The sequence below is a fragment of the Pleuronectes platessa genome, chromosome 17, assembly GCF_947347685.1.
Source record: "Pleuronectes platessa chromosome 17, fPlePla1.1, whole genome shotgun sequence".
NCBI classification, from domain to species: domain Eukaryota; kingdom Metazoa; phylum Chordata; class Actinopteri; order Pleuronectiformes; family Pleuronectidae; genus Pleuronectes; species Pleuronectes platessa.
The window spans coordinates 2440149-2576625 of NC_070642.1; the positions used below are offsets into that span (position 1 = coordinate 2440149).

Genomic DNA, 136477 nt, shown 5'->3' on the forward strand with positions numbered 1-136477 from the left:
GTGCCTTGTTTGCTGAAGTGAGGAAGCCAGCCACACCCCCTGCCACAGACACCACCTGCAGGACAGGAACAGAACAGGAGAGGGAGACAAAGACAACACAACCAACAACAGAATCACCACATGAGGTATCGTTGGGTGTTAAGCTGTCTGGAGAGAGAACTTAGGACAGCATTGAAGGTGGCTGAAAGTTGGTGTCTTAAACTACCTCCTCTGTAGATTGGTGTTTTCTGCTCAAAACATGCTAACATCAGCCTGTGCCTCATTTCCTGTATCGTGTTGGCTGAACTTGATGGTAATGGCGGATCCTGTATCATTATGGCCGCTGATCACCGTTCCACAGAGCTCTGTGCTCGGCCCAATTTTATTCTCATTATATATGCTTCCACTAGGAAACATTATCAGGACACACTCGGTAAATTTCCACTGCTATGCGGACGACACCCAGTTATACTTGTCATTAAAACCTGAACAAAGTAATCAATTAACTAATCTTCGAGCATGTCTCAAGGACATAAAAACCTGGATGACCCGCAATTTTCTCTTATTAAACTCAGATAAAACAGAGGTTATAATACTTGGCCCTAAACACCTTAGAGATACATTATCTAATGATATAGCTGCGCTAGACGACATTGCCCTTGCTTCCAATGACACAGTCAGGAACTTGGGAGTGATCTTTGATCCTGATTTGTCCTTTAATTCACTGGATTAAAGTGGATTTTTATGTTTAACAGTTTTTATTGTTTTCTTGGGGTAATCAATACAAAACAATACAATTATACACGCACAGCTTACCCCATGCAGCAGAAGTACACACATTAAGAGACTTCAAAATATATATCCATATCTATATCTATATATACAGTGCCTTGCATAAGTATTCACCCCCCTTGGACTTTTTCCCATTATGTACTGTTACTAATTCAAATAGACTTAAATAAACTTTTTCCCGTTTGATCAACAAAACATGCATAGTACTTTGGAGGTGCAAAATAAATTTTATTGTGACACAAACAATAATGAGAACAAAAAAGTTGACATCTGTTGGGTGCATAAGTATTCACCCCCCTGTGTCAATACTTGGTAGAACCCCCTTTCGCTGCAATTACAGCTGCAAGTCTTTTGGGGTATGTCTCTACCAGCTTTGCACATCTAGAGATGGAAAGGTTTGTCCATTCTTCTTGGCAAAAAAGATGAAGCTCAGTCAGATTGGATGGAGACCGTCTGTGAACCGCAATCTTCAAGTCTTGCCATAGATTCTCTATTGGATTGAGGTCTGGGCTTTGACTGGGCCATTTTAAGACATTAACATTCTTTAATCCAAACCATTCCTTTGTAGCTCTGGCTGTATGTTTAGGGTCATTGTCCTGCTGGAAGATGAACCTCCGCCCCAGTCTCAAGTCTTTTGCAGACTGCATCAGATTTTCTTCAAGGATTTCCCTGTATTTGGCTCCATCCATCTTTCCCTCTATTCTGACCAGTTTCCCTGTACCTGCTGAAGAGAAGCATCCCCACAGCATGATGCTACCACCACCATGTTTCACTGTTGGGATGGTGTGCTCAGGGTGATGGGCAGTGTTGGGTTTTCGCCACACATAGCGTTTTGCATTGAGGCCAAAAAGTTCAATTTTGGTCTCATCTGACCAGAGCACCTTCTTCCACATGTTTGCTGTGTCTCCCACATGGCTTCTGGCAAACTCCAAACGGGATTTTTTATGGATCCCTTTCAACAATGGCTTTCTTCTTGCCACTCTTCCATAAAGGCCAGATTTGTGGAGTAGACGACTAATAGTTGTCCTGTGAACAGATTCTCCCACCTCAGCTGTGGATCTCTGCAACTCCTCCAGAGTAACCATGGGCCTCCTGGTTGCTTCTCTGATTAATTTTCTCCTTGTCCGACTCTTCAGTTTGGGTGGACGGCCTCCTCTTGGTAGGTTTGCGGTTGTGCCATATTCTTTCCATTTTCTTATGATGGATTTTATGGTGCTCAGAGAGATGTTCAAAGCTCTGGATATTTTTTTATAACCTAACCCTGCTTCATATTTCTCCACAACTTTATCCCTGACCTGTTTGGTGAGCTCCTTGGTCTTCATGATGCTGTTTGTTCAGTAATGATCTCCAACAAACTCTGAGTCCGTCACAGAACAGGTGTATTTATACTGAGATTAAATTGCAGACAGGTGGACCCTATTTACTAATTATGTGACTTGCAAATGTGACTTGTGAATGCAATTGGTCGCACCAGATCTTTGTTAGGGGTTTCACAGTAAAGGGGGTGAATACATATGCACTCAACACTTTTCAGATTTTTATTTGTAAATAATTGTGAAATTCATGTAATATTTCCCCCCACTTCCAAATGATGCACTATTTTGTGTTGGTCCATTACATAAACTCACGATGAAATAAATTTTAATCTGTGGTTATACCATGACAAAATGTAGAAAAGTCCAAAGGGGGTGAATACTTATGCAAGGCACTGTATATATATATATACACACACACAAGTACATAGGAATATTATATTATAACAATACATGTAAATACAACAATGCTGCAAAACAAAGAAAAGAAAGAGAGGAAAATTAATTTAATAAGTAAATAAATTCAGAGATAAAGTGGATTTTTAATTTTTTTTTGATTACATTTATGGTCCCACACACTTGCACACACACACGACATGCAAATGGGGGGGAAATTTGTCAGACATGTCCTATCAGAAAAGATGCAGAAAAACGAGTCCATGCCTTTGTTACATCGAGACTGGACTATTGTAAATCATTATTATCAGGCTCCAAGAATAAGTCGTTAAAGACTCTACAGCTTGTCCAAAATGCCGGTGCACGTGTCCTGACGAGAACCAAGAAAAGAGAGCACATTATTTTTTACGCTAAGACGCAAAGGTAATTTATGACACATTACACACAGAGCTTCTCTTTCCAGCTTCTCCTTCCTCTTCTTCATCCCTATCACATCGAAGTAAGTCATATCTCATCAGTACATGTTACTGACTTGACCCCTTCCCCGAGTCCCTTTGCTTCATCGCCTGCAGATCCGGGCCCGCTGTGGCCGCACCATGGATTATGATTTGTGGACCGCACATCAGAGGTCGCAATGGTGGATCCAGTATGGCGGATTCAATATCGTGCAGGCTCATCGTAGTGGTAATGGCGGATCCTGTGTCGCGTTGGCAACATATAATGGTGGTGGACCAGGACCGAGGCGGCGCCTGATGATGGATCTTAATAAACGGCAGTGGACAATGACTGTGGACTATAGTGGATCTGACTTGGATGATGGATCATTATCTTGCTGGCTGCTGACCATAGACTATGATTGCAGCAGGACTGCTTGACCTATAGTATTGAAGTTATCCTTCAAAATGTTTACCCTGAGGGGCGCTAGTGAGCACCAGATGGAGTAGACGTGTTTCCCTTGAGCTCATCTCCATGATATAAAATAATTCGGTATTTAATTTAAAATACACCAGCTTACCCGACCTGTTTTTGATTCAGTCAACAACTAAAAGCGGGGAGATGCGAAAAGCGAAAACTGACCGTGGAAAACTGCAAGATAAAAGCCCAATCAAGACTAAACCTCAGCCCTCGCCGGAGCTGGGGCTAGCACTAGCACCTGTCATGACGGAACAGGTGGCTAGCAAGGACACTTATGCAGAGTCGAGCAGCATTCTTCTGGCAATAGAGAGCATGAACAAAACGATGACTGATCGATTTGACACATTAGAGGCAACCCTGGCATCCACTCAAGCGTCTTTGGTGAGTCTTGGAAACCGTATGACTGAAATCGAGGAAGCTAATTCCAGCTACGATCTCCGCCTCTCACAAGTTGAACAAGCCTGTATGCAAATGCAGACGGAAAACCATGCACTCCGCTCAAAAGTGATTGACCTGGAAGCTCGCTCTAGGCGTTAGAATATTTAAATTGTTGGCCTACCTGAAAAGATCGAGAAAAATCGCCCTGTTGAGTTTCTGGAGAAGTTTATTCCTGAACTGCTGGGTGCTGACAACTTTCCCGGCCGGGTTGTTGTGGATCGAGCACACCGTCTAGGGAAGCAGTCTGCGGTGGAGGATGCGAGACCGCGCGCAATGATGTAAAAGGCTGAAGGAGGCTGGTGCGAGGGTTGGTTTCATCTACCCAGCCCGGCTGAGGGTTACCCTGGGTAATTCGGAGCAGGTATTTACCTCATCACAAGAAGCCGTGCTGTTTGCAGGGTCTCTGTCCTGAACATCATATGCGATTTGGATGGCTATATTTTTCGATATGTGGCTTTTTTCTCTTTTTTTCCCCCCCCTGCAATCATGATCAGGTTGGGACATTCTCATGACCGTTGTTTAAAGGATGTTAATAATTTTGGAGAGATCACAGATCTCTTTTGTTAGCTTAGCTAAACTATCTTTTCCTATGGTCCGGCAGCCTCTAAGCCTATTTGTGGGGAACGTGTTCTCACTTTGTTTGGGAAAGTGGGGCGGGGGGAGGGGGGGCAAGTTCTTAAGTGTGTGTTTTTTGTGTTGTTCTCCTTTATGCGGTTATCAGTGTGTTTCAAGGGCGTTACATGTAGGGATGAGCGAGTACAGCATTATCTGTATCTGTATCTGTATCTGTTAACCATATGAATTATCTGTATCCGTATCCGTACTCAGAGTGGGCGGGGCCTAACCCGAAAGTGGGTGTGACTTAACCTGGGAGTGTGTGTATGAGTGAGTAAGAGAGAGACAGAGAGAGAGAGGGGGAGGGTGTGTGTGTGTGTGTGTGTGTGTGTAGCTTAATTTGTAATATTTTTTATATCACTACTACCTAGAATGTGTCAGACACTCAGTGCTTGAAGTAAAATAAAACTGGTTAGAGCCAACTGACGGTTTAAAAAAAAAAAAAAACTCCAACTACCGGCAGAGAGAGGGAGAGAGAGAGAGAGAGAGAGAGAGAGAGAGAGAGAGAGAGAGAGAAAGAGAGAGTAGCCAGACGCTAGAGAGTAGTCAGACACTCAATCCGTGAAGTAAAAAAAAAAAACTGTTTAAAAAAAAATAATAATAATCTCCGACAGGCAGAGACGCAACGCGAGTCGCTTTCTACCAGCACCACGTCTGAACGAACCCACGTTTAACAGAACTCTACTGGTAAATAAGTAAGTACAAACTGAAATAAAAACAAACTTCAAGCTGAAGAAACCCTAAACGTTAACGGAAAAGACCCGCGAACCTGAGTGACTGAGAGACAGAGCTGTTCTGTGAGTGAGTGAGCAGAGCGGTGTGTGAAGGGGAGGGACGCTGTGTGAGGATTTTCATTCAGTCCGAGCACAGATATTGACTCGTATTACTCGTATAATACTCGTGCTCGGCAAAAGTGCTTTATCCGTACCGGATACTCGTTTCAGCCGAGTATCCGGCTCATCTCTAGTTACATGTTCACATCACTGTACTTAGATATGCATCCTAGTCTTTCTTTAAGAGGTGGTGGCATTGCTTTTACTAGCTGGAGTGTCCGTGGATTAGGGCATGCAATTAAAAGTATTCTCTCATTTGAAGTCCTTAGCTGCAGACATTATATTCCTACAGGAAACTCATATTAAGCCCACTAGAGCAAAGCTGCTTAGATGCCGCTGGGTCAATCAAATATTCCAGTCTACATTCTCCAGTAAAGCTCGTGGAGTGGCTATTTTGATCAGCAAAACTATCCCAATTAGACATGTTTCCACCACGTGTGACCTAAATGGCAGATATATTGTAGTGACGGGCCACATTTATTCACACCATGTCACACTTTTAAATGTATATGGTCCTAATTCTGATGACCCAGATTTTTTCTGTAAGATCTTCAATTTACTGCCCAGTCTCTCAGATACGCATGTGATCATAGGTGGCGACTTCAACTGTGTGCTTGACGATTTTCTGGACAGATCAGCCCAAACAAACCTGGGGCCTTCTGCTGCCTACACAGCCTTGAATAATCTAATGTTATCCACACATCTAGTTGATATATGGAGGCTTCAGCACCCGACACATAGGGATTATTCTTTTTTCTCACGACGGCACAAATCTTTCTCTAGAATCGACTATTTTTTGCTTGACTCAAACTTGATTTCAAATGTGATCTCCACCTCATATCATAATATTCTAATTTCTGATCACTCTCCGATATCATTGGTGCTTGACCTCAACCATAAGAAACAGCGCTTTAGTTGGCGTTTCCACCCTTCGCTTCTCTCCGACTCCTCGTTTTCTCAGTTCATTTCTGCTAGGATCTCAGATTTTTTGGAAACAAATGATAATCTAGAGGTTACAGACTCCACCTTATGGGAAGCTTTTAAGGCTGTGCTTAGAGGACACGTTATTTCTTTTGAAAACTCAATGAGGAAAAAAAAGAAGAAGTGCCTTTTAGAAATTGAAAAGGATCTAACGCAACTAGAAACTACCTATAAATCTTCTGCTGATTCTGTCACCCTACAGAATTTTCTTAAACTGAGGTATGAATATAATGATATACTATCTGCCCAGGTACAGGACCAACTGTTTAAATTGATACAAAAGCAATTTGAACTTGGAGTCAAGCCCCAGAAGCTACTAGCCCGACAGCTGAGAGGTTTGCAGGCTAGCAGAGCTATACATAAAATCAAATCAAAATCTGGGGACATTATCACTGACCCCAGCAATATAAACAAGCGCTTCAGGGAATATTATCAACAATTATATACATCCAAAGCTAAAGGGGACACCTCTGCGTGGCTAAAGAACCTGAACCTCCCCAAGTTAAATGACGAGGCATGTGAAGCGCTTAACGCTGACATTACTGCTCAAGAGCTTTTGGATGCTATAAAATCCTTTCCCAATGGTAAAAGTGCTGGCCTAGATGGTTTTGGAATCGAATTATATAAGAAATTCCCTGAACAGCTGACTCCACTCTTGCTCAGGATGTTTAACCACTCATTTGAAACTCAAAAATTTCCAAACTCCTTGTATGAAGCCAACATCTCACTTATTCCAAAAGAAGGGAGAGATGAGATTGAAACCTCATCCTATCGTCCAATTGCATTGCTGAACTCTGATATGAAAATTTTTACTAAATTGATGGCAAATAGGTTAAGCAAACACATCGCCTCCATTATTCATGCAGACCAAACTGGTTTCATTCCTGGTAGGTTCTCCTTTTTTAATGTTAGAAGATTAATGAACATAATGTACCATAACTACAGTAAGGATCAGAAAGTGGCAGTCCTCTGCTTAGATGCGGAGAAAGCGTCAGATAGAGTGGGCATATGTGGAGGGTATTGGAGGAATTTCGATTTGGTGACCGTTTTGTCACATGGATTCAAATTTTATACGCCCACCCTTCCTCTTCCATTTTAACAAATCAAGAAAGGTCAGCTCCATTTCCATTACATCGTGGCAGGCGCCAGGGCTGCCCCCTTAAGGCCTCAGTATGCTTCTCCGAGTCCGTTTCGGAATGACGGATGGACGGATCGGACGGACCCTTTTTGATTTATAGTTCTACGAGCCTTTTTGTTGTGAAAACAATTCACCGCCAGAACAGTAGATGGCGAAACGGAAGTCGAGCTTAGACAAGCCTACCTCATGAGGTATATAGAAGAAGTCCGTGCTGGTTTATTTACGTCCTCCCGGCTCCTCACACAGTGAACGATGGCAACTTATGCTTATGTTATCGTGTCTTAGCGCAGCGGTTCCCCGGTCTTGTTTCCAAACTGCGTTGCTAATTCAACAGCTGCAACAGCTTGAAGCTACACGGAGGCAGCTAGCTTCCCCCCCAGCTTCCACACACAGTCAGCACGGACACCCGATACTAGCTACTACCAAGTGTTTGCTTCTAACCTGACGGTGTTTGAGAAACAGTGTCATGAGAGCCGTGGGATTAAAGTCAGCGGGTTTTTGCGCTGTTCCCACCGCAGTTAGCATGGTGGCTAGCCCGCTACCCCCGTTATCAAAGTTCGTTATAACCGTATGTGACCGTACACACATGCTGTAAGTGCTCTAACCAGCCACCGTCAGCCGGACAACGCCGCTGGCTTAACACACTTGTCACATTAATCATAGAGTCGTAGTTGTGATTTTGGTTTATTGTGATGTAGGGAATGGAACAGGAAGTTTCCATTCCGAAATGCTGGCGTTAGCGGACCAATCACAGCCAAGTGCTATCCGTGGGCTGTCCGTCATTTCGACGTGTAGTTAGAAAAATGAGAGCTGCACGAAAAGCTCTCCGAGGAGCCTCGGAGAGGCACGGAGAGGGCGTTCCACGTTGGAGAGGGCAGTCCTATCTGTCCGTGTCCGTCAAAACGGAGAAGCATACATTGGCCTTTAGCCCGCTTCTCTTTGCGATTTGTATTGAGCCCCTTGCTATTAGTATCAGGCAGCACAGCTCTCTTGAACCCATTCACCTGGGAGATGTGGATCACCATCTATCCCTATATGCAGATGATGTTGCAATTTTCATGTCACAGCCTCAACAGTCTATTCCCATTCTGTTAGACCTCATAAAGTCATTTGGGGAAGTTTCTGGATACACAATTAACTGGCAAAAAAGTGAATTTATGCTTCTTGGGGATAACCATGAAGCAGAATTTCTGCATAAACTCCCATTTAAAGTTACAGACAAGCTGAAGTACCTAGGAGTTACCCTTCCAAAGGATCGTAAATTAATATTTAAACTGAATTTCCATGAAAAGGTGGAAAAACTAAAAGGAGATATTGGCAAGTGGCACACGCTCCCGCTCTCTATGGTGGGTCATATAAATGCTATCAAGATAGTTTCACTGGCAAGATTCCTATACCTCTTTCAGAACCTTCCTATTTTCCTCACAAAGTCATTCTTTAAGTTACTGGACTCAATAATCATGCCTTTTATCTGGGGTTTTAAAGCTCATAGAATATCAAAAACTAATTTACAAAAACCCAGAGAGAAAGGTGGATTTGGGCTGCCATGCTTCCAGCATTACTACTGGGCGGCAAATCTTAGAGCTCTTGCCTTCTGGGGTGATGGCTACAACCAGGAGATTTCAACAAGCACCCCTGCGTGGGTAGCTATTGAAAAGAAAGATGTCAAAGACAGTTCACTCCCAGCTCTTCTTTTTTCAACACCTGAGCTGCCCATCACAAGACTGAAAAATCGAATAATTATTAATTGTTTGAAAATATGGCAGCAAATTAAGAAGTGCTGCAAGTTACCTTGTACCTCTATCTATGCTCCAGTGTGTCATAATCATGCATTCCCCCCTGCTTTCTCAGATGCAACTTTTTATAGTTGGAGACAAAAAGGCATCGTAGTTCTAAAAGATTTGTACATTGACAAACATTTTGCCTCATTTACTCAACTAAAAGACTAGTTTTCCCTTCCGTCAACACACTTCTTAACCCTAACCCTTCAGGTTAGAAACTACGTCCGCCAAAGCCTGACTAAATTTGAATCTCTCCCTGACGAAAGTAGGATTTATAGTTTCTGGCTTGGCCCACCGGATTCAAAAGGCTTGATTTCAAGCTTTGTCAGGGTATTCTCTGAACAAGTGAATTATGCCACCTACTCTTTGAAAAAAGCTTGGGAGGAGGAACTGGCTCTCCAGATTGATGACATTGTTTGGCAGGAGGGTCTCAGCAGAATCCAATACTGTTCTATTAATGCCAGACATCACTTAATCCAGTTTAAGGTTATGCATAGACTCCATTATTCGAAAACCAAACTACATAGAATATATCCTACTGTCTCTCCTTTGTGTGATCGATGTAAATCTGCTGACGGATCCTTAACCCACCTTTTCTGGACATGTTCAAAACTGTACGACTTCTGGTGTGCAATATTTAAGTGGTTTTCTGAAATGTACAACTTTGTGTTCAAACCTGAGCCAGAGGTGGCACTGTTTGGCTTCTCCCTGTCTCTTTTGCCTCGAAGTATTCTAGTAGAGCACACCATCATGTATGGAATGGTAATTGCAAGGAGACTGATTCTAAGGCTGTGGAAGTCAGAAGCAGTGCCACTCTTCAAGACGTGGCTATCGGAACTTTTTTCTCTATTACATATGGAGAAGATCCGATACAGTTTGACAAACAATCTTCAACAATTCTACAAGATCTGGCAGCCATTCCTGGACCATCTTGCTCAATTTGATGGAGATCTAGAGCAGCTATGAGACTCACAATAGGCCATCACCTCTTTTTTATTTTTTTATTTAATGTTTTTATTGTACTAGTGATGCATCAATACATTTCATTGTCTTGAGTTGTACGCCCTGTTTGTTAGTTTTGTTTGTTTGTTAGTTCTGTTCTGTTTTTATGCCTTTATTTTATTTTATTTCAATTGACTCTTATTTCTTTCTTTCTCTGTTCCTTTCATTTTGGCATAATTTATTACTTATTCCTAGTATTTGTCTGTTTGTACTTCACTACCTGAAAAAACCCTAATAAACATATTGAACAAAAAAATAAAAAAAAAACTTTAATCTTGATGATGTTTTCCTACAGCTGACATCTATTGCACTTCTGTCCGTCCTGGGAGAGGGATCCCTCACATGTGGCTCTCTCTGAGGTTTCTACGTATTTTTACCCTGTTAAAAGGGTTTTTAGTAGTTTTTCCTTACTCTTGCTTTAGGTTAAGGACAGTGGATGTCTCACCATGTTAAAGCCCTATGAGACGAATTGTAATTTGTGAATATGGGCTATACAAATAAAATGTGATTGATTGATTGTTTGATTGATCGTGGATAGTGGTGGTAGACCATGAACGAGGTGGCAGCTGATGGTGGATCCTGATGGCGGCAGTGGATCATCACGATGGATTGTGAACTATGGTGGCATCCGATCAAGATGGTGGATCCTGATCGTGGTGCAGCTGATCTTGGACTATGATTACAGCTAAACTGCTTGATATACAATATGTCTACTCAGATACCATTACTGACAATAATTCCTCAATTCATTTAACTTCCATTATGTTAAAAACTATTTATTCTAATCAATGCTATAAATACTTTTCTGATGTTCTCTGTTACTCGTGGCATCTATTGCACTTCTGTCTGTTCTGAGAGAGGGATCCATCACATGTAGCTCTCTCTGAGGTTTCTACATTCTTTTTCACCTGTTAGCATTTTTTGTTTTGTACTTTTTCCTTACTCTTGTTGAGGGTAAAAGGCCAAGGATGTCACACCTTGTTAAGCCCTATGAGACAAATTGTGATTTGTGAATATGGGCTATACAAATAAAATTTTGATTGACTTGTATAGTAACTCATTCAGGACATTTGCTTTTTACCTAACTAACTATACATTTAACTTATGCGCTGGACATTTTAGTCTAGTCTTAGGGAAAGGAAATAATTAAAAAAAATGTTTAACTCCCATCCAGTCAACAAATGAGCATTTGTGTCAAACTTCAGCAAACTGCTTTCAAATAAGATGGAACTTGAGAAGATGCAACAACAGTACCATCTCCAAGAAAGTAACCAGAAACAGGGAGTCTACACAAACACACTCAACTTTGTACAACAGCACTCGAATATAACTTGAACTAATGCTCAGTTCTGTAATTACTGTAGCAGAAAGTTTTTGATTTTATTAAGTAATGGACTCACACCTTCACTTGCATGGCCAAGTACTCCATCAGTCACATTTGTTGTTCTGGTCATACACCACATAGTATTCTGGGACCAATAAAGAATAATCTTCTTATCTTATCTTATCTTATCTTGTCTTATCTTATCTAAGTTGTGAGCCATATCAACCTCATAATGCCACAGGTGGGAGTCTGTCACCTGTGTGCTTCATCTGCCAATGTGTTGCACTTTTTGTATACGACCTATGGATGCACTTTTTTAGCATCATTAGCACAACACGTTAGGTTTGTATCTTCATGCAAGAACAAGGAAGATGTTTTCATTTGAAAGTGTATTTCTGAAATGTTTCCTCTGAAGCCCGGATCAGACTCTGGGGCAGGTGCGTCCAGCAGGGGCGCTGTGTGCCCCAGGCTGCACAGTGGGCCCGCCCACCCCGCAGCCATGGCCGCCGCCTGCTGAAAAACAAGTGCGCAGGAGAACGACGCGTCAGAGGGGGGCTCTTCACGGAGCAGTAAACAACAACTACCGAAGTGAAACAGCAGCTCTTATCCTTCACCAGCCAACATGACAGCAACTGTTATATATCCTTTCCTGGAATACGGAGAAGGCGCCAGCAAGGTAAATGACGCATCGCCGGGAGCCGGCCGACTGACGGTCTTTTCGGCTCCAAACATGCTAACATTAGCCTAGCCACTTTTCTTGCTGCAAGTTTGACTTGAAGTTTTTCAGGCACGTAACTCGTGTCACCCGCTTGGTGGTCGACTCCTCATGGTACACGCCATTCATCCACTCAGAGGTTTTATATAATGTCTTTTGAATTTAGTCTTTGCACTGGTGGTTAACAGGCGGGTGTTGGTTAGCGTCATCTGGGGGGTGATGTGAGCGTGGCGCACACTGAGCAGTCAGCGATTAAAAAGTTAGACGGGTCTCCATGACTTGTTACATGATTCGAACTTTGCACCAAACAGTGTGCAAATCAAACAGCTACAGATCCCCTTAGCTGTTTCTAGTTAGCTTGTGGTGGCTCCTTTGTGTCTGTCTGGATATACACTCAGTTAAAACTGTGTCACCGGAGGTAAAAAGTTGCAGCACATGGCTTTGTTTGTCCCAAGTTAGTTCTAGGTTGATGAGCTGCGAGTCCTCTGCTGCAGCGGTGAGACTTTCCCCATGAGCTGTTGAGATGCAACTTTTATGTGATAGTGTGAAACGGACAATGAGGACCAGCTATCTGTGTTAACAGCCAATATAGGAAACGAACAACTTCAGGGGGAGGAGGAGAATTTCTCCTTCAAAAGAATTTCAATTAAATATTTTGACATCTCAAATAAGATGTCAATGTATTAAATTAGTAATTGAGATTAAAAATAATGAGCTGCAAAGCTAGTCGCAAGCAGCTTTGAGTTTAAGAGTTTGTAAATTTATGTTTTCACCTGGTTACTTTAATAAAGATGCTGAAAAGCACCAGTAGGGAGCCAAAGTGGCATATATTGCCACTTTGCCAAACTGCAGGCAGCAAAGAGCAGACTGTGGCACGCTCCTGCCGCACAGCGCTAAAGCCACCAGCGAGCCATCAGTGTAATATTAATCTTTTAGACACAATGGTCACACTAGTGTTTCCTACAAGTTATATTATTATATATTATATATTATTATTATATAACTAAATGGTTACAAGTCAGTGTGGGTCAGATGGAATACTGATATAAATATTTGGACCACAACATCGATTGTGAAATACCATTGTAACCGTTATAAATCAATGGCCTCATTTTATTAAAAAGTAAGACATAATAGACATATCAGCCGCTGCCTTCATTTGAGGTGAACGGTATTGCAGCCAATTCCACTACAAAGGAAGTAAATGGTGACCTCAAAAACACATAAAATGCCTCCATACTGCTCCAGAGGTGTCATCCAAGTGTCTGAATGCCCCAACATTCAAATTCGACTTGATGACGTCATTTAAAACATGTTTTTAGCCTCAATGTCTGCAGTTGTCTATCTCGTAGTTACCCCTGCAGTCATTGCAGCTATCGCGAGCTCTCGCAAAATACTCACCAGTGTTCTCGCGAGAACTTGCAGTAGCTGCAGTTACCCCTCCATCGGCAGAGGGGTTAGTAGATAATAAGGCTGTGCTCAAAAAATCGATATGGCGATATAGCGTGACGTCGTCATGCCAATGCACGCATCCATGCAGATGCTACTGTATCGATACGGCGTCAAATGCTTTGACGGCCCCCTTGAAAACGAAACTTCACCTATGGTGCAGTGCACAATAATGCCAAAGGGGGCAGCATAGGCAAAAACAGCACACGTCTCAACTCAAAACAAGCAAGGAAGAAACACCGGAAAAACTGGCGGAGTTATTGCACGTGAAATGCTTTGCTCGCAGTCTGAATTTGGCCGCTCAACGTGCGCTCGAGACGCCCACTGTTTCTTACTTATTCTCCACTGAGGTGTGGAAGAATGCCAAGGAGCTGTGGACCTTAACTGAAGCGGACCTGGCCTGTGCTGAAGTTGAGGCTAATGCCCTTTAGCCGCTAAAAGCTGCAATACTCGTAATGTCCGAAGAACATTATAGAACCGCTGAATGTCCAGATGTGCAACTGCACTCATGTTCAAGCAACAGACTCGGCACTTAAGAGGGAAATTAAAAACACCGTATCCGGGGATCTTGGGAGGAGATGCGTGAACGACAGATCCGTGGCATTGCCTTTTTTTTTTATTGGGATTAGAATGATAATAATTTTATTTTACTTTTAAGATCTTTTAATGGCCAGAATTTTAAGTATGTTGAGTGGTGCGATCCCTAAGACTTCGCCTTTGCTGTTATATGGAATAATAAAGAACAACTGTTGTAGTCAATTCTGTGCAGGACATGGTCATTATTCAAAAGCAACGTGTATCGTGATAGTATCGTATCGTGGCCTCTGTATCGTGATACGTATCGTATCGTGAGGTTGTAGGCAATACCCAGCCCTAGTAGATAATGTATGAATTCTCATTTATTAGTGAACTATCCCTTTTAAGAAGAGTGTTTGAAACGGGGACACAGGGGCAGTCACACGAGAGGAAACTTTGTCGACTAGGCTTTAAATCACAGACGGCCTACCGCTGCAAATTTAATACTGCCAGTTTCAGGATCAGGGCAGAAGCACCTTTGGCCCGGTCACAATTTACCATGCCAGAGTATCTTGTGGAATTGTCCTAACTCCGCCCTGGCCTACACTACCTTTTTTCCAAGTAAAGACCAACATTAATCGGATGTTATTAGGACCCGTATGGTACTTGCAGTGGGCGGCTGTGGCTGAGGGGTCGTCCACCAACCTGAAGGTCGGCGGTTCGATCCCCAGTCTGACCCATCTGCATGCCAAAGTGTCCTCGGTCAAGATGCTGAACCCTGAATGGCTCCCCATAGAATAACAAAGTGCTGCGATTAGATGCACTGTATGAATGTGTGTGTGAATATAAAACTGTACTGTAAAGCGCTTTGAGTGGTCATCAAGACTAGAAAAAGCGCTATATAAATACAAAACCATTTACCGTTACTTTGTGTCTGTTTGATTCAAACTTGAGGCACGCATTTTAAACGCATTGGAAAAGAAGAATGATGCCCACTCACTTCACCTGCCACATGCAACACGAGACACAAACAGCCAGGACATCAGTGTTAAAGTGATCGAAACGATCAAGATTCTTGATGTGGCCCCATCGATTAATACCTAAATAAATGTATCATCTGTTTTGAGTAGAGTGACAGAGACACACACACACAGGTTGTAGACAGGAGAGAAGTTCTTCTGGCAGATTATGTTGTAACAAAGTGTTCGTTTTAACTTCAATGTGGAAGAAGTAGCGTTTCAAGTAACAATAATATTGATTCACAAGATTATTTTAAAGATCAGCTCAACGTGTGAATTGAAAAGATCTGGACCTATGCTCTGAACAACAGAAAAATGGGCCACTTTGAGATTTACTGTTACTGTGTATTCATTATAGGGCTTTACCCAACCAAAAATGTTGCCAGTCAAATTGGATTTGGCTGTTCATTAAGATTATTCAAGTCACACTAAAATGTCCTCAGAAGTAGCTGCCTATTTGGTAGATGATGTGGACCTTTACTCTCAGGTGGAGTTTTACATTTCATAGTTATCAGTTCTGGTTCTTATGGAATAACGTTTCTCGATTCAGGGGGGAAGCCGAATATGTTGAAGCGCTGAGGCTCAAGGGTAGTATTAAAACACATTCTTATATAAATCTGCATGGACTTCACACACTACACAATTCATTATGTTAAGATAAGGTCTTTACATACAATGATTTCGAAAAGTACAGTTACAAAAAAAAAATGTCTGTGTTAGGGCTCGGCGGAATATCGACTTATTACAATCTATTTCAAAGGAAAGCAATACCATTTACGTTGATGAAAAGCATTGCCCTTATTTGTATCTCTCCTGAGGGGTAGGGAGGTCTGGCTCTCTCTCACTCCATGTATCCCTACTCCCTCTTCCCCTCTGTTAACGTCCTGCAACATGGATGGGGCCAAGGTACCAGTAGGCACAACTTACTAAGACCTGGTTTATTAAAGTAAAAACCGTGGTGTGCCCGATGAAATAAAAAGTGTTAAGATTACAACTGATGTGGCTGTGATCATGCCAGCTGTCATTCGTGCTCCATCGTTGGACCAGCCATCCATACATTTTGAGTGCGCCCCCATCTAGACCTCTATGGTACACTCTCTCAAAAGTGTAGCAGTATTAGAGACATACCTGAAAAGAAGCTATGAAAACGTTATAGTCTTTGAACAAACAATACAATTTCAATTAATTATAAGTCAGATTTAGCTGGGGCTCGGCGATATGGTAAAAAAACTCTTGTATACAGTGCCTTGCATAAGTATTCACCCCCTTTGGACTTTTCTACATTTTGTCATGGTATAACCACAGATTAAAATTTATTTCATCGTGAGTTTATGTAATGGACCAACACAAAATAGTGCATCATTTGGAAGTGGGGGGAAATATTACATGGATTTCACAATTATTTACAAATAAAAATCTGAAAAATGTTGAGTGCATATGTATTCACCCCCTTTACTGTGAAATCCCTAACAAAGATCTGGTGCGACCAATTGCATTCACAAGTCACATTTGCAAGTCACATAATTAGTAAATAGGGTCCACCTGTCTGCAATTTAATCTCAGTATAAATACACCTGTTCTGTGACGGACTCAGAGTTTGTTGGAGATCATTACTGAACAAACAGCATCATGAAAACCAAGGAGCTCACCAAACAGGTCAGGGATAAAGTTGTGGAGAAATATGAAGCAGGGTTAGGTTATAAAAAAATATCCAGAGCTTTGAACATCTCTCTGAGCACCATAAAATCCATCATAAGAAAATGGAAAGAATATGGCACAACCGCAAACCTACCAAGAGGAGGCCGTCCACCCAAACTGAAGAGTCGGACAAGGAGAAAATGAATCAGAGAAGCAACCAGGAGGCCCATGGTTACTCTGGAGGAGTTGCAGAGATCCACAGCTGAGGTGGGAGAATCTGTCCACAGGACAACTATTAGTCGTCTACTCCACAAATCTGGCCTTTATGGAAGAGTGGCAAGAAGAAAGCCATTGTTGAAAGGGATCCATAAAAAATCTCGTTTGGAGTTTGCCAGAAGCCATGTGGGAGACACAGCAAACATGTGGAAGAAGGTGCTCTGGTCAGATGAGACCAAAATTGAACTTTTTGGCCTCAATGCAAAACGCTATGTGTGGCGAAAACCCAACACTGCCCATCATCACCCTGAGCACACCATCCCAACAGTGAAACATGGTGGTGGTAGCATCATGCTGTGGGGATGCTTCTCTTCAGCAGGTACAGGGAAACTGGTCAGAATAGAGGGAAAGATGGATGGAGCCAAATACAGGGAAATCCTTGAAGAAAATCTGATGCAGTCTGCAAAAGACTTGAGACTGGGGCGGAGGTTCATCTTCCAGCAGGACAATGACCCTAAACATACAGCCAGAGCTACAAAGGAATGGTTTGGATTAAAGAATGTTAATGTCTTAAAATGGCCCAGTCAAAGCCCAGACCTCAATCCAATAGAGAATCTATGGCAAGACTTGAAGATTGCGGTTCACAGACGGTCTCCATCCAATCTGACTGAGCTTCATCTTTTTTGCCAAGAAGAATGGACAAACCTTTCCATCTCTAGATGTGCAAAGCTGGTAGAGACATACCCCAAAAGACTTGCAGCTGTAATTGCAGCGAAAGGGGGTTCTACCAAGTATTGACACAGGGGGGTGAATACTTATGCACCCAACAGATGTCAACTTTTTTGTTCTCATTATTGTTTGTGTCACAATAAAATTTATTTTGCACCTCCAAAGTACTATGCATGTTTTTTTGATCAAACGGGAAAAAGTTTATTTAAGTCTATTTGAATTCCAGTTAGTAACAGTACATTATTATATGATTATATATTAAAATATATAATCGCATTTGTCATTTTTAACAAAAAATTTATCACAATTAATCAAACATTTGTATCTACTCTAAATGTCCCTTCATTTATTTGTTTTCCATAATTTTTTCATTTTAATGCTCTTATCAACATGGAAAAGTGGATTGGCTTGCTTTATGCAAATGTTTTATTTTATTGAAAAACAACATTGCCAAACAGGGTGGTATAAAATTATAAAGTGCACATTTCAGGTAAACAAGGACTCGGCCTATAGTGCAGTTAAACCATGGCTTAATGTTTTCTTTTTTTCAAGTTTGCTGTGAACATAGCAGTCAGGCCTCTTATTTCAGAAACAGTGAACCGTAACAGTTAGGTTACCAATAACAGGTAAGCCTAATTAGGGATGGGCATAATTAATCGACGATCGATTAATTGATCATTAAGAATTTCGTCGCTGAAATAATTTTTTCATTGAGAAATTCGCTAATTACACATTTGACCACGGGGGGCAGTGTTTGAAAAAAAAACGCCACAGTCCTACTCAGTTACCTGCGACTGGCTGCGAGTTACCGTGTAGTTCCATTTCCAAAGTAAACATGAAGAGGTCACGGCGAAGTGTTGCATGGGACCATTTTGAGTTAAAAAATGACTTGGTTCACTGCCAATACTGCGAAGCTATCCCAGAGGCTGGGGGAGACAAGGAGCCTGCGTTGTCTGACACGGCCGAGGGGAGCGCAAACACCGGAGCCGCGGCCAGGCTAGCCAAGTTAGCACGGAGCTACCTGTGTATCACGGCGACGTCAGTCCCCTCAGAGCGGGTTTTTCGGCGGCTGGACTGACGGTCACCAGGCTGCGTTCGCGTCTGACCCCAGAGCAGTTTAACATGCTCATCTTTCTCAACACAAATCCGTAGGCTGGTGCTGAAGTTGTATGTGAGTTAATGGTTATTTTTATGAAGCTTTCTCGACTCTGTACCTTGTTTGATAGTTTTGAGTTACATTTGGCAAATCCTGTCAGACCTAAGTATTATATATTTGTAGTTGTTGTTTAACATTATGTTTTTTTATATTATTATTATTTTATTTTGGAGAAAAAGAAAACGAGGGTCAGTTGTGTTTAGTAGCACCAGCTTCTAGCTGTCGGCTCCGCTGCTTAAGATTACGGCAGCGCATATTTAGTTCATCTTGTAATAAAGATCTCAATGAGGAAACACGCTTTTTTTTCCTTCACTACATTATAATGTAGTTTATAAATAGTGAATTTTTTTAACGTGAAAATATTAATGAGTAATCGAAAATCCGTCATTAACTCTCCCGACGATCGACGAAGACAATTTAATCGAACGCCCAACCTTAAGCCTAATACTTCTTTCTTTGAAATAAATTAAACACAGAACTTTGTAGGGCTATTTTAGTCCCCCCCATATTTATGGAAAATGTATGAAATACGAAGTACCCTATTTTGAAATAAATAAAAACGTATAGCTGCAGCCTAATAGCTTAAAAATCTATATTTTAGTTGGCGAAATATTAAAACAAAAAGCGAGAGCAGGTCAGACTGGAGGCCACCACAGATAATGAAGCTCGGTAGAAACCAACTGCAGCTTCTGCTCTGATCAAGAAGCTGAGGCGCTGATCTTTGAGCAGCTGAGACCAGAGAAACTCTGTTTTCACGGTTTCCATAGTTAAGAAGCAGTCAGTCAGTCTCTGAGCGGCTGCTTCACGTGAACGAGCTCTGATCTCACTGTCTCTCTGAGCGAGTGAGCGGGGGCGGGGGGCGGAGCCCCCGGGCCGGTGCGCTGTCTGGGAGCACACACACTTGCCTGCTCCTGGTACTTCATGACGGCCTGATACGATGATGTTTAAAAAAAATTCTTGTGTCTTAGTCAACCACCAACATTTTCGTCTCGTCAACGAAAGATAAAATAGATTTTATTTTCAAAGATCCGTTTTTTTATGTGGTGTGAGAAATTGGATGTGTGGCGTGAGTGCGTGTAAAAACATGCAAAAGCGTGTGTTGGCAGCTCTGTGTTAATCTCGCGAGAAAAAAATTGACGTTAAAATGGGTTTGCGTTAACGTTGTTAATAAAGCGTTTAACTGACAGCACTAATATTTATGTTCCTGGATAAATGGGGGGTTGCTTCCTCAGCATTTTTTTTTATCATCAGTGATCGTTCAGGATGTGATGCCCTGTCTGTGCACGTTACGTCTCGTGTTGCGTAGAAGGTTTAAACATGTGTGTCGTAAACTCTAGAGCGACTCAAACAAACCCACAGTAAACATCAGTACAGTTTGTGTCCTAATAACTGTGATCAGTAAAGGTGTTTATTTTTAGTGTAAAGTGAACACAGGTCAGATGGGGAGTAAAGAAGAAGCAGACTTTGACCCATAAAGGACCACTCAAAACAGTTCAATCTGAGGAGGGCTGTTTTAGACAGGGTGAAAAGGGTGCTGTTTTAAATGATCCTTGTGGTATTTTGACCAAAATATGTTACAGACATTTCATTAAGACCTCAAGGAACCATATCAACTGTGGTAAAATGGGCATAGTATGTGCCCTTTAATGTGCGTCAGTCCTGATTCTGGAGCAGTGCTGGTTAAGATAATATTTTAGCGGTGTGTTTGTCATAACATGGATGGGTTGAGTTCTATAGACCATATCTTATATTTCTATCGAGGATAATTATTTGTTTTATCGCGGATTAGATGAGGCAAAATACATAATTAAAAATAAAAAAAAAATTGTATTATGTTCACGTGAAGTGTAAAACGGGTTCCCAGTATCTCATAGAGATAAAAACACCCACTAAACATGAAGGAGTTATACATTTTTAGAAACATCAACCTATAAGTCACACAACTTTAACTTGAAGTGCTTAAAACTCTATTTACTCTTATACTGCCAGTTTCTTTATAAGAAGTTAGCTTCCAGTATAAAATAAATTTTCTGTAATTTTTTTTAGTAATAATCTGAGGCGAAAGTACCTTCTAGAGGATACATTTCAGTTTATTCATTCTGGATTTATTGTGGGATTAAAATTTAAATCACGTAACAAGTAATCGTGACCCGTCTAACTTTTTAATCTGTGACTGCTCAGTGTGCGCCACGCTCGCATCACCTCCAAGATGACGCTAACTAACACTTGCCAGTTAACCACCAGTGCAAAGACTAAATTCCAAAGACATACTATAAAATATCTATTAAAATTCTTCCATGAATAGTGTTACGCACCTGGCCTAGGGGCGCCAGGCTGCACAACAAAAAAGACGGGAGACAACAGTTTCCGAATCAAAATAAGTATTTAATCAAACCAAACCAATCCAAGTGCTCAACTTATAATAAAAGTATGGGATGTGGAAGTCAGTAAGTCCGTATGGTGGAGTGTGTATGCATGAGTGGATTATGGGTGTGTGTTGTTTCAACATAAGTGTTGAAAGGTGTGCATGGCTATGGAGCTGCAAAGAACAGAGAGGGAAGGACTGGGGAAGCAGACTCTTATAGGGCGTTGGCACCCGGGCCCAGGTGCACGCCAATCACTCCTAATGACCAATTAAGTAGGTCTCTGCTCCCCAGTCCTAGAAACAAATGGAAGACACAACATACAGGGAACCGTCACAGTAGTTTATGAGACTTATACTTTTCTCCTTAGGGCTTCTTTACCTACTTGTACAATACTAAATAAATTAATTTAATTTATATTATATTATTAACAGTCTTTTTTTAATAAAATATCGATTGTGTAGCGCTAATCAGCATAACTAGATAGGATTTTTGGTGCATATTGCCAAGCTATTATCAGTATTTAAAATGTAAAGCTCTTTGGTCCCAAACCTGCTTGTGAGAACGTTGACTGCTTTCTGATTGCTTTACCCAGAGGATCTGTTCAAAATGGATAGACTGCTCAGAAAGGATTCATAAACGCATCACACACTAGTCACTGAATATTTATATTACCATGGTGGAAACTATTAATATTACCATGCACTTACTTAACTTTCTTCCCTTTACAGGACAATAAGATGTTAAAATACAGCAACAACAATAGTCTTGGTGGAAATCCGCTGACGCCTGCCACATGCTCCAGTGCCAACCACTCCTGCAACCCCATTGAGTTTCTGCTGGACAGGAAGGTGGTGGAGGCCCCCTCTCCAGTAGGCCTTTTCCAGCGCCGTCACTCAGTCAGCCTCCCCAGTACGAAGTTCATTCAGAATCAGTTTGTCAACAGCCTTAACATGGATCCTTCAGTGTTGCTCGGTAACAGCTGCAGTGTCAACAACAAGGAGAACCATTTTCGTGAGCGCTCTTACTCAGAGCTAGGGGACAGGCTGCGGCCAGGTAATCAAGTGTGTGTGGGGGTAAATAGCCAAGTCAACCCTAGCCGTTATAAAACAGAGTTGTGCCGACCCTTTGAGGAGAACGGCTCCTGCAAGTATGGAGATAAGTGCCAATTTGCCCATGGCTTGCATGAGCTGCGCAGCCTCAGCCGTCACCCAAAGTATAAGACTGAGCTGTGCCGCACCTTCCACACAATTGGTTTCTGCCCATACGGCCCTCGCTGCCATTTTATTCACAATGCAGAGGAGCGCCGTGGGCCCCCTCCCCTCTCTGTCTTCAACAAGATGGTGCGCCCTCGGCTGCAACACAGCTTCAGCTTCGCTGGCTTCCCCAGCTCAGGCGGCCTGGATGATAACCCTACCTCAGTCACTCCTCCACCAGTGTTCTCCACTGAAGACCTGACGGCGTTGCAGAGCAAGCCCTTCACCTACTCAAGCCAGGAGCTTACCAGCCTCTTTGGCCAGAGCTTGGAGCACCCACTTCCATGCAAGCATCAAGGTCTGGTCCCCTCTTCCCCAACCACTCCTTGCTGTTTTCAACCCACATCAGAGAGCCCCTCCATTCCCCCAGACTCTCTGTCGGACCAAGAGGGGTACCAGAGCAGCATGGGCAGCCAGAGTGGCTCTGAGTCCCCCCTCCTGGATGCCTCTCGTCGTCTCCCCATCTTCAGCAGGCTTTCAATCTCTGATGATTAAGGTGGACCCCGGCATTGTTTGACCTGAGGGAGAGCAGGAGGGAAGGAGATGATTGAGACCACCAACTTCAATAACTCTGAACGTACAGGCCCTGCATTGGAGGCCATGATTAAGTAAATGTGAATGATTTTGAGTAGAAGCTCAGAGGTCACACTATAAAGTAGGTTAATGACTTGTTGGTGCAGTCAGAGTGGCAGTGGGGGCAGTTTGTGTGTTCATTGTACAGTGGAGGGTTATTACCTGTGCTGCAATCTTTACACCTCCAGGCTTATCATAGCTCAGTGTTCAACTTTTAAATGATAGTTACCACAAAGTGAACCAGAGAATGTTTCTTAATTCGACTTCTCTTCTGGTTGTGTCCAGCTTCCTGTTCCTTGCCATGTAATTGTTTATTTTGTGAAGCCGACTTGGATTATGTGTTTCACTGAGCTGGTGGTCAGTTATTTTTTTCTAGGGGTTGTGAGTTTTTCCAACAGGATTCAATAGAGTTTCACTCAAATTACAAGAAATATTCTTTCACTTCCCTTTATTAACTTGTATAGTCAAGCTTTTCCTTTTCCAGTCCCTTAAGATTTCAGCCTCCATCCAAAAACATTGACTGTCGGTGGAATTTAGTTTATATTTAATGAGTTTAAATAGATTTGCTTTAGATCAACATCAGCATATCTGAACTAGTATCTCTGGATCACCCACAGAAAACACTGGGGGCTGTTTTCGCAGTCTTTCTGTAAAAAGTATTTCTATTGACTGCTGTTGTCACTGAAGTCTGTCTGGAAAAAGACAACACTTTGGCTAGGGAGGAGGTAAGAAAGATAATGTCTTTTCTTTGGTAGTTTGGGTAACCTGACCAGATTCCTGCTATTAATTTGTACTTCAGAGTCTTTAGAGTTCAAACTCTGCTACAAAGTTAATATCATTAAACCCTAAATAGTTCAGCTGCTTATCCTTTTCAATCCCAGACCTTTCCAACCCCCCTCAGATCAATTCTGTGTCTGAGGTGATATGTTAGACAGCTGTCTGAAATCAGGTGAACCTGAACTCTTCTGTTGATTCCACCATATTCAATTATTATGATTATTAATATTATGGTCATGTTATTTTCTAGTTTGTTTCTCAGAATCTTTAGTGTTGGGGCTCTGGTCATCACTGCTTATTTATCAAAATGTATTTATTGCTGATCTTAAGCATTTTTTTTATTTTGTATTTATCTGGTTAATTAAACTATAGAATATATATTTTCTTCTATGTTAAATTATGATCTTCCGTATTAATCACAGGATGACTGTTTATTTTTATTCACAGTTAATATATCATTCTGCAATGATGTTTTTTGTAACACTTGATTTATTTTGAACGTGAATTTTAATTTAAAACACAGGTTTAGCATTTCTATTTATTTTGAGTTCCTTCCACATGCACCATCAGTTCGAGGTTCTTTTTGGCAATCTGAAAGCACGGATGCATTGGAAGTGGCAAAGTTAATGCCCCGCTGCAAGCTGTATGCCTAACTACAAACTTTATCTATTCATTATAGGGGTAGAAATCTTTTGCTGCCATTATCAATTTCAAGTGAAGAGAGAAGCCAACACGGTAATTACCAACTAATTGAATAACAAGGATAGAGTCATAGTTTCTGATGGTCTGGACTAAGTGGTGGTGTTGGTTTTACAGGGTTTTTCCAGCCAACATTCACAATATGTGCCTCTATCACAGCTGCCAGATACCGTGTGTGTAAAAGATGGAGCGAAAAAAATGAAGACCTTACTTTCTGACACGCTGTTAATAGGTTGTGTGAGAGTTAATACCTTAGGTGTAGTGTTAGGGGCTGGAGAATGCATTCTCAATGAGCGTCTGAACAGCTAATGTGAGTGTGTGTGTGTTGTTCTGCTGGCTCTGTGTCTGATACCTGCACTCTGGATTAGGATTTGTGTTCAGTGAGGTAACTTCAGGTTTGACCCTTGGTAAATCGTCATGGTAATTTATGCTGCACAGCTACATTGAGATTACAGGTCAGCATTTATATAAGCGTAGCATGACCAATCAGTTCTCTTGGAAAATTTAGTGACTACACATAGTGTTTTCAAGAAACTATTTATTTATTTGACACGTAGGACTGCAGCTGAAAGAATAAGACTAAAAACCGTAAAACGCATCCCGTGAATAGATCTAAGCAAACACATTAACTTAATGGAATACAAAAATGTACTAAGACAGATCTGCTGGTGCTGTAGTGATGAACAATATTAACCTACACAGTCACACAGTCTTGTTTGTCTTATGGCTACTGCTTTTTTCCCCCTTCAATATCTTAACACGCAGGGTGTATTTTTGTCAGAGTACCTAATGGCTCTGAGGTATTAAATTCACTCACTGTATATAAATTTATATTTATTAAAATGATTTTAAGGGCTATCAGCCTCATTCGGAAATTGCACCAAGAAGTATGGGGATATAAGTTGTGAACAGTATATTAAGTGGTTTTACCTCCCTCATGATAAGTATACCACAGGAAAACGATTTTCTAAGAGAATCGGCACAACCAATATTGAACATTAGGATATTCAGAAATGATGGTATTCGTATTGATCTAATGATGTTGATTGAATTCACAGTGAGTCATACACTTGGAATATTGGAACAGAACTAGAGTGTACATATCCCTTTACCATCTTCTCTCTGCACTCAGCAAAATTCCTAATGTCAAGATGGGAGTGTTGACCACCGTTTACAATTAATCCAGGCCTCTTATCCCTCACCCTGCAGCAGTTCTGGGTAGAACTAGCATATCTATCCTTTAGATGGGTTCTGGAATAGTCTCGTCGTCATACTATGGTGAATTCTCATTTGATTATCAGCCACTTATACTGACAAAACATTTTTAGGTTGTTTTGAAAGGCTGAGAAAGCACGTCTGTTCCACATTATCACACATAGTTCATGATGATCAGGATTATGTAAAGCTTATTTTTGACCACTTTTTCAGTGAAGTGCCTATAAACACATTCCAGGTTCCCCGAATCTTGTGCCTTCATATTTTTCTCTATAAGATGTATTATTGTCATTAAACAGGACTGACACATGAAATGCAACTGTTGAATGTATTCTACAGCAGATTTTGCTGTCACCACAGTAATTTCTCAGTTTATGGTTTATTTTGTAATGACAGATTGCAGTTACAACCAATAAAGTCTTTATACTGAATATGTGAGTTGATCTTTGAAGCTGTTGAAATGTCACATTTTACCATTATTCCCACACTATACATTATCTCTGCTTATGCATACTATTTCTGCTTGTGTAACTGTCAAGATGACATCAGGGCCACAAATCTGAGACTGCTGGTCTCCCCCCATCAAGACCTCAAAGAAGCCTTCAGCCGGTGTCTGTCTGATCTCCTGGGATTTGACTATTCATTCAGTTCAGACACATAGCTCACATGCATACACACACACACAAAGTTCACACACGTAGCTATAGACTTCACACATCTCTTCACTGCATCTGCATAGAAAGTTCACGCCTGCAACTGTTTCTTTGTTATTCCCTCTGCAGAATGCTCTTCACTTGCTGTATGATTGTCTGACCTTCCCTGCAAGGAATAAAGTTTACTTAAAAGACTATGATTCTCTAATCTCTTTATTTCAGAAGTCTCACCAGGTCAAATTTCCATCACACTGGCATTCTTTTTTTTTTTATTCCGCTTGCTGTTGTGCACTGTCTCTCATCTTGGTCAGGATCCTTTGGCTTCCGTTTTTACACTGGCTACATAAGGTAGTCTGATAGACTTCTATTGTTCTCTGCAGTGTTCAAAGTCAATACAGGAATCCTATTACATTACTTTTCATTTAGCTGACGCTTTTATCCAAAGCGACTTACAATAAGTGCATAAAACCCTGAGGGTACAGACCCAGGACAACAAGAGTCAAGAAAGTAAAATGTCTTCAAAATAAAGCAAAACAACAAAGTGCTATAAGTAAGTGCTACTAAAGTGTTAGTTTAAAAAAAAAAATTGTATTTTTTTTAAATTTTTATTTATTAATTTTTATTCAAGGTATAGTCGGAAGAGGTGTGTTTTTAGTTTTCGGCGGAAAATGCGTAAATTTTTCTGATGCACGGATGTCGATGGGGAGCTCATTCCACCATTTAGGAGCCAGGACAGCAAACAGTTGTGATTTTGATGAGTGTTTAGCTTGCAGTGAGGGAGCAACGAGCCGATTAGACGAAGCAGAGCGAAGTGAACGTGCTATTGTTGACCATGTCCTGGATGTAGACTGGACCTGATCCGTTCACAGCATGGTAGGCAAGTACCAATGTTTCGAACCGGATGCGGGCAGCCACTGGTAGCCAGTGAAGGGAGCGGAGGAGCGGAGTAGTGTGAGTGAGCTGCTGCATTCTGGATGAGCTGCAAAGGTAGGATCGCAGTAGCAGGTAGACCTGCCAGGAGGGAGTTACAGTAGTCTAGGCGTGAGATGACCAGAGCCTGGACCAGAACCTGCACCGCCTTCTGAGTGAGAAGGGGTCATATTCTCCTGATGTTGTACAGAATGAATCTACAGGACCGTGTTGTTGCAGTAATGTTGGCAGTAAGTGAGAGTTGACTATCGAGTGTCACACCCAGGTTCCTAGCAGTCTGAGTGGGGGTTAACACGGAGTTGTCAAAGTTAATAGTCAGTGCGTGGGTGGGAGAGTCTTTCCCTGGAAGGAAAAGTTGTTCAGTCTTGTCAAGGTTAATTTTCAGGTGGTGTGCAGACATCCACTGAGAGATGTCAGTCAGACAGGCAGAGATGCGTTCTGCCACCTGTGTTTCAGATCGGGGAAAAGACAGGATTAGTTGGGTGCCATCAGCATAGCTATGGTAGGAAAAGCCATGTGAGTGAATGATAGAGCCGAGAGAGTTGGTGTACATAGAGAAGAGGAGAGGACCCAGGACAGAACCTTGAGGGACCCCCGTTGTGAGAGGACAAGGTTCAGACACAGATCGTGCGAACGTTGAGGTAGGATGAGAGCAGGGAGAGAGCAGAGCCTGAGACACCCAGGTCCTGAAGGGAGGAAATAAGGATCTTGTTGTTCACTCTGTCAAATGCAGCAGAGAGGTCTAGAAGGATAAGGACAGAGGAGAGAGAAGCTGCTCTAGCAGCGTGAAGTTGCTCAGAGACAGCAAGGAGGGCAGTCTCAATTGAGGGGTGGACTGGTTATTGGTGAGGGTTGTTGTGCAATAGTAGTAGTAGATTTGACGTTGGCTAATTGTTAATAATCATGAAAAATTATTATTAAAATAAAAATTATTTATTAAAAATAATTAAAAATTATAAAGCTATTAATTAAGAATAGTAAAATAATTAATTAGAAATGATACGGTTATCAATTAATAATGGTTAAATAATTAATGAAAACAATTAAATTATCAATTAAGAATGAAACAATCTGTAATTATTGCTTATCGTTGCGGGGCACCACCCTGGTTACAGGGACCAACAAGTCAATCTTTAAATATCAGTCTCAAGTGATATACGTTATATTAATAATCTCAATATTCAATATTAATGATTATATAATAAACAATGAAGGGTTTTAAGTTCGAGCACAGGCTATAGTAATCCAGCTGTATTCACATACACATGTACAAATAATCACAGAAATACAAATACTTTAATTACAAAAGTATTTATTAAAGGGAAATAAAGTTAATGTTATTCCATGATTCTTCATTTAACAAACTCCAATATTTCAAAGATGGCAACAGCAGCAGCAGCACTTATCACAATTGTCACACATGTAATACTGAGTATCTACGTGTGTGTGTGGTCGTGTGTGTCTGCCTGTCTGTGTCTCTGTGTGTGTAAGAAAGAGAAAGGGGAGTGGCTATGGCGTAATGACGAGATCCCCTGGTGACGTAGTCTGGCCAGGATCAAGATGTTACGTTCAAGATGGAGGTTTATGACCCCGGTGACGACATGAGGTCGAAGACAAGATGGCGGTCGGTCGCCAGTTACACAAAGGAACTTTTTAGACAAAGAGATTTCTTATCTCCTGGTTCTGGCGCCAACGGCGTCGAGATGAATTAAGTCTCTTTTCAATCTAGATTTATCCACGTAACATGAAATTTATAAGTGTAGGTCGGGACGTGTGTAAGAAACAGGTTTAGGAGAAAAGAGAGAGAGAAAGAGAGAGAGACATCAAAAAACCATCATCTGAGACAAGCTACAGTGACTTAACCACTCAGTACACAAATTAGGGTTGTGCACCGATCTTTTAACAGGTTAAGTCTCTGCAAACTTAGTCGGATGATAACAGTGCTGCCGGAGGCTCTCTGTCACGGCGCGAGGCACTTTAAAACATTCGACAAAGTAAACAAGGAACCGGAAGTGACGTGTCGTTTCGTCGTGTTACACGGTTTAAAATAGATTCGGCGATCTTAAAACAAACATACAATCAAATAAATGACACGCTAAGTATTTAAACTAGTTCTCTGCCCAGACAATTAATAAGCCTCTTACTGTGACCTTCACGGTGTTGCATGCGCGTGTCGCGTGGATATTCCGGAAGTCCAGTGAATGATCGTGGCCGCTCAAGCTCGGTGGCGCTGGTTCTTCGGTTGCAGCGGCGTCGGCTGGGCCGAATAGGAGCGGATTCGTCTTGCTCCTCTACGGGATGACGTCGTTCTTCTGCAGTGATGAACAGCGGTGGCACAGTTGTTTTGGAGATCGTGGAAAAGAAAAGTCTTTGTCTCGGCCGGCGAATGAGCTTCCTGTTGCGCGGGCTGCGAGCGAGTTCCTGTGCGCGGCCTTTTCACGTTAAAAACAAAAACAGTCTTTCAAAATAAGATTCAACTTAAGATAAAAGAAAAATGAAAGAAATAAAAGAAAATAACTCTGGTTGCCCCTTTAGCGACGAAATCATCTGAAGACCCGGAGGGGTCTGTTGACGTCTTCAGAGCAGGGTAAAATGGCGAAGATTTTTGGGGTGCCAGGGCTTTTAAATTACCTGAGAGGTCCTCCTCCTTGAGGAGTTGGTCATAGGACATCGGCCAATTGATTTGTCGGGAATCGATCTGAGTGGGCGGGGCTTGGAACTCAGCGGGGGTTCCAAGGCATTCCCAGAACATTTTCCACCCCCAGGGGGAGATTCTTGGGCCTGCTGGAGAATGTTTTCCCTCCAAAAGTTTAACAACCCTTTGTTCACCCTCGGCTCCAGTGTCTGGTGGCCCCCCCTTGGGCTCTTCAGACCCAGCAGGGCTCCCCGTGTTCCTGCGGGGGCCTTGAAACCTGCTGGGGTTTCTCGAAACTGCCAGGAAAAGTACTCACAGGTGGATAGGAATGTTCCACAAGGCCTTGATTTATACAGGCCTTTGTTTAGATTTTCTTTGTGTTAACCTCTGCCCTGTGTCTGGTGGTCAGCCTTTGGGCTCTGGCCCAACAGGGTCAAGAAGGTTCTAATGGTTAAGATAGGAGGAGAGTTGAATAAAGATAGCGCGCTCGAGAGTTTTGGAATCAAAGGGAAGATGAGAGACAGGTCTTTAGTTATTTAATTCAGACGGGTCGAGGGTGGGTTTCTTCAGGAGAGGATTTACTCTTGCCTCCTTCAGAGAATTAGGGAAACAGCCAGTTGACATGGAAGTGTTGATAAGATGGGTGAGAAAAGGAAGAAGGTCAGGAGCGATAGACTGGAGAATGTGAGAGGGGATGGTGTCAAGGGGGCAGGTGGTCGGGCGGGTGAAGGTTAGAACTTGATTAGGAGACAGGGGGGTGAAAGAGGAAAGCGAAGGTGATGAAGATGAAGTTGATGGAAGTGTATTTATAGAGGGAGGATCAGAAAATGAAGAAACTGTCATCTATCTTTTTTCTAAAGTAGTTGATGAAGTGGCTTGGTAGAAGGGAGGAAGGAGGAGGGGGACTAGGGGGGTCAAGGAGGTTGGAAAGGATGGAGAAGAGTTTTTTGGGGTTAGAAAATGAGGATTGAATTGCAGTTTGGTAAAAAGTGCTTTTGGCTGTGGAAATAGAGGCAGAATAAGAGGAGAGAAGAGACTGATAAGCGAGCAGGTCTTCCAGGTATTTAGATTTCCGCCATTTCCTATCTGATGCTTGCATAGTGGCTCTGTCGGCACGCACCGAGTCAGACAACCACGGAGCTGGGGAGGACTTGCGGACCTGTCGTGACATAAGAGGACAGAGAGAGACAAGAGAGGAGGACAGAGTAGAAAGGAGAATGTCTGTGGCAGAGTTAGGATGCATGAGCGAGAAAGAGTCAGTGGAAGGGAGTGCTGATAAAACAGAGGAGGCTAGAGAGGAAGGAGAGAGAACAAATGTTGCGACGGACAGGTACAGACTCTGTTGATGTGGTAAGGTTGTTGGTTTGAGATAGTGGGAGGAGACATGAAGTGGGGTTACAGTGAGGTTGAACAGTTTCTGGTGAAAATGTAGTCAAGGTGGTTACCGGCTTAGTGAGTAGGAGGGGAAGGACTGATTGTTGTATACTGACGTACCAATGGTGAAGAGGTATTCTGGTTTTGAAGTCGGTATACGTTTCAGTATCAAACCATACCACACTCTGTAATGAGAGTCAAAACATATACAAAACCTTCTGTTGTTTAAACCTAACCACAGACAAGAGTTCTGGATTGGAACCCCGGTATTTGGTGTGAAGGTAAGGGTCCTAAACAAGAGTCTGTGTGGTCAGTTGGGAGTGAGGGTTGTCTGACCATCTAATCACTCTGGGTTGGGTTGGTTTGAGAACAGTTCAACAATTCATAGTGTAAGTGTAATAACTTGTCTGCCTTGCACATACAGGTGCATCTCAATAAATTAGAATATCATGGAAAAGTTCATTTATTTCAATATTTCAATTCAAAAAGTGAAACTCATATAGATTCATTACACACAGAGTGAAATATTTCAAGTGTTTATCTCTTAATTTTCATGATTACGTCTTACAGCTAATGAAAACCCCAAATTCAGTATTTCAGAAAATTTGAATATGACATAAGACCAATAAAACAAATACAGAAATGTCCGCCCATATAAGCACAATACTTGGTCAGGGCTCCTTTTGCATGAATTACTGCATCAATTTGGCGTGACATGGAGGCAATCAGCCTTTGGCCCTGCTGAGGTGTTATGGAAGCCCAGGTTGCTTTGATAGCGGCCTTCAGCTCGTCTGCATTGTTGGGTCTGGTGTCGCTCATCTTTCTCTTGACAATACCCCATAGATTCTCTATGGGGTTCAGGTCAGGCGAGTTTGCTGGCCAATCAAGCACAGTGCTACCATGGTCATTAAACCAGGTATTGGTACTTTTGGCAGAGTGGGCAGGTGCCAAGTCCTGCTGGAAAATGAAATCAGCACCTCCATAAACCTTGTCAGCGGAAGGAAGCATGCTCTAAAATGTCCTGGTAGACGGCTGCGTTGACTTTGGACTTGATAAAATACAATGGACCAACACACGCCGATGACATGGCTCCCCAAATCAGCACAGACTCTGGAAACTTCACACTGGACTTCAAACAACTTGGATTCTGTGCCTCTCCACTCTTCCTCCAGACTCTGGGACCTTGATTTCCAAATGAAATGCAACATTTACTTTCATCTGAAAAGAGGACTTTGGACCACTGAGCAACAGTCCAGTCCTTTTCTCCTTAACCCAGGTAAGATGCTTCTGACATTGTATCTGGTTCAGGAGTGGCTTGACATGAGTAATGTGACACTTGTAGCCAGGGGTGGACTGGCCATCTGGCATACCGGGCATCGTCCCGGTGGGCCGTTGACCCAATGTGGGCCGGTCTGGTCCGCTATGTTTTTTTTGTTGTTTTTTTGTTGTTGTTTTTTCTCTCTAAATTCCCTCCAATTGGGCCGGCCAATTGGCTACAGAGGGCTAGCAGTGTGTTGCCAGCATCGACACATATTATTGGTCTATTGTTTGTCATTGTCAATCAATCATGGGCTGACAGGCTCAGAGAGCCCTGACAGTGCTGTCAATCACAACACAAACCAGGGTGGGGCGGGACCTCATGGCATTGGCGGGGGGAGTCGCGGGACGGGCTGCTGCTGAGACAGAAACTTAAAATGGATAATAAGAGTGAAAAAAGCCCGGGTGGCGCTGAGAAGCATCGAAAAAAAAAGCTGAAGTCTCTGGAGGTGGAGGCTGCTAAATGTGCCAAACTGACGGACCTATTTGGTACCGGGTTCACCAGCCCAGCAGCAGCAGGTGCGCCGGGAAACGAGCGAGGAGGACTCGACAATGATGAGCGAGTGGAGGCAGACATGGTAAGTAACGTTGGCCTGGGGCTGGCTAGGCTACATTTTTTAAACATCTCCAAAACAAAGTAGAAAACGTTTTTGATTTTGTTTTAAAATGCCGAATTGTGATATTATGGGTTATTATTGTTCAGATGATTCAGCTAAGCTAGCTAAGAGCTGCAACAGTAAACTTTCTGAGCTGTAAATAGAGATGAGAGTGCTTATGTGTTGATCCTTAATGGTGTGATCATGTACACTAAATTATCAATTATTCTCCATTACAGGTTGTTGTGATATATTTGAGGAGTCGTTCTCCCTCTGTTTTATATGTGGACATTTGGGACCACTGTTAGAATTTGGTAAGTTTATCATGGTTTTTTTAATGTATAAATTCATACTTCATAATTATAATAATTTTCAAAAGGTTTTAAAGAAACACACATCCAAAAAGTTCTCAACTCTAGGTGCAGGACAGAGGAAAACATTTTCTTTATTTTTCAGACATTATAATGTATCCATGTCCTTCTCAGGTTGACCACTTGACATGTGAGAGCCTGAGGAGTTGTTCCCCCTCTGTCCATGTTCGAGGACTTGCTCTCTGTCTGCCTCCACTCTCTGCCTTCACTGTACCAAAGTTTGTCTGTTGTGTCTCCTCTAGTCTGGTGAGTTTATCATTTTTAATGTTTTATGAAATCATACTTAATTTGTGATGATTAGAGACATTATAATGTATCCATGTCCTTCTCAGGTTGACCACTCGACATGTGAGAGCCTGAGGAGTTGTTTTCCAGACACAGGTAGAGCTGGCAGGGGTGTCACCCTGGGCCTGCCCTTTTGGGCTGGGCTTCAGCTGCAGATCTAAAGGCTGCTTCCAGGGGCATGGGGCCCTCAGCCTTTGTTTTTCTTTGCTTCTGCACCTTACAACATACATCACACCTTATTTTCACACATCCAAACACTGTTAACATCACTGACGCGTAACATATTTTACACATCAAACTACGTAGTTAGAGCTATCTTGATTTGGAGTTAAATAAATGTACTTTTGGCTTGAGAGGTTTGTGTGTGGCCTCCCTTCTTGTTGCCATCTTTGAGCTAGGTGGTAACAGTAGTATGCATGAGAGAAGACGCCGCGAGATTTGTGGACTTCTATGTGGTGTCCGCTGATAATGTAGTGGGCTGGTATGGACAGACAATGCCAGGGCTGAATTTTTGTCCCAGTCCACCCCTGCTTGTAGCCCATGTCCTGGATACGTCATGGCTCTTGATGCACTGAATCCAGCCTCAGTCCAGACCTTGTGAATCTCCCCCAATTCCTTGAATGGCCTTGGCTTCACCATCCTCTCAAGGCTGCGGTTATCCCTGTTGCTTGTGCACCTTTTTCTACCACACTTTTTCCTTCCACTCAACTTTCTATGAATATGCTTGGATACAGCGATCTGTGAACAGCCAGCGTCTTTAGCAATGACCTTTTGTGGCGTACCCTCCTTGTCGAGCGTGTCAATGACTGTCTTCTGGACAACAACTGTCAAGTCTGCATTCTTCCCGAGGATTGTGTGTCCTACTGAACCAGCCTTAGAGACCATTTAAAGGCTCAGGAAACCTTTGCCGGTGTTTTGATTTAATTAGCTAATTAGAGTGGGACATCGTGAGTCTACAATATTCAACTTTTTACAATATAAAAATTTTCAGATATACTGAATTTGGGGTTTTCATTAGCTGTAAGCCATAATCATCAAAATTAAAAGAAATAAACGCTTGAAATATTTCACTCTGTGTGTAATGAATCTATATAATATATGAGTTTCACCTTTTTAATTTAATCATCGAAATAAACAAACCTTTCCATGATATTATAATTTATTGAGATGCCCCTGTATATTTTTTTTATGTTTGACAATGCTACTTTCCCTCCAGTTATTTAGTGTTGATCTAAATGCAGCAACATATAAATCAGTCTGCAAATTGCAGGTCGTTCATTTTCATCTGCTTCTGCTCAATACTAAAATCTCAGTTTCAAGTCTTTACACTTCACCTAATCTGTAGCCATCAGTGACTGAGTAAGGACGGCACTAATATGTGATTTGTCCGTAAAGGCAGAGAAAAACAAGTCAATATGTTAGTATAAAGGCTACTTTCTTTAACATTGCATTTTTTGATGTTTTTGCCAGTTTCACAGGGAACAATTCATGGATCTTGATGAAACAAAATGGCGCATTTCGGAGACTGATCAATGCTTGATAGAATTTAAAGGGACTGTTTGGCCTTGCTGGGGGTATGCACTCTTCTGAATGCTAGTCTAGCTGATATTAATTAGTCCTGGAGTATCGGAACCAACAGATGGTGTCCCTGCAGCTCAACTGTTTCTTTACTCTCTGACAGTCAGGCACATGCAGTGGACCGTCGGATACTCTGTGGCTACTTAATGTGTGCAGGTTACACTGACTGCCTCCTCGTGCTCCCAGCTCCTTACACACACCTCCCTGCCAGATTCCTGCACAAATGTGTTGTGTTTATTTGTAAATGTTTCGATCGTTGAGTAAATGTGATTCCCACATTATGGGGCAGTTGTTTGAGGAATTGCTTCGTCTGTGCACATATGCTGTGTGTTTCATTGGCAATATTGCGTTGTAGCATCATAAGGTATAAATCTGTGACGCGATTAGATTATGGAGAGCAATTAGCCTGCCTCACAGGAACAGTTAACTCGTGGTTTTGCCCTGGTTTTTAACCTTTAGAATTTTCTCTAGTGCTGGAATCACTGATTTCTGTGTGTTGAAACTGTCTTCTGTTTGTTGCTACAACTAAGGCTCTCCCAGACTGCATATTTCTGGCAATGAATACAATGGACCTTGACAACTCATTTCATATCATCTTTTCACAGCTTTAATACAGCAGCTGCAACATACATCAGTTAATAAAGCATCCACAATGAATTCTACTCTTATTTCCTCAGAGGAATGTAGAAAATTGGGGGCTTAGCCCCCATGTATGCATTAGGTCAGAAGGGAGTTTCTTTTTCCCCTTCCTTTTCTGGCTGGTCGCATGCTGGTGGGGAAAGGAATAATCTGAAGAAAGACTGGTTAGTGTGATTTACTATGACAAATATAGATTATTGCTTTCGAATAGCATAATGTTTGCTCTTGACCTGTGGTGATGCTCCGGAGCTACTTCAGAATTATTCCTTGTCTAGTGAGTCTTTCTCAAACAGCTCTACAATATACCAATAGTCACTTTTTTATTTATTTTTGCGTGCTGGACGTTGTGTGTAGAGCTTTTTGTTGCAGACTAGTTATAAAACGTTCTTCCTACTCATCCTAGTCAATGTTTTCCATTTTTACAATTACTTTGTACAACAAATTTGTATTAATATTGAATGGATTACATATCCAAATTGCACCAAATTCAATGCTACACTTTCTCAGACGATGCACAATTTACATGCCAAGTGTGAAGTCGATTAAATGAACAGTTCCACTAATCTGAAATTCTGTTAGTGACTAACAGAATTTCATTTATTAGGGAGATTATGTGAATGTAATAATCAGTTGTTCTGTCAACAATACAATGAAAAGCCGTTTTAACCACTTATTACCTGTGCTAATGGACACTTTAAGCGCCTTAAGAGTGCTGGCCCTGTAATTATTAGATCAACATACCAATTATAAACCAAACCATGGTTATTGGTGAATTAATTCGGAGAAACATGAAGTTAGCGACACCAGCAACCACTGTAAAATGTATTCCTGGGGCCAGATACACAAAGTTATAACTGCTGGCTAATGGTTAGCATAGATACAATAATATTGTTATTCGCACCAGCAGTAACGACATCCGACTACGTCAGTCAGAGGTCACAAGAAATAACATTAGTTCAGTGTTCAGATTTCTCTGGGCCCCTGCTTATGTGAACAGTGATGACATGTACAGCCACATGTCATGCTTTCACCGCTGGCTGTCAAGGTGGTGTTCAGGTGGGCTTTGTAGATAATTGGTAATGCTATTGGGGAAAACCTGGTCTGATTAGGAGACACAGCATTCATTCCACTTTGGATGGAGCATGCAGCTCTCATATACGTATATGACAACGTTTATTAGACAGGCAAAACCAGCAGTCATCCCCCACTGCCCTAAAGAAACTGTCTGCCCCCCAACCAGCTAAGTTTATAAAATCTGAGGAGTAGTATAAAAAGAGGAGTACTACATTCAAATCTAATACAAGTTAACACAACTACTATATTAGAACCAAAAAGAATAATAAAATTTGGTCTATTGAATCTTAGGTCACTCTATTTACTGACTGATCATCTATTTAATTTGTCCTGTGTGATTGAAACCCAATCGTACAATTTAAAGTGCATTGAAATAATGTATGTTATGATTTAGTGCCACACACGTGAAATATGAATTGAATTATACAGGTTGTTGTAAGATGACTTAGGGAAACAACAACTTTTAAAACCTCTCTGACATTACAATTAAACTTCTTCTTTTGACCACTGGTAGAGCTTCTATGTCCAGAGATGCATACTCACTAATAAAAGATGACTAAAGAGTGAATGATGAAGATAAACAAATTGGCAATTTAGTATGATTATCAGGCTTCGCCAAACAGGATCTCAATGCAAAAGTTCTGCATTACTTCATCAGCAAATCCACTGACTGTGACGATTCCAGTATTTCTGATTGAAGATTGTTGTATAGAGTTATGCAAGAATGCTGCTCTTGGTTTTCCCTCAGTTAGAGAAACAACTCATGATGTCCACTGATATATTATTAGACCAAATGTATCTTTACAAAGCAGATCTGTGTGCTGTATTGCACGTTTGTTGAATTTTAACCACATCCGAGACTGACTTCAGCAAAACGAGTGTCAGCATAAAGAACCGGCGCACTGTGTGAAGCCCAACGTCTTTCTGCCTTAAGCACTGATGCAGCCCAGAGATAATTAAAAGATCTGATATGAGTAGCCAGGTCCTCTCTGTGTGTGTGTGTGTGTGTGTGTGTGTGTGTGTGTGTGTGCGTGCGCGCGTGTGTGTGTGCGCGTGTGCGTGCGTGAGACGATGAAGTTTGATTTACAGTGCCTCACTAAACTGTAAGGACACCAAAGTTCATGTTTGATGAGAAGCTCAAATCTGAGCTTAATAAAAGGGATAAAAACACCTACGCCAAATTCAAAAGACAAGAGTAACTTCACATCTCTCTTATGAAGCGTATATGACAAGAAGGAAAACAGAAAGTGAACATCTTGTTGTTTTTATTAAGACCAGGCTAATGTACAGCTTGCTCTACACACACACACACACACACACACACACACACACACACACACACACACACACACACACACACACACACACACACACACACACACACACACACACACACACACACACACACACACACACACACACACACACACACACACACACACACACAACAGTGGTTTCATGCTCCTGCAGCTGAACAGGCTGTGTGTCTCGTTTGGTCAGAGTAACCAGCAGGAAACACCAGAAATAACACTATTGTTCTCTTGAGTGGCCAAACTTCCCCTGGAGGCTCTAGGCCATGGGAACAGAAGTCATGGGAACGGGTGCCATGGCAACAGCCTGTCAGAGCCGGTTAATGACCTGCAGGACTGATGGGTCATGTTCCATCCAGAGCATTAGCAGCTTATTCAGGCTGCTGTGTACTGAAGCAGCTGATCTGTAGAGGTGTAAACAGTCCCAGCCACCTTCCTCTGGCCTCACTACCCCACCGCCTGGAAACCCCACTAGTGCAGTGTGTACACTAACGTAGGTCTGACGGGACCCATCTGTACAGCACAACAGCCAAATGAAGAAGCTTTCAATTCTGATCTTTCCACTGATCTTCAATTGATTTAGATTGAATCAAAGGTGTTAGAAAACTATGTGTTTCCACAGAAAGTAAACATTTACATACAAGATGAGTGACAGTGAATCAAGTAAACCTAGTGAAACATAGATAGGGAAAAACGTTTTGTAGGTTCCTCTGACATTTCACTGACAGTATTAGCAAGTGACCAGATTTTGAGATCAAGGCAGTTGCAGAGGTTTGTATTGTTTTTCAAAGTATATAGTCCACATACACCTGAATCCATACCTCTGAACTGCTACTCACATTTTCAACTTATTTGAATAGAGGATTGAACACAGGGAAAATTATATGATAGTAAAAATGACATAGATCCCAATAAACAAAACTGTCAGCTGTGGAAAAAATCAATAGAACACAAAGACATGTAATCCCAGACTGGATTTGCATTGTTCCGTGTGATGTTAACAAAACACAAAACACTAAAGTTTGCAATTCAATTAAATTTCATTTGTATAGCTGCAAATCATAACACACATTATCTCGAGGCACTCTACATTGTAGGGTCAAGGCGGTTAAAAATTATAGAGAAACTCAGCAGTTTCCACAATGAGCAGCACCTTGGGTCTCATTTATAAAGCAGTGCGTAGGATTCATACTTAAAGTGTACGTAAGCTCAGAAGCCGGAAATGGCTTACGCCAAAGAAAACTCTGATTTATAAAACCGTGCGCATGCACACCTGAACGAAATGTTCGCTTTATAAATCACAGTCCACATGGAATTGTTCGTTCGTGGATCTGCCTCCAAATCCGCCCTCCAGACGCCCACTTTCAACCATAAATGGTCAATGCAAAGCATGGCATGAATATTAAATTATGCTTCTGACCTTGAATGTAGAGATGGTGTCTGCTTCCAAGAGACATGAGCTGTAGGATGCAAAGTGTGTTTCTCATCTTTGGTTATGAGCATGCTGATGTGTGGCCATTATAATGTTTACCATGTTCACATTCATCCTAGTTGATTGTGATCATTTGCATGTTGAAGCTAATGGAGTAAATGGTATACGATATGGTCAAATGAATAAGGAGAAGCTTATTCTGAAGCTAATAACACACAAATTTAATCGTTCTTGTGTCTTCACAATGCTGGTGGAACACGATAGTAAACTTTCTGATATATACTAACTAATCCAACCATCTTTGGCAGTGATAACCTCAATCTAACACGAAGAAAAAAACGAATTCATCATCAATAGAGCTCCAACTGTGATTCAACTCATCAGAGAATTAGACTCTGCAGCTCCAGGGGCAGAGAATGAGTAATAACGCTATAATGGGCAGATGACAGGTGTATTCACAAAAAGCTTGGAATGCTCTGAAAAAGACAGATTGATCAAATCTATAAGGGAGGGACTGATTGAAGATTTATATTGATGAAGAAATTCTTGCAATTCTTGTTTTCTGTATTTGCAGCGCGTTTCTGGAATTGCAGCGCGTTTCTGTAATGTGTTGTGTGTAATGTGTTGTGTTGTCAAGTTGATGAAGTTCTTACTTTGCTTGTGTTTTGTCCAATTGCATGTGTTTTCTTGAGTTGCAGTGTGTTGAGCTCTCAGGGCCACATAAATGCTCCTTAAAAGTTCAACCCAGTAATGGCCTAATAATTCTGGTGATTTGCACTTAAGAAATTAAAGTTGCTTTTATTCACTATATACATTGGCGTTGGCCAGCAGGTGATAGAGAGAGGGAGTAGACTTTGGTAGAAGAACATAGTGAGGTGAGTCATAGCAGTGTTTGCTCAGCTCAGTCAGATTGTGAATTTGGTCAGATTGTATTTGAATCTGATCCGGATCATGATTGGCTGGAGGATCTGTTTTCTCCTCCAAGGATTCCTGACTGTGTTTTCTGAGAAAGCACAGTGAACAAAAACAGAAACTGAGTCAAATACATTATCAGCTATCAGGGTTCTTCAGACCAAACAAAACATTATCACTTCTATTCCACTAGATTCAGCCATAACCTAAGACCAGCAGTCAGGATTTCTATGAATGACTCTGTGACTTTGTCCACTGAATTGCCTAGATATTCAACTCAAGGAACACTATAAATAATAATAAATAAATTATGCTTCTTAATCTTGCTTTTCAACTCTCTGTCACTAAGATGAGAGGATCAGCACCAATATCTAATCCTGGACTGTTTAGTTGAGCTAAGCACAAAGTCTGGAGGAAGTGGGGAAACTGCCAACTTAGTACTGTAAACCATTAAAAGATTTGCACACCAACTCCAAAGCTTTGTTGCTGACTTTTGAGTATGAAAAATTAAATTGAGATAGACGGAAAGATCGATTTAAAGGGTCACAATTCAACTCAAGATCAACTTTTAAGTCACTTACATGATCCCATCAACATACCAAGGCTTTTTGAAGACATGCACATAGATAGAAACATTCTAAAAGGACATTTATACTTCCCTGATCTATTGACCATGCTTTATGTTTTTCCATTTTTGAAAAGTTTAACAGCAAATGTCTCCTACTTCCCTAAAATCCACAGCTTTCCCAGCTAGAGCCTTCGGACACCTTATCCCACACCAACCACCTTCTTTACAAGATCCTCTTTATGGAATATACTACACAGGCTCAAACTCCATAAACATCCACATGACATCAGCCATACTAAGCAGTTACTGCAGCTATGCGGCGACGCTAGCGCGTGAAAGCGGCTCCCGAGGAGCATCACAGAGGACATTTAGACTAAATACATGGTGTAAACTAAACTGTTTCAAGTCGAGTTTGAATGCTGGGGCTTATGGACACTTAGATGACACCACAGGAGCAGTATGGAGGACTTTTATGTTTTTCAAATTTTTTTACTGTTCTTCAATTGCACTTTCGATGCAAAGCTTTTTACCCCTTAAACTCCAAAAGTATTTAGTGGACTAACTTCACCCAACCCTCCATCGACATAGTGGTGAGTAGATAATGATTGAATTTTTATTTTTCTGTAAACTATCCCTTTAGGACTGGGGGGGGCAATCAGCTGGGGGGTACATTAACGGCTCAATAAGGGTCTGAGCTGTTTGTATCTGATGTTGACTTTTGCCCCCAGGTATGTTAGTGCAAACCTGTAATTACTGTTCTTTGCTGACAATAAACTTGCAGAGACTACAGGTTTAATTGAATACTGTAACCGCAATTTATTCTCATGGAGTTTTTTCTGGACAGGGCCTTGGTTAATTTTTGGGTGCCCTGCATAGTGACCTTATAGGAAGGCCCAGCTTTGCTTTGACTCCTCAAACCATGTAAATACAACTGTGAAACTGAAGTGTAAAGGGATTTGAGTGGTCTTCAAACGCTGTATAAATACAGGCCATTGGGTCAACTAATCAGAAGGTTGTTGGTTCATCCCAGTCTTCCCCTTTTAGATGTTGAAGTTTCCCTTGGCAAGATACCGATCCCTGTGCCCAAGATCGCAAGCCAAGTGTATCTGAAAGCTGTCCCTATGATGTGAATTAGTCTTATATTCTCTGCTCTTTACACCAGTGCAGTGAACACACATGGATTGAACACATGTTGAAGTCCCTGCACGCACCTGGGCCTCATCTGTCTTTATGGAAACAAAGAAGGCAGAATGACTCGACCTCAGGGTTAGAAGAAACCTGTAACAGAAACCAACAATACATGAAAAGGGTGAAGTTACTTTTACAGTGAGATTTGACTGAAAAGTGCTCGTGGTGCGAGTTGATCGTGAATTATGATGCAACTAGATTACTTCGATTTACAATTTTCCCTTCTGGTCGCACTGCCTGTGGCAAATGGTGGTCATACTAGCTAACTAACTCATATACAGAGTTTTGAGGTCGCATTTGTTATATTCTCTTGAGTGTACATGCACATGTGCACATCATTTTTTGTGTGTGTGTGAGTGGTTGAATTAGTGATGATGTGTGCACATGTGGGGGGGAGAAAAGATGGGGATTAAGTATATTGTTGTTACTGCGCACACACACACACACAAACACACACACACTGTAAATCATATACAGAAATATAATCAGAGATTTGAGTTTTGGTTTATTATATGCACATGGACGTGAAGGCCCTCACATGCATGTAGATGTGCAAATTATGTTTGTGAATATGATTGGTCGAATTGGTGATGGTGTTTGCTCAATGTTATTTCACCGATTTTTCTACCCCTGCATTCTGTTTAAGCTTAACACACACACACACACACACACACACACACACTCAATTTTACTTTTCTCAGCGCACTCTTTGATTTCCATATCCACAAAAATATATCCTATATGTAAAATGTGGAAAAAATCATTTAATATGAATAAATACAAAATCCATGATCCAATTATATAGGGGAGAGCGGGGTAATGTGGGACATCGGGTGATGTGAAACACCCTCTGTATCTAGCCAACGGAACACATTTGTGGTCATGTGACTATTATGTTTAAAAGCCCCTCCCATTCTCCCCTTGGAATGAAGGATAAGTTGGTGCTGGTGCTGGTGCTGTGGAAAGTATGTTTTTTCACAAAAATGTTTTTTTTGCATGTAAAAGTAAATTTTCTTGCTTTGAACTTAATCAACTGTTGTGTCAAAACAAATTGATTCAGGTAGAGAAACTTATATCATACATGTTGATGAACTTCCAACATATAAAACCATGTGATTGATGCTAGCTGAAGATTAGCCTGAATTGATAAGAGATGTTGTTTTTCTAAAATTGTGGCTTCGGGGTAAAGTGGGACGAATGCTGTGGGGTAAAGTGGGACACTGTCTCACTTTACCCCACCATGAAGCACAAGTTAAGTTTAGTCTTAAACATATTTTAGTGTTATATTACATTATATATGTTTTATTTTTAATGTCATAAACATTGTAGAAAAGCCATCATGCCAAGAAACTACACACCAGGAAGACAACCTGGGGCCACTCACCCCTCGCAGAGATGGAGAGTGCAGCCGCTGAGGTCATGCAAGGAAAGAAGTCCTTAAGAAAAGCTGGAAGGCATAGAAATATTGATAAGACAACCCTCAAAAGATTCATAAAGAAAAAAGAGAAAGGGAAAGTCAAATCAGTAGCCTGGGGTGCAGTAGCTGAGTTAAAGAGAATATTCACAGATGAGATGGAGGAGGAGCTTGCAAAACACTTGAAACAACTAGCTGACCAGTTCCATGGCCTTGCTCCAGTTAAGTGCCGTGAACTGGCATTTGAATACGCAGAGAAAATCAATATCCCTGTCCCTGCCAATTGGACAGAGAAACAATGTGCAGGTAAGCTAGGGTGCAAGAGATCACGTGAATCATAATAATCATAAATGTGGTTAATTGACCAATCCCCATGATTCTGTTACTAGTCCGATATTAGTGGTTGTCAATCTAGCTGTCGGGATTTTAACTATGGTAGTTTTAAAGTGGAAAAAGTAAGTGGACCACTTTACCCCGTAGCTGGGGTAAAGTGGGACACAAGACCACTTTTTTTAAAACAATCATATTTTCACTGCCCTTTGTCCTGAAGACATTCTGATCATTTCCATTGCTAGAAAACATCCTGAATTAATGGGAAATGTGTAAATTTTACTGATATATCAGTTTAGCTCGCCTAGAGGGGAGAAAATGTAAAAAATGTCCCACATTACCCCGCTCTCCCCTAACCCTCCACCAATGCCTTGCTTGTTCATTTTAATTAACAGCCTTTCTCTCCACATAGAATCGTAAACTTTCTCTACATCAAAGAAAACTATAGTCATCACTTCTTTTATATGCAAGGTCTTTTTTTCTAGAAAATATGATAGTCTGAAAACAGGAGGGTAACGCAATCGTTCTGTAACTTTCAACATCAGATTAATCTTTTCTTGGTTTAGCAAAGTGTAAAATGAATGCCATGCTGCATAGTGTTCCTTCTGTCCATATGGTATTTAAAAGTTTCAGCACTATATCTGTTGTTTCCTTTGGCATTTCTTTGAAAATAATGTAGCATAACTGATCTTGTCCCAGAGCAGAATTCCTGCTGCCCTCTAGTGCCCTTCTCATTTCCCTCCAGGTAAACTCCTCTTCCATGGTGGAACTGAATTCCACCTTTTTATCATGCACCATACTTCACATAAGATTTGCTTTGTCCACATCTGTCATTTAAATAAGGTCTCCTCAGCAAGAAAGTGTATTTTATTGGATATCCTTTTCCCACTCATCTTTTGAACCATATTTCAGACATAAGCCACATCTTTCTCTGCAAAGTTTTTTCCATGCATTCAATTTAGCTTTTATTTTAGTATTCTTTTTGTATTTTTTTAATAAATTCGATATGCTTTGGCTCTTTTTTCTTCTTATATTCCATCAAACTGTCTAAGGTCAGATCATTCCTGAGGTTTCTGAGAACTTTATTTCTTTCTTATTGGTCAAACTACATTAATCATTCCACAATGGCACAATTGTGTGTTAGGACAGTTTTAGGTGTAGAGGCAAAGTCAATTATCATGTTATAACTTCATTAGTGCATTCATTATTCGGGGTCTTACGTGATATGTCCTTGTTTTGTTGATTTTATTGTCATTGTACAATGTAATGTTCTGCAGCTGCTGTAGCACTTTGGCCCAAGAAAATTTCCCCCATGGGGCAATAAAGTATATTTGATTTGATTTAATCCACAGGGCAATGTATTTTTTTGTTGTTAGTTATTTCCCCACAGCACTCTTTAAACTTATCCCATTGAGCCTTATTAAAGCACCATCTATATTGGAATATTTTCATGGGTACATTTATCAGTATTTTAGTACACATGATGGGAAAATTATCGTGTGACTATGTTATTATTGCATATTTTCCATTCACATAGGCCAGCTATATATGCAGAAACTATGATTAAATCAACACATGACATCTTGTTTCTATATTTTCTAATCTTGTACTACCATTGTTTATAAATTCAAGATTCCTTGTATCTCACATTTCTTCAACCCCTGTACCATAATTATCAGTATGATCACTGCTCCAAAGAGGATTGAGTACATTAAAGTCACAACACCAACATACCTGTCCCAATATCTCCTTAAACACTGCTCCTGTTAAAGCCTGACACGAGTTATAGAAATTAACTATTTTGATAGAATCTTATGCTATTAATACCTCAACAAGTGTACATTCATATCCTCCCAAATATTCTTCTGAATAGTAGATTGTCTTTAATGAATGTTATACCACCAGCCACTTCATTATTTGATATACTATCATGTCTGACTGAGCTATATTCTGCCATAACATATCAACCAACCATTGCATCAGGTTTGTCCTTTACAACCTTTATAACTCTCTTAAATTTCTGTCCATTTGCTATGAGGCCTCTAGTATTCCACTGGGAGATAGTGAGTACCATAATAAAGTGATTGTAAGGGAAAGGGTTGATCATTTCTTGTAATGCTCCCTGCCCATCACTACAAGAAAAATGACTGAATTTATCATAACAAACTATAGAGGGCAGGATTTTGCCGGTGACATATCTAATCTTCCAATGAAGAAGAATACGTCACTGTGCTTCTGTCCAATCAGCGAGCTACGTGTCACTCTGGAGGTTCACAGGTCAGGGGTTGCTAAGGCGAGGGGAAGATGGCGGAAGGCGGAGCGAAGAGCTGCCGCCGCTGAATCAGATTTAACAGGCAGGTAAAGAGATTTACCAGCACATTTGATCGCTGTCAAGTCAGTCTTCACCCTGAAGGAATAGAGACGCTGATGGCGCTGCTGTACGGCCTGTTATGGCGGTTCTTGCTGGTGCTGGTCCACGTCAACAGAGCCCTCGTCTCCTGGATCCGTGTCCGGCTTCGGAGCTGGAAGGGCCGACTGTGGGAGCGGGCTATGACCGCGATGCTGCTGCCGCTAGCCCTGGCTGGCTTCCCGGACCACCAGAAGAAGTTAAATCGCAACCCCGGTGCTAACGCTAACCCGGTAACTGAAAACTACGCTGTCAGTCGCCGGTCCCGGTGTCTGTCCGATGGCAGGTCCTTGGAGAAGCTGCCGGTCCACATCGGCCTGTTGGTAGCCGAAGAGGAGCCCAGCTACACGGACATAGCCAACCTGGTGGTGTGGTGTATGGCCGTTGGTATTTCTAATGTCAGCGTCTATGACAATCACGGTAAATACAGTGACTCAGGTTTACTGAATTCTTATGTTGTAATTGCTGCTATCTACTCAACACTTATAATCTAGTGGGGAGACTCCACTGCTGTATTTATGTTCTACTCATTCAAACTAATTAATACTTATTCTGATCTCTACCAGTGTATTGAAGTAGCTGCTCACTGTCCTCAGATCCTAGTCTCCTGTGCCTATTTGCAGTTGTATGCACCTGCACAGTATTCTTCCAACAAGACGATTTAATCTACACTGTTGTTTTATCACATTACGTTCTACCACCTATTTGTTTTGCATTACTTTTATGAGATGAATTAGTTTGACTTCCACAGTTTGTCCCAGCTCATCTGACCGTGAATGATACAAGTTGAAAAATGATCCTCCCTCCCACTGGAGACATGAATCACCCACTTCCCTCCCGCTGGTTTATTTCAGTAATGGCATGTGACTGTAGATGTCCGATTATATGCCTCAATTTTACACTTACACAGAGATTATGTTCAGGCTCTATGTATACTTTTGACAATATAGGACTAGACTATATTGGTAGGTAGTTGAAAATCGACACATGTACATGACCTCAGTTCAGGACACAACTCTTGTTTACATTAGGGCTCATACGGGCACTTAGATTTGAATAAACTGGTTTATTCCAACAGCAACTTCATCCCACCTGATACAAACGTTTTATCTTTTGCTTGTGGCCTTTTCTGCTTTCTTCTCTATTTTTCTGGATTGTCAGTTGATTGAAATGCTCATCATCCTCGCTGATGTCTCCCTTAGGTATTCTCCGAAAAAATGATTCTCGTCTGCTTGAGGAGATAGTGAGGAAGCAGCAGGATTTTCTGGGTGGAGATGGATCCAAATACAATGTGGAGTTCCTGAGCAATGGTACTGACAAACACCAACATCATGGTGAGGACTTACTGCTCTTTTGTTATTTCAGTCAGTTTGTTTACATGCACTTTGGCATAAACAGCCTACAGTCATCTTTCTTTAGTAACCTGATTTCTTAAATGGCATGTAAAGTACAAATCTGGTTTCTGTAGTAGGGGTAGGGATTGAGTAAACCTGATTATCCCAGCTCTACCTCTTCTGCTGAATGTAGATTCTTCTTTGGCAAACCCCTAACCCACTTTCTAATCAGCTATTTTCCAAATACGCTTCTGTACTGACAAGGAAAGCAACAGTGTCCAGCTGAATAAAGGAAAAGATTAGTGTATGTATTAGTGAAACATTGTATTCCTATATTTACAATGACTCAAAAAGATATAACTCAAAGAGATCCCAGTCACTTTCACTGCTGTACATTACACTGTTATAAATAGAGTAACACTACCCTGGTAGTACTAAGAAGTTAAACAGGGAGCACAACTGATTATGTCGGAGCTTATTGATGCGACACACTCTAATTATTTAGAACTGGTGACTGTTAAATACACATTTTTGGTTCTCATCCTTAATGTTCTTGCAAATTGTGTCACTCAATGTACACTTAAACATCATATGTAAAATACATTAATGATGTTACACTTGCAGGGTTGATACTCTGATAAAGAGCTGAATCCCATTCCCCTTCTGGGCTTGATTCTGTTTTGCCTGATATAACTGACTTAGTGTCATACTGAGGTTTTCTGACCATATATTCTAAGCGACTGGGGTGTCCTCTATTTCACTAGCCCCTCAGTAACACAGACATATCCTTCTGCTTGACAACAGCCCCAATATTTGGATTAAATGTTTTGGGAGCTGCTTAAATAATCTCTAACCAAAATATTGAGAGGAAAGGGAATACTATAAGGAAAAGAACCTGTAAGTATATGAATGAAAACATAAAGGCTGTATTCATACAATACAGGCTCAGTGTTCAGAATTTCCCTAGTCTATTGTCTTTCTATGGGATGAAAACCAAGACAAGAGTATGTCACTTGTCTGTTTGCTGTTGGACTCAATTTCCAGAACACAAAAGACAGAAACTGACACTGCCAGCTAGCCCACAGAAACACACATGCCCACATTTCTGTCTAAAGTTAAGATCCCAAAGAAAGTGTCAGTCAGTGTTATCCATCAATTATTCATCAAGGTAGTAGTATTACAGTTTGAGAGATCTACCATAGAGGTTTCTTTGAGCACACAAAATCTTTAAATCAGATCATTTTGCATTTGATATTAGCGAGTCTCATTAAACGTGAATAAAATTGACTCTGGACATAAAAGTTAAGTAAATTGACCATGCAGCTGGTTTTTATTTCATCATCCATTATGTTGGACTTTCGCCCAGGCTGCACTGGATGTGTGCGCGCCCATCGTCTTCGAAATGCCACACTGCCCGTGTGAGTTGTACGTCTCAGGCGTGTCTCACGTGTGTGGGCTGCACTTCTTCTAGAGCATTGATTCTCAACCTTTTTTCAGTGATGTGCCCCCTTTGAAAAAAAAATTTCAGCCGAGTACCCCTTAACCAGCGCAAAGCATTTTTGGTTGGAAAAAAGATGTGATACACGGTGCTGTGCCGTTAGTGTCTGATTTATTAAACTTTGTAACTAGACACTTTCAAATATAAAATTCCATCTATATGCATAACATTGCTCATTTGTATGGAGGACCATACATGACTTAAGTAAAAATAAATAAATAAATAAATGTATAAATAAATACAGAAATAAATGAATAAATAAAAATGGAAATAAATACAGAAATAAATAAATAAATATGTTAATACCAAGAGAAATGTCAAAATAAATGTCTTCAATATATTTGCACATTTATTTATTCCCTGATACATTTCCTTTTCATTTGCAGTGTCCTTATGCTAATGAGAAAGGCGGGCCTAACCGCAGTCTCGAGCAGGATTGGTCACAAGAGTGTAATGATCCAGCCCTACGTCTGCCTCTCAATGCTGACTGGTGTCCAGTAGCTGTTTGCAGCGTTGAGCCAGTTCACACTTAAAATGAACTAGTTCAAGTTCAGAGGGTTAGTTAAGGTTATTTTTTATTGGGATGATTTAGCTGTCAGTAGTCCTGACTGTGAGCGTCACGTCTCGTGTTGTACTGAGCACAAGGAGCGAGCCGAGAGGAGAAGGAAACAGAAACTCCAGCTCGGTACAAACCACCTGCAGCCTCTGCTCTGATCATGAAGCAGCTGATCTCTGAGCAGATGTGACCAGAGAAACTCTGTGTTTTCACTGTTTCCACTGTTCTACAAAGTCACTAACTGGCTGTTTCACGGTGAAGAGCTCAAGTCTCAGTCACTGCCCGTGTCTCTGAGCGAGTGTGTGGAGCAGCGCAGGGGCTGTGTGTGTGTAGCTCAGTTGACCAATCCTGCTCGAGACTGAGGTTAGGCCCGCCTTTCTCATTAGCATAAGGACACTGAAATCGAAAAATAAAAGTTGGAATAAATGTGGAAATAAATAAATAAATGTGGAAATAAATGCAGAATTAAATAAATCAATGTCTTAAACTTATTTCCACATTTATTTATTTATTTCCACTTTTATTCCAACTTTTATTTATTTCCACATTTATTTATTTCCACATTTCAGTGTCCTTATGCTAATGAGAAAGGCGGGCCTAACCTCAATCTCGAGCAGGATTGGTCAACTGAGCTACACACACACACAGCCCCTGCGCTCCGTCACACACTCGCTCAGAGACACGGGCAGTGACTGAGACTTGAGCTTTTCACCGTGAAACAGCCAGTTAGTGACTCTGTGGAACAGTGAAAACACAGAGTTTCTCTGGTCACATCTGCTCAGAGATCAGCGGCTTCATGATCAGAGCAGAAGCTGCAGGTGGTTTGTAACGAGCTGGAGTTTCTGTTTCCTCCTTCTCCTCTCGGCTCGCTCCTTGTGCTCAGTACAACACGAGACGTGACGCTCACAGTCAGGACTACTGACAGCTAAATCATCCCAATAAAAAATAACCTTAACTAACCCTCTGAACTTGAACTAGTTCATTTTAAGTGTGAACTGGCTCAACGCTGCAAACAGCTACTGGACACCAGTCAGCATTGAGAGGCAGACGTAGGGCTGGATCATTACACTCTTGTGACCAATCCTGCTCGAGACTGTGGTTAGGCCCGCCTTTCTCATTAGCATAAGGACACTGCAAATGAAAAGGAAATGTATCAGGGAATAAATAAATGTGCAAATATATTTAAGACATTTATTTTGACATTTCTTTTGGTATTAACATATTTATTTATTTATTTCTGTATTAATTAATTTATTTCCTTTTTTATTTATTTATTTATGTATTTATTTATACATTTATTTATTTATTTATTTTTACTTATGTCATGTATGGTCCTCCATACATTTGTAGTGGTCTCTCTTGAACTATATGGAAATAAAAAGATATAAGAATAAATAAAGACAATATTTAAATAAATAATTATCTCAATTATATATAAAGATTTGTGCACATACAAATAATTATCAACTTAAAGTGCCCTCTTTCGGTATCATAACAAAGATATATTCTCAAAATGAACTTAATTATAGATAAACACTTCATCACGGAAAATAAATCATTAACTTAATTTTAAATAAAAGATTTGATCAAAATAAATAAATAAAATCGATCGTCTTAAAATATCTTCTTTTAAGATCGAAAAGAATACTGATCTTAAATTTACAAACTGTCAACACTGAAGATTACATTGATGCATTGAACTGAGTGAGTTCTTTTGCATTTACATTTTAGCGAGAAACTTGTGCTTGTGCTTCACTGAGGATCTTTGTCAGTCTTGATGGCAGGGAAGCAACTGCTGTGATCAATCTCTTCTCCAGGCACAGCCTGTTTCGGTTTTTACCCTTTGCCTCACATAAAATATGTGGAGGCAAAGCGTAGTAGCTGATCCAAAGCTTTCTGTCCCAGGTGAGGGTGCTCCTGCTTCACACACACCCAAAACTGTGTCAGTGTGGATGTGGCAAACTTCATCTGGAAGCCACGTCAGATGACACGGTGACAGGTAGCTTGCTTCTGTTTGCTTCAGACAAGAGAAATGGGTTTCTCACCCAATCCAGCGGTGCAGATTTCTCCTCCATGTCAGGAAAGTAGGAATGAAAACCTTTGAATCAAGTTGGTAAAATGTCCAACAATGACCGACTTGACTGGAGCTCTCTCCACATCCTCACTAGAGAGCAAATCATCCACCTGAGGAAAGCAGGTGAAATCCCCCTGTGCAGAGGCCCTTCTCCACAGCTCTGCTTTCTTCAGGAAGCCACCCACCTTGTCATACAGGTTTCAAATGCTAGTGTCCTTGCCCTGCAGAGACATATTCAGTTCATTCAGTTTGCTGAATATATCTGCCAAATAGCACAGCTTTGCAAGCCCGTCTGTGTCCTGGAACAAGGTGGCAGAATAGTATGTGCTCATAAATGTCGTCAGTATCGATGTATCTCACAAAAGCAACAAGTTGTGCATTTCCACTGACATCTGTGGATTCATCCAGCTGGAGTGAACAAGGGTCGCTAAGTTTGCCCACAATTTGCTCGACAATGTCTGTTCCCATTTTATCTACTCTGCGGCACACAGAGTCATTTGACAAAGGCACAGTCTTTAATTTCTCTGCTGCGTTTCTGTCCAGCATGGTCTCAGCCTTCTCTTCGCCTTCTTTGGCACTTGTCCCTCCGTGTTTTCACCCCCACTGGAAATGGATCTTTAACTAAGAAAGGAAAAAGTGAAACAGGATACCTCTGTAAAAACCCTTTATTATTAATTGTAATAGATCAAATGATTCTTAACCATTTCTTTGTCAAAACAGAATGTAGATTACATTTATAGCGACGTCATATACAAATATGTATTATTTCTGGCCATTTGAGTAGGCAATCCCTACATAGCACTGGCAGCAGCAGCTCCACAGCAGAAACACTTCCAGTGTTAACAGCTGTCTCACTCTGTTTTACTATGGACATCAAAGTCATGCATTTTCTCCATGATGCACCAAGTACTTGAAGAACAGTGCAGCTTCCTCTTCCTCTCTACACTTGGATAATGAGTTTCTGTCTGAGTCTGTCCATCCGTTGAGGATATTTAAATGCATCAACCTTATACACTGATTGGTCTTTTGTTTCGCTTCTCGTCTCATAAACCCATTAAGTGGATCTTAGTTACTCTGTTGGTTATGACTTGTACTGAGGAGGATGTGGAGCAGGTGTAGCCAGTTTGCTCACTGCTGGCTTTGGCAGTATGTCGATCTTTGCTGTGTCTGGGCCTATAGGCATTTGTCGACTTTCCTCGACATAGAATTTCTCTGTGTGGGACAGCCCCACCGAATCCAGAGGGCTGTGTAGAAATGATGTTTAATGTTTGCCAGGATATCAATCAATCCAATTTTAGGAGGCTAGTACACTATCACACAATAAAATGTATAAGTCCTAATTAAATAGCATAATGTTAGAGATACAAGCCAATAGTACACAAACACACACTCTTTCTCTTTAAATTATATTTGTCATTATGGAAATGTGTTCTGGAGCTAATCCCACCGGACAGGGTACACCTATGTTAACAATGTGCTGGGAATGAAAACCTGATGACCAGGTTAGCATGATATATATTGCTGTTTGACTCCTGAGGTAAAGGGCAAATTTCTTACAGATATTGATTTTGAATCATACTAGAATGTAGAATATGCAAATATGATATTAAAATCAATGAAAATTAGTCCTTCAAGTTCTTCAAATTAATTAGCTGCAAAGTGATATAGCAGGCAGTGCATTTAAGACCGATGGAAAAATTGTCCCCCAAACTGAACTACTATAAAAGCGTCTTCAAACTTAAGTACTGAGACACTGCCAGTTTTTTGTTTCTAATCACAAAACGGAGAAGTAATTCAGCGCCCACCATGATAAGAGTTGTTGGAATTCTGTAAATGATTAGGAAAGGAGCTTCACTGTTTCCTAACTTATCTCATTTAGCATCGGACCACACATTATGAAAGGAAAGGAGAAAATATATATTCCCACAATTAATTTCGGAAACAACATTTAAGCGACATAACCTCCTAGTTGCACCTGGACACACCCACGTAAATACAAAGAACAGAACAGATGTTTTATTCTCATTACATGATCCAGACAGAGTAGAATGAATGGTACAAGCATTTACCCTAACCCGGAAATAATCTCTTATTTCTGATAGGAAGCAAAATCTCTCTTTGAAGAGAGATTTTGCTCAAGTGTTCAGTCATGGCCAGTTAAAGATAATCGTGTGTTTTGCATGTGTGTGTGTGTGTCAGTGGTGTCCTGCAGGCCTACTGTGAAGGTGTTGTCTCCAGAGGATGGAAAGCAGAGGATCGTGAAAGTAGCGCAGCAGCTCTGTCGCTCTGTGGAGAACAAAGAGAGGAGCTCCAGAGACATCAGTGTCACCATGCTGGACATGATGCTCAGAGGTAACACTTACTTACTCTACTTATTAGTGCTTGGAAAACTTGTTACACTACGGGATCATCTTTTTTTATACTATTCTTTGCGCACAAAAAAAATCTTTGTGGATCAATATCATTTATTGAAAGATACTGCATTTCCCTCCTATTCCTCGAAGTAGAAAAAAGTTACCCCTTTTATTCAGCAGGTGGCAGTGTTACACCAGGCATTTTACGAAAAAGATGTCTCAGGATCTGTAGAGAGCTTACTGGGATTTCCCTGCAGGCAGCTTTACCCTTGCGATGCGCTGTGGTCGTCCACTTCTCCTATCAATCAATCAAATTTTATTTGTATAGCCCATATTCACAAATCACAATGGGTCTCATTGGGCTTTAACAAGGCGTGACATCCTCTACCCTTAACCCTCATCAAGAGTAAGGAAAAACTACTAAGAAAATCCTTTAACAGGGTTAAAAGAACGTAGAAACCTCAGAGAGAGCCACACGTGAGGGATCCCTCTCTCTTCAATCAATCAATCAATCAAATTTTATTTGTATAGCCCATATTCACAAATTACAATTCATCTCATAGGGCTTTAACAGGGTGTGGCATCCTCTGTCCTTAACCCTCAGCAAGAGTAAGGAAAAACTACTAAAAACCCTTTTAACAGGGTAAAAATATGTAGAAACCTCAGAGAGAGCCACATGTGAGGGATCCCTCTCCCAGGACGGACAGAAGTGCAATAGATGCCACGTGCAGGAAAACATCATCAATAATCAAAGTCTCTAGCAGCATTTGATGAGGGTAGACATCCCGAAGGACAACCCCAACATGACATGCCAAGCAGTCCCTCTTGACCGATAGAAGCGCAATAGATGTCAAGTTATAAATTATAACATTTTAGATCTCCAACTTCATATTTTGCACTGCTCTTGCTGTTGCTCTGCACCACAGGCTTACTTCCACTCTTTTTACAAACAAAGAGATTGACCAAGTACGTTTTTTTGTTTAATTAAAATAATGTATCAGACAGTGGCAGTTGCAAGTTATGTAATCTGTACTTTCCTTAACCTTGTGTTACACTGGTGACTAAAACGGCATCCCTAATACACACGCTTTAGAAGTGAATGATCAAACTTTCCCCCATTGTCTAGGATTAAAAGGCATACAAAAATGGTAATTCATCTTTATACTGAATCACAATACTTAACAATCACAATATCTATCAAATCATGTAAGTATCAAATCAGGAGGAATGTCTTATCGACCCAGCCCTTCTGCATGTGTCGTTAAACAACAGACATTTCACAAAGCAAGAAATTAAGTTTAATAATCCTTGTTAGAGAACAAACTGCAGCATCACAGCTGCTTTAATGTAACCAGAGGGAGCAAGCAGCTCACACAGGAGGCGCAGCTTTTCTCTCTTTGTGTCAGAAAGGATAAATTCAGGCAAAAAACTGGAAATTAGACTTGAACTTCAGGTGAGTGAAGTCCATTATGTGGCCTGTTTAACGGACATTTATGTTCTGATTAATTAGCTATGCTGCCCATTTTGGGTCACACCAGGCTCTGAGCCAATCTCAAACGACCCTTGGCTAGAAGCAGGGTACATCTCTGGATAGATCACAGCACTGACCTATACAGACAAACAACAATTCACCTGAAGGCACTTTTAAGTTGCTGGTTAAGCTATATGTTTTCAGACTGATTTTGGAAACCTGCACAGGCAGATCATTAAAACTCCACACAGAAAGGCCCCCAGTGGAAGCGTCTTAATGTGAGGCCACAGTGCTAACTGCTGCAGCTGTAAGTTGTATCTGAGTCAATCACTTCAATAGAACGTCTATTATAAATAAGGTTTGTCCTGTTGAGAGAATGACTGCCTGTCTGTGCTTCTTTCAGAGTCAAAGAATATTCCAGAACCTGAGCTGGTGGTGAAGTTTGGTCCAGTGGAGAGCACACTGGGCTTCCTCCCCTGGCACATCAGACTCACTGAATTCATGTGAGTTACTGTCTGTTTCAATGTCAACATGAACAGTAGATGGCACTGTTAAACTAGGAGTGAAGGTGTGTGTTTTTTTCTGAATGTGGTGTTTTGTGTTTGACATGTTTGTCCTTCTCTGTGTCCTCAGCTCCCTGCCCTCTCACAGAAATGTGTCCTATGAGGACTTGTTGGGTGCCCTGCAGCGGTACTGCGATTGTCAGCAGCGGCTCGGCCAGTGACACTCAGGCCAGGAAGTGTGGGGTGCACACAGTCAGGGGAGGGTGTGGTAAATCTTCCACAGCTCGCTGTGTTCCTCACTGCTCCTCTCCCACAATCCGTGTGTCTCTTGGATCTCTAACAGACTAAGATTGCTCTAAAACGAGGAAGTTGGGAGAGCCAGCCAGCTCACTTCCTGCCACCAGCTCTTGTCACTTAATACACTTGCATCCACAGGACTTGTGGAACATGTTTCCCAAACTGACATAAGAGAGACATTGACATTAGAAGAATATCTGCACAGACTCTGTGTTCCACAAACCCTGTTCTGTCCTCTGGCTCACTGTTTCACTGTTCAGTGTCCAGCTGCTGTTTACTGCTGAAGACCCAGAACATGACTTGCCTTCACTCAACAGACAACAAAGAAGAAACTAGGCTTTGTGTTAGTCCTTGTGCGGCATCCTGGGGAATACAGTTGCATTTTTTGGGAGAGGCTCAACTGCTAACACCATGTGAGCTGAGCAGAAGAAGTTGACCTTAGGGACAGAGAGTAAATAATCTGTAAATATGAGAAATTATGTGGCTCTGTGTTTGTCCCTCTGGCCTCCAGCTTACAGTTGTGTGATCATGTGCAGTGTTGCTTGAGACACATTCAGAGGTTTGTTCGACTGACCAAGCTCTGAAATAAAGAAAAACACTGTCTGACTGTGTATGTGTCTGCCGACGGTTCCTACTTTTAAAGGACAGTTCCATGACAATATAATCTCAGCTCCCGCTAATAGTTACTAATCCTCACTTATCTGCCTTAACTGAATTGTCACTTATCACATTTGACAACTTGATTATCTCCATCTGCAATACAGTCCATGAGAAGATGTCCAATGAATAATGAAATTACAAAAAATAAGTAAGTTGAATTTAATTCAAGATTATTTTGTCAAACGTTTGTCTTGAGCAAGCTTTCATAATCTGTATGGGTCGTACTGTAACTCTGACAAACATTTGATTTTTTTTATTGTAAATTTTAATAACTTGTTATTCACGGCACTTAAACAACTGAGTTCTCTAGGTCAATATAACACTGCCCCTTTGGGCAAATATAAATAACAGAAAATGCCATTGGTCTCGGCTAATAAAAGTTTGGAAACTGCTTGTTGCAAGGTTACACTGACAAATCTGTTCTACATATACTGTATCAGCTTCCTCAGTCATAGTCCTTCATACAATCACCATTACTCTCAATAAATCTAACTGGTTCTCCTTGGAGTAATGTTAGGTCACATCACAGTCAGGTGACAACATCAAGGCAAAATAAAAGATGTCAAGTAGTCAGAGAAATGAAAAGTGACTGTGTTTGATTGTTAAAGAATGTTTCTCTGAGATCAATCTTATGTGCATTCTCTTTTCTCCAGACACGAGTTTGGTCAAGTTTTGTTCTGATCTGTAGAATGGAAGTACTGTGGTTCCACTCTTGAGCCACATTAAAACAGCTGAGCCATCTCCACTTGGTTTTATTTATGCTTGTGCTCAGTGTTCTGAAAGTTAACCCAATCATTTTCTTTGTGGTGCAGCCTGTTTTTTTGTATAAAGCAAACAAGCATTAATAAGTCACACAAACTGTTTGTGTGTGTGTTTGAGGTCTCGTTGCTGGTAGAAGCATTAGTTCTGTTCATACCCTAGAGCCTCAGCATCATCATGTTACTGTGCTCATGTGCTTTTTTTGTCTGACTGTTAAATGCAGGAAACCATCACACCACAACTTTAGACCTACTGTATATGTGCACACAAAGAGTGCACGGCTCCATGTCACCAGGACTGCAATCAATGTCTTCGCTTTTCTTTCCTCTGATCACTTAGGCTGTACATTCTATGGCTAAAACACATGATCAAATCAGGCTCACAAATTGCCTCTTCACTCCAAGTTACATTTCAAATCCACAGCAAGGGTTTAAGCATTTTGTTGACTTCTGTGAGCCGCTGTGTGTTTTTCTTTGCAGTTTTCAGAAATAACAGTTTGGTGCTTCAGTTTGAGCAAAAACTGATTCAAACCCTTGTTTTGAGCAGTGTATGGCAGGTTGTCTGGATTAGAACAGTACACCCTGATGATGATAATTTCACACTGGACACGGAACTGTTCGGTGGATCAGTATCAAATAAATGTTTTAATATCACATGACACACTAGCGACTCCTGGTGCAAACTCTTCTGTTTTGTCACAACAGAGGTTCTCAACCTGCGGATCAGAACTTCCTGAGGTGTGCACCAAAATAGATCTAAAGCAGGATGATTAAAGAAATAAAATAGAGCATTTGTGCTACACAAGATTCTGTTACTTTCCTTAAACTTTCCCTAACTTTTATCAGTTTTTCTTACTTGTTTGTTGTAAAGCAGTGCATTATCCGTCCTTTTCTCTTCTCTAGATTTGAAGCTGAAATGGAAAAATACCTCTTGGCCAGGGCCAAAAAATTGCTAACTGTGGAAGATGACACATGTCAAGACAGACACGTTGATTGACTGGTCAGTGGATCCTTGTTGTGAGACGACAGTGACTCTCTGCTGACATCCTTCAGTTCACACTAAACAGCATGAACACTTTAAATAATAAAGGGTTCCTGAGTGTTCTTTTAGTTTTTTCGGTTTTTCTTAAGATTGATTCTGTTTGAGACCAGCTTAAACTAATGCTTTCTACTTAGTATCAGGAGCAGTGTCTGTCCTTGGTTCCTTCTCTCATGTCAGCGCTCTGAGGAAAAGCCTCACCAGCAGCAATTTGTATGGGGATGTCACCACAACAACCAGATTCAAACTGCTACACTGTGAGACCGATTCAACAGCATCCCTTAGATAGAAACATGTTGGAATCCTACACTCTAACATAAACTCTCAAACAAATCAATCAATCAATCAAAATGTATTTGTATAGCCCATATTCACAAATCACAATTTTTCTCATAGGGCTTTAACAAGGTGTGACCTCCTCTGCCCTAACCCGCAACAAGAGTAGGGAAAAACTCCATCTCCCAGGATGTACAGAAGTTCAATGTATGTCAAGTGTAAAGGAGAACATCAGAAAAATAAAGGTATTTGCAGCATTGTCAGTATCTGTACTAAATGTATCCAGACTAAGTAAAAATATTCCATTCAAAACTACATAATTACATTTAATGGGTCGGGCATGGTAGGAAAACTCTGACCCTGTTCAAAACCAAATGAACCACATAATAAGTCCAAGTAGTTCAGGACTGAGGTGTAATGGTCTCTTTCTACAGTCCAGTGTGTATGGCGCTCTGAGGAAGACTGCGGTGAATGTTCACTCATCCTTATGTGCAGGCACGTGCACAGATAGACCCCCAGTGGTGCTCAAGCACCTGTCCTTTTGCCCTGGTTGAGAGAAGTGTCCCTTCTGCCTGAGCCAAATTTTTTCTTAATTCATCATTATTTAAGAATAAAAGGGTTAGGGTTAATATGTGTTTTGATATCTGATGGGCATTTATTTTAGTTCTTGTGAGAATTTCGCCCCGACATGCTCCGCGGCGCTCACAAGCCCCCGCCGTGCCCCTCCCTCCTCCTCCTCCACTTTGTGCTCATGCAGTGCTGAGCATATCTATGATGCTGAGCGCCAAACGGCTGCAGCCTACTTCTTCTCTGACCCGCAGCATCAGACAAACAGGTAATGACGGTGTTTGTGTAAACCCCGACGTTGTTTGGTGATAAATTAACCACAACATTAGCGCCGCTGAAAACATTACGTCGCAACTGGTCCGACATTTCCTAAAAAATAAACAAACAAAAAACTCACGAAATCCGTGATTTCTAAGGCCTTGTCCAGCTGTTTACTCACGTGCGTCATGTTTAATGAAGAGGGAGAGGGAGAGATACAGGCAGGCAGGCAGGCTGACAGAGAATTTAAAGGCAGTTTTACTGTTCTACGAATTAGACAAGTTCACTAGTTTTGTTTTATTGAAATGAAAGGTAGGTCTTAAGTTGAGCTACATGACAGTCTGGTGAGGTATATTGTGGTATATTATTAGTGTAATGCTGCTTATGCTTCAACTCTGTCAGAAAACAGTAAAAAAAAATGTGTGTGTACTGTGTTGTCAGCTTCATAGAGATTATGTAAGTCACTCTTTGATTATTATGCACAACATTTTTTAGCATAATGCCAAGAAAAGAGAGACTCCAAAAGCAGAAGGACAGGGAACTGCAGCAAGCAGCTCAGGGTAGCAGCTCTCTTTTATCTTGGATCAGGCCACCAACTAGTAAAACAAATGAGGGAGAATCAGTAAGTTTTTATTTATTTATTATTATTATTCTTAATTTCATAAATAATTTTGGCGATGGGTGCCCTTTTTTTTGGTTTGAGCACCTGCCCCCAAAAATGTCTTCGTCCCATGAGGGTGTCTGGTTGTTGGAGCGCCACCTTGTGGTTACTTTGGCTTCTCCACATCAGACACAGGAACTGGTTGTGAATCCCGTAGTTTGTCACCAGGGAAGAGCGAACCAGCAGCAGTAGTAGCAGCAGCAGCTGCCCTGCTCCATCTGCGCACCGCTGTCTGCAGCACGGACACCGGCTCGGTCCGCCGCCTCTCCACCGTTGAGGTGAGGCTGCACCCCGTAACCCCGTCACCTCCTCATCCTTCTCCTCCTCCAGTCCTTCTGGGAGCACAATGCGCTGATCTCTTTGGCAGGATGATTTCTGTTGTTTCCACGGTGGAGAGCGTTCCGAGAGGTACAGGCACCCCGGCGCCCAGTCTTTACCAGCGGATCAGGAAGGTCCTAACCAGGTAAGACGAGCATCCCTTCACATTAGCTCCATGCTGAGTTAGCATCACTGACTGCGGGCAGTGGAAGGGGAGGGGCTCGCTCCTCGTCGGTTTCATGCACAACCTGTGACAAGCCGTCAAATTCAGTAGGGCTGCAGGAGGTGTTGTGCAACAGATGTCAACAGCTGCAAACAGCAGCATCCGTTTGCATGAGCGTCACATCGCGTGTGTTGAGGGTTTTGTAGAGGCGTAGGAGTGGGGACATTCCTACAGCCTGTCAGAGCAGAGCCTCAACCTGACGACCACGGTGGCTTCATCTGCCTGCTCTGAGCCTGAGCTGCACAATGGCTGCTGTCCTGTCCTTGTCTCTGCCGCCTCATCAATCCCCAATCACCTGCCCCACTCTCACGGATGCATGTAAACTCCATTTGCATTCCTCATGTGCTCTGGCACATACTCCTGGACAAGAAAACTCACACACATACACCAAGTCCCTTTCCTGCCATCTGCTGTTCCGTGATCCCTGGCTTCTGTTACTCATCCCGGGGCCATTGGACTGTCTATCTGGCTGCAAGCTGAATTTGAAACAAAGCAGGCTCACATACAGGCAAATGGAGCGACATGATATATTGCTATATAAACCGATACCAACATGTTGCCTGATATTTATTCCCCCTTTTGTTGGGATCCCTTCATCTGGTTCTTAAAAAGTAATGTGCTCCAACAAGAGCTCAGTTACCACAGCACCTTTAGGTGAATGGGAGAGTGATAGCATGAAGGTAAGCAGCAAATCAGCAGATGCTGCATAGTCAAGCAAGCAGTGCTTCAACTAGCAGATTCATATATTTAAAGAGCTCAGGTTATGCAGTAGTTAAGCTGTTAAAACAAGAAAGATGTACTTAATGAAGTGAACACTGTCTCCTGATTAACAAATGTTAGGTTGTTCTCTAATTTCTCATTACCTAGTTGATAAATATAGTAGTAGTAGTAGGAGGCCTCTGCTGAGAGTAAAGCTGCACTTGGCTGTGAGGATAGAGGTGCAGAGCTGCCTTACTGGGGACACTTGGTGGTGCTGCTGGGGAAAAGATGCACCAATGGAAACAAAAGAGGAGTCACTATGATGTGTATTTCCAACTCCAGCATGTTTAACTTTACACACAAGTTTCTGGCCTATATGAACAAAGGAGTACTGGAGACGTAGTTCAGGATCCCGAAAAGATACATGAGGAAACAACCAAGCATTTGGAAAATCAGGTGTCTGAGCACAGAGTGAGCTCAACAGCGTCTTTGTTTCAGACACAGCAACTTTGTGAAAATATACACGTTTTTATATTCCCATTCAAGACTAGCTTAGTACTTACACTGCTTATATTTGTGTATTCGTGACCCAGTGGTGCTATAAGAGCTTAGCATAAATTGATTAGCTCTGACCAGTTATTTGCCGTAGTAGCAGCGGTAAAAGTAAGCCGATACTGACGGTGCTCCATACCACTAAAAGATTTAATATTCAGCACCAGGAATAGGGGACAACAGCTGGCTGCTATAACCCACAAACAACAACCCCAACAGCTTCTTAATAGCTTCTAAATAGCTTCAGGGTGTTTGTGCTCACATCAAACCTGTGCTATCGGTTTTGAATGTGTGATGAAGAGAACTCCACTGCCTTTTCTGTTCTGTTCATAGTCCTATGGTTTGAAATGGAGACCACAAACTATTCGTTTTTAAGATTTTTCATAGGCTAAGTTCTCCTTACTACTACAAGTGGTATATGGACCCTGGCTCTGCTGATAGCATTTGTAAATAAACCAGAAGCTGAGGTCAAGCTTCAAATTGAAGAGGCCTGGGAGCCTGGCTCATTTACATTGTAGTATTTCTATAAGTTTTGGAGGAAAGGGAATACCAGAGTGCTTTTTCTCTGTTTTCTAAAGTCATACTGCACCATAATTTTTTTTTTAATCGACCTTACATAGGTACACATATTTTATTTTAAGGCGATCTTACCAGCAGTGAGTTATTCCTTTAATGTTGAACTCTACCATCACCTTTAAATCTACAGAACAATCCAAATTTGTAACGTGGTCCAGTGCTATCTGTGCCGATAATAATAATACAAATAATAATCATAAAAACAATACTTTTTTTTGTATAGCACTTCTCAAGGAACTCAAAGACACACACACTAAAGATGAATACACAACATAACATTGTCATACATTAAGAGCAGTTCTGATGAGTCTTGTGTAGGGATTTGAAAGTGGACAAGTGTTTTTCAGTGTTTTGTTCACTTCCTGTTCCCACTGCCCCCATTTGCACAAGATTTTTGCATATTGAAGTGTAATTTCAGGCTTGATGTATGTATGTATGTGTGTGTGTGTGTGTGTGTGTGTGTGTGTGTGTGTGTGTGTGTGTGTGTGTGTGTGTGTGTGTGTGTGTGTGTGTGTGTGTGTGTGTGTGTGTGTGTGTGTGTGTGTGTGTGTGTGTGTGTGTGTGTGTGTGTGTGTGTGTGTGTGAATTTGCAACATGACAGAGACATATATATGAAGCTGAGTGATACTGATGTGGTACTGGCTAATATTATTCTATTTCCTTGTGTTAATGATGTCAAATGAAACACTGATGAGCTTTGCCCATGTCCCTTGTCCTCTGCAGAGACCTCCTGGTGACCCTGGCTATGGGCCAGGTCTTGTCCTTGTTAATCTGTGCTATTAGTCTGACTAGCAAGTACCTGGCTGATGACTTACACGCTAACACACCAGTGTTCCAGAGCTTTCTCAACTACATCCTGCTATTTTTGGTCTACACCACGACACTGGCAGTCCGGCAAGGTACACACAGAAAATACGTTGGGAATTGTTTGTGTGTCTGTATGTGTGCGTGTGTGCATTTCACTCAACCCTGTTATGCATCTTAACACACAAGATATTTTCAAATTGTAAGTTATAGACAAACTAACAAATGTGCAAACATTCAAACAATAGCAGCATAGCATCAAAAGTATAGCAAGCACCAAATGAATATATATGTATTCATAACATGATGCAACTGTGTGGAGAAGGATCCATTTCCTTTGGTTTCAGTCCTGTTCACACATGGCCCACATCTAGCTCTCACACATCTTTTACATATCATACTGTGCTGCATACTTCAATATGTGTCACAGTTTAACTTTCATTACTATGGTGTTTAGTTCATAGAGAATCATAGTTAGAGGTACAAGTTCATAGAATTACTGTTAATTCTTTGAAACTGGGAACTGAACTATATTAGCTGCCTCCATCATGAAGGGTATGTTTTCACCCCTGTCGATTTGTAAGTTGTTTTTGAGTTTGTAAGCAAGATTACACAACAAAAAAAAAGTACGGATTACCACGGAACTTGATGGAAGGATGCGGAATGAGGAGAAAACATTTAGGAGACTGGTATCTATGAACTGTACAATTGGGTGCAGACTCTAATATAAATCTGGATCTAGTGAATTGAACTGTGTTTCATGAGGAAAACAGAGTTCCTTTCTAGTTATACAGAGAATATACGTAACTCATTTATTTAAACAAGAAACTAAAGAATAATAAGCATAGTGTACATCAGAGGAGGAAAAAATCTTGTGTTGGCTGCATGAAAACATCTACATGAAACCTCACCATTAGAAACCAGCCTGAGAGTTTATGGATCTTAGTGTCTGAATGAAGGTTTGCATTCAAAATGTAGTCAGTGTCTCATGTAAGCCAAATTCAAGGTAGGATTTTCTCAAAACAACTGGCACATGAGGCTGGGCAAACAGGGGAGTTGTGGAGGGTCTTGGGGGGTGTACTGCTTCCATTCTTCCAAGTCCTTGGGCATCATGCTGAACTGGCTGGGTCCTCTCCACTGCTCGCTGTCGCAGTTCACATCCCCTCTCTTGCTGTATTTATATATATATCGCTTTTCTAGTCTTCATGACCACTCAAAGTGCTTGGACAGTACAGGTTGCTGATGTTACCCTTTCACACACATATTAAACGGTGCATCTATGAGGGACATTCTACATTCAGTATCTTGCCCAAGGACACATCACCATCTAGCCCCTCAGCAACAGCTGCTATGCAGCTGATGCAGCAGTTGTGGGTGAAAATGATCACAGACTCAGATGATTCTTGACCCAAACTCGGAAGCAGGGAAGGATTTTTCATACTGTAAAGGGAAATCAGAATGTTCTAAGAAGTCCAGCAATGTAAACAGTGTTTCTATTCTGTTCCGCGGATTTAACCTTTATAAAACACTTTTTCCATTGTATTTGCTGTGTGTCACACCAGGTGAAGGGAACTTGCTGGCCATTCTGAAGCAACGCTGGTGGAAATACATGATTCTGGGTTTGGTAGACATCGAGGCCAACTATCTGGTCCTGAAGGCCTACCAGTACACTACACTCTCCAGTGTACAGGTTCGTGGTGTGTGTGTGTGTGTGTGTGTGTGTGTGTGTGTGTGTGTGTTCAAAACTTTAAAAAAATGAACTTTGTGACACACATGAAAAGGTCCTGGTATTGTTCCGCTCTGCTCAGCCTGTGGTATACTGTCTTTTATGGCTGATGTGGGAGCTTTGTCTGAGAAAGAAACTCTGGTGATCTGCATTACAAACGCTTGGTAATGCTAAAGAAACTCCTGTCTTGCATTGTTGTAAATGTAGGATCCTCTGTTTTTGGAGCAAACCCCATACCAACAAGTGAAAGTCAAGATATCTTTGTTGAACCGCATAATAAATAGTATTTTTAATATTGGATGGATCACATTACATTTTTTACAGACATTCAAGGTCCCAAAGAATGAATCTAATGGCTCTATTTTAACCACCTGAGCTGATGGTCCAAATCTACTTTTACAGGAGAGAAAAGGGTAGCTGCACCAGATGCATGCTTGGTTTTGCGTGATTCTATTAATTAATCAGGGATGTGTTTTTGGCATTACATGAAACAACCAGACAGAGTCCCATCTTCCATTCCCTTCAAAACCCAGGTACACTTGTATTTTGGCGGATTATAATGGGGGATGTTCAAAGTTGTATGGAGAACACTTTTATGTGGAAAACAGTCAGATGAGTCATCCTTTACCATATTCTCTAGAAGTGGGCTTGTTTGATGTATTCCAAGAAAATGGTACAGGCCTAAATGCTCTACCCTAACTGTGAGTGGATCTAGTGGCTCTGTCAAGCTGCCGGGGGCATTTTACTGACATGATATGGGTCCACTTTTCTTTTTAAAGGGTGTCTCTGCAAAATGATACATTTTAGTAATAAATTAGTGGCAGTTCATATCAAATTTATAACTTTATAGACAGCGCTCTCCCGCATTATACAGTGTTAATCATATCACACACATATACAGGGTTCGTACGGTCATGGAAAACCTGGAAAAGTCATGGAATTTCATGGTGTTTTTCCAGGCCTGGAAAAGTCATGGAAAAAAATAATCTCCCAAAGGCTTTGGAAAAGTCATGGAAATTTTTTATATTCATATTTTCATGTCATTCCTTTTTAGGGATGGGCCTAATTCCTATTTCCTAATTGATCATTAAGAATTTCGTTGATGACATAATTTTTTCATCGATGAAAACTATTGCATGTTCGCTATGTGGCAGGAGTTCGGAATATCCGAGTTGCCCTGAACGCAGCACAGCGGGGATGCTAGCAGCGGGAGGAAGCAGCTCGGAGTTGCCTCCTCTGCTCGCTCAGCCTTATGTCCGCACACGGACCCTCAGTCCGAGCGGAGGGGAAACCGGACAGACCCGGGTCTGGGTGGAGGGTTCCGGGAGTGAGGGCGTGACAACAACCAGACTGAGTGGTCGAGAACCGTCAAATCGAGTTAGCTCTCAGCGGCTAGCTGGTCTCTCATCGGGGCTTAAGAGTACAGCTGTACATATTTTCAAGTGTAGCCAGTCAACGGATCCTGTTGAACTGCCACAAGAGTTTTTCATCTTTTAATAAAGACCTCAGGAAACACGCTGTGTTTTTTCTATTTTTACTGCATTTTAATATAGCCTATAAATAGTGAATTTTAATATAACAATATGAATGATTAATTGAAAGTCGATCGTTAATTCTCCCGACGATCGATTAAGATAATTTAATTGAAGGCCCATCCCTAGTTCATTTACGCTGAGTTTTAAATAATTCATAAGCTTTTAAAGAAATACGCTAAAAATATAAGTAGGCATACTTGGGTTTGTGTCATTTAAGGTATACTGTATTCCTTGGAATTCTCATTGTTAGTTTGAACACTACATTTTGTCACTTTTTCGCGTATACACCGAGATTTCACAAAATGTTCGGTCATGGAAATTTGGTTCAAAGTTATTGAAAAGTCATGGAAAAGTCATGGAAATCTATTGGTAAAAATGTGTATGAACCCTGCATATATCTATGGCTAATTAACCCAGAGTGGTGAGTACTTCTGTTTGTACTGGGATGGTTCGTTTCTGTCATTACGGTCTGTGTAATAGTTCATTTATGTTTTGTAAGTGGTCTCCAGTGTGCTCTGTGTGCGTGACAGCACAGTCATATTCACTGCAGCAATTTTACACACACACACACACACACTATATGAACACACTATTGTTCTTGGTGATACATGCATAGTGGTATTATATTATCAAAAACTGTTAATCTCCAGTTTCTGCAACTCTGCTATTTTATGGTATCAGAGAGTAAGTTGTTTTATATCCTTTACAATGAAGGTTCTTATGGAACAGTTATGTCTAAGCACAAATCACACTGCTGGTTCTAATGTTGATGATAAGTGGATTTATAATCTGACTTCAATTCACTATCTGACGTCTGCATCGACACGTTCCCGTCTTCAAAATCTTCATACGTTTGGGTCACAACGTCAACTTTGTTTTTATAGATCCCAACTTTTGTGTGAGAAGTGGCGTACTGATCTTTTGGACACAGTGTTTGCCACAGTCTGATATCACCAATCTGATGGTAAACCCATGCAGGAGGAGAAAAAAACAACAGATATGATTGAAGTGTAAATCAGAGAGGTCATTATTTGTGTGTGTGTTTGTTTCTCTTTGTCCTTCCTCTCAGTTGTTAGACGGTTTTGTCATCCCGGTTGTCCTGCTGCTGTCCTGGTTTTTTCTCTTGGTGAGGTACAAGGCAGCCCACTTTGTTGGGGCAGGGCTGTGCCTCTTGGGTATCGGCTGCATGGTCGGAGCTGATATCCTACTTGGTCGGCAGCAAGGCCTCGGTGAGCACCTCCTCCAGACAAATGCACACAAACATAGTGAGAGTACACAGCACCATACATTTACAATGAATTCTGTTAGCCCCCTTTGATTTGACAGGCATAGCTTTCCTGACCTCAATGTGACAAGTGCAAATACTTGAGGATGATTCCAGTTGGTTTGGGACGCAGTCAGCCTCCTGCTCGCAGTAGTTTTTTTTTTCACTTTTAATCTTTTACCCACTTCATTATTGTTGTCCCTCATTTGTCCAGGCGAACAGAAGCTATTTGGGGATCTTTTGGTTCTGGGAGGAGCAACACTGTATGGGATCTCCAACATCTGTGAGGAATTCATTGTGAAGAACCTGAGCCGTGTGGAGTTCCTCGGGATGATGGGACTCTTCGGATCCTTCTTTAGCGGCATCCAACTGTGAGTTTGTGTAAAATACTCAAGTAAATAGACTCGAAAAACTAATGTCTAGGCTTAATAAAATTAACATAACTGCTCGTGTGGTGTCATCCAAGCTCCAAACCCAGACATTCATATTCTACTCAAAACGGCATAATTTACACCATATCTTAAAGGAGACATATTATGCCCATTTTACCCCAGTTGATATGGGTCCGTGGGGTCTTAATGAAATGTCTGTAACATTTTTTGGTCAAAATACCACAAGGATCATTTAAAACAGCACCCTTTTTACCCTGTCTAAAACAGCCCTCCTCAGATTGACCTGTTTTGAGTGCCCCGCCCCCCCCTCTCACCGCCCAGTATACCCCCAATACTGAACCTTGGCCAGTGGCATGGTAGCCTACTTATTTCTCTCTTACATTGGCCAGTGGCCTGGCAGGCCACATAGTTCTATATTAAATGGTAAATGGCTTTGTATTTATATAGCGCTTTTCTAGTCTTGATGACCACTCAAAGCGCTTTACAGTACAGTTTTACATTCACCCATACACACACACATTCATACAGTGCATCTATTCTCAGCACTTAGTTATTCTATGGGGGGCCATTCGGGGTTCAGCATCTTGCCCAAAGACACTTCGGCATGCAGATGGGTCAGACTGGGGATCGAACTGCCGACCTTCAGGTTGGAGGACGACCACTCTACCCCTCAGCCAAGGCCGCCCATGTATTACAGTGTTAAGTGTCTCATACAGGTTCACACTGACATATTTATGACATGATAATCCTTCCAATTTGGTTCTTGAGACCCAACCACTGAGTAGCCAATTTAGTTGCCTTTAAGAACAACTAACTTTTCAAATACTACTGGGCGTGGCGGCGGCGGCAGCAAAAAAAAAAGAAGGGGATACGTGCACCGGAGCGTCCTCCTAACTGCCTCTTGTCCAGTCGTGCGATCGACCCACACTGGTCGTGAAGTCGTCTGATCTGTCCCGCTCACGATCCGTCAACTCCCTCAAGGTTAAATTTGCAAAAACTCTCGAGTAAAAACTGAGAGTTTTTACATAAATAAAAAAAAAAAAAAAAAAAGTAAATATATTTATTTTTATGTGCGCCGCAGGATGTGCGATGCAGGATGTGCGCCGAAGGATGTGCGAGCTCATTTATTTTATTAATTTGAATTCAAATCTGTACGGGCCAGAAAAGTTATAATCGCCAGAGAGGCTGTCCACTGAGCGAGCGCCCAAGATCGGGTACAATACAGCCGGAGAGGGGGAGGGGGGGGGGGGGGGGGGGGGGGGGGCTATGCCATGTAGACTGACTGTGATGTCAATTCTGGTCGTAATCCAATTCGACACACTCTAGCGTATAGTTTCTGACATAGAGGAACCACAACAAATCGCGGGAGTTGTTTTTTTCCAGAGTTTTTGGGACGGTAGACATGCCAGATACCCAAATTAACGTGTAGAAGCACTACAAAAGTGGAATTTTCATAATATGTCCCCTTTAAGACAAACGTAACACTTTCAGTGGTCATCAAGACTAGAAAATACAGACAATTTACTTTGCTTTGTTGAAATGTGATAGGGGCACTGTTGACCAATTTTGCCACTAAACGTTGGCATATCAATTTCTTCAGGCTGGGAGTCTTATCAAGCATATCAGGTTCGGGCCTGTCTGAGCATAAATAGAAATACCACACCTATAACTTCCTCTTGCAATAAGGCTGTGGTCACAAGAGGCTTTTTTGTAAATCTGGGCCAGTATATGTTCATGCGTTTCCATGGACGTTTAGCACTATAGGCCTATGGATCATAACTAGGCGATGGTTCAGGACTCACCTGATCCATCCCCAACTATAGGCTTTATCATCAAGGAACTTAAGACACCATCTCTACATATAAGTCAAACCTTATATGTAGAGATGGTGTCTGCCTCCATAATTCAGAGGGGGAGCTGGTTCCACAGGAGAGAAGCCTGGTAGCTGAGGCTCTACCTCCCAGTCTGCCTTACAGAGTTTAGGAACCACAAGGGAGCCTGTATTTTGGGACTTGATTACTTGATTATTAAAAGCTTTGTTTGAGTGGAGCAGGATCTTGAATTATATTTTTGATTTTACAGGGAGATAATGCAGAGAAGCTAAGACATTAGTTATATGAACTCCCCTTCTAGAGTTATATGAACTCTCCTTATAGTTCCTGTCACAGCACTCGTGCTGCAGTATTTTGTACCAGCTGGAGGCTTTTCACAGATTTACTGTGACATCCTGATAATAAAGAATTATAGTAATACAGTCCAGAGGTAACAAATACATGAACTAGTTTCTCAGCATCTGTCTGTGACAGGTTGTTCCTAATTCCATGATATTACGCTGTTGAAAGGTGGTTGTCCCAGAGACTTGTTTAAAATCAATAAAACCACAATTGTTTCAGAAGATTCAAAAAAAGTTTAATTAAATTTAAATATAAACAATACAAAGGTTTGCCTTCGAACTTCCTTAGTCCCCATGTGATCTCTTGGGTGATTACTGCAAATTATCAACAGTTACTGCACTTCTTTCTTTTTTTGTGCAACCTAGCTCGATTCAATATCCTTTGTTTGCCTCAAATATCACCATAGATAATTAGGGTTGCAAGTCTCTGGCAAAGTTTTTTTCAATGGGGTTTGAAAGTTTGGAAGCACCCTGAATTAAACTGCAAAGCTGTAATTAAATTAAACAGATGACAACATTGGCAATCTACACAATCAGTCAACATTACATTACAGCTAAATTAATCCCCAATTATATTCCAAATATCCAATAATACCAATATAAAACATATATAAATATTTATAACAATAGTAATTTTCAAGTGACCAGTCCTCAGAGGTGTTTTTCAGGTACATCTACCCAAGGTAGAACAAAACACAACCATATCATATTTTGTCATTCATTTATGTCATGGAATAGATGTTTAGAGTAAACATTTTTTATACAGAACTGGAAAGAAAATGATCAATTTATTGACTGATCTCATGAATGAAAAAGTTCTGAATAAAACCACTGGAGGAGTGCATCAGTAGTACCCTGTGTCCGAAAAATCGACTTATGATCTGCGAGCATCAGCCATGTTGCTCCCACAGTTTCCTTTAATAACCTGTAATTAACAAAAGAGATTTAGAACACATTCAAAATAATATATGATAATGATGATAATAACTGGCCCTGAATACCTGTGAAAGAATCATCTGGGGATTTTCTCAAATTCAATGTTGAAGTATTAGATTTGTGTAGCTAATAACAACAATAATGGTGAAAGTGAAACACAAGACAAATACATTTTCTTAGATTTGGACCAAATACTAAATGTCCAAACAAAGTTTTGGAAATCAGCATGACTCATCAGTGGGACTCTCCACTGCTGTATCAAACAACAGGAACAAACAGCAAACATAACGACTTAAGCAAGTGTTATTGTGACGAATGATGACTAGTGTATTTCATAAAGGAATTCTACAGGAGAAAAAACTATTTCTGGATTTCTTTTCTGTACAGAGAAAGGAAAATGGTTTGAGCCATTCACTACAGTTATGAGCCACCACCATGGTACTGGTAGGCAGGATGTTATATTTCCATGCTGGCATGAGTCAGTCTGTTACTCTGTGACTGTTATTCTTGACTTTGGCTCCTGACAGGCAAGGCTAACTTTTTTTAACCTGGCAGCAGGGAATTGTTTTCAAACTGTGTGTGTGCACAAAATAAATTAGCAAAGCATGGAAACATTTTCACCAAACTTAATGGCAATATTCCTTGGGAGAGTATCTCCAGATTCACTTTTTTAACTCAAAATATTTACCAAGCTATCTCTGCAAATTGAGAAGTTTACGAAGTCTAAAGCTTACAATAGGCTCCTAGCTAGTTGGCCTCAAACCATGAGGCTTGGTTCTAAACCTCAGGCTGGTAAGGACTTTCAGCATTGTAGCTGTTCAGACCCAGGTGTTGGCAGCTAACCTTACCAGACTGGGCTCCAGTGCTGCCAGTAATTTAGAAATTTGTTTACTGCTTTCTCTACCTGAGGACACCCTGTCAGAAAGTCTTGAAACCATTTGGAGATGGAGATAAGCTCCAGGTCCCTGAGGGAACAATGCTGTTCTCTAATCTCTGTATATGTATTCTCTTGCAGGGCAATCATGGAACACAAGGAGCTGCTGAAGGTATCCTGGGACTGGCAGATAGGTGAGAATAGACTGACACACACACACACACACACACACACACACACACACACACACACACACACACACACACACACACACACACACAACCTGAATACCTTCACATTATCTATAAGTAATACAGAAGTAGTTTTAAAAAGCAGTGTCAATGCAATTCAAAATCAGCTGCTCTCTCTGTTTGTTTGCAGGTCTACTCTACGTTGGCTTTAGTGGTTTCATGTTTGGCCTGTACAGCTTCATGCCCGTGGTGATAAAGAGGACGAGTGCCACCTCAGTCAATCTCTCTCTGCTCACATCGGACCTATACAGCCTCTTTTGTGGTATCTTCCTCTTTCAATACAAGGTACTTTCAAAGAGCCATGCCACATTGGTGATGATTTGATAATGTGTAGGTTAATAGATGTGCCAGAGATCTAGCATCACATACCTAGACCAGCACAACACATTTACCGAACAGTCAGTCCTGATGTAGGAACTTTGTTTTGACAATTATAAAGCAGAACATGCATAATAAAACAACAGTGTGATTGTGTTGTGTGGATTTTGATCATTGGATTAAAAATGTCCGACTTGACTCAGATGATATTGAGATGATCAATCTGTGGAGTAGCTATGTCCATCCAGATGAGTGTGTCAGGAATATTTGCCTTGACTGCATCTGTGACAGACAAACCTGTTCCTTGTTATCTAAAGACAGGAAACAGACTGACAGTTCCTGTAACGCTGACGTATCATAAGCTCAACAACTATTTCAAAGTCTCTGTCAAGTATTTTGATCATAAATACAAGATGGGACCCCAACCCACATTATGTCTGGCCATACTCTTCCGCTGTCTATCCTCCTGGTCAGTAAGAGCTTCTACCAATTTGTACTCGGTTTTCTACTCGGTTTTGGCTGCCTGTTGTCAGGCTACCTTTCATTGTTCACCCCCTTGGCATGCCGTGAGTTTGTCTGCTTTGTTTGCAGGTGACGATTTTGTTTGTCACATGAAGGACATAATCACAAGCACTGACTTGAATTGGAAGAAGGCCAGTGAGAAGGGAGAGAGATATGAGAAGGACTAGAAATCTGGGATTTAAAGGCCCTATCTTATCATCACTTCCCTGTGATACTGTTTACCTAACTCTCTTAAAGGACCCATATATTGCAGATTTCTGGGATTTAATTCTAGGTATTGCTTCCCCAAAGATGACATATCAGTTGTTTAAAGTCGAAAAAAACTGCTGCAATGTATATTTAAGAGGTTGTTTTCGCCTGCTTCTTGAGCCCCTCCTCTGATTGGGCGACTACACTTTGAGTGACATGCAACCAGGCATATCACCGGTCTCATTCTGCCGCATTTGATGATCTCTGGCTATAAACACAGCTGAAAGTCTTGTTGTTATGTTTGCAGCTATTGAGACCAGCCACATATTTACAGTCGGTTACAACAGGATGCTTCTGAACAGTAAGTTACACTTCTGAATGGTAAGTTACAACGTCCCCAAGTTTTAGCAGGACAGTTGGCCAATGTAGGAGTAACCCTAATCCTAACCCTGAGTTACAGTACGGAGTTTCAGTCCCGAGTGACGAGTAATATCTAGGTTACTTCTCACTGAGCATAGCGACACGGCACTTCAGAAGAAATAAAGCGTAACCGCTGGTCTCGATCAGAAACGTTCTTAGGAGGAATGTGCACAGACACCTTCTCTTCCTTGCATCCCTCCATGCTACAGTGTTTCTTCAGTGTTGTTTGTTATGGTTAGCCTTTGGTAGTTAACAAGCTGCTAGCTCAGTGGTGTTGGGGAGTAGAGGTTGTGGGTTCGAAGCCTGGACTGGTACTGGCTGGGTGTGGCTGAGAGACCAGTGCAAACCCATATGACTCATACGGGGGAGGAAGTACGAAACGAGACGTTTCAATAACTTATTTCTTAGAATGGACTGTTTTCCTACTTTGAGGGTCCCTCCTGACCCCCTTCAAGTCATTACGGAAAAGCCCAGAAAAAGTATTTTACACAATATGGGCCCTTTAAAAGTAGACCTTATGCAAAGACAGTTGGAGGAAATGCGTAAGACCATGGAAAGCATGGCTGCAACTCAGTACCACATTTGGAGTTGCCGTGCAAGGCTACTCCATATATGCCTCCACATCATGTTGCTGTGTCCCTGACAGTTCTAGATTTGGCTCCTCTGGGCAGGGTGATATTTATGATTAGGGAAATTAGTTTTGTGCTGACTCCCATGTGAGCTTGGGCCCAACCCTAATGCACATCTGCTGGTGTAAGCCCAGGTGACCTCCTGCCAGAAATGGTGAAAAACGTGATCCAGCTAGCTGTCATGGCCAGGGTTCAGGGTGATTCCATGGCACAGCTGACCAAGCTGCTATCTTGGAGATTGCAAACTCCTGGTGTAGTGTTCGGACATACGGTGAAGGCTTCATTGGATGAGACCCAGATGGTCAGACTGTGCAAATAGTATATCCATCAGTCTAATCAGTCAATAGTCGTGGCTTGGGGCCCATCGGAGGGGCGTGGTAGTTGTCCAGCTACCACATTTTGTAGAACAGAATTCCTCCCAAATTCATAGTTTGTGCTTTTCCTCACTCTCTCTCTACAGGTATCTGCACTCCACAGCTGCTAGATCCAGTTCTGACACTACTCAACTATTATTATTAGTAGTAGTTTTAGTAGTAGTATTAACTAGCGCTGCTATCAATTCTTACTTGTGGGAACATCTCAACCTTTTTATGTAAAGTGCCTTGAGATCATTTAGATTGTTGGAAAAAATGAAATTGGATTGAATTGAATAAGGCCTCTTCCTGTTAAAGAAAGACAGAGGTTTTATTCCAGCTACTTCCTCATCCCCAAGTAAACCAGGGACCTGGAGTGAAGACAGCTAAATTCAATGTATCTAAATTTGCTTTCCTTTTGTATGCACAGGTTTGGGGCATTGTTTCAGGCTGTGGACCTTTGATTTGGCTACTTACACTTTCCCTTCAATCCAGATTACAGGGGGTTCCTCAGGTGGTTCCCACTGAAGGCAACTTGTGACGTCGCACCCACTGGTGTGATTGTTATGTTATAACACTCCTGACCCAAGGGTCACATGGTTAAAGGTTTACTTTCATTCATATACAGTATATGTAAAACATTGAGAAAATATTTTTTAAACTGGTTTACACCAGCTGGTTTAGTTTCAAACGCCGTCGCAAAGTTAGATTACACACCTAGCAGGATCACATTAAATTTGAATGACTGTTATTGTTTGAAACATAAAGGTGATAAAAAGTTTGAAACCACCTTATCATCAATACATATATTGAAGAAGAGCTGGCCTGTAATAGCTCACTGACCACTGATCTGTATTTAAAGGATAGGGTTTGAACCACTGTAAAGCAGCATACTGTCTGTCTCTGTGTTGCAGTTCTCTGGCCTCTACCTGTTGTCATTTGTCGTCATTATCTTGGGCTTGGTCTTTTACGCCTCCTCATCTACCTATGTGGTCCAGGATCCACGAGTCTACAAGCAGTTCAGGAACACAGGCAGCCAGTTGGCCAACGACCCAACCCAACTTAGGCCTGGAGTACCAGAACCTTCTGTCACCTACACCAGCCTGGGCCCCGAGCCGGGTGATGAGCTTCCTGTACGTGTAGACTAAGTTGATCTGACTACACAAATGACCAGAATGTAATTAAATCAAAAAGCAAGTGAATATGTTGAGTTCACTGTGATCAAAGAATGAGTAGACGGTAGTGACTGTAAATTATCATTAATGTAAATAGATGGTATTGTCATTTGAATGGTTCTTCTCCTTTCTTTTTATATCTGTCAAGAATCTTTTTGAGTATTCCCTTTATATATGCTGAAACTGTGTTATTTTCAGTTTAACACACTGGAGTCACTTGTGTTCATAGTATTGGCAGACAGCTCCTCGTGGTTCATTGAACAACTTTGTCACCAAGGTACTATATTTTGCTGTGTATTTTGAACATGGATATAATGTAGGCTGGTATAAATATATTTGGATATCATATATATAAGTTTGAATACTTATAACACCAAAAAATGCTTTCAGTATTTCCTCTCCAGAAGTTCATAGAGAATTTGAATTTACAGAAAATAATTCAAACAATTGATGGAAAATTTAAGAATAAAGTTCATGACCTCAGCATTTCTACAATTCTGATTATTGTCCTGAATTAGATATTTTTCTTTTCTGTTAGTATTAAATAAATGTCAAAATACAATCAAAGCAGGGTGCACAGTGTTTGTGATGAGATAGGTTTGTTACTGTGGTGTGTTAGTGTTCTCTCTAAGACAAATGTGAATCTATTTTACATAACATTATCGAGTCTGCCTTCATTACAAATACAGCTTCCATTGCTGTAATCCCAGGATTTCGGAACATGGACATTTTTATTTTAAAAACATGTTCTGGCCTCTCGTCTAGAACTAAATGAAAAAGCTTGTTTTCAGAAACCAAACATCATTCATAACCACTGTCATTGGCTGAGATGCGCTGGCTGCATCACATCGTTTTTGGAGGAAGTTGCTGTATCTTACGGCAACCATAATATGGAAAAGAGCTTTGACAGTGATAGAAGTGATTGGGGTCAGAATCCATGGCCCCCTCCTCTCACAGTGTATATACAGTATATTGTAAATTTTATCTGACATGATTATGAGGCTCAGCAGTCTGAGTCAGTGAAACCAGAGGGTTTCGTCAGTGTCTGAGCTGCAGTGAGGGGAAGGAACACACTGAAGACATTTCATTATAGAAATTCAGTAACTAGAAAAAATCCACTAAGTTTTGCTCCAATGTCATATTAGCCTCAGATAAACTTTGGATTGTATTTTTGCGAGGGAAATATCCTGTACATCAGAAGCACATAAAGGAAAGACCTCTTAACATCCAGATTGAACAAAACCTGTCCTTTCATTTGGAGTGAGCTGTAGATGTGTGGGAAGATGCCAAGGCCTTGCATTTACATAAAGTAAAAGAATCGACTGCTTCTCACATTTTATTGTTATGTATTGTTTAGTATATTGTTGGATGTATTTTATCCTTTTGAAGTCAGAGAGATCCTAGTTTGGATTTGATGGGTAAGGAGCTCACCATTATTGGTTATTGGGTTGTTGTTATTTGTGCATTCTGTGTTTGTAATTTGAGTTGTTTCTATGTAAAAATAATTTTAAAAAAGTTGATTGCAAAAGAAAATAAACTGAAAATAAACTGAAAAAAGCAGATCGGTAAAAAAAATTTGGGCTTATGATTTATCCTCATTTGTAAGAGAAAGATTGTGTTATTTATTCTCTCAAAAGTTACCTTGTCTTCCTCCATAGCTGAATTCACTAGATGTTGACAACTAACAATTATTGTTATAGCTCAATTATTGTTCCAGTAATAACAAGCACACTTGAAATTGGATAAACACTAAATGACAGTTGCTTCCTCTATACAGTGACCTCAAACACATAGATGCGATGGACTATATCCAAATACTGATCCTTACTTACTACAGCGGAAACCAAACATTACACAGAAAATAACTTCCTATATGTCCACTTTCTAAATAAAATGCTCCATCTCCTCCTAAAATTATAAATTCTACACCAAGGATGGTGTCAAATACAAAAGCCTCAGTACCCTTAGACTGAAACTAGGGTTGTTCACCAGAGAACACATGAGAACGAGAGGAAACCACAATAACATTTATTTGGAACAGAGGGTTTTTTCCTCTCTTTACTCAAGAGTGTGGTCTAAGAGTTCACTTTCAGTCTTATTGATTTCACATCCAGATTTTGTAATTTTTTTTTGTAATTATAAAATGTGCTCACACTCAATATAGTTCTTGCTGTGATGATTATGTTGGTTGTTTTGTTGTTCTCTCTCTCCCCGTCTCCTTTCTGTTCTTCCTCTGCAGGTCGTGTGTGTGGCAGGGGGTGTGGCTGGCTTCCCCGCTGCAGCTGACAAGGCACACCTGCTCTCATTCATCTAATCACCTCTCAATAAAAGTCTGGTCTTCACTCCCCTACGCTGCCAGATTTTTCCGTCTTGTTCGGTAGAGCACACTCATATGATTCTCTCGGCCCTCGTGTTCTTTGCTTTGAGAATTACTATCGATGTATTTTGTCCTCCATGTACCCGGACTTCACGTGTGCGTTGCCGCTCGTCATCACGTTTTCCCATGGATATCCGAGCCAGCCAGCACCCTGCCACCACAGCCTGCCTTTGTTTATTTCTTCAAATAAAACTCTCCTTTTGTTCAAATCTGACAATCAGTGTCTGCTTTGGGGTCCAACATAACAACAACCCTTAACACTTGCTTGTTCTTAGATTCGTTTTGATTTTACATTATATCACATACCATTAAGTGATGCTTTTATCGAAAGCGAAAGTGCTTTCAATCATGAGAGTAAAAACCCAGAAAAGCAAGAATCAGGTAAGTACATTGGCCCAAAAGAGGTGAGAAAGAGAAGGGTGAAGATGGAGATGAAGTTGATGGAGAGGACATTTCAGAAGGAAGGTTGGAGAATGAGCAGTGTATGTGGGGGCCAGGGAGGTTGGAAAAGAGGGAGAAAATAATTTTGGGGGTTGAAAATGAGGATTGTATTTTAGTTTGGTAAAAAGAGCTTTTGAGATAGAAATAGTGGGAGAGAAGGAAGAGAGAAGAGACTGATAAGTGAGCAGGACTTCAGGGTAATTCCTTTCTGATGCCTACATAGTGGCTCTGTCGGCACGCACCAAGTCAGACAACCACAGAGCTGGGGAGGACTTGTGCACCTGCCGTGAAGTAAATGGACAGAGTAAAAGAAGAGTGTCTGTGGCAGAGTTAGGATGCATTAGTGAGAAAAAGTCAGATGAGGGAGGGCTGATAAAACAGATATGGACAGAGAGGAGGGAGAGAGGGCGCGAATGTTGCGACGGACAGGTACAGAGTCCGTTGATGATATATGGTTGTCAGATTGGGAGAGTTGAAGAGAGTAAGACGCAGGGCCGGGTCTAGGCAGGGGCAAGAGGGGGCCTGGCCCCCTCAAATAAATGTTGTGCCCCCTCAAACTAAATCCCCCAAAATATATTAAATTTCATATATTTTTTATTATCTCATGCTTCTCTCCTCCGCTCCACTTCTTAATGTCTTAATGTCTTGCTTGCCCCCTCAAATATAAAATATATCGAGTTGTTTCTAATGTCATGTTTCTCACCTCCCCTCCATCTCCCCTTTTCGCTCTGCTCAGTGTATCGGCCTGCTGCCGGTTCACTGTGAGGGATAGCTGTCTGCCCAACTTCCAATCACCCTTTAGTATGCAAATGAGCTAGTGTCAGGTTTCTAATAGCAGCTTGCAGCAGTAAACTGCGAAGCAAAGGAGCTTTGTTAAATTCGGTCATAGTGTTTTGTGTAGTGACATACTTAATTGCTAATAACATAATAAAAACAAGAGTTAATATTTTTCTTGAAAATCTTTATTTGCTCAGTCAACAACAACAACCAAAACCACATAACCAAATTCTTGTAGTAGCTAAGCTGTAGCCTATTCTCCTAGATCAGGGTGTGTGGGCCCACAGTCCCTGTCATGTGTCACAGCACGGGGAGAGAGCACTGTCCGCTCCCTGCCACAGACTGAGCACAAATGATCTGTGCGTGCAGACCCCTAAAGAAAGCCCCGCCCCCACCCAACTTCTGCAATCTGGCTGCTATTTTACAATCCCATCTTCACTTTTCTACTCCTGTAAAACTTTCAGCAGACTTGTCCCAAACTTGTGTATCTCATTCTCCTCAGGGACTCAGCCTTGTAAACAAGTGACATACAACACTAGTGTAGAGATTGCTTGCATTCCATTCTGCTGATCATTCTGAGGTTACATATACAATGCATCAGTTTTTCAGAGCTTTTAAAAAACATACTCCTCCTGCCCCTACCAATGGAGATCATGGTGGCAATGCTCTAGCTAGCACCTCAGCAGCTAGCGCTGCACCTACCCCTACCAGTGTTGTAGCTAGCAGCGCATCAGCTAACGTTAGTAGTGGTTCTGCTGCCTGCATCACTCCAGCAGTAGCTAGCATAACACCAGCAAGCACTACTTCTACTCTACCTCCTCCTTTCCCAGCTGTTCTTACAGTTAACCCCAAACTTCCCATTTTACCCAGTGACTTAACCACCATTGCACCATCTCAGCTATTATTAAGTAGCTACCCAAAACGTGCATTTAGCAAAAAACTGAGGTCGTTCAATCCTGCCTGGTACCGCACACGACCATGGCTTGAATACTCTGCTGAACGGGATGCATGTTTCTGCTTTCCCTGTCGCAAATACAGTACTGTGAATGAGAGGGATGTTGTGTTCACTCTGACTGGTTTCAACAACTGGAAAGTTGCACTGGAAAGTGACAAAGGGCTGCAGAGGCATGTGTCCTCCCACAACCATGTGCATGCTTCTACTCTCTGGGCTGAGCACCAGAAGAGAGAGGCTACTGGGGGAAATGTTGACACATTATTGGTTGGCAAGACACAGGTAGAGAAAAAACGGTACTATGTTAAGAGTGTGGGCAACGCTGTGAAGTTCCTCTGTGTCAATGAGTTGAGTCTACGTGGAACAATGGAACACAGGCGTGATGCTGCTGGTCATGATGATGATGATATTGCTTCTGGGCTTTTTCTTAAGTTAATGGAATATACCCTTGAGAAAGATGAAAAACTAGCCAGCATCACCAAGGGTATCCCAAGGAATGCATCATATACATCAAATCACATACAAAATGAAATTATTGACACACTGGCAAACATGGTGCTCGGAGAGATAAAAAAAAAATATGAAAATGCTGATGCTGTGGGTTTTTGCCTCAAGAGTGATGGGAGCAGGGACAGGTGTAATGTCGAAAGCCTGTCAGTTATGATTAGGTTTGTCAGTGCTTCCCTACCCGAGGAGCATCTCATTGGGTTGCTTGACCTCGACCAACTAGATGCACAGTACATAACCTCTGAGATCCTGAAGTGCCTCTCTGATGCTGGTTACAGTGCTGACAACATTCTGAGCCAGTGTTATGATGGAGCTTCAGTGATTGGGGTGAGAGGAGGTGTTCAAGCTCTGCTCCAACAGAAGCTGGGAAAGTATATACCCTACATTCACTGCTACAACCACCAACTGCACCTGGTAGTTGTGCATGCCATGCAGAGCGAACAATGTACTAAAATATTTTTTGATCTGTCTTCTTCCTTGTACAACTTTTTTCAGCACCACTACATCACTAGAAAATATGATGCTCCTAATCTTAGGAGGCTAATTCAAATCCGATGGACTAGCCACTATGAGGTGACACGTTGCATTACTGAGAATGAAGATCAAATAATCACTGTTCTGTCTGAGGTGGCAACGGATGATGATGCTGCAGTGGATCTGTGCACTGAAGCATCAGGCCTGCTCTGCCAGATTAAGAGGCAGCACTTCTTTAAAATTGGCAAGTTTCTGGTGCAAGTGCTTGGTCTACTGAAACCAGCAAATGCCATACTACAGTCTCAGTCTGTGGATATGTGCAGAGCCTCAAACGAGGTTGGTACAGCACTGGATTCTTTGAGGGCCATGAGGGATCACAGCGATGAGTGGGGAGAGGGAGATCACACAGCAGCTGGGGATGACATTCCAGCAAAGAGAAGGAGAACAATGAATAGGCACCTCAGTGACAGTGTTGTAATTACAACAGTGGGCCACACAGACACAGATGACAGTGTTCCCCCCCATAAGACACTTAAAAGACCTCTACTAAACATTCTGGACCGGGCAATTACCGAGTTGGAGACAAGATTCTGCCAGAAGAATTTGGAGCTGATGAAGGCCACGTCCAGCCTTGTGCCTACATCTGGCACATTCCTCCATGGAGCTCTGTTGCATCTTTTGGTTGAGCTGGCTGGCACTGATGCAGGATGTCTGAATAATGAAATCCTGGTGGCAAAGCCCATGTTGCTTAAGGAATGCCCCAATGAACCAGATCTGTCTACAGTGTGCAAAACGCTACAGCACTACAAGGCAGCATTTCCCTTGTTGTACAAGTTATACATTACAGCACTGGTCATTGGGGTTTCTTCAGCTGCATGTGAGAGCTCTTTCTCCACACTGTCCCGTGTCTTAACCCCCTTTCGCAGAACTATGCTGCATCACAGAAAGAGGAACCTGGTTATCTTGGCCCATGAAAAGTCAATTACATACAAGCTGGACATGGACGAATTTGTGAGGGAGTTTGCCAAGGGAAACAGGAGGCTGACGTTGACCTAGAGACCTAGGAAAACTTACATACAACTAACAACCCAAGTTCATATATGGTTAGTCTAACAACAATAACTACAATGAAATAAGTGTGCCAAGCATTTGAGACCACAGTACTTTACAAGGCACTTGTTCAGTGTACCCGCATCCTAGTGAGTGAATTTGTCAATTAGACATGGTAAAAGGTGCTGGAGCACAATGCCCCCTCAAGATTTGTGGCTGCCCCCTCATACATGCCTGTCTAGACCCGGCCCTGGTAAGACGTGAAGTGGCGTCACAGTAAGGTTGGAAGTAGAGCAGTTTCTGGTGAAAATAAGATCAAGTTGGTTGCTAGAATTGTGAGTAGGAGGGGAGGAGTGAGCGAGAAAGCAAAGAAAGAAAGGTAAAGTAGTAAATCAATCAAATCAATCAAATTTTATTTGTATAGCCCATATTCACAAATTACAATACGTCTCATAGAGCTTTATCCGGGTGTGACATCCTCTGTCCTTAACCCTCAGCAAGAGTAAGGAAAAACTACTAAAAACCCTTTTAACAGGGTAAAAATACATAGAAACCTCAGAGAGAGCCACATGTGAGGGATCCCTCTCCCAGGACGGACAGAAGTGCAATAGATGTCACGTGTAAGAAAACATCATCCAGATTAAAGTTTTTTTAACAGCATTGATGAGGGTAAACATCCCGAAGGACAACCCCAACATGACATGCCAAGCAGTCCCGCTGCAATCACAGTCCATGGTCAGCAACCAGCAGGATGAACTGCCAGACGTGCTAACTTCTGCTAGCTTTTGGCTTAAAACACAGTGTAAATCACCTTGAACCGAGGAAATTGTGACGGGGCCTATGAAATTCGGATTCAAATGGCACAGAAAAAAGTGGACCAATTGGGTGGGCAGATTAGAAATGTGGGTGAGCATCACACACCCCTGACCACCTCTAGATCCAAGCCGGTTAACATTTGGAAATTCTCACTCTTCATCACAAACCTAATAATCACATTGAAACTCTGATTGTAATCCTGATCTGTTTCTCTGTGATTCAGCGGCCTCTTTATTGTTATCGCCCTAATGGTTGCGGAATAGCTTCTCTCTTTCTTCACTGAGACATTTGCATCACAATGGCCCTTCTAGGACCTGCTTTTAACACTTGTCACTGGGTGATCCAGCAGGGGAAGCTTTGAGAACGTACCTTAAAAAAATTTTTGTGTGTATGAAATCACCATGAGGGTTTTACAGTAATTTCATACAATACCTTTTTGTGGCATTCACTGCTGAACTAATTACTTATGTCAATCTAACCCAATTCTTTTTATGCCTGAATTTCTATGCTTATCTAGCCCGTTGTTTGTTTATTTTTAAGATAGATTTTTCTTTAAGTTTATGGTCAGTTAAAAGAAGGGGAAGTTGTGTTCCCCAAATTTCTTCAGGATATTTGTGTGTAGATTCTGACTCCTCTACGACTAGTTGTATAACACTGTTGCTGGTAGGAAATTAAATGACTTCAGTAAATGTTATTATAAACTGCTATTATGTGAACATATTTTGAGAGTTTATTTCAGACTGGATTAGCAGACTCTTTGTAAAGCTGTGGATTTATCTGCCAAAATGTGCCCTTCTATGGTCTGTTACTGTTATCCTGTGTATACAAGGGTCAGAAATCAAATAGTGGGCCACTAGCTTATTGTGCTTTTTCTTGTCTCCAGTGTCTCCAGCGAGACAACTGTATCAAACATAGTAAAAGCACGTATCAGGCAACCATGAGCACCAATGTTTGAACATTAGAATCAAATGAAGATAAAAGGACCACAACAGATCAATAATGTATGTAACTAAAGTGTATTTATATACATTACTTGTTTTGAAAAGGATAATCACTCAAGTCGATTATATGGCCATAAATATGTGGAAAATCTCAGAAATTGCATAGATCTTGATGGTTAAACATTTGATTCCAGAACTATAGGCATGCTGGTATAAGACCCTTTACTCTTTTAGATTGGTATGGTCCATTAAATGGTCTGTATTTATATAGCATTTTTCTAGGCTTGATGACCACTCAAAGCACTTTACACTACAGTTTATTATCTTTCCCCCATTCTCACCAACATTCCTTCATACAGTACATCTATGGGCAATACTGATGTTACCCAATGAGTTAGGAGATTAGTTTGTCTTCATCCCAAAGCTGTTGGATGAGGTTGAGGTCAGGGTTCTGTGCAGACCAGTAAACTTCTTCCATGGGACTTGGGGAAAAAGCACTTCTATATGGACATTTAAACTGGTTCCTAACAACATGTTCCCATCCACTGTGAGTCCTGTGTCTTCCAAAATGTTGTGTTTTTTTTAATATAGTTTAAAAACAAATGTTGTTTGGGATTTGGCTGCAGGTATATGAGTGCTACATTTCCTTCACAGAACAAAGGACATACCAGCAGAAAACCTATTAAGCAGATTAGACAGCCTGATGAGGAAATGCAATTACTCCAGGATGTCTGCTAAATGTCCGAAAATCAATCATATCACTACTCACACCAGTCCAGTGGGTGTTTCAGAGGGACCAGTCACCATGCTGCTTTTTCTTATATGTAAATGATAAATGGTCTGTATTTATATAGTACTTTACAAGTCTTGATGACCACTAAAAGTACTTAACAGTATAGTTTTGCCATCCAGCCACTCAACACACATTCATACTTTGCATCAATGTGCAGCACTTTCTCTATCATTCATCAATCATACAATGAACGGGGACAGTTGGAGGACATTTGGGTTTCAGTATCTTGCCCAAGGACACTTTGGTACACAGAGAAGGGAATCGACTCTCTGGTTTGTGGTTGACCTCCTGAGTCATAGTCCCGAACAGTGTAATCAATTAACTAAACTCCAAGCATGTCTCAACGACATAAAAAACTGGATGTCCCACAATTTTCTCTTATTAAACTCAGATATATCAGTGGTTCTAATACTTGGCCCGAAACACCTTAGATATCTATTGATATAGCTGCGCTAGACGACATTGCCATTGCTTCCAATGAAACAGTCAGGAACTTAGTAGTGATCTTCGATCCCGATTTGTATTTTAATTCTCAATTAAAACAAATTTCTAGGACCTTTCACTTACGTAGCATCTCAAAAAGTCGTTAAAGACTCTGCAGCTTGTCCAAAATGCTGTAGCACGTGTGTCCTGACAAGAACCAGGAAAAGAGACCACATTTCTCCTGCATTAGCTTCACTGGCTTCCAGTTAAATCTAGCAGAGACTTTAAATTTATCCTCCTCACCTTCAAGGCCATTAATTGTATGGCACCATTATACCTTAAAGAGCTCATAGTACCATATCAACCCACTAGAGGACTCATTCCCAGAATTCAGGCTTAATAATCTCTTACTTTCAGTTCTGGAGGCAGACACCATCTGTACGTTTAAGAGTAGGCTTAAAACTTTGCTTTACGATAAAGCTTATAGTTAGAGCTGGTACAGGCTTGTCTTTGACTGGCTGATCGTAATAATAATGGCAGATCCTATATCGTGTTGGCATCTGATAATGGTGGTGGACCACGATCTAGGTGGCAGCTGTTGGTGGATCCTGATGGCGGCAGTGGACAAAAATTGTGGACAATGGTGGCATCCGATCTTGATCATGATCTTGCTGGCTGCTGACTATGGACTACGATTACAACAAAACTGCTTGATATACAACATTTCTCCTCAGATACTCAACCGTTACTGACAACAATCCATCAATTCATTGAACTTACTTATGCTACAAAGTCTTTATTCTAATCGATGCTGCAAATACCCTTATCTTTCTGATATTCTCTCATTTACACTTGACATCTATTGCACTTCTGGGGGACCAAATCATTTAAATACATAACCTGTGACCCTCCTCTAACCTCCAGTCCCAGTCTGACACACACTTGGTGGAACTTTAATGGAGTCATTCATCTCTTGTCGCTGGCATATGTGCAAAGCAGGGCTGCCCACCTCCCTGCATGCTGCTGCCTAAACGGATTTCAGAGAGGACGGAAGGAAGGAAAGAGAGTGAGAAAATGATGTTGAGGAGAGGAAGTTGTGAAAAAGAGAGGAGAAGAAATCAGTTCACCAAATGAGGCAGTCTTTAAGCTGAGGTTCAGTTGGTTAACTAATGAGGAGTTTTTCATCAGCCAACTAATGATTCTCTCTCAAGCCACTTGTCAGACGGACCCTATCCATACCTGCTATCCAGCTGACGCCATATGAGCCTGTTCTGATGTCATAACAGGACATTGTTGCACATAATTGCCTGCATGCAAGTATCTGATTTGATTAGGAAAGCCTGAATACCAACGCAGACCTGCAGTCATGGTGCTCAAGACCTTGGAGTGGAGATAGATGATGTCATATAGGAACATGTATATCAGAGCATGCTAGTATTATATCCATATAATAGAGCAAACAACTGCAATTCACATTCCTGCATCGCCTTCAGATATCTCCTCAACTCAGAAAGAAGATGGACCCAACGAAATCGGCCTTGCATATTAAGTATGGTAGGATGGTTGGCACCTTTATGCACACCATATATGGAGTTGGACAGAATTTCTGGGCAAAATTAGATTTAAAATTAAGTCTGCTGTTCACTAAAGAACTCAACTCTGATCCTGTATATCTAGGAAAGACACATTCACAAATCTAGGGGACTTACTGACAAAAATAGCTGATTCTGTTAACCTATGCTGCACATAAAGGCATTTTACAAAAACGGATTTCAGATAAGCCACCAACAGCTTAAGAGGGGCATCAGGCAATATTCAAAATTGTTTGTGTTCAATTTTGAATAACATCTATGTGTTTTCCCACTTTACCCCGTAGCCGGGGTAAAGTGGGACACAAGACCACTTTTTTAAAAACATCATATTTTCACTGCCCTTTGTCCTGAAGACATTCTGATCATTTCCATTGCTAGAAAACATCCTGAATTAATGGGAAATGTGTAAATTTTACTGATATATCACTTTAGCTTGCCTAGAGGGGAGCAAATGTAAAAAGTGTCCCACATTACCCCGCTCTCCCCTACTGCTCCTGTGGTGTCATCCAAGTGCCCTACACTTTGGAACAATCTGCCAGAAGAGATTTCAAAGAGATTCAGAGATCAGTTCAAGAGATTCAGTTTTACACATTACTCTTCATATTTTGATTGTTCAAATGTTAAAATAATTCAGATTCTATTAATAGTATTTGTGTTATTGTTGAGTTCACTCCATTGTACTTGAAATGTACAATGAAACCAGTATGGAGAAGAAAATGTATCCAAATATAACTTCAGTCGCAAAAATGTCTCAACATATATGTATGTAATATGTACTGTGTGATCTCATTATACCTACTACTTTTTATTTTGCCATTGTGTCAACGGGACAACGAGACAGAAATCAACAGTTATCCTTAATCAACTATCTATTTCCTCATCTATTCCATTTGTACTGCACAGTCAAATTGATTACATCATACAGTCTCCTGGGACCGATACTCCTTACAGAGTGCCTTTGAAGGACTAGTGATACGGAATACTCTCTTCGTCTGTCCTTACTATTCATATGCAACATGTTACTACTTGTTCTCAGGATTGTTTTCAAGCAGTTAAATCTTGTCCTAAATGTAGAAATTATATGTTTTCTGTTACGTGACAAAATCCCTATACAAGGATTCTATCAAAATGTGTTAATTTAATTAGCCTATTGATATTACAATGATTTGCAGTAGTTTTCTGCTGACACCATACAACCACAACGAATCTGCTATTCACTTTTGTTGGAAGTGTTTTAGATGGGTGTTCATTCAAATCTATTGAAATATTTAAAAAGACCACCAGAAAATCTCTGCTTCTGAAGTGAAAGTTATCACAGATCAAAATGTGTTTTCCTGAACAGTTGAGAGACCGAGCCCAATCCAAAGATCTAGAAACAGTAGCACAACTATAGCTATTTTCAGATATGTCTTTGGGAAGATCTGCAGAGAGTTTTTTAATATCAATAAATCAATCAAAATTTATTTGTAAAGCCCATTCACAAATCACAATTTGTCTCATAGGGCTTTAACATGGTGTGACATCCCCCGACCTTAACCCTAAACAAGAGTAAGGAAAAACTACTAAAAACCCTTTTAACAGGGTAAAAAGTACCCTAGAAACCTCAGAGAGAGCCACATGTGAGGGATCCCACTCCAAGGACGGACAGAAGTGCAATAGATGTCAAGTGTAGAGTAGAACATCATCAGGATAAGGTTTTTAGCAGCATTGATCGAGTATCGGGGGAGAAATACTACGTATCAAGCAGCCCTGCTGCAATCATAGTCCACGGTCAGCAGTCAGCAAGGCCATGATCCACCATCAAGATTGGGTGCCACTATTATCCACAGTCATTGTCCACTGCCGCCAATTAGGATCCATCATCAGCTGCCACTTCGGTCGTGGTCCACCACCATTATCAGATGCCAACACGATAAAGGATCCGTCATTATTATTACGATCAGCCAGCATGATACAGAATACGCAAAACTGGATCCACCATTACGATCTCTGTTACGCCATCCACAGATCGTAATCCATGATGTGGCCACAGCTGCGGCCCTGGATCTGTGGACGATAAGGCAAAGGGACTCCAGGGAAGGGGTCAAGGCAGTAACAGGTATTGATGAGATATAAATTACTTTGATTTGATAATGATTTAAGAAGAGGAAGGAGAAGCTGGAAAGAGAAGCTCCGTGTGTCATGTGTCACCCGACCTTAATCTAGACATATAGCAGCATAACTAACAGCAGGTCTTAGACAAGCCTGGACCAGCTCTAACTATAAGCTTTATCAAAAAGGAAGGTTTTAAGCCTACTCTTAGACGCACAGATGGTGTCTGCTTCCCGAACTGAAAGTGAGAGATTATTCCACAGGAGAGGAGCTTGATGGCTGAAAGCTCTGGCTCCTACTCTACGTTTAAATGGTAAATGGTTTTGTATTTATATAGCGCTTTTCTAGTCTGATGATGACCACTCAAAGCGCTTTACAGTACAGTTTTGCATTCACACATTCAAACACACACTCATACAGTGCATCTAATCACAGCACTTTGTTATTCTATGGGGGGCCATTTAGGGTTAAGAATCTTGCCCAAAGACACTTCGGCATGCAGATGGGTCAGACTAGGGATCAAACTGCCGTCCTTCAGGTTGGAGGACAACCACTCTACTCCTCAGCCACAGCCGCCACCTTTAGAGACTTTAGGGACGACAAGTAAGCCTGAATTCTGGGAGCAGAGTGCTCTAGTGGGTTGATAAGGTAATAACAGCTCTTTAAGGTAAAATGGCGCCATATTATTAAGGGTCTTGAAGGTGAGGAGGAGAATTTAAAATTCTATTCTAGATTTAACTGGAAGCCAGTGTAGTGATGCTAATACTGGAGAAATGTAATCTCTTTTCTTGATTCTTGTAAGGACAGGTGGTGCGGCATTTTGGACAAGCTGCAGAGTCTCTAACGACTTACTGCTGAAGCCTGATTATAATGAATTACAATAATCAAGTCTGGATGTAACAAAGGTGTGGACTAGTTTTTCTGCATCTTTTTGCGAAAGGACATGTCAGATTTTTGAAATATTACACAAGTGGAAAAAGGCGGTCCTAGAAATTTGTTTTAAGTGAGACATCACATCAACAATGGCATTGGATCTTATCACCAAAAGCTCTGTTGACATATCTTCGTCTGTGTATACTATGTGTATGACACAACTTTTTCATCCTGAGATCTGTGATGGAAATCTGGAGATACAAGAAGCTGGAAACAACAAAGTTATCTACGTGTATTTAATAAGGGGCTTTCTGCAGAAAGGATCAACACAGGGAGTCACAAGGAGCTCAGAGTGATGATGAAGAACAGTCAAAAGCACAGGTCTTATATAGCAGGACTTAGGGCTGTCCTTCTGGACCAATCCAGACAGGTTCCATAGGTGGGGGAAGGAGAGGAATCTAAACATAAAAGCTGATTCACATGTGTTTCCTTAGGTGATAAGACGACATACACTCCTTCCTTTGATGGGTAATTAAGTCGCAAAAGGTCTCCCTGTATTCATGTCATAAACAGTTCCGTCCCTAAAACAGCTCAAGTCATAAACAATTTGGCGTATGTAAATACATGTCATAAAGTCTCTTGACAAGGCTTCAAACACTTACTATTCCAAATGCAAAATAGTTTGTCAACCATGTTTAGCCAAATTTTCTACTACCGATCTTTTTCCAATTTTGCTTTTGTCGCATGTTGGAAGTATCACCCCCCCCCCCTTTCTAAAAAGCCATTCCTTTGAACCAGCATGTGTGTTTTCTGTCATTCCACAAAACACTTTTGCTGAGAACACATGACTCACATAAGCGTTGTTCTAGTTCACATTTAAACAACTGGACACATCTTCCAGTAAAACAACATTCCTCATATTTTGACTCTTATCCAGCTGTGACTCCTCAGCAGCTGCTGAAGTTTATATATTTCTCTCACTCCAATTCTCCAAATCGTCCAGGAAGTCGGACCAATATCTGTTTTTTATCATGGAGACAAGCATCAAAGATTACATTCAGTCCCGCCTTGTTATTAAATTGACTGTTTATCATCAATCACTGAGTCAGGGAGTGAAGTAAAAGCATAATGCTGTTGGACTGTGAATCCCATTTTGGTGAGCCGGAACACAGCACTAGCTGTGGGGGGAAAAACTGACAATGTGTGACGACACTGATGATCTCTGGCGTCTGCACGTATAAAACTCACCAGCCTCCCAGTGCTCACTTCAGAGCAGGCTCGATCACTAAGGTGATTATCAGCAGGGTCTGCACATCAGGGCAATCTGGATGGATTGGACAGAGCCACGGAAATAAGGTAGGTCTTTCAGAAGCTTCTGACGAAGTACAAAGGAAAGTGTATTTCTTGGCTTATCTTTCTTAAGTGCATCAATTGGTAGAATGCACATTAGATATTTAAACTTACATCTCTTCATTTTAGTGTAGTCCGACCCTGCAGTAAACAACCTTGTTGCTTGATGATTAGGCCATTTTTGCTGTCTGATCTATGTTTGCCTCGAGGTCTTTACTGTCAGAAAGCCTCACTGGTAGAAAGACTTTTTGGCTTCAGTTTTCATTTGCAGCTTGGTTAAGTTTAGGCAACAAAATGACTTGGTCAAATTCAGGAAACGATGATGGTTTGGTTTTAAAAATACTATTTCACAACGTTGGCCACATGTGAAGGCTTCATGGCAGAAATTTTTGGAAGACAAACTTCTCCCGTCTGCTGGAGAGTCTCAGACACCAAAAGTGTAAATTGTCAAGAAACCATATACATCACATGTATGAATAAGGAGGGAAAGTAGCTGAGTCACCGAGATTGTATCTGTTGAACATAAACTATGCTTCATTTCAACAGGAATTTCTTAGGGAGGCAGATACATTCATCAGGGAGATGTAGTCTGAACAGGAATGCTGGAAATTTGTTCGTCCAACTTTACGCAATAACAGCCCTTTCGAAATCACAAAAAGACACAGCATAAATAACATCCCTTAAGGTTTTTGTGAAAGAAAAATATGCTTTTATTATATCACACATTGACTACTTCAACACCCTGTTTATCTGACAGTCTATATCCTCCATCTCCATTTTTATTAAATCTTTTCTCTTGATTGCATGAAATAGTCAGACACCACTGCAGGAAAAGAGTTGTCGGAACCACTCACCACTAAGGGAGAATATAGGTTTCCTTAGTGTTACAGGCTGTGAAGGTGAATGTGGTTTTTCTGTTTTTGCTGAAATAATATTAGATAAGATTGACTGAAGTTCAGATACTAGAGAGGACAATCAGTGCACATCTTTAAAACTATTTTTAAATTGATATATTTATTCCCTTTGTAAATCACATTGAGCATTCTGTTTTGATGAGTGTTACGTTGTTATATTCCATGCTGGCATTTGACAGTTTGACGAAGAATCGTTGTCATCCACAGTTTCCAATGGTTGTGAATGCATCTGAATGGTTGGTCCCGACTGTGGGCACAGAACAGGACCCCTGCAGTAACTACACTGAAGCTTGGCTGTGGCTGTCCTCCTTGCAGCCAGTCTACCTCGGTTTGATCAGCGTCATGGGGTTGGTGGGGAATGGCCTGGTTCTCTGTGTGTTTTGCCTGCAGAGGAAGCCCTGCACAGTGGCCGATATCTACCTGGGGAACCTGGCGGCTGCTGACCTGGTCATGATATCCTGCCTTCCCTTCTGGGCTGTCACCATCTCTCAAGGCTACCAGTGGGATTTTGGAGAGGCCCTTTGTAAGCTAGTCAATGTGGCCATCTCTATGAACTACATCTGCAGTGTTTTATTCCTCACACTGGTCAGTGTGGACCGATACCTGGCTCTGGTGAAGCCCATGAGCCCAAGCCGTCTGAGGAGAGCAGCCTGGGCCAAGCGTATCTGCTTGGGCATCTGGAGCCTGGGCTTCCTCTTCAGTCTGCCTATCCTGCTCTTCCGCACAGTATCATACGTAGAGGATCCTGGGGTTGATGCCTGCATTCTGGTCTACCCCCATCCAGCATGGAGGTTGCACCACAACATCACAAGGAATGTATTGGGATTTCTTATCCCAGTTCTGGTAATTGTTTACTGTACCCGTCACATTGTGACTGCACTGAACAATCGCGAAGCCAACGGACTCCCTGGGCTCAGGGCAGAGAGGAAGGCCACCTACTTGGTCCTGACTGTGCTGGCTGTCTTCCTCTTCTGCTGGACACCACACCAAGTGATGCGGTTTCTTGACACTTTGGATTACTTCCAGGTCACACCCGGATGCCTCTGGGGTCATGTCCTGGACATCTGCATCCAGCTGTCCACATATCTGGCATACAGCAACAGTGCTGTTAACCCCTTCCTGTTTGTCATCGTGGGGAAGCATTTCAGGAGAAGGTCAAAGGAGGTGTTTGGAAAAACTCTGAACCCCTGGTTTAAAGAGTTGAGCTTCATTTCAATGAATACACTAAATCAAACACAACGTATAAGTATTGAAAAACTTGAAAACTCCTGACAGTAACAACAACAAAATCAAACAAGTGGCTGTAGAAACATCTTTAGTGGTTACACAGAAAACTGTGATTAATGTAAAACATAAATTCATAGAAAAGGGAAATTGTTTACAGAAAGGTCCGGAAAGACTCAAGGGCTCGTTTAGAGATTTGTTTGCATCCATCTGGTGAATGCTATCATGTGCACTACTTATGTCTGTTTCTTTTTGTTGATGCAGTTCCTGCCCCTGGAACAGTAATGCAGAGCTCCACAGCAGTCATAGTGATCATAATGGAAAGGTTTTATACAATAAATATATTATAATATATAAAATAAGTGCTGATTAATGTCACTTTAACTGAAGTGTGTGGTGAACTAACAAGATATGCATTGATCTGATGTTTTTCAGAAGATAATGAGATTTCTATCAATGGAGGTTTTTATTGTGATGTAAATAGTGAAAATATTGACAGCAGTCCCCTTGTGTCTCTGTGCCTGTTGTCTTTTCCGTTTCCCTGTCTTGTCGCCTTTGTCATTACTTTGTTTTTGTGATATATATTATATATATTTATCATTATTTTAAGATTTCCTTTCCAGTGCACAATACTGAAGGTTCATGTTGCAATTGAAACTAAATAACTACTGACAAGAGCTGAATATGAATCTCATTGTGATCTATGACAATGTCTATTGATTCTGAGCTTCTTCTGTCTATCACCATGTATATTATTATGTAGCCTGACTATTCAGACCTGCACTATTATGCTCATGTGATTGAACTGAAGAAAGGGCCTATTGCTCTTTAAAAAATGTGAGTGCTCATAAAAAAAGTAGTTGAATAAAGAACCAATTGTCTATCTGTATTATTTGTAAGTCATTTAATCAACATGTGTTTTCTCTTTGATGGCGCTGGAGGTGAAATGAATAGGATTTATCCAGTAACAGAGACTCAAGATGGTTAAAAGGCTTAAATACAGAAGTTCTTAAACAGAAATAATAATTAAAGTCCAGTTGAATGAGTCTTTTACAGAATGGTAGACAGGAGTCTCAACAGGAACATAGCAGAGCTGCCTTACTGAGTAGCAAAGAGGAAGCAGCAGGTGAGACATCCGATTATTTTATGGTTGATAAGTGAGATTTTTTCCAAGAATCTTTTCTTATATACTGTGGTTTGTAAATTATGGTTGTGTTTTGTGAATTGTTGTTGTGTTTTGTGAATTGTTGTGTTTTGTAAATTGTTGTTGTGATTTGTAAAGTGTTGTTGTTTATTTGTGAATTGGGTTGTGTTTGTGAATTGTTATTGTGTTTTGTGAAATGTTTTTAAGATTTATGAAATATTGTGTGTTTTTGAGTTATGATTTTGAGTGATGTTTTTGAGTTATGATTTTGTTATTGTGCTTTACCATTAGTCGTTGTAATTTGTGCTTCCGGCCTTTACCACATTGAAGCTGTCTGCTCCTGCTGGAGAGAACAAACACCAACAGAGCTGCTTTGACCAAACTTTTTAATAAAGTAACAGGTTAAAGTGAGTCGACTTTATTTTGAAGGTTATGTACGGAAGTCAAAACTTTTTGCTCCCCCTCAGTTGAAACATGTTTACAGTGAACGTGTGGCTGCCAGCCGCGCGCACGTCGTTTATAGGTGCTCGTGCCCGTGCAGTCGACACTGTTTGAAGCTCCACAGCGGAACTCGTCATAACAGATGCTCGGACGACTCTACGTGGACCCAGTGAAAAGTTGAGTATAAAGCTGATGCTAACTGGTTTCCTGTTCACGTTCTGACCGATTGACTCACGTATGTTTGTGTGAACTGTTGTGTTCGTCGAGTTTTGTTAAGATAATGTTTTATAGCAAAGAGAGAGAAAGGAAACCAACCGCTCGGCTCGAACTTCAGAGTGGTGGTTTATTAACGTAAACTCTGCTGCTCAATGTATATTCACAAACAGCCTGACAAACAAACAGCCTTACACGCAAACACCTTGTCAGACAAACACCCTGACAAACAAACACCCTGAGAGACGAACAGCCTGACAGACACAGATATGTGTTTCAGCCATTGTTGGATCACCTGGGACGCGCACATCTCACGTGCAGACTTCTGTGTCGCATTTTGACACACACATTGTGACTAATCCGCCGAACTGAACAACAGTTAGCTCCCTGTTCAAAGTCTGTGTTAAGGAATGAGAGCAAATGCCTTCGAACTGTACTTTTATCTTGGTATCAAGGTTACTTGTCTTTCTGTAGTTGTCTTATCAGCCAACACCAGTTTAGCGTGGAACAAAAGGGTAATTGAAGGGATCCCTTACCAGTCAGGATTAGGCTAAATGTGTCTCTCACTATCTGGTCTTCCTGTATGTGTAGATAATATGTTTTTTACATTCAGGACAAACCACATTTTGTTGCTAGAGAGTTCTAGAAAAAGAACTTAAGGTCTAAACACACTGCTCTTAGACTTCACCAACATGATACCTGGTATATGGTGATAAATAACTGGACAAGTTTGTAACGTGTATCCATCACATTTGGTCTATATCGATCAACTTCTTAAGGTCTGAGTGTGACATTGTCGATTACGTGACTCGGATCAGTGATTATCTAAAGAAATAACTTTTTTGTTTTGTTATTATCAAAAGTTGAGAAACGGAAGTAAAATCTGTCACAGTTAACCTGTTTGGAATTTTCTGTATCCATCTATATGTTTTTTGCAGTACCCCGGTGGGCTGACATGTTGTGTCTGTTTTCACGGCAGCATGAGTCAACGAGAAATCAGTGAAAGCTTGAAGTTGGCCCGTGAGTACGCTTTGCTGGGAAACTACAACTCGGCCAGTGTTCTCTATCATGGACTGCTTGAACAGATCAAAAAGTGTGTGTACACTTCACACGACAGCAGTTTGCACCAGAAATGGCAGCAGGTATATGTGGCTTTAATTATTTATCATATTATGTGAACAAGGAAAGGGAAAGTTGGCTTTTCTGATGTTTGTGTTTGTTCCTCAGCTATGGCAAGAAATTAGCGAAGAGAGCCGACAGCTTCAGAATATAATGTCAAATCTGGAGAATTTTCAGCTGGACACGGCGGCGCCTGCTAAACCCAGTAACCACGATGATTGTGATATCAGGCCTGTACATGTGGAGCCGAGGTATGGGGCTTGGTTGGTTACACACAACTAATAATAATTGTCATCTCCTTTTCATTCTGTTTAAAGCAATGTTCTGTGTTCATTGTTCCAAACCAGACTTTACTAACACTTGTAGCCCAATTTCACTCTTCACATTCACTGTACACAAATGTATGATCTTGAGTTGTATAGGCAGAGTTTCCCCCAGCAATATAACACCCAGGCCCAGTGTTTCACAGCACATAAGACAAAATAAATGACGTAAGAGTCAGTATTTTTTTTCCACGATTTGGCTTCTCTGTCCTCCCCTCTGCCTGTTTGACTGAGAGCAGGGCTCGGGTGCCCTGACCCTATACATTAGAAAATGTCTGATAGAGATGAAGGGAGCAGAATTGACAATATATTGAGGAGTTATTGTCAGTAATGGTGGCGTATGTGAGTAGGCATACTGTATATCAAGCAGATTTAATAATTGATTTATAATTGCACCATAGCCCTAAAGGCAGGCGCTTATAGATTCACACCATTAGGAGAAATAACTTTAAATAATTTCACATTTCCTTGGAATAATTTCAAATTCTGTAACCACCACCATTCCCCGAGGCAGATAGCCAATACGCCCCCTGAAAACCCAGGGAAAGATCTTTACTAGCTATTTGTCCATGACATAGTCATATGATTGAGATTAGCAAACCTGAGTCCCTGATGTGAGCTGGGTTTGTGCGTGGTCTGCCCTTTTACAAAAGGTGGCCTGTAAACCTCACACTGCCTCTTTGTTTGGATGTTTTTATTTTATTTATCTTTTCTTCACTAATAAGTCACAGCAATACACTTTTCAATTTCCTCAGACAATGTATTGTCTCATATCTTTTTATGTTTCCTCAGGGGAAGGGATTTATTTGCAACACACAGGATTTGTATAGCCCCATGTTTTCTGTTTACACAATGTAAACAAAAGTAATTTAAGCAGTTATTTTTTAAGTCTGCTTCAGAATGACTATACTGCTCGACTTTAAAGGTATTATGCCTGTTGCTCCATGATCCTCCTTTTCTTTTTCTTCTCAGACATTCTCCTTGTCCTGTCAGGCGGCCTGCTAACCCCCATAAAGAGAGCAAACCTCCCAACAACCGGCTGAGCGCAGCTGTGAGGGCCCAGCAGAGGCAACGTGGAGCCAACGGGGACAGAAGCAAACCCTCCAAAGGCAAAGAAAAGAAAGAGGCAAAGGAAGCCAGTGGCAAAACAAAGGATGCTAAGGTGAACACCATACTCAAAAGAATGCACCACCCTCACCTTCGTTATATTACACAACATACTTTATATTCAGTCACAACTGTTTGCATTGTTGATTCAACATTATCCACATGCTGCTTTTGTACCTACAGCCATGTCTAGCCTGTATTTCCAGTTTTGTGTGTGGGAGAAAACAGACTCCATTGGTGATATTTAATGTTTCTTGTTTGTCTTCCAGAACAAAGTAGACTTCCAGGACAAAGAGATGAAAAAGTTCGATGGAACAGGATATGACAAAGACCTAGTGGAAGCTCTGGACAGAGATATAATATCTCAGAATCCAAACGTGAAGTGGTATGTGTTTATAATTCACTTTTTATTGGCTTGATTTTTACAGAGGACACATGAACCTATATGTGATCTTTATTGTTATTCATGTCACATCATATGTAAATATGTCCAAGGACCCTCTCTGTACTAGACAGGGATGAAATTATATTAATTAATCCCTGAATAGGAAAAACAATCAAAAGTTTTCAGTGTTGCTGTGTTACTGTGTTACTGCGTTATTATTAAACTTATTATTTGAAGTTTTTTAGAAGCTAAAAGAAGAGCCCCCCTGTGGTTAAGATGTGTCCATACAATTGTAAAGTCCCTGGTTTGGTTGTTTAGGTTGTTCTCCTCTTTCTTTGAGTAATTTTCCATTCAGACTTTCAGTTCTCAAGTAAAGACAAAAGACAAATCAACTAGAAGGGCACATGCCTCCATGAAAACTAAAATCCTGTCTCCCCATGTTCAAAAAAAGGAAAACATTTCCTGGATCCAACTTCATCAAATCCACTCCAAAATTGAATGAGTTCTTCCCTGGCCCATGCACCACTGTTCTATTATACAATTGGTTCAGTAGTCTTTGCATAATCTTGCTTATAGAAAAACAGACAAATACAAAAATAATAAAAAATTACCTCCTTGTTGGACGTAAAAAGTGAAACAATATTAAGTGATGATAAGTCACACCATCTTTTTACAAATTTCATTTATATAGACACATATTCCAAGCCACAAATACTAAAATTCTTTACAGGCTTAATGTTGTATGCTGCATATGACATCCTCTGTTCTTAGACTGTTGAATTGGAATTTATTTTCTGCAACATAAAATACTTAACTGATAAACAGATCAGCCATTAAATTAACCCTGCTCTCAATTGCATTTTTAAAACACATTTTAAATTTTTTACCAATAACAACAAAGTAGAAACATAGATATAAATATCAAAACTGAAAATTTGTACCTGAATCATTTGATAACAAATTAAAAGGTGTCTGGATTGTTTATCTCTGCACATTGAAGACTTGTCAAAGATAAAAGTGAGAGAGTGTTCCGCTTCATGTCACTGTCAGGGATGATATTCTCCAAATCAGTAAGTGAAGCTCAGTGATTTTTTTCCAACTATTTCAAATCTGGGATTAGACTGCTTATTTGACAGATATCCAATGGTAAAATAGATTGGGATTGGGGACAAAAACTTGATTAGGATATAATATAATGTCTAAGATGCCAACTCGCAGCTTTGGACAAATGTAGGTAGACTGTGTTTTTTAACCTGCTCTGATTGGACTGCCTTTGAACTGATAAATCTCGTTTTAACCTGTAGGGAACACATCGCAGACTTGGAAGATGCAAAAAAACTACTGAAAGAAGCGGTTGTGTTGCCTATGTGGATGCCAGCATTTTTCAAAGGCATAAGAAGACCTTGGAAGGTATAGGTTTAGGAGACTTCAGTTGGTTTTCTGTAGCTTTTATTTTTACATGTATTACATGGAACTCTTTTTCTGACTTTTAGGGTGTGCTCATGGTGGGACCCCCAGGCACAGGGAAAACCCTTTTGGCCAAAGCAGTTGCTACTGAATGCAGAACCACGTTCTTCAACGTTTCCTCATCTACTCTCACCTCCAAGTACAGAGGGGAATCTGAGAAGCTAGTTCGCCTTCTTTTTGAAATGGTAAGATCAAATGCATTATGTGGTCAAGTTTTTTAAGGATAAAGCTCATGTTATTATTACAGCTGTAGTATTTAAGTCGTATCCCTTCTGATGGTCAATTTACATCTTAAATGCCATTGTAAAATTTACAGATGAGGAAAAAAAAACTTCTCACTCTCTCCTTGGCATGAAATAATACTTAGTTGAGAACAGTGAATGAAATGATTGTGGTAAAGAAGTATAAAATAATTTCTTTGAGCGAATTGTTTTGGTCGGAAGGTACAGTAAATGTTTTTCCAAATGTAGGCCCGATTCTACGCCCCCACTACAATCTTCATTGATGAGATTGACTCCATTTGCAGCCGCAGAGGGACATCAGAGGAACATGAGGCCAGCCGCAGAGTCAAGGCAGAACTACTGGTGCAGATGGATGGTATAACGCTAATGACATCATAAATCTATTCACCAAGTCTAATTATATAATCATTCTTCACTATATTCTTGTCATGTGGAAACTGCAGAATCCTCTTAAGGGAAGCATTTGTTCATTTCACACTGTTGTTACTGTTATTTAGGTGTTGGCGGAGCATCAGAAAACGAGGACCCATCAAAGATGGTGATGGTCCTGGCTGCCACCAACTTCCCTTGGGATATTGATGAAGCTCTGAGGAGACGGCTTGAGAAGAGGATCTACATCCCTCTGCCTTCAAGTAAAGTAATTTTCTTTATTGTATAGCAGTGTAGTCTTCATACATACTATAACTTGTGATTAGTTGGAAGTTTTCAAATGAAAGTTACTGCCAACTCTGTAATCTGGCCTGCATTATTTTATTTTTTTCATTATTATTAATAATAATAATAATAACAATATTACTACTACTACTAGTGCAGTTTATTTAGTAAACCTGCGTTTTAGGAATGGGCTGTTGGCCTGTGGTAATGCTCCTACAGGCTGTGAAACTGGCTGCTCCACTCACTTCACACTCTGTTTGCAGCCAAGGGGCGAGTGGAGCTGCTCAGGATCAACCTGAAGGAACTGGAGCTGACCAGCAATGTTGACTTTGCCAAGATTTCAGATAAGATGGAGGGTTACTCAGGAGCCGACATCACCAACGTTTGCAGGTCAAGCAATTCTCCCTAACTAATTGACAAAAGTTTTTGTAAACTATATCTGTGTTGTAGCTATAACAACGACCGGTGAGTGTAATGTATCTTCATTTCCCCACTGAGTGTACTGTGTTTAAAAGCTACCCTGATAGTCTTTTTAAAATGGAAGAACATTTTCAGAGGAATACGTTCTAGAGTTTAACTTCTAGTCAATTTGAAGTCAGAATGATTAGACAACAAATCTTAGAACATAGAACCCTCCTTTTAAGAATGTGCATTTAAAATAATCTAACAACTAATCTAACAACTGATTATAAAGATTTCAGTTAATCACTTTAACAGCAATAGCTGGAAGGATTCATGTGGAATGTGAGAAATTCCTGTGATTAAAAGTTTATGCTCAAAGTGGTGTCTGATGCTGCAGGGATGCGTCTCTGATGGCCATGAGACGAAGAATAGAGGGCCTGACGCCAGAAGAAATCCGCAACATTTCCCGGGATGAGATGCACATGCCTACCACCATGGAAGACTTTGAGTCGGCTCTGAGGAAAGTGTCCAAATCTGTGTCTGCATCTGACCTTGAGAAGTATGAGAAGTGGATTGATGAGTTCGGGTCCTGCTGAAAAAAAGGCAGACGTCCAAGTTGTGTGTACGTGTGCGTCACTGGATTGAGTGAGTAATCTATGTTAAAGGGTGTTTTAGAATGGCTGTGGCTGTTTGTTTATTTCAGAAGCAGCTCACTGACATGGAAGAGGGTAACGTCCATTACATTAGGTAAATAAATGCACTTGACTAGAACCTCTTACCATTGTACATAATGTTAATGTCCAAGTCTAACAGGTGACTAAAGACAGATGACTGAAGAATGAATGGCTGAAAGTAGTAGATTTTTCTGATGGTATACCAAATTGTTATGGACTCATTCATAATGCAACTAATTTGAATTGCAAAAATGTTTTATGATCTTAAAACCAGCAAACATGTTCAACAAATGAGATGTATGTGTGTTCCTGCAGTAGAGTTCATTTCCACAGATGTTGTACTGTTACTTTGCCTTTCGAAGTGTCCTAACGTTTGCTTGGTACCATTGTATCTGACCATGAGTTACTGAGTCAACAGCCAATCAATTTTTATCCCTATTTAGTTATTTTCTTTCTTTTATGCACTTATTTTGAAAGAAAGAACCACACATGTTCACGAAATGATGGACATGTGTGGTTCTGTCACATTTTTGGAGATTTTTATGAACACAACACTAGCAAGATATTTCATTGAATAAAGTTAACAATTTCTATGGATATATTAACGTTGCCTTACCTGTGTGTTTATTTAGTGGTTGGATTTAGAGTGTGATAGTTGTTGGCAGGAGACAATTTGTACTTTATTTTGAGCCTGACAGTTGATGATCCACGCATCCTGTTGTGGTTATAGGTGGAACAAATGAAGCTTGGTTTATCAGCTTTAGCTATCGAACTCAAGTCAGCCTATGGCCAGAACTGTACAATCACACATTTATCCGTTGGATTTAAAGTGTTGCTTGTATGCAACATAAATACAAATATTTGCCTTGACTTATAACAGTTTTAAGTCCTTCACTAAATATAGAGAAATCAGATGAGCTTTAAAGACAGATCTCATAGATAAAAGTTATGGTCAAAATGAATCAGTAGGAATTCAAGGTTCATACAAGTTACACACACAAATGTCTCAAATCAAAACACATTAGTTTTATTCTTCAACACATCAGAATCCATGCCTGACTCATTGTTCGCCTGAATGTAGATGTAGCGGTCATCTACAGCACCTAATTGTTTGGAGTGTGTAATTTTGGATTTCCAGGCATACACTTGAAAGAAACTGGCTGGGTTTATGAGTCATCATGCAGTTTCCTAGTTTTAATGTATAGCTTACTGACAGAACAGCAAACTGCATTCACTAGCTACACATGCATCTTAATGCAGCACATCATGCATCCTGCAGCTGAACAGAACCCTGGGTCGAGACTGGTCCTGTGGCTGATACACAAGCTGATGTTTTTATGAGTGCTGCTTTCTTCAAGCATGACAAAGGTTATGGAAAAACTAAAACCCAGTGGACCTTTGTAGAGTTTTGAAGTAATGAAACCCACATTCACCTGCCTGGAGCCCAGTCTGGGCTCTAATAGGAGCTTTATCATCTCAGTCATTCTGACTTATCCTCGATGAGTTTTACGACTAAGGAAAATTCATGCAGTTTTTACTCAAGTTTTCATTCCCGAATTCAAAACGAAGTAACCAACCTTCTTTGCAATAATCAGGATTCTGACTACAAAGATGTAGAACCTTCATTCAGTTTGTGCCAGTTTGTTACCACTATCAAGAAGGTTGTTTCCCACTGTGTCGGGTGCTGGTTTTATTTTACCCGAAAAATTCTAAATCGATCACAACCAAAAAGGGTGGAGGGATGGTGGCTTGGCCTGTGAAGAACCATTACATTTTGGGGCAGATCCAGGATTTGTTTTCACTTTAACTATGTTTTCTCACAAATACATTAGGAGAACAGTTCCTTCTTCTTTGGCTACTAGTCAATCATGTGTAGGATTTTCCCTCCTTAGCAGAAGTATACACTCTACTGAGTGCCATTCTTGTTCTTATCCAATGCTGTATGGTGCAGCTCAAATTGCCATGAGCTAGGAGGCACTACAAACAAGCAAAATGGCTCAATAACTTGGAATGACGTGTCCGTGCTTCCAGATGAGGCCCCAAAAACACAATTTAAGAGACAACGCTAATGCGCAACTTAAAATGTGGCTTCTATAAATCAAAAGATGTTGTAATAACGCCTAAAGGACTTACCCAATAAACATAAATCAAACCAAACTCGTAGTAGGAGCCACAAACATCCAAATAATTTACCTCAAAACTTGAGCAGAATTTCATTTATGCTTTTGCTCAATCACTGTTATATTTTCCACTTTGATTTCATTTCTTATCCAAACACATCGATATTTTACATCAGTCAATAATACATTTAGAGTGCATAGACTATAACAACAAATTCACTTACATTCTCCATGTGTTAGTAACATGAGTCAACCAAAGTAAAATCCAATAGAATCCCTCAAACAGGCACTGAGGCACTGTGAAGAATGACAATCAACATAGCAACCTCATGATTGGGTAATAGACCTCAAAGGGATGTGTTCTTCTCAGAAGTGACATTCAGATCCAGCATGAAAGTGGTGTGAGGGACACAATCACTGATCACAAATTACAGTGTGATGAGGTATTATCTTACTTCATCAGAGACAACATACTCAAACATTGTTTTAAGTATTCATCTGGTTTTCAATTAAAGGATGACAGGATATTAAATAAATGTATTTCAAATAAACTCCCGGTAGTGCATTTGCTGACAAACAGATGGCTTTTTTTCAGCAATTGGGTACTATTTAAGATTAAACACATGTGAGATAAACATGCACAGAGCTGCTACATATATAAACTCTTCAGTGAACCTAAAAACTCTAAATCACTAGATGCAGCCCCTAAAATGCTCAGTTTGTTAAAGGTCATTTGTTGAACCTACACTACTTACATCAACTCTCCTAAAACAGTGTCTGTTCTGACCTGGGTTCTCTAGCCGTTCAGTAAGAGAGAAGATACTTGTAAAGAAAACCTTGACTAAACAGTGTCACTATGAAGCTTGTGATCTTTATGAGTGAAACAAGATTCCTTAATTGTCACACAACAGCATATATTCCAACTTTGAGGATATGATCTGTTGTTTTAGTTTACATTGGGGGGAAAAAAATTAAATTGTAATACTCCACCTGCAAAGTGTTTGAGCAAAAAACATTATCAGTCAACAAACAATAGTTTGGCCTATGGTCCAGCAGAGGGCACTCTCTCAAAATGAGAAAATAATCATTTGTCAGTTTCTCTAAGAAATGAGAAATTCCACATCAATTTTTTATTATCTTGATAGTTGCCACGACGCTTGTCGGGGATGAATCAACAGCTCTGTCTGTGTTGTTACTGTGACCTAACAGACATACAGCCAGGAGAAACCATCCTGAAGTAAGTACTATATAATGATATTTTCCTTTAACACAGACAAATTCATCGCTATCATGAGTATATTTTGTATTTCTCGCTTACTTTGTTGTAATTTTTGAATTGCCACACAGGCACGATAAGACTGTATACGCCCAGAGGTTACTCATCCCTGCTCTACATTTATGAGATATCGAAAAGTCCCTTATGCAGCAGCACAAGTGAGGCTGTGGAGGCACCAGAAATGAGTGAAGCAACATCTCTGACTATCTACCCAAAACACGTAGCATTAGTGCAGTTGTATTACGCCATGTGGGGTAATTTGATTAAAAGCTATAATGAACTCTGACCACCAGTGGATTGTGTGCACATTAATGTAATGGAATTTGTTGTAAAATACTTTTTGGAAACGTGACGGTTTTGGCAGCCTCATGGGAAGACAAACCTCTTGAAAGTCACTCTTCCCAGCCTAATAATGATTTAGTGCATAGCAACCCAAAAATATTTTTTTATACTTCCATCTTCGTATAGAATAGATAAAATGCATTAGGCTAGCTGAGTTTAAGCTAACTCAAACTGAATAATAGCAATTTTGCATGTTTGGCAAAATGTCTATTTATTTCTTTAAAAGCTGAGCTCAAAGCTCAAAGCTGTGGATCGCGTCACATGATCTTCATAAAGAACAGGTATTAAATGTACATTCTAATTAAGAACAATGACAAAAAAATTGGTAGAATAAGCCACTTTGTTCTGGAATAATTTGGAAGTTGGAAAAGCATTAGTAGTTTGGTCATTGCTAATAAAAGGTAACTTGCGACTGAGCTAATTAAATGTAATGATTGAAATTGTGATTTAATATAATCTTTTTACAAACTCTGTCTGACCAATCATACCAGCAAAGAGTTTTCTGTGCAAATAACTGGCTGAATGCAAAGACGCTGGGAACACAGTGCGATTCACCATATTGCAAGCTGACAAGACATTGTATCAACTTGATCCAGTACTGTAGCCCAGTCACTTTCTGTTCCACTTGACCATGTGACTCAATGTGAGGGAATCACCTGGACCAGCATTAAACCAGCAGAGTGAGTTTGTCAATTTGACAGATTTAAACCACCCCCTGTTCTGTGGCTAATGTTGCTTAGAGGGTAAGAGAAAAGCTGATGGTTTACAAATCTGAATATGAGCAAGGGAAAAAACCATGCTGAAATGTAACACATGTTGCAAAGGTTAAAGAATAAACAAGAACAAACTGAAAGTAAAGGGAATGGCCAAGTCAATCCTTATTCAAGGCTTCTTCTCGTCTCCCTCTGCTTCTGTTTCTATGCTCTCCAACAGTATGTGCTTCTCATCCTCTGGCATGAGAGTGACAGGGTTCATGTGAAAAATGTGCCTTAAAAAAAGAGAGAGACATAAAGTTTGGTATTTTGAAGTCAATCAGGGCGATCCCCTGGTGAGTGATCACATGGTTAAATACACATTCAGGATATATTCCAGTATTTGTTTGCACATAAACCCAATGAAACAAACTCACTTGTGTTCACATGTTGGGAAAAACATGTCCAGGATTTTAACTATGACTGCTGATCCGACAACGCCGATCACCACCACCCACATCACCAGGAAGAAGAGAGGCAGGGACTCGGAGCAAAAGCGCCTCAGACGCTCCCTCACTTGCTCCATCCACTGACACATGGCCTGAGGACAAAGGGGACACAGGGACGAGCATTTACTGCCACCAATTGGCTCTAATTGTTCCACACTCCTTGGTCAGGACACTGTTCCACCAGAGTGTAAATGATATCGGATAGAGGAGTGTTTTATGAATGAGTGAATGTGTGTGAATGGTTGAATATGACTAATACTGCAAAGTACATGAGTGGTCATTAAAACTAGAAAAATACTAAATAAACGCAGCCCATTTATCATTAAGAAAACAAACCAAAATGACTGAGAAATCATGGGTCATGAGCTGCAAGTATGGAAAATGTTCAAAAGCCAAATCCCTTCCAAACCCATTCAATTCAATGAGCAGAATTAGTCCTTAACATATAGTGATGGTCAGAGGTTCAGATTGGAATAAGGTGGTAAACAGCCTTGGAAAGAAACAGATACTGATATATATATTAAATTATGCAGATGTTTATCAGATTTTATGAACAATGCTTTGGTGATAAGTTTGATGTACATTTAGAATTTCAGTATGTGACTTCCTGTCGGCCGTGGTGAAGACTGTTGGCTTTTGAGGGGGAACAAATCTCTCATTTCATGATATTGTGGGGCTGACAGTGGTGGAGAAGTACTTAAGTAGAAGTAAGTAAGTACTTGCTTTTAAATAAATTTGTATGTTGCAAGATGAAGCCTATTCCCTAATACAAAAGGTTATGGAGGACCATACATGACTTAAGTAAAAATAAATAAATGTATAAATAAATACAGAAATAAATAAATAAATAAGGAAATAAATAAATTAATACAGAAATAAATGAATAAATATGTTAATAACAAAAGAAATGTCAAAAGAAATGTCTTAAATATATTTGCACATTTATTTATTCCCTGATACATTTCCTTTTCATTTGCAGTGTCCTTATGCTAATGAGAAAGGCGGGCCTAACCGTAGTCTCATGCAGGATTGGTCACAGGAGTGTAATGATCCAGCCCTACGTCTGCCTCTCAATGCTGACTGGTGTCCAGTAGCTGTTTGCAGCGTTGAGCCAGTTCACACTTAAAATGAACTAGTTCAAGTTCACAGGTTAGTTAAGGTTATTTTTTATTGGGATGATTTAGGTGTCGGTAGTCCTGACTGTGAGTGTCACGTCTCGTGTTCTACTGAGCACAAGGAGCGAGCCGAGAGGAGAAGGAGGAAACAGAAACTCCAGCTCGTTACAAACCACCTGCAGCTTCTGCTCTGATCATGAAGCCGCTAATCTCTGAGCAGATGTGACCAGAGAAGCTCTGTGTTTCCACTGTTCTACAAAGTCACTAACTGGCTGTTTCACGGTGAAAAGCTCAAGTCTCAGTCACTGCCCGTGTCTCTGAGCGAGTGTGTGGAGCAGCGCAGGGGCTGTGTGTGTGTGTAGCTCAGTTGACCAATCCTGCTCGAGACTGAGGTTAGGCCCGCCTTTCTCATTAGCATAAGGACACTGAAAATGAAAAGGAAATATATCACGGAATAAATAAAAGTTGGAATAAATGTGGAAATAAATAAATTAATGTGGAAATAAGTTTAAGACATTGATTCATATAATTCTGCATTTATTTCCACATTTATTTATTTATTTCCACATTTATTCCAACTTTTATTTTTCGATTTCAGTTTGTACCGAGCTGGAGTTTCTGTTTCCTCCTTCTCCTCTCGGCTCGCTCCTTGTGCTCAGTACAACACGTGACGCTCACAGTCAGGACTACTGACACCTAAATCATCCCAATAAAAAATAACCTGAACTAACCCTCTAAACTTGAACTAGTTCATTTTAAGTGTGAACTGGCTCAACGCTGCAAACAGCTACTGGACACCAGTCAGCATTGAGAGGCAGAAGTAGTAGGGCTGGATCATTACATTCCTGTGACTAATCCTGCATGAGACTGCGGTTAGGCCCACCTTTCTCATTAGCATAAGGACACTGCAAATGAAAAGGAAATGTATCAGGGAATAAATAAATGTGCAAATATATTTAAGACATTTATTTTTGACATTTCTGTTGTTATTAAGGTATTTTTTTATTTATTTCTGTATTAATTTATTTATTTCCCTTTTTATTTATTTATTTCTGTATTTATTTATACATTTATTTATTTATTTATCTTTACTTAAGTCATGTATGGTCCTCCATAAAAGGTCACCTACATTACTTAAAAAAAATCTAAAGACAATGTGAACATACAGTGCCTTGCATAAGTATTCACCCCCTTTGGACTTTTCTACATTTTGTCATGGTATAACCACAGATTAAAACGTATTTCATCGTGAGTTTATGTAATGGACCAACACAAAATAGTGCATCATTTGGAAGTGGGGGGAAATATTACATGGATTTCACAATTATTTACAAATAAAAATCTGAAAAGTGTTGAGTGCATATGTATTCACCCCCTTTACTGTGAAACCCCTAACAAAGATGTGGTGCGACCAATTGCATTCACAAGTCACATTTGCAAGTCACATAATTAGTAAATAGGGTCCACCTGTCTGCAATTTAATCTCAGTATAAATACACCTGTTCTGTGACGGACTCAGAGTTTGTTGGAGATCATTACTGAACAAACAGCATCATGAAGACCAAGGAGCTCACCAAACAGGTCAGGGATAAAGTTGTGGAGAAATATGAAGCAGGGTTAGGTTATAAAAAAATATCCAGAGCTTTGAACATCTCTCTGAGCACCATAAAATCCATCATAAGAAAATGGAAAGAATATGGCACAACCGCAAACCTACCAAGAGGAGGCCGTCCACCCAAACTGAAGAGTCGGACAAGGAGAAAATGAATCAGAGAAGCAACCAGGAGGCCCATGGTTACTCTGGAGGAGTTGCAGAGATCCACAGCTGAGGTGGGAGAATCTGTCCACAGGACAACTATTAGTCGTCTACTCCACAAATCTGGCCTTTATGGAAGAGTGGCAAGAAGAAAGCCATTGTTGAAAGGGATCCATAAAAAATCCCGTTTGGAGTTTGCCAGAAGCCATGTGAGAGACACAGCAAACATGTGGAAGAAGGTGCTCTGGTCAGATGAGACCAAAATGGAACTTTTTGGCCTCAATGCAAAACGCTATGTGTGGCGAAAACCCAACACTGCCCATCACCCTGAGCACACCATCCCAACAGTGAAACATGGTGGTGGTAGCATCATGCTGTGGGGATGCTTCTCTTCAGCAGGTACAGGGAAACTGGTCAGAATAGAGGGAAAGATGGATGGAGCCAAATACAGGGAAATCCTTGAAGAAAATCTGATGCAGTCTGCAAAAGTATTGAGACTGGGGCGGAGGTTCATCTTCCAGCAGGACAATGACCCTAAACATACAGCCAGAGCTACAAAGGAATGGTTTGGATTAAAGAATGTTAATGTCTTAAAATGGCCCAGTCAAAGCCCAGACCTCAATCCAATAGAGAATCTATGGCAAGACATGAAGATTGCGGTTCACAGACGGTCTCCATCCAATCTGACTGAGCTTCATCTTTTTTGCCAAGAAGAATGGACAAACCTTTCCATCTATAGATGTGCAAAGCTGGTAGAGACATACCCCAAAAGACTTGCAGCTCTAATTGCAGCGAAAGGGGGTTCTACCAAGTATTGACACAGGGGGGTGAATACTTATGCACCCAACAGATGTCAACTTTTTTGTTCTCATTATTGTTTGTGTCACAATAAAATGTATTTTGCACCTCCAAAGTACTATGCATGTTTTGTTGATCAAACGGGAAAAAGTTTATTTAAGTCTATTTGAATTCCAGTTAGTAACAGTACATAATGGGAAAAAGTCCAAGGGGGGTGAATACTTATGCAAGGCACTGTATAACACAGTGCATTGTAAAAATGTAGTGGGGTAGAAAGTGCAGATATTTGCTTATAAATGTAGTGAAGTAAAAGTGACATCTACCCAAAGATAAGATTGTAGTAATATATAGATACATAAGAAATGCACATATATACAGTAACAAAGTAAATGTACTTTCTATCTATATATAAATAATAATATCACTTACAGAATAAGATGATATCAGCTCTTTGGGTGGAGTCTTTATCTGAATGTGATCTTGCTGGCTCGACTCTTGGTCATCGAATTTGTCATCATATCTGACGTGATACAGCAGGTCGGGGTCCATACGCAGAGGAGTCTCTGGGAGCTTTCCAGGAGCTGCAGTCTCTTCCTGGGTGGTCTCTGTGTGCTTCAGGGGGTACTGGCTAGTGGTCTGAGAGATCAGCTGATCTTCATCTGATTTTAAAAATATAAAGCTTTAGTTTATCTGCATTGCAATAATTAAGACCAGAAAAGGCAACATGTTTTCATACTTTTTTGACGATTTGGTGGATCAGTGACGACCACGTCATTTTCCCTGGGAACCCTGAAGATCTCGCTGTGACCAATTGGGTAAATATTGGTAAACTGAGCAAGCTTCTGGTAATCTGGGCTCATCAGGATCTTCACCTCACACATTTCCGGCTGCTGGACCTAAATGATTCAACCCCAAATGGTGTGAAATCATATCCACATACAACTATTACAAACAATGTTTTACACTAGATAGTTTTGGATTTGATCAGTCATGTAGAAATAGGAAAAATAACACATTGTGTCAAATGAGGGATGATGTAGGCTCCTACTTTGTTTTAGTCATGCAACTAACTTATCAGTAAAATGACAATATGGATCCTTCCAAACATTTAATACACACCCAGTATTCACTGTAAAAAGTGACCAAAAACTTAAGAGACCTAATTTGGATCTTTCTTATGTTTATATTTATTTACTCATTTTGCAGAAGCATTCACCCAGACTGAGTTACAGCCGCGGTACAACAAAATTACACAAATGTTTTTCATAAGGAACACATTGAGATAACTTAATAACTTATTAACAATAAGACGCATGAGAGAAGCATTAGATTGCAGAAAGGTGCCTACCTCTTTGCCCTCCATCTCTATCACTTCACTGAACACCTGTAGAGCCACCACCTCCTCTGAGCTGCTGTACAGCCGGTTCTGGTTCACCATCACCCGGGTGACAGTGGACACCATGTCCCCAGATTCAAACTCACTGCTTCCGTTGTTGCTGTCCACTTGAAAAAAAAAAATCATTAAAGAGTCTATTTTAAAGCTTGGGATGTGTCTCCAACTTAAACAATATTACATTTTGAAGATGAAGATTTCAGTCCCTACAATTAGTAAATTAATCTATCAATTAAACAGCAGAAAGTTATCATAAAGAAATTGAATGCCGATGGAAAAATAATATTGGAAACAATGACTGATTGGATATTTTATTTATATTAGATTGTATTAGATATTAGACTTTTTTATATAAAAAATTACTTGCACATTTCAAAGCACTGGCATATAATTTAATATGGAGAGAGGTAAGCCTAATTTAATTCATGAATACTCTAAGTCAACTTTATACTGCAATATGTACAGGACATAGATGGTAATGAATTTCTGTCTCTCTCTAATCCTGGTGTAAACATATAAGTACACATAAGTACACACATATAATTATGCGGTCAAAAAGGCGCAAAGTAGATAGGATATGGACTGCAGTGTATGATTGATCCAGCAAGTTAATGAGAGGTTCTACACAACAGCCGAGAGAGCAGCATGGTGCGCTGGTGGAATGTACAGTCAGAATTGTAACGTGTATAAGCAGGAGTATTTAATTTGTACATGTTTTCTTTGAATTAGTGGTTTTGTTGGTTAAATACTTGGATCAGACATAAGCAGTGAACGTTGGTGTCACAGTGAAGGAAACTCACAGAGAAGAGCCTGACAGGTGAATCTGGTGACCCCTGACAGCTCCACTGGGACGTCATTGATCAACACCTGCTCTTCACCCACCGATATGTTGAAATTGATCTGGAAGAAACAACAACAACAACTGCGTTTATGCCAATGGCTCAGGTTTCCTTAGTCATAGGAAACCTCAGTTTGTGTTTTACTGTGTACCTGCAAGTTGTTGGAATCCTGCAGCTGTGTGTCCGTCAGTGTCCCTGCTGTCACGTTAATCAAGATGGTTTCCTACGGACAGCAATCATAACAACCACAGACCAAAAACCAAGAGAGACGTGAGGGTTAACACCACAATGTCTGCCAGTCCTCCAGCAGTGAGCTGTGACGCTATGCTAACAGCAGCATCTTCATTCGCTCAGTGTCATGTTAGCTCATGTTAGCCGCCTTGTTTCTCACCGTATTCAGCTGCCGTGGCGACGACTGTGTGGACACCACTGAGATAAAAACCTGAAGCACCACGCAGAGTGCTGCTCCGGACATTTTCATTGTGTGTTCACTCAACTTATCAGCTAAACGTTAGCTACAACAACAACAACACACATACAACATACATTAAATGCGCATGCGAGTGACGTTTACAAATTGTCTTCTCGCGAGATCAAGACCGTCGGCGTGGCGGTCAGAGATGGAAGCGCAATAATAGTGAATCAGGGAGGTCAGGTGACCTGGTCTAGGGTCCCAGCACATGTACGAGCGAGGGGGCATAAGAGGGGGGCGAGTTGGAAAAGAAGGGTTGAAATGGAAATTACTATAGAGATGTGATATAGAAGAAACTAGTCAGATGTGACAAGAAAGGTGGGACAGAGAGAGGCCTTTGTATTCTATTCAGAAGAGTGTTGAAGTTAAAAGGGTAGGAGGTGGTGATGATGAATGACGGAGGAAATGCTGCTATAGGTTAGGGTTAGGGCATCGTACACTTAACTTAAAGCTTGTGTGAGGGGCGTCAGGAAGAGGAATCAGCGGGGCATTATGAGTTGTAGCAGGTACGGGACACAGAGGGAGATAATGGTCTGTGTATTTATATCAAGCTTTTCTAGTCCTGCTGACAACTCAAAGCACTTTACAGTACAGCTATTGCCATTCAACCACTTTCGTACAGTGCATTTATGTGCAACACGTTCTCTATTAAAAGGGGCAACTTGGGGTCAGGTACCTTGCCTATGTACACTTCGGCATGCGGAATGGGGAAGACTGGGATCGAAGTGCTGATCCTCTGGTTAGAGGAGGACTGCTCTACCCCCTCTACCCCTGATTGACAAGCCCAAAAGTACTCTGTGAGAAAGATCTTTAATCCCTTATAGTGAAGCTGTGGTTGTGTGGGTCCTTGGACAGCTGTTTGTCTTTCAGTTTAAACTGTGTCCACAGAGAAACAGTTTGCTTACATTCTTGTTTCTCAATACAGACGATTGTGATAATTAGGAGTAGTCTGAGGGAGTTAGGGGTGCAGGGTCTCATGATTAAAGGAATACTGAGCATGGAGAAAGGGAGAACAGGTGAGGTAGGAGCATTTTTAAGGGATACAGGGGGTTTTCACAGGGTATGATGGTAAATAGGAATAGATGTTAGGGTGACAGTATTTTAAAGAATTTATAGTAGGAATAGAGTTTAAAGTAAGAATGCGGATAACATAACTTGAGGACTTTAATCATATATATAGTATATATATATATACACTGTATATACTGTATATGTTGAATAAGTATATATTTTAAAACACGTATTGAGCCACACAGCGGGTGGCGGCAACGCACCTATAGGCTGGATTCCAACCACCTTAAAAGAAGAAGAAGAAGAAGAAGAAGAAGAAGAAGAAGAAGAAGAAGAAGAAGAAGAAGACCACCACCACCACAACAACAACAACAACAACTACAACAATAATAAGTATAGATGCCAGCAAGAATTGGACAGAAGAAATAAGGGCAGATACTTTCATAGTAAGAAAGTAGATGAAATGAGCCACCAGAGACATCAAGAAAGATTTTATCAATCAATCAAGTTTTACTTGTATAGCCCATATTCACAAAACCCCAATTTGTTTCATAGAACTTTAACAAGGTGTGACATCCTCTGCCCTCAACCCTCAACAAGAGTATAGAAAAACTACAAAAAAAAAAATTGAACAGGGTAAGGGTTGTAGTATCAAGAATGAGGTTTGGTCATACAGGTCTAAACAGCACCTTTAAGCTAATGAACAGGCAAATGTGACAGTTTGAATCTGCAGGAAACAGTGGAGCATATATTCTTGATCTGTCTATAATACCAGAGAGAGAATTTAAAAAGTCGCTAACTCTAACACTGAATTTAGATATATATCCATCCTGGCTCCCACTCTTTTCCAGGCGGTGGCGGTAATGCACCGTTAAGTTTTTTGCCATTAGTTCATTAGAAGAAGAAGTTAGCATGGCGGTGCTCCTTGAAACGACGCTGGGCGATATAGTAATAGATTTGTTTACAGAAGAAAGGCCTAAAAGTAAGAAAACCCAGCCACTTCTACATAATGAGAGCTTACGACGTGTACTGGCCGTTTGTGGAATAAACTAGCAAGATGAATTTTCATGATTATCGCCGAATAACGAAGTGCTAGCAAAGGCTGTTAGCTTGCTTGCTTCCTTTCATTTGCGTATTTAACAGTAGCTAACAGTTAATTGACCAACAGCAGCAACGATGGAATGAACCAACCCAAATTCTTTATTTCGTAAAGCTAAATAGAGATTTTGTTATTAATTTGTTATTATTTGGTCAGATGTGATGACTCGGTTTATCTTTAGCCTCTGTGCTCTTCTTTTTGCAGCTTCACTTAACTTCCTGAAATTATGCAAAATAAAATACTACAACTACTGCCTCTTCCACAATGTTCAGGTAAGACTTACGTTTTTGGCAGAGCTGTGAATTAATCTTTTTGCTGTCACCCGCTCAGACATGTCACAAACTCATGTTGACTGGCGTGAGGATGGCGGTATGGTCACAGATGAGATTTTGATTTCATTTATACATGGATAAAAAAAAAACTCTAATGTGATTGACTTTGAAGTCAGTTGGTGAATATTGTTTATTGCGTTGTACATTATCTCTTCATACAGTCGTATTGTAGCAAAATTCGTGAATTTACAAAACAAACCTTTACTGTCCTATTAAAAGTTGTGGTAAACATACACTGCATGACCTGATTTGTCCATCCAAAGTGTGTTAGACATGCTTCATGTAACAATGTGTTGTGCATCCTCCTCTCCACAGAGAGACTTTATTGTGCAGACAGGGGATCCCACTGGTACAGGCCGTGGTGGAGAATCGGTCTATAGGTCAGTCATCAGCATACCTACTGAACTTTTTATTCTTTTATTTTTTTGGACACCCGAGTTGAACCGATTTTCTCTTTTGTTTTTGGTTAGCAAAGTGTATGGGGACCAAGCCTCCTTTTTCGATGTGGAGAAAGCACCACGCATTAAACACAAAAAGACGGGGACTATATCCATGGTCAACAATGGAAGCAATCAGCATGGTTCTCAGGTGACAAGCATGTTATTATTTTCCCTCCAGTTGCCAAAAGACTCCAGGTTAGACACAACAGGGAACGAGAAACTAAGTTAAAAATAACTTGTGTATCATGAATATTCTGATATAAAGAAACTCTATATTGTTATTTTAAATTGAAGTCCTGCGTATGTCCATGATTAAAATGTCTTTACATCTATAATGTTTTACTGTCACATTAAAATTATATTAAAACCTTAAACTCAGATTCATCAAATCTTGTTTTGTGCCAAGTGATCTACTGTGTGTTTTCCCCTGTTTTTATAGATAAACTGTGTACTTTATCTGTTGACATTTTTGTCCTTAGTTTCTTATTACCACTGGTGAGAACCTGGACTACTTGGATGGAGTCCATACTGTGTTTGGGGAAGTTACAGAAGGCTTTGATGTCTTGACCAAAATCAATGAGACCTTTGTTGACAAGGACTTTGTCCCATTTCAGGATATCAGGTGAGGTGGATCTATTGTGTATTTAGTATATGGCACTTGTGTTTTCAAGGTCAGAGGTTTTATTCCAACAATAACACAAATCAACAGAAATCAATTTTTTGTAGTTTCTCATAAAAAACAACAACGGAGCATTAGGTATATCAGTGATGGGAAAATAATGCATCTTTTCATCAGGATTAACCACACAGTGATACTGGAAGACCCATTCGATGATCCTGCTGACCTGCCAGTTCCTGACCGCTCACCTGAGCCCACCAGAGAGCAGCTAGATGTGAGTACTCTCAGCCACCTAAATTGTGTTCTTTGGTTGGCAGATGTTAAATTATAGCAGCAGCTTTGTCATGTGTTGTGTCTCAGGCTAAAGCCTTATTGCGGTGTCTGAGTCTGGGGTTTGTTTTCCCCATCTCCACTGGACTTTAATGTCTCTCATTCATAGAGTCGCTCCTTACCGTTTGATATATTTGGTTTGTAGATGCTAAAAGGGTCAATGGTGTTTTGAGTCTGTTGTGTGTCATTTGCAAAGTACATTATTCGTATCTGTGTCTGGCTTGGTCAGTGCGATGGAAGTAGCTCCTCCTTTAGAAATGTGCTTCTGGTTTTGTCTTGGCTGGTTTTAGTCCTTCTCTTGTGTCATGTTCACTCTCCTCCATGTTTGTTTGTGTTAGCCCTAACCCTTCCCACAAAGTCTCTGCATCCTAGTTCTGTATATGAACAAAAAGCATCATCCAAATTAGGAAAAATAGGATATAAGGGGATTTCGGGGAAAAAATAAATATACACAATATTTGACGACTGAAAGTTGTCTACCATCAAAGGATATACATATATGTTTTTTTATTTATATATATATATATATATATATATATATACATATATGTTTTTATATATATATATATATATGTATATATTAAACTGCCCGGTATAAAATTGTGTAGTCTGGTGTTGCGTTGGGTACCTATTGGAAATCTGATTAATGTCCTCAAGTGATGTCACTTGAGTAAGCTTTGGTTTGGGCTAAAAACTTCAAGTGTGAAAATAAAAGTAACTTAGTTTCGGTTACATTAGCTGCTACTTGCATCATAATCATCAGTCTCCAACCCTGCAAAATCTGAAGGTTTCTGCATGTCAATATAAAGCAAATAACTACCTCAGGTTATCTAATGGTACATATTCAGTACAAATCAGCCGTAAACATACTCAGAAAATCTTAAAGGGATGAATAAAAGAGAAGTAAAAATTTGTGATTACTGTAAATATTCTTTGCAGAGTGGCAGAATTGGAGCTGACGAAGTGATTGACGATACAGAAGGGAAAGCGGCCGAAGAGCTTGAGGAGAGAATGAAGGACAATGAGGCCAAGACTCAGGCCATCCTGCTGGAGATGGTGAGAAGAAGAAATCATTCATTAGCTTTCGGCTAAAGAAACCACAAGTCTTTTCTAAGCATTTCTTATTCACATTTCTTCCAGGTGGGAGACCTCCCTGACGCAAACGTGAAACCTCCAGAGAATGTGCTGTTTGTGTGTAAACTGAACCCGGTGACCACCGATGAGGACCTGGAAATCATTTTCTCACGCTTTGGGGTCATAAAAAGGTGACGCTAACCATTAAGTCTGACAAAATGGTAGACAGTCTTCATATAAGACTGGCAATGTCATAGATATAAGTTTATATGGACATGTTATATGTGCTGTATTTGGCCTTAGTTCTGTTTTCTGTTACGAAACAAACCTGATGATGAATTTCTAATGACACTGTTCTGTGTAGTTGTGAGATCATCAGAGACGGGAAAAGTGGAGATTCCCTCTGTTACGCTTTTATTGAGTTTGACAAGGTAAGCATTTTTCTGTACATAATGTCTGAGTGAAGTGTGTACAGAGCATTCAGAAAGTTTTCAGACCCCTTTTACTTATTTATTATATATATAAAAAAAAAAAAAATCCCATAATGACAATTTATTATTAAGAAAGTAAAGTATTCAGACACTTTGCTTTGACTCCTCTAGGAATGTGTCCTTACATTTAAATTTAAAAGATATTTATTTTTAAAGCAATTTTTTTAAAGCATATGTTTTAACCCTGAAAACAGACATCCTGTGGGCAGTCCTTAACTGCCTGCTTCAAACCATAATAATTAGAGAATTAATTCTGTTAACAGCAAAAAGCCAAGGTCTGCTTCTTGCTCTACATGCGGTGAAATATGCTGATAATGCGATTAGGTGCCAAAGAGTGGATGTACAGGAGTAGAGAGGAATATTCATATCTCACAAACTAAAAATAAACATATTTCGAACAACTTGGGAAGTTAATAAATATTTATGTAAATCTGTTGGTCAATAGGTCTAATGTATTTACTAAGCTTAAGTGAAAAAACAACTTTAGTATAATTTCAGTACTTTCCTCATTGATTATGATTTATTAACTTACCCATAACCCTTTTAGCTCAGGTGTCACAGATTTTAAGAGATGTGAAGCATTTGAAGATATTTCAAGAAATTACACCAATAAGCAGAAATACCAGGTTGACAGCATGATACAGTTTTTAAAGATTTGTTTTTTTAACAACAAACAAAAAGCAAATCATCAGCATGAAAAAGTGAGTGAAACAAATCTAGAATCCTCAATGGAGAGAGGCAAACACTGAAGAAATTTGCTCCCTGGACTAGTTTTGATTTTGTTCACGTAAACTATGAAAATTGGTATGTTCGTTTTTTTTTAAGACTGAGATGAGATGGGACTGACTTCATATAAAAACATGTGTGACTGTATCATCATGCAATATTCTTGACAGAAAAATACTATTTAAAAATATCTAAACTTTGCTAAAACATAATCTTGTTCTCTGATTGGCTGATCTGCACAATTATTTTCCTGCTAATTCAAATCATCCTTTGGTTAAACACATTATTCAAGTCAAAGCTCACCAAACCCTTTTATCAAAAACATTTCAGCTCTTGTTGATTTTGAATAGCTCTCTGACATTCGCTTACTTTTTACTGAATGTAATGTATAACATTATTTTCATAGTTTCATTTGAAATTGAAATATTGACTTTTAAAATTATTATTATTACTTATTATTATTATTACATGTCATTTGGCTGATGCTTTTGTCCAAAGCGACTTACATTTAGTACTCTCAACATTCATGAGGGGCCATTTTAGGGGTTTAGTATCTTGCCAAGGACACTTCGGCATGCAGATGGGAGAGAGTCGGGTTTGAACCGGAAACCTTCTTGTTGGAGAACCACCACTCTAAAATGAATCTTAAAGGAGAAAATATGATTGCAGAAGTCTAATGTGTCAAAGAATGGTATTTTGTTCATGCCGGGCTTAATCAGTCAATAGGTTGACAGTTGTGAAGAAATGTACAGCTCCTCTAAGTCCACTTGCAGTGTTCATTTGGGTCTTTTCATACATTTTTACAGGTTTTACCGGCTCAGTCAGTAATTTACTGCTCCCCTCTGTGTCTCTATCATACGCAGTGCGCTCTGCATTTACCGCAACTCCTTTCCCTAAGGTTCTGGGACACTCATTAATAAGCTTCACAATTTTTTTATATAATCAACCACTCGCAGTGATTAATTTGACCCAGGACAAATGGGAATCACTAGAAATTTCCACATAGAATGTACTCAGCGGGAGGAGAAGGCAGCACAAGATTTGACTCTATTCTCTTATTCCGATAATGATTCATTGGAAAAACCCGTTGATGATCTCAATATCTTTAATTTATTATCTAGGGCAGAAGGGCTGTTATCACATGAAATCATTATGATAGAGAAGCTGTCCATCATGGAAGTAAAACAAAAGAACAGTGGGTGTGTTAGATCAGAGTCTTTGTTCAACTTCCCTGTGGTAATCTTATGAATTGACCCGTTTACTTTACGATGAGGAAGTCCATGTGCCGTATTAGTTAGTTAGTGGTTTGAAGTGGCTGCAGTGAATCCTCTGGACCAGGTTATTTAAGTCCTGTGAAGACAATCATGAACTACATTCAAAAGAGGCAACCCCTGACATGAGGTTAAACCATATTATCAATCTGTGTCCTCCAGTCAATGAGTTCCAAGAAACCTTTGCATGGAGCTCCCTTTTAATTTGATTTCTTCTCAGTTCTGACCTTGCACATGTTGAGTTTGAGAAGTAAATGCAATTTAACTAAGAAAATAATCTGTGGTTTTATCAGTGATAGTTATAGTTCTCGTGAAGATCACTAACTGTGGTAATCAATGTATTGCCTGACATTATCTTGTATCACACTTTGCTTTGTGGCTCCACAGCAAGAGGAATGTGAAAAGGCCTATTTCAAAATGGACAACGTGCTCATTGATGATCGACGCATTCACGTGGACTTCAGCCAGTCAGTCTCAAAGATCAAATGGAAAGGGAAAGGTACTCGCACTGAAGCCTTTGTTTTTTACTTTGTTTAAATAGTTCTTCAGATTCTAATGGGTCACTGTAGGGCCTTGGTATCAATCAATCAAATTTGATTTGTATAGCCCATATTCAAAAATCACAATTTGTATCATAGGGCTTTAACATGGTGTGACATCCATCACCATTCATTTCCCAAATGGATAAATGTCTCAAGGTCTCAATTCAGTTAGATTTACAATTCAATGTAGATTTGCTTCTTAGAATGGACAGAGCAGTTTCATTCGTGTACTTTTAAAATTGAACATGACTAACAAGTGCTTTCATGTTTTAGTAATATTTTTTATTTTCATTGCATTGATACCTTGTTTATGTCTGCATATGACAATAAAGACATTGAACCTTGAACCTTTGAGAAGGTGCATAGGCAGTGTTTTCTAGATCAAGTCGACTTTCCTGAATAGTTTAACTAATCTTGTAAATGTACTATAAACAGTATCGGTGTATTAAAAAGATTGCCTAACCAAGCGTTTGTAAAATCAATTACCTTGTTTTGGAAACACACTATGCTTTGTACTCAAAAGCATTTCACATCTGCACAGATGTAGCTAGGATTGTCACTTCACGATTGTCGTTTGTGTGTTAGTAAAACATTTTGTGGCTCTTCTTGAAGAGATTCAAGTTTCCATTTGAATTGGCCAAAGACATTAACAGGAAATATTAATGATAATAATATTGGATCGGTGTCGTTTATTTTGAATAAACATCAGTTTGTTGAAATAAAGATAAATTTGAATTGACAAATATTTTTTTTAAATCCATATAGTACATTTATTTAATGTTATTGTCCCACTCATCTTCAACATTTACATTCAGAGGGATTTTACAGTCACAACCTTCTGTTTCCTAGGTGGGAAGTATACTAAAGATGACTTCAAAGCCTATGAGAAGGATGTGGAGAACAAATCCAAACTGGCTCTCAAGGACAAAATGAAGCCTAAACAAGAGTATCCTTCTGTGTTATAGGCTGGGAGTTAATTTCCTAGTTTTACCACTTCATGTCATCCCAATCATATCAATCAATAGTATTTAACTATAGAGCTGATTTATCTAGCCGAGGGGTCAGAAAAAAATCTGATATATCTGTCGGGAGCTTCAGAAAAATTTGAGCCCTTTTAAATGCAAGTAACAGCCTGTTATTCCAAAAAACACTAAGCTTTTTCATTTGTTTAAATTTTTTTTATTTCGAGAATAGCTGCTCAGATCAACAATTCTGTCGTGAGTGGCTTTCCATACCTCACTATCTTCTGACCTGCCATGAAACTAGCAGCAGTAATGGAATTTACAGATCGACCTTTACTCCGCTCTGGTTTTCTTACTCAGCAAATGCATTGTGCTTGTTGTGGAAAAGTCTTTGAACTTTTGAACACCGCTGATCAAACCTACCAGTTTGTCAGCAGAGTGGATGTGAATGCAAACATATCTGACACAGGGATGGGAGATGTTTAAAAAAAAAAAAAACTCGCTGTTGTTGTTCTAAGTTTTCCTGGAGTTTTCCATAATTTTTTCCAATAGTTCCAAGTATGATCTGCTAATAGAGGAGGACCAGGAGGCGACGAGCCATTGGCACTCAGAGAAGAAGCACAAGGAAAAGAGGCACCATCATCATTCTGGTGATGAGGACAGCAGGAAGACCAAAAAGCATAAGGTATCTTTCCTGTACATCTCCATTTTCAGACAAGTATTTTATTCTTATATTCTGACTTTGGTAATAAATCAATCAAATTTTATTTGTATAGCCCATATTCACAAATAGATAGGATAGAGTAAGTATGCTCCGCGGCAGCCAGTGGCTGGAGGCTCTACGTCACATGTGTCAAACTCAAGGCACAGGGCCACATCTGGCCCGCGGGTGAATTATCTTTGGCCCGCATGATCAAATCTATTTACTATTAGACCTGGCCCGCCGGAAGTGTTTTGCAAGTTCTCAATACAAAATGAGTATTGAGAATTGTCTGGGGGTTTGTGTGGGATGGCAGGCTCTCATTGGCTGATGAGTGGGCGGGTCAAGGGTGAATGACAAATCCCACAATGCACTGCCCGTGTGTCAGCACGACAATCTCGACCCGCGAACGCTATCCATCTCCCCAAAAAATGGCTAAACGAAAGGTGGAATCTCTAAACATGAGTTTTCAAGACAGGTGGGAGCTGCGATGTGTGGTCAAAAGAGTGGATTGGTTGGGAGGATCCGAGAAAAGATGAAGGAGGAAAACGTCACAAGTGAGTTGACCGCTTATCACTGCATCATACACCAGGAGTCGTTGTGTGGCAAAGCCTTGAAAATGGAACATGTGATGAGCATCATAACATTAGCGGTTAACTTTATCAGAGGCAAAGGTTTAAATCACCGCCAGTTCAAGTCTTTTCTGGAGGAGTTAAGTTCAGAATATGGTGACTTGCCCTATCACACAGAGGTGCGATGGCTAAGCCAGGGAAAGGTGCTGGAAAGATTTTTCCAGTTGCGTGAGGAGATCTGTGAGTTTATGGAAAGCAAAGGGAAAGGCACAACAGAGCTCCGAAATAAAACGTTTCTTTGTGACATCACGAGCCACCTGAATGCGCTCAACCTGCAGCTTCAGGGGCGGGGCTGTGTCATCACTTACATGTACGCTACAGTGAGGGCTTTTAAAACCAAGCTGCGGCTGTGGGAGATGCAGATACTGCAGATAGAGCCATAAGCAGTTAATGAACCATATTTTATTACTTTTATATTTATTTATGTATTATTTATATTTCATTTATTTCCTAATTAATGTTGTTTTGTCAGCAATACTCTATAGGCCTTGTTAGTTCCAGGTTCAATATGTGCACTAAGGTTCTTTCAATAAGTGCTCAATAAACGTTGAACCCTTCTGGCCCTTGACTTGTAGCAATTTTTTAATTTCGGCCCACTGTGTATTTGAGTTTGACACCCCTGCTCTACGTTGTAGGCTTGTCTCTCCGTTTGTCCCAATCTCATGAATGAGATATTTAAAGAAGGCCGAAAGGGAATTTCTTCAAATTTTGTACAAAAATTTATTCGGACTCGAGGCATGATTGGTATTTTGGTGGAGTTTTTCGTGAATGTGATATTTCAGGAACACCTCAGGGAATTCTTTAAATTTTAGTTTACATGTTTACTTGGGTCACTGATTAACTGAAACGATTTTGGTGGTCAAAAGGCACGGTCATGGTAACCTCACAAAACATGTTTTTGGTCTCTTGTATGTAATATCTCAGGGCCTTGAGGGAATTCCTTCAACTTTTGATCAGTTGTTACTTGGAGTCAAGGATGAACTTATTAGATAAATGAATTTGGAAAACAAAGCTATGTAGACGGAAACCGGATGTTACTAATACTACTTAATCTCATCAGAGGTGGTGTGAGATGTTGATGATAAACTTTTATAGTAACTTAAGTAATCAGCTGAAATTGTTAACAGTTTCGATTAAGTTTATAGTTAGTATGTTTATATGGAGCAAATTTGATTCTGTTTGGGCTTTAAAGTGAATCTTATTAGAATATTAGGCAACATGAACATATGCACTGTCAGTTTATGGGGTACAACAAGACAAAAAGAATGCACTTTGATTGTTGCAGTAATGAATGAAGGAAATGTGAAATTTCAAATTGAAAAAATGTATATGTATATTCAATGGAATGATAATGTGTTGGACTAGTGGATATAGTTTATGCTGTTGTTGAACTATTTTGTACAGAGATCTGTTTGTTATTAAGCCTTACTTTCAGACATGCGCTGAACTCTTAAAAACAAAAACATGTGATCTCTGCAACAGAATTTATACGTTACGTCTTTTTTCTTCCTGCTGCGCCACCCCTCACCTCCACGCTACGTAGATTTCTGTGTTTTTTATAATTGCGTCTGAGCGGAATGTTCATATGTGAAGGGTAAACTCTGGGAAAAGTCCAGACCCAATTGGGTAGACGGTCTCCTGTCTGAAAACGGCATAATTTAAATGGTGTGACATTAAGGATGTAACAGTTTGACACAATACAATTCGAAAGCACAACAGACTGCATCAAAAGCCATTTTGCGGTGCCCATTGAAAAATTACTCCAGAATACTTAAACTTTCCCCACTTTCTAATTTTCTGCTAATTTTGGTAAGAATTTGAGCATGTTAAAGCCCTCAAAAAGCCAATTCATTTGCCTGAAAAAATTATAATCCTTATAATTTCAATAGGGCCTCAACCTGTCCCACTTTGTTCGGTGCTCGTGCCCTAATTATACGTTTTTTCATTTGTTACCCTGTGGCCTAAGGACACATTGCTGAATGTAGTCTGGGCGATCGGATCTCAAATTGAAAGCCTTCTATTTATCATATAGCATTTTTTAGTTAACTATATTAATATCAACGTATAAAATCAAGGAGTGAGAAGGTATCATGAATTCAATTGACAACTGTTCATTATTGGCAGGGCAACAGCTGCTTAACTTTAGCATGTGGAATCAATAAAATACTGCACATGTGCAACTCTCCACAGAGATGAGAAGAGAAGCAAGATGCCTCACTCTTTAGCTATTTCCATATTCAGCTCCGGGGGGAAAAAGAAACAGTAGTCATCAAATAACTACCTAGGTTAGAATAAAAATGTTTATACTGAAACAAATGATGAGTGAGCCATCTGATTCACCATAGGCCTCATCTGATTGGCTCCTCTGTTTGATGTTTATATAGATCCCATATCTGACAAATTAGAGGGAAAATCGGCCCATACCAGTGGGTGGCCGATCAATCGCAGCAGCCTTAGTTCTTTCTCTACTGAAACCAGAATGCTTCTCTCACAGTGACAGATGCTAATGTTGTGTTGGGCACTAAGGATTTAATAATGGAGTCATCATGTTGAGTGGTTTCACATGCCTTGACTCTATTGATTGTTGAATTGTCTGAAATGTGCATTGTTTGAGTCACCCTGACAAGGTTGTTAAGTTTTTAAAGGTTAAGTATTACACAAAGGCCTCCAGTCTCCTTACTATAGCAGTCATCAACCTGTCAGTTACACATCAAAGCCAACTCCTAGGGTGGAGCCATATTCCAGTCCTTTCCCCCTGTGATGAAACCATTTACTCAACAACTGGGCATGGAAGCCGGATATAAAAAATAAGAAAAAAACAAAACATGGAAGCCATACAAACTTCTCACCAATGTCTGATACATGTATCTACACATAAATTCATGATCTAACTTTTACTAAAGCATGATTTAACTAAAATTGCTCTATAAAAATAGCTTTTCCGCTAAAGCAGATTCTGTGAAAATGAGAACACAATATCATATCAGAGCGTGGCCTAGGGGATAGAGCAGGTGTTCTGCAACAAGAAGCTTGCCGGTTCGAATCCCACTCTTTCCCATCTGCATGCCTAAGTGTCCTTGGCAAGATACTGAACCCCTAAAAATGGCCCCTCATAAATGCTGAGTGTTCTAAAAATGTAAGTCGCTTTGGACAAAAGCGTCAGCTAAATGACATGTAATGTCCCCCAAGTTCTGCTAGAGAAGATGTCGGTATGACTATAAATATATTGACTGTAAAAAGGTCTACATTCATTCAAATCTTTTGTATGTGAGATTTCAAACATTGCATTGGTGCGACAGAGGTTGTTTAGTAACAAAGTTGTAGCGTAAACATCTGTTACCATCTCAGAAAACAATCATAGTCCAATTCCTAATCCTGTCGCATACAAGGCACACAAATTCCGAAACAAACAAAATATTTCAATGTATATATTATCAATTCAATAATCCATTTAGATTGAATGTGTGTCTGTGTATTTTGGCTCTCTTACTTTATTTTGGTAGAGATTCATAATTTTTTTTCATGAATAGAAACTAACATTTCGCTGAGACAAGCTCATCACACATGAGCTACTTTTCTCCTCTTTGCAGAAAGTCTGACATCACTCTTTTTGTCTGCAACACATAATAGTTTGTTCATGATCATCAAAAATTAAAACTTCTGATGAAATGATACATGTTATAAAATTCCTGCTCTTATTTCTAATTATGTGATCGTCATTTGCATTTCCCTTTTTTCACCAATGTCTGCCACTAAAACCACCTTAATTGAAGTATCAGCATTTTTTAAATAATTTATTAAGAACTGTATTCATGGTTCTGAGGATGTTACTTATAATGAACAACTCTTCCACATGAACATTATCCAGGACGGACCAATGTTAGGTTCAGTGATACCAGATAATGAAAAGAAATCCTGTCTATCTTGAACATGTTCAGTAGACCATGCCCCTGATCTACTTGGTTAGCTTGACTCGCTGTGGGAACAAGGATTGTTCGGTGGAATTGTTGGATTTGGTGTTTGATATTTGGATTTGAATTCACCTCACTGATAAAGTATACAAACCAGCACAGTCCACGCAAACAAGTGTCTCTGTGTCAAACACATCTGCACGAAAAACTATGGTAAATTTGTTCATTGCACAGACAGGGAAGAGATTCAATCGGCATTCACCTCGATCGGGTCAAATGACTGCAGCAAATACAGCTTTCTATCAGCTTCGATTGTCAATGATGGAAATGTGACCCCCTGGTGACCACACTAATTTGGTCTGTGTTTAGAGAGCAAGACAGTGTTAGTCCATAAGGTGCTACTTTATGACTGTCATGGTCAGACTGAACACAAAATGCACATAGCTATTACGTGTGGCTACTGACAAGCATCCTGGTGGATGTCTTAGTTTCTCTGGTAAATGGACAAACAAGGCGGCTTTGGCTGAGGGGGTAGAGTGGTCGTCCTCCAACCTGAAGGTCGGCAGTTCGATCCCCAGTCTGACCCATCTGCATGCCGAAGTGTCCCTGGGCAAGATGCTGAACCCTGAATGGCCCCCCATAGAATAACAAAGTGCTGCGAATAGATGCACTGTATGAATGGGTGAATGTAGAGCTGTACTGTAAAGCGCTTTGAGTGGTCATCAAGACTAGAAAAGCTCTATATAAATACAAAACCATTTACCATTTACAAGTCGTTCTTGCTGAAGTAAAAGTGTGTAGTTTGTGAGGACATGGTTGCAGTCATCAAAAAGGTCAATCTCAACCTTATTACAGCCAGAAACATGCATGAAGGATAAGGTCAATGCTCTTTAGCAGAATTCGGGTGCCCAAAAACAGCTTTCACAAGACCACATTCTGGCTAATATAATAATACAATGCTCAAAGGAATTAAGGGAACACTTAATCGTCACAGTATAACACCAAGTCAGTTAAACTTCAAAGACATCAATCTGTCCATTTAGGAAGCACAAATGGGACCTCGGTTCCTCCTGGTGCAGGACAATGCCAAGCCTCATGTGGCCAGAGTGTGTTGTAGGCAGTTTCTGTATGACAAGGCATTGATGCCATTGACTGGCCCACGCAGAGGCCATACACACTATGATTGACACTATGAGTTTGCCGTGATAAAATGCACTTGAGTTGAATCAGCCTGTGATTTTTGCAGTGTGGTTTTGAATCCAGCTCTCAATGGGTTGAGGATTGTGGTTTCCATCGACCATTGTTGCGTCATCTTGTTCTGAACAAAATATACATTGTATTCTTTTCAACATAATTTGTTCCATCAAGATCTGATGTGTGATTTAAGTGTTTCCTTATTTATTTTTTTAATCATTGTAGTAACTCAACTAGTAGAGTAGCTACATGTTCTGGTCTTGACCACAGCAACTTGGGTCCTTAGCTGTGTATCATCATCCCACACGCTCTCTCACCTGCCTTTCCTGTCTTTTCTCCAACATCTTCATCAGACAAATTACTGATTAGAGGAAGGAATTACAAAAAACACTGAGTCCAGACAAAAGTAAATAGTATCGTTTTGGATTCAACCTTGCTTTTCTTTGTCGACAGAGGCAGGATGCACTCTTGATATCTTCATCAGTGTCTTCTACAGTGCCTTGCATAAGTATTCACCCCCTTTGGACTTTTCTATATTTTGTCATGGTATAACCACAGATTAAAATTTAATTCATCGTGAGTTTATGTAATGGATTTCACAATTATTTACAAATAAAAATCTGAAAAGTGTTGAGTGCATATGTATTCACCCCCTTTACTGTGAAACCCCTAACAAAGATGTGGTGCGACCAATTGCATTCACAAGTCACATTTGCAAGTCACATAATTAGTAAATAGGGTCCACCTGTCTGCAATTTAATCTCAGTATAAATACACCTGTTCTGTGACGGACTCAGAGTTTGTTGGAGATCATTACTGAACAAACAGCATCATGAAGACCAAGGAGCTCACCAAACAGGTCAGGGATAAAGTTGTGGAGAAATATGAAGCAGGGTTAGGTTATAAAAAAATATCCAGAGCTTTGAACATCTCTCTGAGCACCATAAAATCCATCATAAGAAAATGGAAAGAATATGGCACAACTGCAAACCTACCAAGAGGAGGCCGTCCACCCAAACTGAAGAGTCGGACAAGGAGAAAATGAATCAGAGAAGCAACCAGGAGGCCCATGGTTACTCTGGAGGAGTTGCAGAGATCCACAGCTGAGGTGGGAGAATCTGTCCACAGGACAACTATTAGTCGTCTACTCCACAAATCTGGCCTTTATGGAAGAGTGGCAAGAAGAAAGCCATTGTTGAAAGGGATCCATAAAAAATCCCGTTTGGAGTTTGCCAGAAGCCATGTGGGAGACACAGCAAACATGTGGAAGAAGGTGCTCTGGTCAGATGAGACCAAAATTGAACTTTTTGGCCTCAATGCAAAACGCTATGTGTGGCGAAAACCCAACACTGCCCATCACCCTGAGCACACCATCCCAACAGTGAAACATGGTGGTGGTAGCATCATGCTGTGGGGATGCTTCTCTTCAGCAGGTACAGGGAAACTGGTCAGAATAGAGGGAAAGATGGATGGAGCCAAATACAGGGAAATCCTTGAAGAAAATCTGATGCAGTCTGCAAAAGACTTGAGACTGGGGCGGAGGTTCATCTTCCAGCAGGACAATGACCCTAAACATACAGCCAGAGCTACAAAGGAATGGTTTGGATTAAAGAATGTTAATGTCTTAAAATGGCCCAGTCAAAGCCCAGACCTCAATCCAATAGAGAATCTATGGCAAGACATGAAGATTGCGGTTCACAGACGGTCTCCATCCAATCTGACTGAGCTTCATCTTTTTTGCCAAGAAGAATGGACAAACCTTTCCATCTCTAGATGTGCAAAGCTGGTAGAGACATACCCCAAAAGACTTGCAGCTGTAATTGCAGCGAAAGGGGGTTCTACCAAGTATTGACACAGGGGGGTGAATACTTATGCACCCAACAGATGTCAACTTTTTTGTTCTCATTATTGTTTGTGTCACAATAAAATGTATTTTGCACCTCCAAAGTACTATGCATGTTTTGTTGATCAAACGGAAAAAAGTTTATTTAAGTCTATTTGAATTCCAGTTAGTAACAGTACATAATGGGAAAAAGTCCAAGGGGGGTGAATACTTATGCAAGGCACTGTATGTGCGTGGCCCCTGCGGTTCGATCCCCAGTCTTCCCAATCTGCATGCTGAAGTGAATCTCCCCTCATAGAACAACAAAGTGCTGCTAATAGATGCACTGTATGAATGTGTGTGTGAATGGGTGAAAGTAAAACTGTACTGTAAAGAGCTTTGAGTGGTCATTAAGAATAGAAAAGCCATATATAAATACAAAACCATTTACCATTTTTCATCCACAGATTTTTTCTTTCCTTTTTTTTTTCTGTCCCGTGTTTGAAACATTATCAACACACCCACTTGCTTGAGATGAATTCTGCAGATGATCTCTTGCTTTGTTCTCACATCAGCATCTCCGGACTTTCTGCAGCCTTTATACTAAGGGACTAGCTGGAGAATGTCTGCAGAAACTCCAGATAATCTCACTCGGACATTTCCGTTCACACATACAGCCCCTCCAGAAAAAGTCTGGAGGATCTCCATAGTTAACTATATGTCTGAAAGCAGCAACAGTCACACGCTCATGTCTTCTCTTACAGGTCCAGGACAATGAGAAGAGCCAGCGAGACAGAAAAACAGGCCGCCAGCTTTCCCGCTCCCGCTCCAGAGACAGGGATAGGGATAACAAACACAGCAAGTCCCGGGACAAACATGGGAAGGAGGGAAGCAGCAAAGGCCGCAGCTACAAGGAAAGGAGCTGCAGCCCCTCCCCGAAGAAGTCCAAGGATAAAGAAAGGAGTAGATACAGATGAAGGAGGGTAGAGAAGAACAGAGGGTCACCTTAATCTTACTGAATATCGTTGTGGCAGAGAAGAGTGGAACTGGATTCAGCATGAATAATATGGCATCTAAATGTTCTCAGGTCTAAACAGACTTCCTTCAAAATAACTTTACCTTGACTTTAATTATAAAGATCAGATGATTCTCACATCCTTGTCACATTGTGTTGAAGAACAAAAATGTTTTGAGAAACTTTTTTTATGCGTATATTAAATCTTTTCCATAAACTGACAGTTGACGTGTCATTATTATCATGTCTGTATTTGATTTGAATACCATGACAGACTTCCCCATCTGAATGTTACTTACTTCCTCCTCTGAAACGCTGCCCAGTTTAGAACAAAGGCGGCAGATGATTAATGTTTCACCTTGACTTGTTTGTTTTTCAAAGGTGGGTGTTCATACATTCATAGTGTGGGTATGGAAAACTGCTTGATGGAGAATGTCTCAGACACGGTGCTGTGTAAATTCTCTGGTGTCTCCCTCCACCCACCACATAGAGCTGCCGGATGGTGATACAGGTTCTCAAAATGTCAGAGCTCACAAGGAAAAAGCAGCAATGTTTTTAGGTGCGATGGGATAAGGTAAATAGGGTGCTGATGAGAGAATAATTACTAAATGTATCTGTCACTCATGTCAGTACATGTGAAAAACAGTCACAGGGAGATCTGTATAAAATGATCATGAAGGACATCTACAACCTATATGTAGTAATTGTTGAGAGGCTCAGATGTTATAAATGATAACTGAGAACACTCGGAAGAAGAGAGATGATGTGTTGTAATTATGCGATGTCTGTTAGAAAAATGTAATGTAACAAACATTTAAACTTGTATAAAGAAAGTAAGTGGTTCACATTAAAATATTTCAAGACAATGATGTAATTATACAACTAAAGATCTAATTATACTCTAGCAGACATCAGACAAAGTGATAACCGTCAAATAATAATAGCTATTACCTGATTAAGGCATTATAGGTCTGTAGATACAATAATTCACTTAAATTCTCAGTTGTATTGGCAGATTTAACCTCAAGCATACACATACACAGTTCCTGGATTGAATTAGTCCTTTTTCAGAAAGATTCATGACACAATGTTGAGAACTTCCCCACTATACATAGTTGTTTTGTGGGTGGAGGGGGTGTAATGGAAAGAGGACTTGCAGAGTGAGGCTGAATGAACCGTGTAAGAAGTGAAAGGTCAGTCAGAGCTGAGGGGAAAGGAAAGGGTTGCACTCCCACAGGTGCAGGCTCTGGTGGAGACTTCCCCAGCCTCCTCCTACATTGGGTGCACTCCTCTCAACCTTTTAGAAAGTCACGGAGCACAAGGCACCACACCAAGGTGAGGCCTGGCTGCCTCGAGATAAAACACTAGTGTACTAAGATTGGCATGAAGTTGTGTTTGCCAAGGATTAGGTCGGCGGTTCGATCCCCAGTCTGACCCATCTGCATGCCTTGGGCAAGATGCTGAACCCTGAATGGCCCCCCATAGAATAACAAAGTGCTGCGAATAGATGCACTGTATGAATTTGTGTGTGAATGGGTGAATGTAAAACTGTACTATAAAGCACTTCATCAAGACTAGAAAAGCGCTATATACATACATCGGGTCTGTGTCAGCATCGTCTCCACTGTTTTGCTCGCTTACCCATTTCATCGGCATGTTCACCTAAGGGAAGCAAGAGCTGTCACACACTCCTGTTAGTCCAAATTCCGGACATAGATAAGCCTCATGCGAGCATACCGTCAGTCATACATTCACTGATAGCTGCTCATATGTAGGACTTAAACATGTGCTGTGTTTTCTCTCCCATTCATATTGAAGGGTTGTAATTGTTTGACAACATTTGTTTCTGGTGTCTGGTCTTCTATATGAGGGAGTGACAAAGAGAAAATGTTGACATACATTTCATAGCATTTGCCTTACGTTTGCTAGATAAAGAAAAATGACACGTATGTATGCATCATATTTTATGGAAAACATAAAACTGCATTTATGCTCTGTCACACTGATAATAATAATAGTGATACTTTAAGATGTAAAGATGTTATTTATTATAACCGCAACATTAATCGCAGCACCAGCTCATAATGATCATACAAATAATAATAGTAATGGATGGATCCTGTAGCATGAGGACAAACAAAGAAAACATTAAGTCAGACATGTAGTAATGGGATAAAGCCAGCCATTGTTAAGATATATGATAATGGCTTACATAATGTATATGAGGAAATGTGATCAATGTGTGCATTGTATTTATTTGCATAATTTATATTTACATATAAATGTGCTCATTTACGCTTTTATCCAAAGGGACCTAACAACTGGTTGACAACACTGAAGCATCAGCACAATCTGAGAGTTGAATTAAGTACCAAGTGCTTCGTAGTCACAGGAAGATTAGACATGTTTGTGTATTAGATAGTAACATTAGTTCTTGAAGATAGAGATGGGAGTCCCCTCTCTGAGACAATCTAGCATCTTGTTTTAGTCAAAAGAGAACAGTTGGGACTGGGATTGTCTTGTGTGCAGGGATGACAATTCCAGAGTGTAAGCCTGTTTAAAGTCAATGGGTCATACTCTGGCTATAGACAGCCAGTTAAGGCTGTAAGCAGTGGAGTGACCCCAAATCAATTCAATGTGCCACCAGAGGGATTATACCTTCGTGGAGACAAGAGGTAATCATGGCCAGTAGCAAGAGTTGTGTGGCACACTGAGTCAGGTAAGGCCTGGTTAAATGGCTACTTTATTCACAATCTATCCAAATCTTTTTACACATTTGCATGTCATCATGTTGTTTTCAGTCTTGTTGGCCTTTCTATGTTAAAATGACATCAAAGAAAGTTGGTGTGTGGAGATCCGCTGTAGCATTGTGTGAGCAGACTCAGCACTTTGCACTTTGCGCCTCATTTCTCAGAATCAGAATCAGTTCAGGTAAACTGTGAGCCATTGTATCAGGCTGCGGTGTCAGCTTACCCTTACTAATCCTGACAAGAACATTTTTTTAAATAAGCACAACACGATCAATATTCTGAATATTTTGTCTGTAATTGTCAAAACAACATTGACTTGCATTTCTCTGAAGTCGGAGGTTTCCTGCTGAACTATTTTTAGTTGTCCTGAGCTCTGTTCTTTCAGCTGCATGTTGTTTGAGTGAGGACTGTAAGAGTGAGTGACGGCATTCCTCACCCAATTGAAGGACAGCTACCAGGATTTTAATTTCTGCTTATTTTAATATAACTCTGTTGCTCTCTAATGCTGTGAATGTTAAACTGTATCTCTTTGGTTGAATTAGACCTTATCTTGTAGTTTTGAGAATATTTATGTCATGAAGTCATGTTGGAATAGCTTGTAAAACCTGAAACAGACCATGATGGTACATTTTATTCCCCCTAGAATAATAATCATAAAGATATTAGTGACTGTGGCTCAGGATGTAAAGCCTGCTGTCAACTAACCAGAAGGTTGGCAGTTTGATCCAGACTTTAGGGACAACAACTAAGCCTTCTGGGGGCGCATTGCTCTAGTGGGTTAATATGGTAATATCAGCTCTTTTAGGTAAAATGGTGTCATATTAAATAAGGGCTTTGTGTGTGAGGAGGATACTTTTTTATTCTATTCTTGATTTAACTGGAAGCCAGTGTAGTGAAGCTAATACTGGAGAAATGTGGTCTATTTGCACGTGCTGCAGCATTTTGGACAAGCAGCAGAGTCTTTAAGGACTTCCTGCTGGAGCCTGATAATATGGAATTACATCAGGTCTGGATATATCTGGATGGCATCTGATTGTGGTGCAGGAGCCTGATTATGATGGAGCCTGATCTTGGTGGATCCTGATCATGGTAGATCCTAATCGTGGACTATGATTACTAACAACAACTCCTCAATATGTTTGTCATCGTAGCGCCCTTCATTTTCTTATGTAGAAATATGTTTCCATTATGTTACTAACTGTTTCTTCTAATCATTGTGTAAACACTGTTAATTTGCTGAAGTTCTCAATTACACGGGCCTTCTATTGCACTTCTGTCCATCAAACTACCACCATGGAGTAATAGAAACTGATAGTGGCATTTTGTGTAACTTCACTCAGTTAAGGTGTGGTTATTAAGGTTACTTGGGTGGCCCATGGTTTAAAATTCATGAACATAAATC

At 40.6% G+C, this 136477-nt stretch overlaps 7 protein-coding genes and 1 long non-coding RNA gene across 10 annotated transcripts; 7 read left to right on the top strand and 1 right to left on the bottom strand.

Annotated features, from left to right (window-relative positions):
• Window positions 1–11988: 11988 nt before the first annotated feature.
• Window positions 11989–26676, top strand: LOC128460495 (mRNA decay activator protein ZFP36L1). Its single transcript, XM_053445718.1, has 2 exons — window positions 11989–12183; window positions 22040–26676. Exons 1-2 carry the CDS (start codon window positions 12130–12132, stop codon window positions 23057–23059), a joined length of 1074 nt encoding a protein of 357 aa, XP_053301693.1. The 5' UTR covers window positions 11989–12129; the 3' UTR covers window positions 23060–26676.
• Window positions 26677–33088: 6412 nt separating this feature from the next.
• Window positions 33089–34893, top strand: LOC128460500 (uncharacterized). Its single transcript, XR_008342217.1, has 3 exons — window positions 33089–33647; window positions 33819–33950; window positions 34037–34893. It is a non-coding gene; the product is annotated as an uncharacterized LOC128460500 (long non-coding RNA).
• An 11802-nt stretch (window positions 34894–46695) lies between these two features.
• Window positions 46696–58329, top strand: nus1 (NUS1 dehydrodolichyl diphosphate synthase subunit). The gene is made up of 5 exons (XM_053445723.1): window positions 46696–47261; window positions 48044–48175; window positions 54503–54655; window positions 56532–56631; window positions 56762–58329. Exons 1-5 carry the CDS (start codon window positions 46862–46864, stop codon window positions 56850–56852), a joined length of 876 nt encoding a protein of 291 aa, XP_053301698.1. The 5' UTR covers window positions 46696–46861; the 3' UTR covers window positions 56853–58329.
• Window positions 58330–61314: 2985 nt separating this feature from the next.
• On the top strand, window positions 61315–77559 carry slc35f1 (solute carrier family 35 member F1). The gene is made up of 8 exons (XM_053445724.1): window positions 61315–61610; window positions 64239–64414; window positions 65882–66009; window positions 68650–68809; window positions 69059–69215; window positions 73361–73413; window positions 73601–73755; window positions 76816–77559. The coding sequence occupies exons 1-8, from the start codon at window positions 61516–61518 to the stop codon at window positions 77047–77049; spliced, it is 1158 nt and encodes a 385-aa protein (XP_053301699.1). The 5' UTR covers window positions 61315–61515; the 3' UTR covers window positions 77050–77559.
• Window positions 77560–92267: 14708 nt separating this feature from the next.
• Window positions 92268–95560, top strand: LOC128460493 (B2 bradykinin receptor). Its single transcript, XM_053445715.1, has 2 exons — window positions 92268–92539; window positions 93655–95560. The coding sequence occupies exons 1-2, from the start codon at window positions 92399–92401 to the stop codon at window positions 94717–94719; spliced, it is 1206 nt and encodes a 401-aa protein (XP_053301690.1). The 5' UTR covers window positions 92268–92398; the 3' UTR covers window positions 94720–95560.
• A 733-nt stretch (window positions 95561–96293) lies between these two features.
• Window positions 96294–103447, top strand: katna1 (katanin p60 (ATPase containing) subunit A 1). 2 transcript variants are annotated; one of them, XM_053445712.1, is made up of 11 exons: window positions 96294–96432; window positions 97449–97611; window positions 97697–97839; window positions 98884–99073; window positions 99288–99403; window positions 100708–100813; window positions 100897–101055; window positions 101341–101467; window positions 101610–101744; window positions 102030–102156; window positions 102566–103447. In XM_053445712.1, exons 2-11 carry the CDS (start codon window positions 97450–97452, stop codon window positions 102762–102764), a joined length of 1464 nt encoding a protein of 487 aa, XP_053301687.1. In that variant the 5' UTR covers window positions 96294–96432; window position 97449; the 3' UTR covers window positions 102765–103447. The 2 variants fall into 2 exon arrangements, with proteins under 2 accessions (XP_053301687.1, XP_053301688.1); XM_053445713.1 differs by having other exon boundaries at window positions 96313–96432; window positions 97408–97611.
• A 401-nt stretch (window positions 103448–103848) lies between these two features.
• ginm1 (glycoprotein integral membrane 1) lies at window positions 103849–116672 on the bottom strand. 2 transcript variants are annotated; one of them, XM_053445717.1, is made up of 8 exons: window positions 116548–116672; window positions 113834–113905; window positions 113644–113743; window positions 112799–112953; window positions 112187–112346; window positions 111880–112109; window positions 107710–107873; window positions 103849–107568 (listed from the first exon to the last, which is right to left on the bottom strand). In XM_053445717.1, exons 1-8 carry the CDS (start codon window positions 116596–116598, stop codon window positions 107463–107465), a joined length of 1038 nt encoding a protein of 345 aa, XP_053301692.1. In that variant the 5' UTR covers window positions 116599–116672; the 3' UTR covers window positions 103849–107462. The 2 variants fall into 2 exon arrangements, with proteins under 2 accessions (XP_053301692.1, XP_053301691.1); XM_053445716.1 differs by lacking the exon at window positions 116548–116672 and adding an exon at window positions 114074–114270.
• On the top strand, window positions 116030–132548 carry ppil4 (peptidylprolyl isomerase (cyclophilin)-like 4). The gene is made up of 13 exons (XM_053445714.1): window positions 116030–116147; window positions 116469–116536; window positions 116912–116976; window positions 117067–117184; window positions 117516–117658; window positions 117833–117929; window positions 118925–119041; window positions 119126–119250; window positions 119424–119490; window positions 121935–122046; window positions 122939–123035; window positions 123604–123736; window positions 132075–132548. The coding sequence occupies exons 1-13, from the start codon at window positions 116078–116080 to the stop codon at window positions 132285–132287; spliced, it is 1425 nt and encodes a 474-aa protein (XP_053301689.1). The 5' UTR covers window positions 116030–116077; the 3' UTR covers window positions 132288–132548.
• Window positions 132549–136477: the final 3929 nt, after the last annotated feature.

What these genes read in the sequence shown, in the direction of transcription:
- nus1 (XM_053445723.1), top strand. Translation starts at nt 46,862, where the DNA reads ATGGCGCTGCTGTACGGCCTGTTATGGCGGTTCTTGCTGGTGCTGGTC. An exon ending in TGACAAACACCAACATCATG is followed by an intron (nt 48,176 to 54,502) that starts GTGAGGACTTAC and finishes TGTGTGTGTCAG; the next exon opens with TGGTGTCCTGCAGGCCTACT. An exon ending in ATCAGACTCACTGAATTCAT is followed by an intron (nt 56,632 to 56,761) that starts GTGAGTTACTGT and finishes CTGTGTCCTCAG; the next exon opens with CTCCCTGCCCTCTCACAGAA.
- LOC128460495 (XM_053445718.1), top strand. Translation starts at nt 12,130, where the DNA reads ATGACAGCAACTGTTATATATCCTTTCCTGGAATACGGAGAAGGCGCC. An exon ending in ACGGAGAAGGCGCCAGCAAG is followed by an intron (nt 12,184 to 22,039) that starts GTAAATGACGCA and finishes TTCCCTTTACAG; the next exon opens with GACAATAAGATGTTAAAATA.
- ppil4 (XM_053445714.1), top strand. Translation starts at nt 116,078, where the DNA reads ATGGCGGTGCTCCTTGAAACGACGCTGGGCGATATAGTAATAGATTTG. An exon ending in GCAATCAGCATGGTTCTCAG is followed by an intron (nt 117,185 to 117,515) that starts GTGACAAGCATG and finishes TTTTGTCCTTAG; the next exon opens with TTTCTTATTACCACTGGTGA. An exon ending in AAAATGAAGCCTAAACAAGA is followed by an intron (nt 123,036 to 123,603) that starts GTATCCTTCTGT and finishes TTTTTCCAATAG; the next exon opens with TTCCAAGTATGATCTGCTAA.
- LOC128460493 (XM_053445715.1), top strand. Translation starts at nt 92,399, where the DNA reads ATGATCTCTGGCGTCTGCACGTATAAAACTCACCAGCCTCCCAGTGCT. An exon ending in GACAGAGCCACGGAAATAAG is followed by an intron (nt 92,540 to 93,654) that starts GTAGGTCTTTCA and finishes TGTCATCCACAG; the next exon opens with TTTCCAATGGTTGTGAATGC.
- katna1 (XM_053445712.1), top strand. Translation starts at nt 97,450, where the DNA reads ATGAGTCAACGAGAAATCAGTGAAAGCTTGAAGTTGGCCCGTGAGTAC. An exon ending in TTCGCCTTCTTTTTGAAATG is followed by an intron (nt 101,056 to 101,340) that starts GTAAGATCAAAT and finishes TTCCAAATGTAG; the next exon opens with GCCCGATTCTACGCCCCCAC. An exon ending in ACTACTGGTGCAGATGGATG is followed by an intron (nt 101,468 to 101,609) that starts GTATAACGCTAA and finishes ACTGTTATTTAG; the next exon opens with GTGTTGGCGGAGCATCAGAA.
- slc35f1 (XM_053445724.1), top strand. Translation starts at nt 61,516, where the DNA reads ATGATTTCTGTTGTTTCCACGGTGGAGAGCGTTCCGAGAGGTACAGGC. An exon ending in GACACTGGCAGTCCGGCAAG is followed by an intron (nt 64,415 to 65,881) that starts GTACACACAGAA and finishes GTGTCACACCAG; the next exon opens with GTGAAGGGAACTTGCTGGCC. An exon ending in TTCTTTAGCGGCATCCAACT is followed by an intron (nt 69,216 to 73,360) that starts GTGAGTTTGTGT and finishes ATTCTCTTGCAG; the next exon opens with GGCAATCATGGAACACAAGG.
- ginm1 (XM_053445716.1), bottom strand. Translation starts at nt 114,163, where the DNA reads ATGAAAATGTCCGGAGCAGCACTCTGCGTGGTGCTTCAGGTTTTTATC. An exon ending in AGCTGATATCATCTTATTCT is followed by an intron (nt 107,874 to 111,879) that starts GTAAGTGATATT and finishes CTTTGTCCTCAG; the next exon opens with GCCATGTGTCAGTGGATGGA. An exon ending in TTCCCAACATGTGAACACAA is followed by an intron (nt 107,569 to 107,709) that starts GTGAGTTTGTTT and finishes TCTTTTTTTAAG; the next exon opens with GCACATTTTTCACATGAACC.